Here is a 144,179-nt window from a genome sequence, read left to right as displayed (position 1 = left end):
TATATGCCCAAGCCATGTCCAGTATCTCAGTTCATTTCTTGTTGCCTACAGATCAAACATGTAGATTTCTTAGCTTCTTCTCCAGCACCATGTCTGCCTGCATGCCACTATGTCCCACCATGATGACAATGGACTGAACCTCTGAACTTGGAGCCACCCACTCCAATTCAATGTTTCCTTTATAAGAGTTGTTGTGGTCCTGGTGTCTCTTCACAGCAGTAGAAACCCTAACCAGAACAGATGCCATAAGCCTCCCTCACTTCCATGACTAACTGAACAAGTCTCATGTGGCATAAAGCAGGGAACTAGTTCTGAGTTCATGATTGAAATCATTATGTCCTGTGTAGATGATGATATCTCCAGCCCTTTACCCTCCTTCCTATGGTTCATACACACTCCCCACTTTCTTCTTTCAATGTTCTTTGATCCTTATAGGAGGTGATGTAGGTATCTTATTTAGACAGAACAATTTATTTTTGGAATCTTGTACAGCCATGAGTCCCTGTGTTCCTTGCAACTCACACATAGCAGTGTTGTTTGGCAGTGGCCATGAGGAATGGCTACTGTATTTTTTCTTACTATTCTATTTCCATATGAACTTTACTTCCTCAATGTCTTATAACTTTTTCATCAGTATTTATTATTAAGCAAATCACATCATTTTATATACTTGTCACATAGAGATATATACTGTTATTAATCTACATACACCCATTGTGACATGAGCTGATTGATGGTTGATAACCCTTGTCAAGTTGACAGATGACAAATTCTTCATGTTTGTTAATAATTCAGAAGTTCTTAATTCTAAAACTGAGTCCAGTAAAATATGGGTTTGGTCAACAGGCTAGGGCAGTAATTGTTTTAAATTCTGAATGCGTAGCACACAACTCTGATGTTCAAATAACTTTGCCAAGTGAAGGAATTCTGTTTTGTCTTTCCACAGTTGGTACAGAGCGCAGCAAGGACAGCACATTCCTGAGCAAGAGGGACACAACTCTGGAGACTAGAAGCCAGTATGAGTCGTGGCAGTGTTATAGAACTGGAACTCAAAATCTTAAGCAATCATAAAAATCATCTGAGAGGGATGATGTAAGGGAAAGAGAGAAAGAAGCTCTATTCTCATCACAGATATACTAACTAGAGTCTTGGAAAGCTAAAAAAAGTTAAATAATGTAGGACTTACACAAAACAATTATAGAAACTCATAAACATATGGCTAAATATTCCTTCCCTTTCTTACCAGTAGACATGCTGTTTGCTGAAGACATTCTATCTACAATGAGATATCCAGAGCTAAACATGGATATTCTCCTTGAATAAGTATCTAGGAATTATGTTTCAGACAGCTAGAACTGGGCAAGTCAACAATCAGTGAAAATTATAGGGAAATAGTTTTAAATTATCTAATTCAATGTGGACCTACTTTCTTTAAAAGTTACTTGGTACAGTAATTGAATTTAGGTACATGAAAAAGAATTTTCAATTTTTTTTTATGAGATTGCTGACTGCAGAGAGACTAGGAACTACTAGTATTTCGTATTGTTTGTTCTTGGCTTGTCATGCACAATTGTGTCATATGAGCAGGCTCAAGCCAAGGAGAGATAACCTCACAATGTAAAAGTAGCATGATGGCTTAAGAAAGATCATTTAAGGTCACAAAGGATGGTCAATTGAAGTTTTTGTTTGTCAACCTTGGGGTTAATGACAGTGGAATGATACTTTCCTTAGCCAATCCAAGCATCTTCTATCTTTCAGAGAAAACCAAGAAACCACACCTTTTTCTCAGAAAATATGTAATACCAGAAAACTGATGAGAGAGCAAACGTCAAGTAATGTTTCCCATCTTAAAAATTAAAAGGCATCAGACAAGAGACAGAACCCCTCGCTAAGTCAAACAATTTTACCTTCTGTTCCTTCTATTGAGGAATCACTAGGGAGAAAATAAAAAATGTCTTAGGAAATGTGCCTTCTTTAAAATCTTTAAATAATATCAATAAAGACAAAAAAAGTGAATCCTTGCTCTGAATGTGTTAGTAATAGTAAACTTTGACCTGCCCAGGAGGAAAAGGATTCACTTATTCAATAAAAACTCGAGTGTCAAGACATTGTAAGAGAGCTGGAGAGATGGCTCGATGATTAAGAGCATGAACACTCTCACACAGTACCAACTTGGTTCTTATCAACCAGGTCAGGCAGCTTACAACAGCCTGGAACTCCTTAAGAATTTAATGAGCATTAATCAATAAGAGGAAGTGTATAATGCAGTATGAGAAAATAGTCAAAAGAGAGTGTTCCGAAGTGACAAGGGTTGTTCTTCAGGACAGTAAATTTTGGAGCCATTGAGAGTCCTGAGACCTTGAAAACCAGCTAATCACACATAAGAAGTGGAGGAAAAACAGTCTCCTCTATCTCATATGGAACAATGCCTTCAGAACTACGTTAGAAACTACCAAGAGCCCTGAATATCCTCCGGAAGCTTTTCCTGAGAACAAACTATGTGCGTTAAGGTTCCAAAGCTCATGCCAGTCCAGCATATGGAAAGAGAAGTGCTTCCAGCAAATGTGTCAATTAATTGGAGTGAAGACTTAGTGGGGAGGGGGGTGTCATGTGCGATCAAGGTGGGCTAGTAGTTCTCAACCTATGGGTCATGACACCTCTAGAAGTCACATATAAGATATCCTGTAGATTAGGCATTTGCACTAAAATTCATAACAGTAACAAAACTACAGTCATGATGTGGCGACAAAATAATTTTGTGGTTGGGGTCAGCACAACATGAGGAAATGCATTAAGGGATTGTAGCATTTGGAAGGCTGAGAAGCACCAAGGTAGGCAGTCTAGAGAAGGTAAATGCTTTAGTCTTCAGTGCCAGAAGTATCTTTGCACTGTTTTAGTGGGCAGTGAAAAGATAGCCTAAGCTTTTACCTCTGAGCAGAAGGCAAACAGAAGCACACTGTTTTTGGTGCTAACACTCGGCAGGCAGATAAATCTAAAGTCCAGGCATAGTTCAGATAGTGTACCTGGCCGGTTTTGTGAATGACAAGGCAACAAGCTATGCTGAACATTGCCTATGATTCTGCAAAGGCAGACAGGACTGAAAGATTTAAGAGAACAGGATTAACTTGATTGAATAGCCAACATTGCTGAAGCCAGACATTCCAAGACGACACCTGAAATTTAATATTGCTTTATGCACAAATGGAAATGACAAATGGGCCAATAAAGTTACTTGGCACATTTAAAGAAGTTGTGTTGGTCGATTTTTAATTACTACAATAAAATACCTGAGGCTGGAAATTTTATTTGAAAATGTTTGTTTAGTTTACAGCTTTTGAGAAGGAAGTTTGAGACTGGTGAAGCCCAGTGTCCATCCTCTGCTGAGGGCCCTCCTCACTGTATCCCAACTGTGCAGCTAACATCATGACAGGAACACTTCATGAAGGAAAATCCCATGATGAGGCAGTAAGCCAGAGGTCAAGAAATAGCCCCTCTTGCGTGTTTAAAACAGCCCACTCTTAGGAGAATTAACTCAGTGCACAAGACCAACATTAGTCTCTTCTGAGGGCAGGATTTCCAAAGACCTCATCCCTTCCATCAGACTACGCTTCCAACAGTTTTCAGCTTGCCATATTGAAGACCAAGGTTCCATCACAGAAACCCTAGGAAGACAAAAGTACATCCAAACCATAGCAAGAGTGGAAAGCCAAGGAGAGGGAAAGCACAGCTGGCAGAATAGCAGCATTGGCTTCATTGCCTGTAGATACTTAGAAAAATGAATGTCAGCTTTGGCTAAAACAGAAGTATTGAAGTAATAAGAGAAGGGTTACAATGGGCAAGTCAAGTGACTTGACTTATGCATAAGAGAAAGGAAAGCATTGACTATGCCTGCATATCAGAGGCAATCAAAATACCACTTAAACAATTGAAGGACAGCAGAAAGCAAAACCCCTCTGCCTCCTTAACTATTTTGGCAACTGTAGACCCTTTAAATTCAATACCAACAATTGATAAGAAGAAGAATTCCACTGAGTCTTTAAAGGTGTGGCAATCACAAATGGCAATGTCATTATTCCCTGCGTTTTCAAACACAGTGAGTCAGAAAATGGAGACTTAAAGAACCCCAAAAAGCAAGAACAGGTTCGATGGAGTTTGCTGTTGCTTGCATTGTTTGAGGATATAAAATTTCCCTAGTTCTTTCTCTCTATCTGGGACCCCAAGGTAAAAGATCATGTGAACAAGAACCTCAGACAGGGACTGTCCTTGCAATCCTGTTTAAGGTATACCAGCATCTCCAGTGGCCACAGAGACTCTGCTGAATGTGGAAGGGAGAGGAACTTTGACTGCATAGTAAGATCCCAGTAAAGACTCAGGTCCCACTCCCCCAAATATATCATTATGTGTACAAGAATATTCCTGGATACGGTGATTCACTCCTCTAATCTCAGCACTTGGGAGACAAAACAGGAGGAGCTCTGTGAGTTCAAGGCCATCCTGGTCTACATATGAAGTTCTAGGACAGCCAGGACTACAAAGAGAACCCTGTCTCACAAAATAAAAAAAAAAAAAAAAAAAAAAAAAAAAAAAAACATTCTGAGTTTAGGCCATTGTAATCCTGAGTACTCTGAGAAAGGAATAATCAACCTGGACTCCTTTCACGTTAGAAAGTGCCTCCAAGAAGTTAATGGTAGCAACTTTTTCTAAAGAAAAATAGCTAACATTTAGTAGCATTGGGATTTACATGTAGGCACATCTCAAAATGGCCCATGATCTCTCTCCTTGGTGCACTTTTTTGGAATAATTTTTTCCCTTGTCTTTAAAATGAAGCTACCGAAAGGGGTGTTCACTGAGTGTCCACTCAACCCTATCATTACTTTCATGCCCAGAGTGTGAATAGTTCACTGGCCAACCTACTTTTCTCTTTAAAAAAAAAAAAAAAAAGTGTCTGAATGTTTTCCCTGAATGTAATATTTGCAACACATCCATGCCTGGCATTTATAGAGTTTCAAAGTGTGAATCAGATCCTCTGGAACTGGAATTATGAATGGTTATAAGCCACAGTGTAGATTCTGGGAACTAAACCTGAATGCTCTACAAAAACAGTGCTTAATCACTGAGCCACCTCTCAGGCCCCTTGGGCCTTTAGCAAGTGATGCCAAAGGATTCATAGTGCTATTGCTAATAATACCTCTCTTTCCCACCTTCCTCTGAATCCTGAGGTCATGAGCACTCTGTGTATGTAATGTACTTGTAAGTTCAGGTACACTCAAAGTTTGGAAAAGATGTTAGATTCCCCTGGAGCTGGAGTTGCAATCATTTGTGAGCTGACCAGTATAGGCGCTGGGACCTGAACTTGGATCCTTTGCAACAGCAGTATTTGCTCTTAACAACTGAGCCATCTCTCTAACTCCCAATCACCCATATTTTAAGAGAAGAGTTTTAATTTAGAAAACACATTTTATTTAGTTTTGAAGAAGTATTCTTTGTCAATCATTGTGTATCCCCTAAGAATGGAATTCACAAAGGATAAACATTAAGTAAGAAGTGTTCCAACAAAGCAATTGCTAGATATGTGTTGAGGAATTCTCAACATACTCTCTACTCAAGCAGCATGGAGCTCCAAAGAAATGTCTTAGGAGATCTGTATTCTATAACAGTGCAAGAATGTACTGAATCTACAAGAAAACAGGATTGGAAGAGTTCTTTGTAGGAATTTCTACCAACACTTTGATATTACAGATAAAATAACCAAAGCACAGAAGCAACAGAGAACACAGGAAACTCATTTTCTTGGGAATGAGACAGACAGGATTAAATCCCATTATTGATAGCATTTCTTCTAAAACCTAATTTTGCTATCTACTTGTAAAAATGGGATAACTGGAACACACGTTATATACAAAGCACTCTATGTAGTGTCTGACCCAGAGCAATTATTATTGCCATTACTGTCATTGTTGTTGCTGTCATCATTTTCCAGAGCATCATTATTAACATTCATGTATTGAAGACTCTTCAGAGGCAGCTCGAGAAACTCAGGCTTCCATTCATCATAACAGTACTCTCCAGAATCGCATATTCTATAGACTGTGAACTTAATAGCAGTGAACAAGATTGTGATATGAAAAACATCTTCATGAGGAGTCTTTTTAACACTAAAAATTCAGTCAGTAACACAGCCATGTATGTACTTTCCAAAACCGGCCCTTAACATACTCCATTAGGATGAAAACGTCTCAAAAATGAAACGTTGTCATTCTCCACCACAAAGTGGTACTGAGCTAAGGCAATTGAATCCAGAATTTTTAAGCAAACTGAAATTGATATTTTTTTTCTCCAGTCTGTTGTTTGTGATGCCAGTGGTCTTTAGTTTCCCCTTGTTATTTGAGTAGCAAAACTAAACACTCCCATTTGCCCAGCAGTATGTAATCGGATTCAGAAAGACCCTCACTTAAATATTGACACCCACAGACTGTAACAAAGGTGAGACCACCAAAGGGGAGGTGACACTGAACAAGAACAGGCTAGTGGACTCTGAACCTGCACTCAAACTCCAAACTTCTGGGGAAGGCACACTCCACCAGGCTTGATTTTTTACACATGTATTATTTTCAAGATTCTTCACCAAGGGCTTTTTATTTGCAGATCACACTCAGGTATGAATGAGCTGCAGAGGGAAGTTTTAGAGGAAGTAACGTGTTCCAGCCTTCTGTGAAACAAGTTAGTATTTCTACAGAGAGCCACAGTCCCATTTTCTGGGAGGTCAGCAGCTGCACTCCCGCCAGAGGCAACTGGACACCTGTGAGGATAGAGCTGGAAGCATCCATCAAGTCCTGGCAGTATAGATGCAAGCTTTCTAGTACAGAGAGAAATCTGATGGAGTGAGCAAGCAATGATCATCTTTTGAAGCTGTTAGCAAGACTTCTGTGCAGCATCTGATTCTACAATCTGTCATGATCCATGGCCAGGAAAGGACGAGACAGTGGGTGCCGGGTCCCCGTGGAAAGCAATAGAGTTGTTGGGGGCCTTGTTACCTTCCTTGTGCCAAATGGGATGGGACTCTGGCAGCAAGACTTTCAATCAATCCTGAAAACAGTTCTTAAGGCCAAGAAATTACTTCATACGGGAGAGGGAGGGAGAGAGAGGCGGCACCGGATCCCTGGGGCAATCCATTTGTGTACTGTGGTATGAGATCTGATTATCTTTATCTGATTTGTGTAATTTCTGATTCTGTTGGTCATAAAGTCCTCTGAGGTTTTAAAATCTGTGGCTCACTTTTTAGCCTGGTGATCTGTCTCTACATAATGCTTGGAGGTTCAGTTTTCTCAGACAATTCAGTATGAATTAAATCCACATTCCCTCAGATATTACCTTGTCCTTTCCTAAGGAATGTTGACTTTTCTTTGTAAAAAAAAATCTGTGATTCTAATTTATTTTCACTATCAAGCTAAAGTAATAGCACCAGTTATGGGGAGGGAGGGTGGCGTGTAAATTTGATACCTGGAAGTGTGACCTGGGGTCCTGCTATTATAGTTAACCAATTCTGTGAAACAAATCATATTATTTTCACCCCACCAGAAGCACAGTTTCTTTTTTTTAAAAAAAATGTTTGTTTTAATCTGTAAAGATTTAATACATTCTGACATTGAACAACTGTTGACTCTTAAACAATCCACAAGAATTCCCTTGTTGTTGAACATTTAGGTTATATTCTAGTTCCAACTCATGTTCTCTGTGTTCTGGCCAGAGTCAAAGAATCTAGAATGTACACTAAGGCCATGTTTTGTCATGGCTATTGGGTCCCCTGGAACTGGAATTACAGACAGTTGTGAGCTGCCACGTGGGTGCTGGGAATTGAACCTGGGTCCTCTGGAAGAGCAGTCAGTTCTCTTAACCACTGAGCCATCTCTCCAGCCCAAGGCTATGTTTTATTGTGATGTATTCTAAGCCAGGTGATCCAAGGAACAGAAAAGTGATAATTTCATATTTTTGTATAATTTTGTGCAATTCACACAACTAGCAAGAAAAAATACAATATTGTAGAATTTAAATAATAAATAAAATAATAAAATTAATTTTTAGAAAAAAGGAACTACACACACACACACACATATATATATATAGAGAGAGAGAGAGAGAGATTTTAAACATTGACTTTTCTCTTGTTTGCTGCTGTTGATTTGTTTTTTTGTTTGTTTCTTTTTTTTTTTTTTTTTTTTTTTTTTTTTTTAAGACAGGATCTCTATACATACCCTTGGCTTTCCTGGAATTCACTTTGTAGACCAGGCTGGCCTCTAACTTACACCTACCTTTCTCTGCCCTGCCATAGCTGTCTAACATTGACTTTCATATCAGTCCTTGAACTATATTTTTCCCATTAATATTACAAGCATCATATTGTATTTATTATTTTTAAGGTCAGATATTTTCAAATATTTATGTTTTTTTATTTTTATAAAACATCTATATCATTCAGCAAAATGTCTTTGTCATGCATCTTCATATAAAATCCAAATTTTATTAGCATATGTTGGTATGAAACAAAATCTCCCTATCACATAAAATAAGGCAGTATTCACAGACAACCTACTTCAAACTGAAGGTCTAGACATTTATTAAGATAGTTTTTAAACTATACTACAAATGTGTATTAGGAGTCAACGGCCTTTGGTCAGAGATCTTACAGATGTCTACAATTTGTGCTGAGTTTGATTTCTTTTCATAAAACTAACAAAAAAAAAACCAATGTGAACCTCAAGCTGATGGACCAGTTAGCAGGTAGGGCAGAACCCAGGAGCTTGGAAAGATCAGATGACTTCTTGCAGAGCAGGTGCAAAGTGGGAGCAGGAGTGAGCTCTAATCACAGAAATCACCTGCTGGGAGCAGAGGAGCACTGCCGGATGCAAGAGGCAAAGGTAAAGACAGGAAAGGAGGCAAAGGGTCAGAGAGGGAAAGATAGGGAACAGGCCCCAAGCCAGAGTGTGAATTGTTCAGGGTAGTGTGCTGGGTAGCAAGGCTCTTGGGAGCATTTTGAGTTTTCTGAATGGTGAGGAAAATCAAATAAAAGGAATGTTATCCTCGACCCTTGCTGCCACAGCTTGTTAAGTATGGACATTTAACAAGGTAGTGAGCCAAAAGAAACGTTTCAAGGAGTCTTAAAATGTCCTGAACCCCCGTGAAGCCATCTTATCACCATTGCCCTGTTAAAATGTGCAGTGACCTTCTCAGACCATTTAAATAGCCTAAGCAAAGCTTGGCCTGAGCAAAGTTTGGGGGGGGGGGGATTCTAGGTGACCTTTTTGCCCTAGTGTTATGCTCATGTACTCAGTGGTACACTGAACCATGTCACACTTGTTGACAATAACTCATCAAACACATCTCTTCTCCATGTCATGTTCAACAATATCACATAGGCTTGGTATCACGTATGTCAGAGGCATTTATATCATTTAAATCAGAAAATACTGAAAGTGTATTCTTGAATCAGGCTTTTTCATTTCTTAACACCAATTACTAAGCATCTGGCAGGGATACAGACTTTTTTTGAATTTAGATTTACTGAGAGACAAGCCTCCAAACATTGTCTGTAAGGGATTTTTTAGATTTGGGTAATCGAAGTGTGAAGTCCCACCCTAAGTATAAATGGGAAATGTTCATGGACTGTTTGTTGTACTGGGCTGAACTAAAAGGAGACAGCAAACTGAGCACCAGTGTTTATCTCTTCTACTTCCTGACTTCTGATGCAATGGGGCCAGCTGCTCTGTGCTCCTGCCTCCATGTTTTCTCCACGGTGACGGGCTCTTCAAAGCCTTTAACTGGGACCCCCATGCTTTCTCCACAGCAATGGGCTCTAAACCTTTAACTGTGATTAAGACAAAGCATCCCTCCTATAAGGTGCCAAAGTCACCAGTATTGACAGCTCACCACTACTAAAAGGCAAACACATGGGTCTCCAATCCATCAGTAGAGGAAGAAGCTGTCATATGTTTTCTAAAACCACAAAGCACATGGATGCTAGTAAAATTTCTCATTTGAGAGGAGGTGGCAAATCTAACCTGTGTGGAATTCCCAGATTGGCCTCATTCGCCTGCCAACAGTACTGTTCATGGGAAATTTAACGGACTGTGTAATGGGTCTCAGTGAACAGACTTGGTCCTTGCTTTTAGAGTCATATTAGCCAGACTGCTCAAGCAAGTTGTCTCCTCATGGGAAAACACAGCAGAAGCCAGAGGGATACAAAAGGGAGAGTGATAGCTCTGGAAGATAAATTTTCCATGGCTTTATTCCCACACTTGTGGGTAGAGACACTGTCTTAAATCTTTTTAGACTGTGTGGTATTTGTTGGTGGTGGGTTTAAGGGGATTAATTTGCTTTGTTTTTTATTTGGAGGGGTTTCATTTATTTGTTATTTGGGTTTTTGGGACTGGGTTTTGACATGTATCTTGTGTTGGCCTTGACTTTATTATGTAGTCAAGGCTAGCCTCAGACTTATGATCCTTATATTTTATCCTCCAAAATGTTTGGATTATAGTTTCATGCCACTGTGTCCAGAAGTCAGTCAATGCCCTAAGTATATCTTCAACTTAAAGAATAGTAGGAAGCAGAGGCAGTCTACACACTGATCACTTTAGTAAAAATAATGGCTATCTTCAGAGTACAAAGCAAAATATATTACTGCCATGATAAAAGATTCAAGCCTCCTTGTCTTTAACATGTCACTGGGTATGAAGGCTTCACACTATCTTTTGAGAACTGTGTCATAGAAAGTCAACATGGAAAAGTACAGCTGCTAATGATAAGGCTCTTTGAATCTGCAACAGGAGCCTATGTCTCCAGGTAGAGCAAAATCTCAGCTGGGATTTTAGAATAGCTAAAAATAGTTTGGCTGTGAAAGAGCAATTCTAACAAACCCATTTCTGTTTATTTGCCTTGAGCATGAGTGATAGGTTGGATTTATCATAAACCTGGGAGAACATAAAACAATGAACAATTCAAAATCTGTAACAAGCACACAGAGAGAGAGAGAGAGACAGAGAGAGAGAGAAATGCACATACACACTTTTGAGTAGTCTATTATTTTATGCTCTATGATGTGGGCATGCCCTTCATGAGATGTTTGCAAATTCTAATTTAGACAATATAATTTTGGCCTTCTACAACTTTACTTCCAAAAGTCTATGCATAACCCACTAAAAATAAACCCACCCTCATGTACATATACATTCAGAGCATTCTCTCTCCTAAGTCATATTTCCTTATGTAGTAGAAATTGGCTTTAGAAGCTCTACGCATTGTCCCTTTGATTCAGACTCACATGTATTATCCTTGATCTCCAATATAGTTCTTGTTAACATACTCAGATATTCAGTTCACTTGCAGGTTACAATGGCAATCATCTAGAATTGAATTACACTGTCAATGCTGATAGCACTTAATATATTTGTCAAAGTAAGCCCTACAAACTTAATATTAATTAGTAGAGGGAAATGTGAAACATGTCTATGTAATACTTCTTGTAGGGACTTAAAGTCTTGTGAAAGTGCTGTCAGCTTCTGTGCAACCATGTCAGAATATAGAACCAAGGCAGACTCAGATGGAGATGATGAAGAATCCTGCTATGCAAGCTGTAGAGACACAGTAAATATCAGACAGAGGAAAAGAAGTAGATACACTCCACAGACCTCTGTGATAGAAGAGATAGAAGAGGCAAGGGTAGACATCACAACACAGGTGATTGTCAAGACAGACATGTTAACATAGGTCAAGCTTAGGTGACTCTGTTATAGCTCTTAAATGTTCTAAGCAACTCTAGGAATACAAATAAATCACCTTATTTTCCCAGCAAGTCTTTGCCAATACCCAGTCAACTTCAGTTCAAACAGAGCGCACAGATGTTTACATTCAGTCCAGAAATTTGAGAATTATCATCAGGATACACAAAAATTGAGTCTGGAAGTTTGTGGTCTAACAAGCCTTCCTACTCAAAAGCAAAGAAATTACTGAGAAAATGCCAGTCAAGGGAACAATATGAAGACAAAGTTTCAGAGATGGAGGGACACAGCACACCCACCTAAGACACACCCAGCTATGCATGCTTACTTGATTCAATGCTGCAAAAAATGGGAAAGAAAAGAAAGATGTTTATATCAATGACCACACATTAGAACTCATGATTAGTTAAGGTATGCTTCATACCTTCAAAATGGAGCCCTGAGCAAGCAAGGTTCTTATTTCTGTCAATGGAATTTTTCTCCTATAATTAGTTGCATTTCGAACTGTAATTTTCCTTTTAGGGCATGCTTTCTCATTCTGATGAATGTTTAAGAAAAGTCATTGATCATCATCTATATTTAGAGCAGTGTGTTAAATACTGACTTCAAAGATAGAAAGAATGCAAGATCTCTGCCCTAAAGAAACTTAATGTGGGCAGTCATCTCTGAAACAGACCATCACAGCAGCAAACACACATTGCCTCTCCAACAAAAATATTTATGTGGGTAGTTGGTTTAATGTTTCATATTTATTAATGATTTGACCTATCAGAATAAAAGATATTTTCTAAGTATTACATGTATATAGTATATATGATTGCTATTATTTTTCACAATTGGAAGTCAAGCAAGATTGTAAATGACTAAGATTGTTCATGCTATAGAATTTTATTAAATCATAAGCTATCAGGAATATAAAAACTAATCTAAACAAAAAAATTAATTAAAATAGCCAGACATGGTGACACATACCTTTAATCCCACACTCAGGAGGCAGAGACAGGAGAATCTCTTTGAGTTCAAAGCCAGCCTGGTCTACAGAGTGAGTTCTGAACCAACCAGGGCTGCATAGTAAGACCCTCTCTCAAATAAAAAGAAACAAACAAGAGTTAATGGCAGTCACAGCTTGTGTTTTTTTATAGCCACTGTAGGCACCCATCTTCTCCCTACCTCACTTCTTTGACCCTGGTGGCTCATTTTTGCCCGTGTGGAACTGTTGCTAAATTAAGAGAATGCAAATGTAGGTGACGAGGAAATTTCCTGCTTCTGACTTACTTATTCTGGGAATTCATCTTTACATTATCATATGGGATAAATATTACACAGAGATACTTAGCTGTTGTATAGGCCGTCATATGGGGAAAGGAGAATACCAAATTCTCAAATGTATTATTCTTTATTTCAGACAAGAAAGCCACTTGGTTCTTGTTCGTTCATATCTGCCTTACGTCTAGTATCCAGAACATTTCAAGGCAGGAAGCTAATACAAAATTGAAAAATAAATATAAGCATCTAATTTTCATCATGTTGCCTCTTATCTTCTCCAAACTTATTTTACAAACATAAAGTCACAAGTATTCAACCAAATTAAGACCTCTGAATCCTTTACTGTTAGAATGTTAAATATTCCACATGCATCATGATATTTGGCTTTTGTATAGCCTCGACTTCTACAAACTAGCATTTTAATCTTGTTTACGACAATTCTCAGGCTTTGCTCTTTGTAGTACTTCCTGACAGAAATTTCAATCTTGTTCCAATCAAAACTGAAAAGAAAAAATGTATCTTTTGCTTTTGCTTTTTAAACTGAGAAATGAGAGGGAAATCCTTTATTGTTGTGGTCTACACGAATGTATGGCTTCTCATCTTAGAGAGACTATGGGTTTCCTGTCAATGCCTCTTTGTCCTGTTTGCTTACATTAACCATTCTGGATCTTTAAAACTTGACACGGGCAATTGTCCTTTTCTTTTGTCACTGGCACAGGAGAAGCCTTCTTGTTAACTACTTCCCAGCAGTGATCTTGAATTGCATTAACAGTAACCTTCCTTGAAAGTGCTATTTCCTCTCCGTGCTGCCTTGTACCCTAGGGAAGCCAGCAAACACCTCTTCACTGGCTCATTTGTTTTCTACTTGCTGTTTCTACAATAGTCTCACCTTTTCTTAGCATCTGTTTCTTCATGTGCAGCATAACCCCGTAGTCTGGTAACTCTCGAGTCTAAACCTCTTGTCCTACCTGATCTTCTAAGCTCAGGCCCATAGTTATACTGACCTCTGAAATGTTTTCAAATGTACATCCTCCAGACTCCATACGTCTATTATGTCTAGAAGAAAGAACAGAAAATTGCATTTCCTGTTGGGTAACCACTCCTTCCTTTCAGTGTTATTGAATTAATAGTTCAAGCTAGACTCTACTAGCCACTGTAGGCATTTTCTGTCAGTCAATCTTATTCTGGCATTACAGAATTTCTAACTGTTGTTATCATACTTACCAACAAAATAGCTTTTGATTATCTTGTTTTCTGCCATCTGTAATCATTGTTTAAGGTTTCTCTATTTTTGGTTAGGATATTTAGCGTGTGCTATTATTTTTTACCCTCAATTTCACAATCTACCCTAGCAAAGGCAGAGAACTATTTATAACACATGTACATAAGGATGAAAGTTTCAGATATGTCTTCTCACTCTACGTCATCTAAAACAATGCTCTCAACCCTCCTAATACTGCAACCCTTTAATATAGTAGTTCCTCATGTTATACTGACTCCCAACCATAAAATTATTTTCACTGCTGATTCAAAACTGTAATATTGCTACTGTTATGAACTGTAATGTAAATATCTGTTTTTAATGGGCTTAGGTGACCCCTGTGAGTGTAAGTGAAGTTGACAATAGTAAAACTTTATAGATGATGAAAGAAGGACAGAAACAGACATGCATATTATTCATCTCCAGTCATCTGCCATATGATATCTGTTGGTCTCAGATAAATATTTTCCTGGTCCTGGATCAATATTTAAACAGGGGCACAGACTATAGATGGAGGTTCTGTCCTGCCTGGTCCCGCAGCTGTTTAGTCCCAAGCAACACATAGAGGCTTATACTAATTATAATCCATTTGGCCAATGGCTCAGGCTTCCTATTTGGCTAGCTCTCTCTTGATTATTAACCCATTTCTATTTATCTATGTATCTACAATCCATCTTGGTTTACTGTGATGCCCAGCCCTCTTGCTCCTTCAGCAACTACATGACATCTCTCCTACCATGTCTTATTATAGTATCACTTGTAAGGACAAAAATTAATATATGTATGTGTGAGTTAACAAGGAAATGGGGGAAAAAAGCCATCTTGGGATTCTTCAGTGCAGAACACCATGTTTTTAAGACTGAAAACGTCACTAGCCGCATAGAGCACTCTCCAATCTACATTTTTAATAATAAATCAAATTTTAGGGACATTCATACCAAATAATTCAGACAGATTATAATTGGTTGGTCCTAAGTATAAGAAGGTAATATATTAGAAAACTGTGGGCAAAATGGAGATGAAAGACATTTTTGTTAAATTCCTACATTTTTAAAAGATTCTAAGTAGTAATCATTTTGAAATAAGTCAGTGTCTGTCTAAACCAAAGTCTGGTAGATAACAGGAGTAAAAAACAGAGCTTGAAACCTAATGCTTTATTTGAGTGGAAAGAGGCAGAGTAGGAAGAAAATATAGATTCTCAGTACAGCGAGAGTAAGATAGAAAACTACCAAAGACAAAAAAAAACTACCAAAGGCAAAAAAAAAAAAAAAAAAAAAAAAAAAAAAAAAAAAAAAAAAAAGAAAGAAAGAAAGAAAAAAAAAAAACTTGCATCAAATAAAACCGGCGTAGCTTCAAGTGACAACAGCTAGGAACTTTCGGGGATCATATGGAAGGCCTGTGCCTTGAAGCAGTCAGGAGTGGGGTGAAATGCAAACTGAAGACCCAACTCTCTCATCTCCTACACCTTCTGGTTATGTTAATCATTGCTGTAGTGGCATTTTCTTCACAGAATAATATGGTCACCCATCAACCATCTTAGTGTGGGAATAGCTTTGGTCTCATAGCCATGGCAACAAAATAATCAGTGGTCTGTGCTAATAGTAATAAAGCAATTGGTAAGTCCAACCCTAGTGTCTCCTCGCCCTACCAGACACAATAACCTCAGGCGATACTGTGAATATAGGAAATGAACTTTAGCTATGAGACTCCATGATTCAGCATCCACACAGTCCACATTCATGAGGATGCTGGACCCCAAGGCAATGCAGCTGTTTTAGGATCATTCATGTTCCTGTAAGTATCCATTCCCTATGCTCTGGAAATACAATAAACTCACAAATTTATCAAATTGGAGTTTGGTGGAATTCTTACACAGGTCATTTTATCAAAGCAGCAGAAAAGTGATAAAGTGACTAATAAAGTCTCTCCTTGATTTCTTACCTGGAGCAAACAGAAAGATGTCTGCCCAGGTAAAGTTAATTCAGCAATTGCCTCTGAAAAGACATTGCTAAAGACAGACTTCATGCTCAGTGGTCAGTATTCATCCAAAATGCAGAGGTAGTGGGAAGAAGGAAGGAAGGAAGGAAAGGAGGGAGGGGGGGAGGAAGGGAAGAAGGGAGGAAGAACGGAAGGAAGGAGGGAGAGATGGAGGAAGGACGCAAGAACGAATGAACTATGACTTAGGTCCAATTTAGACACTGAGGAATGTTCCCCTTACGAGGTACAGTGAAGCCTAACTTATTAGCAAGGGAATCTGAAGCACAAAGTGTTATGTGGGATGAGGGGAACAGATAAGGATAGAGCCAAAACTCATCTCTGTGCACATGGCAGATTCCTTGGGATGTAGGTGGGGCCAAGGGAATCAGAAACCATATAAAAACGCATAATTCAGCAGGATGTTTACAAAACTATATAAACAAACTTGCTGAAAAAATTAAAATAAATAATTAAGCTTAAGTTACTAAGAATAAGCTTTAATAATAAATAAAAGAAAAAGGTGTAAATTCTTTCTTTTTGGAGACAGGGTTTCTCTGTGTAGATTTGCAGATCAGGCTGGCCTTGAACTCACAGAGATATCTGTCTCTGCCTTCTAAGTGCCAAAGAAGTATAAATTCTTAACACAAAATTAATCATTATGAAGCTAAAATAAAATAACTGCTAAACAATTACACAAGTAAAAACTGTAGTTTATAGAAACAATGGAGATCAAAAACATAAAAACCAGAAAGTATAAACAAAGTACCAAAAATAAAATTTAGAGCAGATATTGACACCCTATCAGGAGACAAGGCTATATTGTATTAAATTTTTTAAATGATCAAATACATATTATCAAAACATTCCTCCTTAGATATCTCAGGGCACAGTTAACATCTTTATCTGATACAAAGTATTTTCAACTCTCACATTAGTGAACCTAGCATAAGATACAATGGCTAGAGTTAAGGAATTAAGAAATCTGAATTTACATGCTTTAAGAAATTATTTATAAGCAGCATTCAAATTACCCATAGTAATAGAAAATGATCCTAGTTTCTTCTTTTCTAGAATGGCAGAAAAAAGGACATGGAAAAATGGAGGAAGAATGCTAACATGTATGAAGAACATTCTTTGGGAATTTTAATCTCTCTCTCTCTGATTTATCTTAGCACAAAATCGAACAGGAATACAACATAAACAAGAGTAATTTCCCACCAACAGTTTTAAAATTTTTTATTGTAATGAAGAAAAGCTACTATGATTTCTGATTGGCTGCCATTATATAACCAGTGACATCATGTTCCCACCACTGTAGATGGAGTCATTTCTTCCCCGTGCCCTCCCTTCCATGACAGTTTCTGTTGTAATTTATGAAAAGCAGCATGTGAGAGACAAACTCCATGGTACAGGGTTCAAGCAGAGGGTTTGTTGTTGTGTTTTGTTTTAATTAGAGAAGGGCATCATAAAAAGAGGAAAGGGAACAAGGGAGACTGGCCTCCAGAGACAGGAGCAGTAGGATAGAGAAGAAAGGAAAGAGGGGGACAGAAAATGTGAGAGGGGAACAAAACAGAGAGGGAGAGAAAGAAAGAAAAGGGTGGGAGGTGGGCAGGCCCTTTCAAAAGGGAACGTAGTGAATGTGCACAGGTGGTGCTCTTAGTGGCTGCAGCTGAGGGCAGATCCTGTCAGAACCCCAAGGGCAGGGCAGTACAGATGCCTGGATACTAGTGGTTTCTGTAAGGTATTTGGTCACCTTGACTAGAGTAGTAATGAGCTGACAACTGGCACTGAGAGCAGTGGCCTGCGATCGCCTGTACTAGTGGTCCTTGAGTCTTTGTGACTGGTTTATAGGAGGGATGTAAAAGAATTTACAACTGTACCCCAAAGACGCTCTTCCAGTTCTGTAAGAAGACCTTAATGGACCGCTCTGGTGGGAGTTTCCAAAACCTGAATGTTGATAAATACACAGATAGTTAAGGTCTGGCTCATGAGTATTCAGAAGGAAAAAAGGGTTCAATCAGGAACTGGGCTGGATATAATTTGTTTAAACAATCTAATGAACAATCTAGCAAAGCCCTGCCAATGTTCTGAAGGTTTGAAAGACTGGGCTTCCTCTTCCTCCTCTTCTTCTCATTCTGCGTTGCTTGTTTTGTTTTGCAACCACCTGATTTCAGTTAGTGTTGTCTGCAAGTGCATGGGTGTGGGACCATCCACCCACAGAGCACCGGCAACCTACCAGGAGCCATGAACCGAAAGAAAATCACTTACCAAAAGCTCCTCGGTTAAAAATTGACCCTCTGTTGAGAACTTGGCCACTTTGTGATATGAAGGTAAGGGGGGGGCGCTGGTTAAGAACAATGTTGGTTACCCCTTACCTCCAGGGGTTACAGGAGACTGGCTAAATGAGTATGCTATAGGGGATCTCCAAAAGCATTCACTCAAAATCGGCTTTGAGTAGGCGTCAGCTGATGGTCAACACGGAACATTTAAACTTAGTTCTTAAAGAATAAGACTGGAAAAATACCAAATAATTTTTCTTCCTCAATTTTCAAAAAAGAAACTTCCTAAAATTATGTCCTCATAAAGATCCCACTGAGGCTTGAGGAACATCAGTCTGTGAACTCACTAAAATAAACTTCAGTCATAATTAAATGCACTTTGAAAAAACAGTGCTAAATCAGAAGATTTTTTTTGTTTGTTTCTCAACAAATCGTTCTTCAGTGTCTGCTATGACCAACTCATGTTGTATAACATGAGCAGTGTAAAGTTCAGATCACTTCTTGCCTATACTTAAGGAGCTTGAACTTTTTTTTTTTTTTTTTTTTTTTTGGAGTCTAAGAAGACATCTAAGAAAACAACTATTTTACCAGCAAAGTGTGATGATGATAAGAGGAAAATAAGAGCAAACTTCAGGTGAAACTTAAGGAAGCAGAAATTATTCCTGTAGCTCAGAGGAGGGACAGGATTTCTGTTCATGGAATAATATCTCTGATCTGGGCCTTAAGGGCTTCATATGATTTCTACAGCTGTGCAGAGAAACTGATAGCATACCGAGAGAATTAATGATGCAATCAAAAGAACAAATGTTGAAATCTTCTTCTCTAGAAATTATATCACAAAATTGAGGCCAGAAACATAATTCAACCTTCCATTTATCAGAATTGAAGACTTGAATTTCAACAAGGTTAAGCGTTTTTCCAAATTCATTATTCCAGTTTGGGAGGACTTTAGTTTTTCCATCTCCTGTATAAGTTCTTCATTTGCAACCTACCTATCATTCTCACCATTTAGGCCAAAGTATAATATACTGGTCCACAAGATGATCCCAGCAGTCTGGGATGGGGAACAATGTACATTCTCTGTGAGATGATAATTGATTCACACAGGAATTTGCCTCTCCCTTGGCCTCATCAGCTCCAGATTCTGAGCAAGTCTTGGCCTCGGTCTTTATTAACTGAGAGAGTCAAAGCAGATTGTCATCAAGGAAAGGAATTTCTGAAAAGAGCCAACAGTACTCGAAATGAGTCAAACATTACTTTCTTAGATTTGACTCCCTCTAGAGTATGTTAAAGGAAAAGACTTCTCCAGTAAAATCTTTTTTTAATACACATGTTAAAAATGAAAAGTTCATAGGCTAAAACGAACCCTCCTCCAAATAAAACACTTTCAATAGAAGTGAAGGCAAAGTAACTCAGCCTTTCTTGGTGGATAGTACTCAAGTGATTTAAATCTTTGTCTCATTCACATACTGGTGCCAGCCCCAGAGAACTCTGGAGTCAGGTCATTAATGACTGCCTATGTGATTTAAAGTCCTAAAATTCCAAATTCACAATAATAGATTTAACATGAGAGTGCTAGTTTCTGTTATCAGCCAATATTTAATAAATTCCCTCAAATCAGATAAACCTATCATCAAGAAGTATTTATTTCTCCAATTTGAAACACACTAACACAATTCTATGAGATTCAGCTTCTTGTATGTTCTTGTATCTGGGAAGCACACACATTCTCTTATAAGTGTATAAGTGTCAAGTGTTTCTTTATGGCAAACATGCATGTATTAGCTCTATATTGTGAAGGAATACAATAGGGACTTCCTTAATTCTCACTAACTTTTAATTGGAATGCATTTAAAAGAATTTTTTCATTTGCTTCACATGTTAAATGTCGGTGTATTTGTTGAATATGAAAATTTTTTCTGTGACCCTGAAGCAGATGTACCATACATCATTTAAAATAGAAATATGCTTTAAAATCCCTAGCAGTACTCTAAGGCTTTTACTTTCCATCTCATTATGAAACCTATAAACAAATAATATTTATATATGTGTGTACGTATACATGGAGTCATTTTGAAAAAACTTAATAACATACAATAGTAGACCTTATTACAATTACAGGCAAGTGCAGACAACCACAAAATTCATTTACATAAAGAAATTTATAAATAATAAGAGAAGAAATCTAGAATCTATTGTGTGTAATAATAGTCATCTGAATTTATTCAAGCATTCTTTAGCTCTTTAAAAAAAAGTACTAATTTTATTTTTTGGCAAAAATGACACCTTGTTTCATTCTTCCTCAATAATGTTCTTCTAGCAAAGGAAGCCCTAATTAGTCTTTGGGCTCCTTAGCTGTTAGTTGATAAGTAAAGTGCTTTGACTTGTCTACTAATATTAATAATTAACTTGATTGATTAATATACATTAAAAGAATAGAGCAAAGTCATGCTGGTGGGAAACTGTAACAGATTGGTTATTTATTTGAACACCAGGGTGGATTAAGAAGTTCATTTTGACTCCCCTGGATACTGAAGACAGATAACTCCACACCTTTCAAAGAACTGAGGGAGGAAGGAAAGAAATTCCAGTTTCTCACAACTTGCAAAATGTAGTGACTAATCTTTCTAATATTGTATCACAGAGTCTTGTGCTGTTTCCTGATAGCAGTAGACCATCTCCCATTCCACAGAGTGGACTCACTTGACTCTCTGTTTATTTAACTGACACTTGTTTGAAAGCCTGGGTGCTTCTTATCCCTTTGAGTCACACACAGAGTCTGGGAGCCTCTGCTCTGGCACTTTTAGCACCTCATTAATTACTAACTGTAGCAAAGTCCTGCTGTTTTGCAACTTCCCTGCCTTTGTTGGGAAATCACAAGCCCTTGCTAGAATGGGGAGACAGAACAAGAGTTATCAGCCAAATGTTCAGTTTGGCTGCTCCTAACAAAGGCTAATTATCTTAAGGTCCTATAGCTTCTCTAGATAGTCAAGTTAGATAAGCTCACTCATTGGAGCTTGTGAGTTCCTTTAAGTTAAGCACCAGGGGAATTCAGGGAGCACTCTCCCCCCCCCCCCCACTGTAAGGAGTTAAATAACCATCAAAGCATTGGAGACAAAATAGAGGAGCACCCTCTGATTCTCAAAGGCTGTGTTTGAGGGGAGCTCAGAGACCATCCACAGGCAATTGGAGCACTCAAGACCCCTCAGCAGTCCCTGCCCAAATCTTCCATTTGACACTCTGTGTTCTCTGTTGCTGTTTACTATTTGCAAATGCAAGCCCTGACCTTCTCCCCGCAGAAAATAAATCAGTAAATAAACCCGCCAGAAGCTCTACTATCTGTAGTGTTCTCTATCTGTAACACCTTGCCGTGTGGCCCACAGACTTTTGTATGGAGATACTTGAGATATGTGATGTTTCCCAGACTATAAAATAATCCTAAAAAAATAATTCTATTCACCAATATTTGGTCTTGAACAAATTCCTGAATGACAACAAAATTTTAGCAAGAATGATCCATCAATCTAACTAGGTCTTCTGGGGCAAGGGGCAGCTATATTGAAGAAACATAAAAATTAAAACTCCCCAATTCTCTCAGAAACATGTTGATTTTATGTCATGTAAAGAAACTGCATGTTATGTTGTTGGAGTGGCTGGTCCTCATTCTAACAATCACACAAAAATGAAATAAACCTAAAGGTTAGCATCCCAGGTTCTGAATAATAACTTCTCTCTCCTTTTATATTGAAACATAAGCTAATCATTCTATTAAGACCATTCCACGCAATAGCTTGTTATCATGTTGGAAAAGCAACCTTCCAACAGCTTTTTTTTTTTTCCAAACAAGGAGAACCTGGGTGTCTCAGCAGTTCTTGATAATGAGCCAGTGACTTAGCTGATTGGAGCCACGCCTCCTCAGATGCCCCTGCCTATCAGATATTTTGGAATCTTTATCTCATTTCACATTCTCTACTTTGCATGTTTTCCTCTTCACCTTTTGTTACCTGATGAAGGTTGTGAGGACACAGACTGAGATGTCCCCTTCAAGGTCACCAGATTGAAACAATCTGAAATGCAGGCTAAATACACACACAGCAGCTTTCTGTGAAGACTCAAACTAAAAGTTCAGTGGTTCCAGCAACATAGAACCTGATTTTTTTTTTTTTTTTTTTTCATTTAACAAGGAGTTTAAGTGGCTGGTGCATTCAGTCTCTTTTGAGCATGAGTAGGAAGAGCAGTGAGTCCTAACCCTAAGGCACACTAGGATCTCCTAAGGAGTGTTTAAATCATGCAGACACTTATTCACCATTCACCAGCTTTGATTTAATTGTGGTGAAATAGAGTTCGTTCTAGGTGCTCCCTTGAGTGGATATGTGTGAGGACACAGATTCCTTAAGTCTCATACAAACACTGGGGAAAGGGTTAAAGTGGCTAATTAGATTATGATTTAGTAGGGCCAAAGCAGAGCCTGAGAGTCTGTGACTCTTAACAAGTTTCTTTGGACCACCTATAAAACCTATTAAAGAGGGTGCTTGAGAATTGAACCAGAACCGAAGGCACTGTCTCCTTCACTCTCCATCCCTTCTACACACACACACACACACACACACACACACACATGTGAGCGCACGCACGCACGCACATACACACGCACAAACACACGCATATACACAGAGACACACACATACATAGACACACAAACACAGACACACATAAAAACACATACACTAACACACACATATACACACACATAATTTATAAGTGAGTTGTAGAATCTGATGATAAGTAAGATGCATAGCACAAAAAGAGAAGACAAAAAGTAACCACAAGCCTATCAAGTAAGTAAATGAATGAAATTCCAATGCTATGCCATAGGTCCTCACTCTTGGCCTGGGATATGTGCTCTCAGAAACTGAGGAAGTTTCCAAAGAGGAGCAGTTCGGTTGATTTTGGAAGAGACAGGAAAAATTGCTGTGTAAGTCTCTTGAAAAGTAATACATTCAACATCTGAACTGCCCTTTTCTAAAACTGCCATCAGATTTAGACTTCATTTGGTTCAGAATAGAATTTAATATTCAAGACTTCCAAGATGGGCACCATAACTGCATTGCATTGACTTAATTCTGCTCACTTTCTATAGTAAAGAGCACCCCCCTCTTTTTTTGGGGGGGTCCTTAGAAAATTGATATGGAATAATAATAATGTATTATAATGTATTTCTAAAGTCTTCTTCAAAAATAAGTTACAAGCTTCCAGAAACCTGTGTTCTTTCTTTCTTTAGTGTCATCCTCTCTATTAATAATTTTGTGCTGGCTCTTTGCTTAGTAAGCACTGAGTTTGCACATTGGTGGGCAGTATGGAAGTAGACTCCAAGTGAGTTTTATTCATAACAGTAATTTAAAACTGAATAAATTTAGCAATGCAAAAATAAATAATACATAAACACAATGCCTAATTTGGGGTAGGTTATTTTTTTCATTAAGTTCAGCTGAAAAATAAAAACAGAATCCATTTGTGAAACAAATTCATATGGATTTTCTTAGTTATGAAAACAAATACAGCCTTTAGTTACTAAGCTGCATGCAAAAATACTATCCTTCTTCAATTATATCCAGAAGTCACCTGATCAGAGTCTTTACAAGTCAAGAGGGTATGAAGGCCATTAAAAACGTTACTAAGAGAACTAGAATTAAAGTATTGGCCCCCAAAACACTGACCAAGTTCTAAATGTTTTGAAGTGTACGCAGAGGTCTTAGATTGGAAAGACATGGGAACTAAGGGCAATGCTAAAATAACCCTGTAGTATAAAAAGGTCAGAGCAATGGGAATGAACAGACATATTGCTTGAGGAGTGACCAGAAAGATGAAGTACATGAATGGAAACTTCTAAAGCAGAAGAGCAATGACATGATTGTCATGTCTAATGGAACAGCCTTCAGAAGGCTGAGATGATAACAACATTCTAGCTGCAAAGACTTAACCTTGCCAGAAGTGTGTCAAGAGAATCACAGAATCTTTTAGGGATCAGTGCTCATATTCAAAACAATATGATGGATGTCAGGTGCCTAGATGATCTACTCTAATACATTCGGTTCTAAGAGTGTCTCACTTTGCAGCCCTAACCATCTTGCTATGTAGACCAAACTGACCTCAAACTCATAGAACCCCGAGTGCTGCTGCACCAGGCTGGGTTCTTTTTGAAATTTTAACTCACCAGAATGGCATGAGTTGCCATTCAGAAGAAATTACCTTCATTTTAATTCTAAAGGAGAATCAAAATTCTCTTACCACAAACTCATTAACATTACCAGGCACTTTGGTCTCTCAAGTGGTCCCTCTGGTTCAGACTTCAAGCATGTTTCTTGTTGTCTTCCAGTTCTTATGAATTAGCAGTAGTCCCGTACAGAGCACCCATATAAAAAGTCAGGAGGCCCCTGCAGACTTGGTAATATAGAACCCTGAGATTATAGCAATAATAAAGTATCCAAAGCAGTGGTTCTCAACCCTCCTAATTCTTCGATCATTTAATACAGTTCCTCATGTTGTGCTGACCCTCAACCATAACATTATTTTCATTGCTATTTCATAACTGTAATTTTGCTACTGTTATGAGTTGTAATGTAAATATCTGTGTTTTCCGATGGTCTTAGGCGACCCCTGTGAAAGGGTCATTCATCCCTCAGAGGGGTCACGACCTACAGATTGAGAGCCACTAATCCAAAGGAAGGAAGTGTACACCAGACTGCAATACTTGCCAAGTGGGACAGATTCTATTAATTTCTCTCTTCAGGATTCTTGATGTTCTCCAAAGCACATGCATCTCAATATACCTTGGCACTTACTTTGGGCCCTGGGGATCACACAGATGTAGGGCCTATTAGGAGATCTTTAGATCACTGGAAGCTGTCCTTGGGGGCGATTATGTGGACTCTAAGATCTCTAAATAGTAACAGAAAGCTGTTAGAAGACCAAGCCTAGTCCTTGAATTCTCACAAGGCAAGAATCTCTCTCTCCCTTTTACATACTCCCGCCATGTGTCAAACGGATGCTGTGAACTGTATAAACCTCCAGTCTTTATAAAAGTAGTCTGTTTCCAGTATTTCATTACAGTGATGAAAACTGCAGGACTACATAAATTATTTAATGATAGACAGGCTAACTGCTAACTGTGGCAGCATAAGTTTATACTCTCAGAGCTTAGTGAGGATAAAAATGAGGCAGCAGAATCAGAGGTTCATGTCTAGCCTTGGCTATAGGAGATGCTATCTCAAAACAACAAGAAGAGCCACAAACAAAAACAATAGCAAAACGAAAAGCACACTAGACATAAAAGAAAATCTGTCATTGAATTTTTAGTGGCTGGTAACCTAGCAACAGTGAATCTGTTTTATTTCAAAGAACCCAACTGCTCTACATTTCAGTCATTTTTTTCCATTTGTCAATGGGAATTTGTCCTTTAGATTATCACTTCCTTACTTTTAAAGTTTTATTTACTGACATTCTACATGTCTTGATTTACATGAGCTGGAGCCCATGAATGAGGGACTCCAAATCTAACACAGGAAATACCAGCAGCTCAATGACCACACAACTGTGTTTCTCACCCATGCTTTGCCCAGTCTGAGACCTCATCTGATAAAGGCTTCCTATGTGTTACCATGACCACAGCAGCACCGAAAAGATAATCTAAGGAGTTCTATCTTGGCTCCCTACCCATTTCTTTAAGTAACTAATGTCAGTTTTGTTTGCCTGTCTTCTCTGTTTATACCCCATGCCTAAGGAAGTGGTGGGAAACATGAACTTTATCTGTTCAGAAAACTGAATGATTGAGAAGGCAGAGCTCACAGGCTGGTTCTGTAGACTGCTGGAATTCTCTCAGGCCAGTGGTACAGGGAGATGCCCTTTACCACTTCTACTCTCCTCTTCATGCTAAACAAGATGAGAAACCAGAAACCCTGTGGCTCAAAAAGCTATAAATTTCACCAGCACAAGAATAAGAATCAGTTCATTTCTGTGCTCTGGTTCCAAGTTCCTCATGGACATAGCAATTCCGGTTTCCCAAGGGAAAGCAAACACAAAGGATCAAATGGAAAGAGACTTGGATCTACCTTCTTCGTTCTACCATCTGTCCTCTCCCTCCAGACAAGACAAGGTTCTCTCCTCCTTCTACTCTGTGCTGACAATGTTATGGGTGCTTTTCAGTGAAATTGCACATTTAAACAACTTAGTTTGTACCTGCTTATCTACTTATCTACATATATATATATATGTGTGTGTGTGTGTGTGTGTGTGTGTATAGATATGTAAATATAAACATACATGTATATATGAAATGACTATAGAAATCACTACACAAATCTATGATGTGGTTCTTATTACTAGAAATCCACAAAAAGTAACTTTAAAACACAAACCAAAACAATGACACCATAATCTAGGTGACACTTGTCCTCTCCTTCAAGGGATAATGGTTGTGACTCAGCGGGAAGAGCAATTACAGGGCAACATAATTTTCAGGAAATGAAAGTATATCGGTTTCAAGAGGATAAAGTAGTGTCTTTTTCAGTATAACTGTGTCCACACTGAGGGGTCTCTCTAGCAACCATTTAGAAATTGGTCATGGCACATTAAAATAATTTTATGTAATCCTTACTAACAAATATAAATCGCAGTAGCAATTTTTGATAATTTTAAAAAGACATACAAGATGCCATAATGTTCCTAGTCTGGCTCTCCCACCCACTCTTTTCCTGCCCAGTTACAGGCCAGTCAGCTTTTTTATTAACCAAAGAGAGTAATACATATTTACAGTGTACAAAGGTTGTTCATGGCACCTAATTCCCCCCAGATTCACATTCTATATAACCACCCCCTCAACTTCGGTTATATTTTTTTTAATAAACCACAAAGTCTATTTATGCTGCCTACATACTCGTGAGTTTGGGGCTGTCCACTAGTGCTTGGTTAAGTTTCTCAGGATCATTAACTGCTCAATAGGTCCTCAGCTAGGAGTGAGGGCTCCTGATCCCTTCTTCAGTGCTAGAATTTTGGTTGCCTTGATTTTGTGTCTGTCTTCAACAGGCAGCCACAGATGTTATACTTCATGAGTGTAGTGGTCCTGTTGTATCAAGAAGACACTACTCTGCTCTCATCATCCCTATCCTCTATGTTTTACTCTTGATACCTCTTCTTCCACAAGGTCCCTGAGCCATGACAGGGAAGGATGGTGATAGCAGTGTCCCATTTGTGCTGAGTGTACTAGTGACACTTCTCTACATATTTTGATCAGTTGTGATTTTCTGGGTCAACCACCAAGGACTGGTAATGTACAGACAACAAGAAGTTTTGCATGCAGTTAGAGGATGGGATTTCAAAAGTCAGGGAGTCAGCAGAGTTAACCTGTACTGATGGTTTTCCCTTGGCTTCCAAGATGAGGATGGCAAGATGACCGTTACTGGCTCAGTCCTCACAGAGTTATGTGGGTAAAGAAGCTATCTAAACCTTCTTTAATACAGCACTAAGCCAAGTTATAAAGGTAGCATTCTCATGACTGAATCGCCTCCAGAAAGAGAACCTACCTTTATTACTATTATTTGGAATTGAGTTCCAGTACACTAATGAGAAAGAGCACATTCAGGGCATAGAACTATGTGTCTATTTTCTATTTCTATAACAAAATACTTGAGACTGGGAAATTTATAAAGAGAAAATATTTTGGGTACTTTTTAAACTAAAGTATGATTACATTGTCCTCCCCTTTCCTTTCCTCCCTCCATCCTCTCCCAAGCCAAAGCCATTACAGAAAATCACAACTGATCACAATCCAGAGAACAAGGAAGCATGTGGTACCCAGCCAAAACTGACTTGTCTGTAACACAGTTCCTGCTCCTATGGTTCAGGGATAATGCAAAAGAAGGAGTAGAATGACAGGGGATGGTCTCCTATATGTATGTTTCTCTTATTGGTTGATGAATAAAACACTGATTGCTGAGTAGCCAGGCAGGAAGTACAGGCGGAGCTACCAGAAGAGGAGAATTCTGGGGAGAGGCGGTGGAGAGAGGCCTCCTGGCAGAGACACCATCTAAAAACTGTGAAGATAGGATGCGTCAGGCATTCTCTGGTAAGATAAGGCCATATAGAAATACATAGATTGGTAGTTATAGGTAAGAGAGAGAGTGTGCCAGTAAGGAGCCCTAGCCATCACCCATCAGTTTATATGTGTGTGTGTGTGTGTGTGTGTGTGTGTGTGTGTGTGTGTGTGTGTGTGTGTCAGCTGGGGACCAGGCTGTAAAATCCAGATGAACCAAAAGTTTGTGAGATTCCATCTACTAGAAATGTCAGAAAAGCTATACTCATAAAGTCTCATCAACATGGCTGCCCAAACAAGATCTGGACAAGAACAACACCAGTAGGAATACTAACATGGAAGGGAAAAGCCATAAGTCTGCAACCCTAGGCAAAGAACTGCAAAGAATACTGGGAGGTCTTTTCTCAAGAAAGAGAAAAATAGTTATTTTAGCACATTATAATAGTGTTTGTGAGCATAGTCCTGTCATCTTTTTGGCTTATACTAATGGCCTTTGTGTTGCATTATCTTGTGGCAGAAAAGCCAAAAGGGGAAGTAGGCATAAGCAGAAAGAACCCATGTGTGAGACACCCCAAGGGCGGATACCACCTTGTAACCAACTATTTCCCACAACTGACCCAGTCTTATGAGAACTATATTAAATCTTTAATCTGCTTGGATTCCCCCAAAACCTAAATACTTCTTGCAGTTCTACCACCTTTTAACATTGCTACAATGAATACTAAGTGTCATATACATGAATTTCCCATGGTAAACCATATTCAAATCATAAAACAATGTATCCTTTTAAAAGGCAGAAGAAAAACACATACAGTCCAAGAATGAAACTGTAGAAGGGAAGTTTTGAATGCATATGAGAAATCTCCCAGAAAATCAGACAATAGTCTTGTGATTTCAGTTTCTTCAAAAGCATAGAATTGTTCTTGAAATGTGCTTTCATGCCCTCTCAGTTGTAGTGGTTATGAGTGAGTTTATTTCAGGTTATTCATTACAACTGACTATTATTATTCGTTTATATACCTCTATGGAAAAACATTTTTTGCCATTGCGAACACACACACACATATGTATATATATGTATGTATATATGTGTATATACACATATATACATACATATATATACATACATATATATTCAAGTGACTTTTCTTGATCCTCAGACCTCAGAGTATAAACTGTCTGATGCTCTGAATAAAGTTGGCTATTACTTGAGACTTTACTGCACTTCATTTGTAGACTCCATACTCCCAGGTTCCATCACCTTTAGAGCAATAAACAATACAAGCATTGAATATTAATACCACAGCAATGAATCACGATATAGTCATCCAATAGTAACACGTGACTCTCAAATAAGTCAAAGTATCAAGTAGTACTGAGAGAGTAAAGCTTCCCCCCTTGTCCCCTTGTCTCCTTTTCCAAACCCTCAAGGTAAATCTATATTGTAGAGAAAATGTCCCTTCCTTATGTGACTAAATCTCAAGGTTAGGGAATGTAATCTGAATATTTCTCTGCAGTGCAGTGTTAAGTTTTGACATTGACTCTTAGTAAACAAAAGGAAGTCTGTCTGGCAAGATATTTATACTGTCCTTTCCACGAGGAGTTTTGTCTGTCACATTTACCAAACCAGCTCTCAAGAAAACAGGAGAGGAAGGAAATCCCATGCTGAAATTCTACAGGGGAAACCTTTACAACTTTGCCCAAAGATGAGACTGCTCCGAAGTTATTTCTTTCCCTCTGGCTTTGGCTTGGGAACACAAAACCCAAAAGGTCAAAGTTAGATTTTGCATGGCTAAGATGAGAACTAAAATTCAATCGGGTAAGAACCAATCTAGACTGTGAAGGAACTCTATAGGTAGTCAGATAGAGTGTGCAGGAAACCTCAGTTTACTCAAGGTCAGCTTTTCTGATTGCTCAAAATATTTGAAAACTTACCTTATGCAGAGGTTAACACGGTCATTAGCTCTGAATTAAAGATGGCCAACAAGTCTTTGCAGCTCACCCTATGAAAAGTTGCAGTCTACTTGTTAACCCTTGGACTCGAAACAAAAACGCAATAGAAGAAACATTAGAGGAGATACCTTGAAACTTCTCTGTCCCCAGCTGTAGAACCCACAGAGCCTAGTAATATGAAATATGAAGAAATATCTGGTTTAAAAAAAAAATACCTGACTGCCTCCAATCTCCAGTGGCATGTAAGCTGATGCTGCCCATGAGGGACCCATGGAAGGTCAGCCGGTGGCTAGTTCACCCACAAGATTGTGGGAAACCATAAATAGCTGGCATTTTAAGTCATTCAGCTTGAGTATAGTTTGTTGTACAGCATGTATGACTGACACAAGCTCCCTGGGAAGAAATGGTTTTGCTCACTCTCTTTTTTGCCAAATACTATGAATTGAGTTAATTCTGCTGGTCAGCACAGACCACTAGCCACCAAGTAGGGGGAAGTGAGGGATGGGCTAACTTTAAGAGAACCAGCCAAAAGAGCATAATCTTCGCCCTCCATAATGGACACTTGTCATAGACCAATGAGAAATCAGAATATGCTCCGAGAGAGAAAAGAGTATGTGGATGAAAAGAAGGGAGGGCAAGAAGGGTTAGCCAGCCCTTATCACTAACAAGAGCAAGGATGGAACTTCAAAGTCTGGGACTTCTGGCATGAAAAAGGCTACAAAACCAAATGGGTGAGACTCAGCAGGCCAGCATTTGATAACGAATGTGCAAAGCCCTGTCTGGGAAGACCATGTCACAAGTAACTGGAGAAGTTGTGTAGAGGAGTGGAAATTACGAATAAGAGCGATTAGGTCAGAAAGACCAACATCCATTTCTTAGCAATTGCTCTAAATTCCTTCAAACACTCCTAGGAAACGTGAGGGACGAAATGTCATTTTTCCTCACATGATAGGACCCTGCCCATAGCACCGGTCGAATCATTAACCTACCTACGTAGACCCCAGCACCAGGCATCAGCCATTAACCGTCCTCCCACACAGTCAACATAATACAATGAATTACTTGGGGGAGGGCCTAGGACACCAGTGGGGTATGGCTGCCTCCCTAGGGAGCGAGCAAGCAGCCAAGCACAGCCACTGACCTCCATAAAACAAGGAAAAAAAGAAGTGTTCTCTCCACTACTGAATCAGTTAGTCTAAAACAGAGGAAGGAACCCGTCCTTATCTACAATAGGTTTCATCATCCATATGCCAAATACAGCATCATCCACAGACGTTGTCCAGCCACTTTTGTCCCTCCCCACAGCACAGTTCTTATCACCTAGCGCTTATCACACAGGTTTAAACATTTATCTCCTGCCTCCCTCACTGGGGGCAATCTCAACCAGGACAGGATCCTTTTTTTTTTTTTCTTTTGTGTGTCTCTGGGACCTAGAAGGAATTTGGGATGTTTGGTCAATGTAGCAAGAAAACCAGTTGACCAAAAGTAGCTATGCACATGCATGGCAGTAACAAATAAGTGAAGGACACATGTAGGTGGAGAAGCTGTTGTTCTGCCATTAATGGTAGCAGCTACTTTGAAGATTTACTTCCCAAACCTGCCGAGCCCATCTTCCCGTCTTCTATGTGCTGCTGGATTTTCATCGTAAACTCCGACATGTCTTTCAGCCAGAGACACAGAATCCCCATAATGTCAGCCCTTCAATACTCTTGCCTAAAAGGTGACACACAGAGGCTCTACACTGGTGAGTAAACTGAAGTCCCGGACAGAAGACGAGTAGCCAGTAGGCGACTGATTGACAACTGTCAGCCCTTTTACATAAAGTACCCTTACTCACTCCTGGACCTGGATGTGTTGTTAGCCCAGAAGGAAAAATAAATAAATAAAGAGTGCTTTAGTGAAAACATGCCTGGAAACCAACAGCAGCTTTCACTTTTGCTGTGGCTGTTTCCTGGCTGCTTTGCTCTTTCTTTTCCTGTTTGTCCCCTTGTTTCCCATCGCCCAGCTAGAATCGCAAGCGTGAACTTTGCTTTGCCGTTGCCATTGTCATTCTGGTAAATTCACACCAATTGAACCCATGACGTTGCTCTGGTGTCTGCTGTCTGACCATTTTGTTACTTTAAAAGATTTCTGTCCCACTTTCCCTAATTCTGGAACTCCCCATGTAGACCAGGCTAGCCCTAAATTCATACAGCGCTACCAGCTTCTGCATCTGCTGTGTTGAAGTTAATGTGTGTGCCACCGGGCCCAAACTAGCTCAATGTTAAAAGTCATGTGTTTCTCTGGAGAGGTGAGATGAGAGGGTAGGGGCTGCCAGTGCTTTCAATCAGACGAACTAGCTTCTTGCCCCAGCTTTGACAACTTCGGGGTCACCTAGGGATCTCCAGACAATATTACTGTAAATAAAAATTTAAATAGCATAAGCAAGGCAAAAGAAATCTGCGGGGAAAAGTGAGTTAGCCAGAGATCAGGAAAAGTGAGACGCTGTTTCTACAGCTAGGATCAAAGAGTAGGGAGGGATATAACATTATGGTATGAAAGTCTGGTTGAGAACTATGGAAAAGGCACCCAGTGGGGTACACCTTTCCAGAATGATACCAAAGCAGGAGGACAACAGTAACCATCTTTGATCCTGTGCATGGGTTTACCTGGAAACCAGTGGGAAGGAGCTCTTCAGACTCACCCCAAAACTGCCAACTTCCTGGGGAACAAGGGTGGCAGCAAAATCAGATCTCGCAGTAACGTCAAATGTTAATGGTACTGGAAGCTTGGCCACATGTGACTTTGTTTTTCTGGTCCCAGATGTCTCATCCTGGAAATTATGTTCTTGGATATCTGTTCTTAAATGGTACATGCCAGTGTAATGGTCAATTTTCTCATTACCATCCCTTCTCCTATAGACTTCCATATGGCACAATACTTCTGTGTCTTTAGTAGCAATTTGTCGGCCTAAAGGTGTGAGCACAGTCACTCAAGCTTTACTGTGAACCTTCTGAAGCGTCTCCAGGAACAAAGGAAATACAGCTATACATCCTTATGAAATCATAGGCATAAGTGGGGGGGGGGGTAAAAGAATACATTTCCTCTTCTCTGAAAAGTTAAAGTGGCATGAAATGAAAAGAGAATCTCCTACTCAGTAGAGCCTATTTTCTCCCTTCTGTAGAAGTCACAAAATCAAGCTGAGATGGGTCAGTGACTCCTCAAATTGTAGGAGTTCCTTTCTCTGCTTTCCCTAGGAGAATTCCCCTAGAATTTAGGGTTTGAGATGTACATTTGCTTGAGATCCCAAGTCTATGGAGACAGATTAAACCAGTCCTGGATTCATCTTTGCTGGACCGAAGTCATTCAGGATTCTTGTAAAGGGCTAGGCATTTCCAGCAAAGGGATGCATTCAAAAGCAGATTTCTAAATCTGGACCTACTCAATTAAACACAACTCTGTAAGTGCTAACTGTGATGTCATACGGCTAGAAATAGCTTCCACATTTAGAATTACGAGCCTGTCTCTCTGTTTTGTAGGTATTGTCATTACTTTTCGTGCATCCCAGAGTCATTAGAACTCACTTGCTTGATTTTCTTGATTCTTCAAATGGAGAAACACATAGATAATAAAAATGCAGAGCCAGGATTCACAGTGGTACCCAGATTACCAAACCTGCGCTTTTTTATAACAACAGTTTCTTGACACTAAAACTTTTTTATCAAGCAAAGTTTTCTGAGGTGTTACATTCTTTATAGTGTATACTGTTGATTCAGTTAAATTTGAACCATTCAGTAAAATGATGTCATGAGAAAAAGTAGTTTTAAAATAAAAAACACACTGGACAGTGTTCAACACAATTTTGAAAACGTCACCTAGCTTCATCTAGGAGGAGCAACATTCCTAAGTGTTGATAGACACTCCTCTATCTACTGTATATCTTCATTTTCTCGTTTTCTTAATGCTATAGACCACTGAGTCACTTTTTAAAGTGGCCTAATAATTCTATCTCTGTCTAAAATAGTGGTTTGACATCACCTACTTATTTCAATGGCTTTTATATAATCTATCAGCTCCATGTTTCTGAGATGGCTTCTGGGTACATTAGTAACCACCAGACCCTGCCAGAAGTACCCTGCTTGATTTACTCACTCACATGCATCCAGATCAGGATGACTGGAGAGCAGAGTGTTTTCCAAGTCTGCATATTAGCTCTGTGCTATAATGACTGATGTCAGTTCCAACTTTGCCAAACATCTCTCATCGCTACAAGCTGTACCCCATTCCAGACTCTTAGGTTTTCTCTCTCTTTCTGGAGCAAGCTCCCTTCCACATATTTGCTGTATGGATTCAACAATAAGGCAATCACTTGTGTTCCTTAAAGTGCCACTGCTGCAGTGGATAAAAATAACTTCTTACTGTTGTCATTGCCTGGTTGGAGGAGGCAGTAAGGAAAGATGAGAAATTACAGGCAGATCCTGGGTGCATTTATCTCCCCGTGTTTACCCAAACCCACACTATTCTTTTGCCCTGAGTCGCCAATTCTTAATCCCAGTTTCATATGACAAATGGTAAAATCAGAAGAAAGTTTCAAACTCGGTACTGCACCCATGGATTTTAACTTGCCTTAGTCCGGAGCTCTGAGAGGCACTGCCAGCTTCTGTGAGCATTGTTTTCTTTACTGAATTGGAAAAAATAGGTACTGTTTTGCACAAAATAGTCCATGGCATGCCTTTTGTAAGCTTCTGGGACAGTTGAGGGAATGTAAGACTCAGCCAGGCAAGTAAATAAGCATTTAATACTAAGGTAACATGGACCAAAGAGGGAAAAAGTAAGTTATTCTAAAGCAGAGCGTCAAGAAAAAAAGAATGCTCTCCCCATTTATTTAATGTTTTCCTTATGTTTCCTCTGAATGGTGCTTGTTCCTTGACAAGCTTTTCCTGCCCACTGCGTCTAACACTTCTTTTCTGGGATGGCTCAAGAACCGTAGCTGCTCACTGGATTTGTTTATTTACTTATACTGTCATTCCTGTTCTCATCCGAAGGCACATATGACCGCATAGCACACGATGAGAAGTGGGTGTCTCTCTGGATGCTTATTTCCCTTAACTTTTTCACCAAATTACTTTTTTATATGCCATTTGCAGTCTCATCCCATCCTGCTCAAGTATCCTGGATTAGAAGGGCTGTCTCTGGAGTCCTTTTCAAAGGAGCCTCCCATAGCTTTTAAATCCCCCACATTTTATGATGCAGATATTCTGGATTTGGGGTATTAAGCAAGAAAGAACAAAAAGTTGATGGGGACAGACACAGAGGAATACAGTGGCTTCTTTGCCAGAGAATCACTATTGGAACCGAGTGGGCATCTGTAACTATACTAGTCCAGAGTGATAAACTCTGTCATTTATCAGTAGATGTTATACAATAAAGAACGGAGAATGCCTCCCACCTACCCATCCCCCCCCCCTCTCTCTCTCTGTGTGTGTGTGTGTGTGTGTGTGTGTGTGTGTGATGTAGCTCCTACTACTTGTGGGACACACAGAAAAAGGAACTGTGTGGTAAATGGGAATTCTTAAGGAACAAGTAAAAAAAAAAGCACACACACACACATATTCTCTACAGGTCTACTGCTTATATCAAACTCATAAGATAGTATGCTTTCAAATTTCCAATACAAGTAGACATTTAATAAATAGACATTTAATAAAGACTTAACAGAAAAGGGCCAGCCTCCTTGATTCTGTGTTTTGAAGCTTTGCAAAGAATGCCTATTGGAAGTTCCCTGACTTTTGTATCCAGGCCACTGGATCTCCTCAATCCCAATTTTGTGGCATATAACAAACACACAGGTAAAAGATTCCAGAGATCTGTAACCTGGGTTGCTTTGAAAGATTACAAAATGGGACAGGTAGGGGCTATGACCTTGTCTTCTCCTGTAATTTGTGGACAGATAAATTAAAGACAACCCTGCAGATCTTACTTGTTTTCAAAGTGATCTGCTTGCAAACCAGTGTTACATAAAACTTCGACACTGCAGAAAAATCCTTCCGAATACTATTAGTAAGTACTCTAGGGGCAGGTTTACATTAAAAATGCCTTGAGGTTTGTGATCTTCAACAAAATGCTTCAGTAACTACAAAAGAGTTCAGAGTTCAGGGTTTGTGCTGCTGGGGAAGATGTTGGTCACCCAGCAGTGGATAGCACCTCAGGGCCTAGTCTTTTCCCTGGTGGCATTTTGGCCTGGGAACCTGGATTTTTTCTGCTACTGCTGTGAGCCCTTCACCCCCACCCCACTTGCTCTGGAAACAGAAACAAGAAATGGACCTTGTTTAACTCCCCCCAAATGGGGACAGTCTTCCCACATAGTATTCCCATTCTCCCAGATGAGAAGCTAAAATGTACAACAGATCCTCTCAAGAAGAGAGCTTCTAACAGGCTACTGAGTACGGGGGGGGGGGGACCGGGGGGGGCGGGGGGGAGTGCCTGAGGGGAGGTGGAATCTTCCAGAGCCTCAGCAGAGGCTGGCTTGGAAGAAAGCCTCTGTACAATAGCTTTTCTATCCAGAAGGTCCCCAAAGCACACACCTCTGAGTCCTCCCCTTGAGATCAGGCAAAGCACCTTCAAGATGAGGGGTAAAGCCTACCTAATCCCCAGGGACCACCAGCCAAGCATCCAATCCAACCTCAGCTACTTTCATTTAAGGGAGGGGGTGATTGAAGGAGACAGCAACAGAGAAAACCCAAGATGTTAAGGACAGCTTGAAAAGAAATCTGTAGCCAGAAATCCCAGGAAACCAGGGACAGGAGGAAGAGGGGCGGGTTGTCCAGGACCAGTTACTGGAGTGAGGCGGGGTCTCTAGAAAGCCAAGGGACGCGGTCACCAGGATGTGGTTCGCCCAGCCAGAGGCCGAGGACAACAGAAGCATTGGGGCCTGGGGGACGTGGAACAGCTGGATCAGAAGCCTCAGCACACCCAGTCCCAGTGCGCCCACATCACCCGGCTCGAATTATCCCGTCGAGGGCCTCCCCAACCCTGCTCCCATTCTCCGGCAGTCTTTGCAGTGTCCAGAGATGCTCAGCCACAGACCCGGGACCCCTTAGGCGCCTCTTCCCGTCCCTCTGCCAAATCGCAACGCCTGTACTTTTCCAGCTCCCTCTTTCCCTCTTGAAATTGAAAGTTATTGAGGTCGCTCGGGGTTGTTGCTCCGGCAGTTTCCTTCCCCGCCCCCCCAGCTCCCCCGCCCCCCTGCAGCCATCCCCCTCTCCCCCTCCCTCCCCCTCCTCCCGAATGGGGTGCTCCCAGCCCTGCCCAACACTGGAGCGGCTCCTGCTCGGGAACGCCAGAAGCAGCTCTGATCTCTCCAGCGCCCCTTGGCCATGGCCACGGTACCCACGGCGTCTGCTCCCCTGCGCTCCCGGGGTCCTCGCCACTACCACAGCCGCCACAGCCTCTGAGCCCCAGGGGCTACTGCTCGCCGGAATCCTGCCCGCGGCCACCGCCGCAGAGTTACCGAGGTTAACCTGCCGCCAGCCGGGAGGCTCCTGCAACCTTCGCTCGCGGCGATGACAGCCACCTCAGAGCAGCCGGCTGTGTTCGGACAATTTGAGAATGCAATTGCTGGTTTCCCTGCCCACCCGCCCCGTTTCGCTTGCCATCACAGCACGCCTGTTGGATCTCAGTGGAGAAGTCCCGCTGCCCTGGTTCTCCACCGCTCCGTATAGACAAGCCTAAAACCTACATATTATATATATATATATATACATATTTAAAAAACATTAAATATAACTATCAGTCAAAAGGAGAGAAAGAAGGGAAACATTACTGGGTTACTATGCACTTGCGACTGATTTCTTGGTTTTTTATCATTTTGAACTTTATGGAATACATTGGCAGCCAAAACGCCTCCCGGGGAAGGCGCCAGCGAAGAAGTAAGTGCAGGGTTTGGTTTTGGGGTTGGGGTTTTTGTTGTTGTTGTTGGTTTGGTTTGTGTTAAGCATTTGTTCCCTTCCACCTCTTTCACCTGTCGGGGTCGCCCACCCCACCCCCCCGAGTCAGCTGCCAGAGGAAATAGCCCTTCCAGCCTACATCCTATGCCTCCCATAGGAGATAACAGTTCGGGCACTGGCTGTCCTCAAACCAGGGCTGGAGTCTGTGCACCCGGCACTGGGCTGGCTCCCGCCCCCCTTGTAATTCGGGATCTGGAAATGTTCGTTTCTTGCTTAGATTCGCTCTAGGGATTTATGTTTTCCTTTTGAGGCTCCGACGGAGGCCTAGAGCCCCAGGCAGCTGGGACGCCCGCCCTGCCTTCGGGTTGCTTGATACTGGCGCAACGCGACACCGGCACACCGCAAGTTGCTGCCTGGCTCAGGGGAACTTTGGCTGGACCCCAAGGCTGCTTTATGGTAGTCAAGACAAGCATCCTGGGGAGTGTCCAGTGGGGTGGGGGGATCAGTGAGCAAGCGCCTGCGCTGCCGCTTCCCACGACGCGCGCACGAGTGAGTAGAGTGGCGCGGGGGCGCTGGGGCGCCGGGGCGCTGGGGCTTCCAGGACTGTCTGCGGAGTTACCCAGGTCCCAGGCTCCGGGGGCTGAAAGCAGAGGAACCCCGGAGGTTTGGAATCCCCGGTGACCTTCTTGCCTTGTCTGGCCCACGTGAACGCTGTGGCTATCTCAGATTCTCTCCAGTGGGTGCCCTGAGACAGGCACGTACTGAGAACGGAGCTCCCCACTGAGCTCATCTCCTCGTTGCTCTTTACCCAATTACCTAGGAGTGTGTTCACTGGTGGCTGTGTGAAACCGTGCCCTCTGCAATGAAATGGGACGGTCCGGGCAGCCTACACCAAAGTTAGTCTGAGGCAAGCGGGCATCTTTCAGAGCTTCTGAAAGAAATGAAGAAATGAATGCGAGGTGGCTTCTCTATTTGTTCCCGGGTGGCCTGGCGCGCAGCTCTGCTGTGGGTGCCCGGGAGGGGAGTCCCTTCGCAGAGTTAAGGAAGACCCTAGCTTGGTGGAGGGCTCAGGAGCCAAGAGCTAGCTAGTAAGGGGAACTAACTGACATCACCCAGGAAAGCTGTTCTGGCCGGTCAGCCTACGACCTTGTCTGGTCTCCGGATGAGATCTCTTCTCAAGAGTCCAGCCCGCAAAACGCCTGCAGCTCTCGGGACACAACAACACTTGTGTGGGGTGGAAACTTAGTAATCGCCTCCCGCCACTGTTTGTCCCTCCATGGCCCTGGATGTGAGGGTCCCCTGAAAGCTCCCTTTGTACCGCTAAGCCCAGGCCAAACAAAGTTTGATTCACCTGAAAATTCCCTTTAAAAATCGTGGCTGGGCGAGAGCTCCAGAGGCTCGGGGTCGAGTTGGCCCCACTGCCTCTAGGATCCCGTCTCAGCGCAGGAGGGCCTAAACTAAACATGTCAGGGCATTCGATTTATTATTCTTGGCCTCTGAGTGGTTTGTATTCTATGCAACCCTCCCACCCAGTCTATCCAGTCTATCGCTCAGGCCCTGAAGCTGCTGCATGGAAGCAGAGGCCTGGGGAGCAGAGGTCCTCATGCCACCCCAGGCAAACTAGCTAGGTCCACTGGGAAATTCGTTTCAGGGCCAGTGGGGAATCCGAAGCCAGGAGAAACTCAGCTTCTTGCCTCGCATAGTTTATGCCAATCCGCCTATCACAGTACGTTCCAACCTCGCAGTGTCCCCCATCCCCACCCAGGAGCCAGGGTTGGAAGGATTCTATGCATCAGTGTGGCACTGGTACCTGGATTTCTAGCTGGATGGCTTCTGTTTCTAAAGGAAACAAAAGAACGCAAAGAAAACTTGCTGTGCGTTCCTTCTCATCTCCCCCAGGGAGGACCAGACCCGGGGGTGGGGGTGGGGGGACTCTGGGTGCGCACATCTGGGCTGGGACTAGAGGAGTGATGTGTGAAGTCTGAAGGAGATGGCTTTTCTCTGTGCCCGGATCACCCCAAAGCCAAGTCAAAGGCGCCCTCTGGTTGTGTTGAGAGGATGAAAGAGGACATCAGGGGACCGGAGCTGAAATTCCAGTGATTCTATGGGAGTGGGTCTGGAAAGAGGTAACACTGCTGCTGTCGCCTCTGATGCTTCACTTGACTATGCAGCTTGGTTGCTCCTGCAATCCTGGGAGAGGGGCGACCCCTTGCGTCCTCTGAGCAGACAGAAGAAAGATTTGGCAGGAGCAATATGGCTTTTTTGGAGTAAAGATCAAAAGGTTAAATGTCCTTGTTAAATGTCCAGAAACTCGAAATTGACGCTGCACGTTCACAAACACACCCGGATCATGTTTTTTGAACTATCTGAATAAAAAATGTCCTTTATGGCAACTGGGAATAGTTTTATAATGAACATTTAGGTGGTGGTCAAATTATTTTAAAACTGGTCAGACATCCCCATTTTTTCCACGATAAGGGAACAGCAGTGAGCAGTTAAGAGTACTGCTTTTGCCTTGTAGCAAATAGCCTTATTTTCATGAACTTTTACAGTCATCTAATGACAGGTACAAAATTAACGTTAAAAATATTTCCTAAAGTTCTAAAACAAATGGTCTCTTGGATGTTTCAGTACCAAAGACCCTTGCTAGCAAAGAGTGTCATTTACAGAGTTAAATATATTCAGCTCTGACAACCATGGTTGTCATCAGAAATAGCCAAAAAAGTTATGCAAAGATTATTACAAATCTCTACAACAATCAGTATTCTATTGATCTCTACTTGGGAGCAAACCAGTGATCCTAATTATTACACACTACTATTTTCTCTTAAAAGTACAGTGTTTTAAAACAGGAGTCTCGTACTTTTAAAATATTTATGTAATTATGGTGGATAAATGTCATAAAATTTACTGATTTTGATTGATACAGTTACCCAGAGATGACAGAATAAATTTATTCAGGATAAAACGGAAAATCTTCACTCAAAAGAAGTCACCATCCAACCAGATGCGTTAACAGCAAGCCATAGATTTGGACCCTGGATGCCAATTTACAAATTCTAAACTCCATCTTTAATCTCATTTCCAACTTTGTAAGCTTTTCCTTTCAGGCTTGGTAAAGCCAGCCTTCCAGTTGTGGGTTGCATGTTAATAAAACTTAAACATAATCTTATCATAACAATCACAATTCCTTCCTAGTGAATCACATTTCACCTGCATTATTTTTGTGGGGCCAGAAACTGTCATTTGGCTGGCATTTGTCTCCCTTCTGTAGAGAAGGGGTTTGAGAAACAGGACCCAAGTAGCCTGGTAGAGAGCAAGTCAATGTCACTTTTCTCCTCCCATGAACCTCCCTGCTCTTTACAATTTATCGTGTGCGCTGATCCTGCCATAGAGAGGATATCAGGCTAATAAAATAATTTACTTGATGATCTCCAGATTGTTATTTTCCCAATATGTTTAGAGAACAGGCTATCCTTCTTTAAAAGTAGAATCTTTAAAAGTATTGCTACAATGTGGACAAATGTTAAATACTTACATACTGAACAAGACTAGAACAGTTTGCTCAATATTAGTTGATTATCCAAAAGGTTCTATAAAATGACACTGCCCCAGGGGGTCTCTGTCAGAAGAAGGCTATCAGGCACTGTGGTCTTTGATGGTGGGCATTTATTATTTTGTCTTAGTGTTTCTGACTATAGACCATGCATGTTTTAGAAATTCATTATATGCCTAACAAGTAAAACACAAATATGTAAAAGAAGCAAGGGTACAGCAAAAATAATTACACTGATAACATACCTACTAGAATGTATTGATCACTGCTTGTGAAGGTGTAGCACATGTTGACTTATGGTGTAAGATTCTGATGCTCTGGTTTTATTGCTGGTCCTGAAAAAAAAAAGTTAACAGATTAAAAAGAAAAACACTGGTATTTTGATATATTAATTTGAATGTTTCATTTGGAGATTGGAAACAATACATTTTTTCCTCACTTGCTTAGTAACCTGTATACCTTAGTTTTGAGAAAAATAGTTTGACAGAGATATGAACAAAATCAGTTGGAGAAAGTACAGTCTATGATATGTCAGGTGGTATGAAAGCAAATCAAAGATAAATTCTGTTTCCTATGAAGTCGTGGCCACATATATAATGAAACAAATAAAGCCAAACTGCATTTACCTTCTAAATTTCAACGAAAACATCTTTGAATTAGAAGGTTGTTTCCTAAAATACCTTGTAAATACTCTGCTTTAAGTCTGTGTTTACAACTTCAGTAGAAAGATTTTTACCACGTACCTGAAAATGGTGATTTGAGATACTGTCATTTTAACCCATGTCACTGTAAGCACTGAGAATAAAAGAACAAGTGAAAAGGGCTTACCACTGTCACTTCAATATTTTTTTTTGAACATACGGTATGAGCAGTGTTTTAACTTGTAAGTAGATAGTATTTACTAAGCCATCTCTCCATTAAAGAGTTCCCTGGTTTTTTAACATTCTACAAATTAGGTCTCCAGAAAGCAATGAATTGAAATTACAACATGCAGTAAAATTTGATTTTCGAGTTGTTATAGGAAAACCCTTGGTACATTACCACAAAACGACTTTATTAGACATTTGATCCTTTTAGATTATTTGAATCTGGATAAGTACGTATATGTTGCTGCTAAGTGTCTAGAATATTTTCTAGCTGAATATCTAATGACTTTAAATATGTGTTGTGGTTTTAATCCTTCATAACAAAGCATTTCAGAACTTTACATAAAGTACTATTGAATTAGTACTCTAAAATTACAAAACTACAGTATTACTCTGAACTTAAAATTATTACAAACTTTTTTCTTTTTAACTCTTTTTAACACACTCAACTTAGGTATTCCCTGATCTGTCTTCCCACTTCCTCACTATTCATTCATACACTTATTCCCACTCACCAAAAACACCATTCCCAATTTTCAGTAAATTGCTGAAATGAACTACAGTGGATACTGTGTCTCATGAAATGCAACGATGAACTTTGTTTCCCATTAGAAAAACATCTATACGTTTTAATACTATAGCATGATAATGTGATGGAACAAGGATGGCCCCTTGTTTTTATGGTACGTTGTATACTGGTGTTATTTCCAAAACAATGGTTTGGAATATCTTGACTCATAGGTTATGTGGATGTTTGTCTTCCTTTTGATCTTGTTGGAAGATACGGATAGCTTACTTTGTTGTAAATTTTAGGAGATTGCAATGAGTACATCATCTTAGAAATTACTATCTGTTGAACCACCTAGTACATTTGAAATGCTTTGCAAATAAGTCTTAATAATACACATGAAGTATAAATAGGATTTGTGGAAGGTACTGGCGATTTTTTCCTTTGTTTAATGTAACCCAATCATATCTTTTAATTTAGAAGTATTACTAACTGTTCATCAAGAAGTGCTAAAAACAATGGAATGTTCCATTATCAAGTGTTACAGTTTGTCAAGAATGCTAAATGTCTGGGTGTTACTGCATCCCAAGACTCCCAATTTTTGCCTAAAAAATTTCAACAGCGTGACACTTAAATAAAATATCTGAAATCATTTCATATGTGAACAGTGCTAAATTACAAAACATCCAATTGCAGTACCTCTTACCTTATAAGATAATCTTAGTTAGAAGGTTGACAAGAGATGTAGTTAACCACTTATTACCACTACAATTCTTTGGGAATTAAAAAAAAAAAAAACAGTGGAAACAAAGAACATGTTCACTAAATTATATATTTGGATAACTGCAACTCTGTATTTACCCTAACTCTTCAAGGCATTGTCTTCTATAGTGTTGCATCTGATCTTTAATGATTTGGTAGAGAACAAGTTTCATAAGTTTGTGATGGAGACTGAGACCTGAAAATAGAGAATCCGCAATGGGAGTTAGGAGGAGAGAATGAGAGCTAAAGACTCAATTCACAATCCAGCATTGTCACTAGTATTTAGGTGACCCAGACAAGCCCCATTACCATACTTTACAATTTCTCTGTGATAAGATGAGAGGTTTGATTCATCAAAAAAATCCTTAGATCCATATCATCCAATACTCTTAACAACTATTAATTTTTTTTTTTTTTTTTTTTTTTGTGCAAAACAAAATCCAGGAGCAGGGAGCTAAGCAGTTCTTCCAAATATACTCATCTTACTCAACTGGGTTTACTAGGTAAGGGTTAAGAAGGCAAATAAATAAAGTCATCCATTTGTAATAAGTAAGTTTATCCCAGGAGACATATCATAGAGATTAACTGAGTGACCTCTCAAACTGGAGTGTGGGTTACATATGACATTCTGCGCCCTTCAGGTGTTGTCTAAAAACCACAGCCAAGGCTTAAGTAGGAACAGCCAGGCAGGTTCATCTTGTCCTTCAGCTTCAAATTTCTGGAGCTGATTCAGAGTTCCAAGTAGAGGAATGCTTCATAGTTCCCCTGGATACCAGCGTTTAGAGGTGACTTGTGAAGGTAAGAAAAAATCATATCCGATAATCCACAGTTAAGGACAAAAGGCCTACACTATGACACTCAATGACGAAGCAGAAGAATAATGCAGATGACTCATTTTGATGAAATTCATAGTCCTTGGCACTTAATTGAGTAGGAAGAAGAAAAGGAAGCAAGACCGTATTTGGCATCAATTTAGGAGCATAAGGATTCAGATGTTGATAAATAGAAAAATAATAGACACAAACAAAGACAAGAATGAGACAAGTAGGTCTGGTAAGAAATTTATTTTATTTTCGAACTATCTTTAGTTTGAGGAGCTAGGAGGATACTTAAGATGAGCTCCAATTTCAGAGAGCATCAAGGGTTGAAGTCAAGGACCTTAATGTTACATGTCACTCATTATAGAAAGACAGGGAGGGAGGGAGGGAGAATGGACACATGAGATAAAAGTCCAGGGATGCCTTCCTTTTTTATCAAAAGTGTTTGTGTTCCTGGCATTGAGATTGCTTCATGCAGCAGTGGAGAGATTACATCGAATCACTTCATTTATGTTAAACACTTTAATGTATTGTTTCCAACCATGGTTTCTCTTTCATAGTACTTTATGATTGCCGATATCATGAATGACAGTTCTAAATTGCTAAATCATGTAGTTGACGATTAGGCTTAGAAGTTTTACTACCTATGGAATGTGTGGCTTCACCAATGATGATAAGGCTTAAAAAACATGCTAGCAATGGAAGCTACATTCCTATATGTTGTTTGAAGCAGTGTATTTATTTGGACCTAGCATCAAATAATGGCATTGCCACTTTCAAGTAGATTTCTCAATGAGAGTGATCATCTCAGGACAGGATGGAAATGGAAAGAATTTAGTTAATTCATCCACATTATGCAATGGCCCTGATTTACCAGCTATCATCTTAGTCAGGTCCAAGGTTTCTCGCTGGTTCAGTGTATTCATCTTGAGTCTTCGTAGCAAAGGGAGTTTATTTCCCCAAGTATTTTAAGGACATGGCAGAAGTATGAGTTAGATTTAGCTTACCTTTGAACTTTTTAGGAACCTTTACCTTCCTAAAACTTAATGTGCAGTAATATAGGCAGTATATTCACTCCCCAAAGTTGTTTCTAGAAATATGATCAGGCATATTTGTAATTATATCCCAGTAGAAAGCGCATTCCTGGAAATGAGTGGCAAAACAGCCCCCATTTTATTACTACATAATAAAAACCACTACCACACACTGTAAAACAGCAGAATCTATGAGCTACTGATGTTAGAACACCTCCTTCCAGACATATATTCAATCAAGAGGAGGACTGCTACTCTTTACAGACAGAAGCATAGTCACCCTGTGAAAGACTGTCACGCACACAGAGCAAGTGTCATTTCAAAAGATAAGCAGAAAAATAGTATGTCCAAGTATATTAAATGCCTCACAGCCAAGGACAGCTTTGCCGCTCTCGGGACCACTGTAGCGTTCTATGTCCTTTACTTTAGTACACAATTGCATTTGTTTTATAAGGTAAACATTATGGTAACAATGCATTCCTTAAATATCTTCTCACCTCTCAGTAGAAGCCCTTGGTGGGTTCACAAAAAATGACCTCATTTAGCCCACCAATCTTAGAAGGAATGTGGAGTTTCACTTTATCTATTTACTATCATTTATGATTTATTCTGTTGTCACAGAGATGGTATTCGGTTCCAATTTAACTTCAAAGCCCAGGCATTTCAAGATTGGCCTCCTTCTCCCTCTCGAGCTTGGTCACGACGTTCTCAACCCACCTCAGCCCTTCACCTCCATTCCTCCTTTGCTCGTTCCCACGTCTTATTCTCTCCAACTCATCATTTCCCTTTGTGCTCTCTCTCCTGACCCTTCCCATACACAGTTTGAAAACTAAGTTACCGATCACTTTTACACCACAAGCAACAACATCACACAACTTACTCGGCATATTATAAACTCCTTCTTCCCAAGTACGCCTTTCATATCCAAGACAAGATTTACTTAGGCATGAAGTAAAGCTGTAGTTGTGTAGTTAGATGTCAGAATGCTTGTGTATAATTTACAATCACAATTGGCATTTCCCTGGCTAGCATTTTGTTATCCAGAAAGCGATCTTTATGATGTTTCATAAAATCGGTTATTTATATTACTTTCACCAGGAACATTAATAATAAGCTCCACTCTGAATTTTTGCTTTATGGGCCTTCATGCAGGGGTTGCTGATGCTGAATTCATATAGAATCACCTGGAGATCTTTAAAAAGAAAAAGAACTCAACCAAATGACAAAACCTGTGAACATAGGGCCTAGATATGGACTAGTCTTAAAACTAGTCCTAAAGATTCTGATACATACCTGAGAGGGACATATTGTTAGACCCTTAACTCAAGAATACCCATCACAGCTGAGCAGCTGTTGAAGACCAGGCCAGTTTTATGAGGCAGACAAAATAAACCTGTGTGAAGTGTGATAACGAGTGAGATCATCTGAATAGGAGAAAGCCCCATCCCTCCACAGTGTTATCTCTCAATAGGAAATCGATTAGCTCAAGGCACCCACTTGTGCAAGCAGGGCTATCTGAAAGAGAATCAATCACTTCATTCTGAAAAGAGAGCAAAGTGCACACAGGAAGGCCTGATAGTGACCTCACCAGATGCTGAATTCCTGCAAAGTAGCCCTCAGGAGAAGGAGAAGGGGATTTGCTGTGGTGGGTGAGTGAGTAAGCAGTACAACTGTGGATAAGCCACACTCACTCAAACTTTTTCCCAAAGCTACTTAATAATAAACAACTGGGTTTTTCTTTTTGTTTTTGATTTTTTTTTTCATGTCTTACCAGATGATTGGTAATGTGCCCATGTCCTCCTTGTCAGGAAAACCTTAATGGGGAGGCAACTGCCTAGCAAGAAGTAAACATTCCTTTCTTTTATAGTCTCTCCAATTCCTGACGGGCTCAGATTGACTACTGGTCATCAGAAAGACTACTATAAATAGCTCAGGGAGCTGGGAGGGGTTTGGGGTGGGCGGGCTATACTCTACTGAATGGATTAAGTTGTGGGGTAGATCACTAATTCACAGACACTTTCTTTCCTTTTCCTCCTAACCTGCTCTTCTCTGAGCAGTTGTCTTCATTACTTCTTGTTTATTTTTCTTTTTCAGTCCAGGCAGGATTTTCAAACCTTGCCATAAATTGGGGAAAGCTCCATGTAAAAGCGAGGTGGAAGTCTGGGCTTCCTGGCAGAGTTCATTGTGCTTGTTAAGGGGGCTCTTTGGGAAAATTTGGGTTGCAATGAGTCACTAGGCCAAATCCCAACAACCACAATTGCCAGAAGTAATTAGACTGAAGAAAGCCAGGCTCCTTGGGAGGAGGGTCATCATAGCATGCATGAGACATTGCTCCTTGTTCAGACCCAGTTACTCGTCCCTAAGGATTGGGAGCAATCATGAGCTACAGAAAGCAGGAAGCCCACCAAAAACAATGCTTTTCCAGCAACTTGCTTCTCAATAGCTTATTCACCCTGAGCATGCACCAGATGGAAATATGCCACCAGCACCGTTGCTGGCGGCGCAGTACACGTCACAACCCTCATAAACCACCTGTCTGTCTTCAAGAGTGCAAAACCCACACAGAGAAGGCTTGCTGTCTGCCTCCTCCCTTCCTGCGTAGATAAAAGAGCCCTAGGAATTCAGTCTTTGTAAAAGAATTATCTGAGGGGGGAAAGAAAGGGAAGAGGGGGATCCTCATAAACATCCTCAGGTCAATTTAGACATAATATCAGTAAAAGGGCATTTAACAATGAGAAAATGGTAATGTATTGGGATAGGACAGAAGTGCTAAAATCTGCAGTTAGAAAACAGCCAAGGGCCAATTTAGGATTCCTTGTACTTAAAATAACCCCTTTCAGAAACCTACAAGTCAGATAAGTAGACATTATCAACAGATACATGGAGCTATCATTTGAAAGTTTCAGTATAAGAAACAGAAAGACTGTTCAGTGTTTCCATTTAAGAAACACAGAGGGTTCTATGCTCAATTATACAGGGCAAAGTTTGCTTCAAAACTATTGTCATCTCCTGAAATACTCAGGGCATTCTATCACCTCAAGGGATGGTTCTTTAACTGAACAAAACCATAAAGCTCCCAGGGCTCACTGCCCATAAGTTGCAAATTCCTTCCTAATCTTGTACGACTTTAGTATATTCCTTTACTGCTTTGATCTTAGGCTACTAAATCTTTGTTTAAACATGCAGAAGCAAACACCTCTATTGTTTTAGCAACTGGAAGTCTCCAGGTATCCTGGCAGATACATTCTGTCCTCATGTATGTCATGATATGCAATGAGCTACTTGTTATTGTGATCAATATAGCAGAGTCATAGATTTCCCTGCATTTGTTTTGAATTTGACAGTAGTCTGGGAATAGAAAAATCCAGTTATTTCTTTCCCAGTTGAGCCTTGATTGATTCCTACTAGCACAGCCATCTTCAGCATCCAGAGACCCGCTGAAAACTATTTGTCGATAACTTTTAATATACTGTTTGTGATCTAAAGGAAATGTTTATAATTCTGAAAATCCATATGAAATAGGTTTTAGACAAACTACTTAACTTATAGGCTACTGGGGAGAAGGGATGCAATTCAACACAAACAAGCTGCATTTGTGTTGGTATTTATCTCAGTGGATGGTAGTTCTCTCCCAATGTATAAAGCTTGCATGCCGATTCCACTTAGAAACAGCTTTTAGAACCATAGCTCAGAATAAGTTTGATGTGTCAACATACTTTTATAAGTTTCTCTTTGTGAACGATTCATTCAGTGTCTGAAAAGTGTGTTTTCGCTACCCCTGAAATCTGTGGTGGAGTCATTTTTACAAGAGCAATAAACTAAAGTGGTTTTCAGATATCTTACTTGACTTTCTTTTCATGCTGAAGTACCTTTTGTTAATACAAACTCTTCATATTCTAGCAGGAAGCTACCTAAAATTCTATGGCTGCTTAAAATTATATGACCAGAAATCCCCTTTCTCCCCAGCTACCAACCCTTTCCTTCTGGGTGTATGCCAGCCATTTTTCTCGATTCATTCTGACAACTGTTCTGGTATAAATATTTAGAGAAAGCCTTTCCATTAGAGATTAAACAAAGTATAAGTAACTGTTCTGAAATGATAGGTCTTTATTAATATTCACAAGAGCAGAGCCTATTTTATCTGCTACATAGATGCTGATACCCTTAGTAAGGACCAAAGGAAAAAGAGCCAAGACAGGAATTAAAATATGGTGTATGTGACTTGAAGTACAAAATATTACTTATCATTCATCCCTACAAGGGTTATGTTCTAATAAATGCATAATGTAAAGAAAAATGAATTCATCTAAGTTGAAATTATTAAAAGAAATTAGTCACCAGTGTTTCAGTGGATGGAAAAGGTGCGGGGGGGGGGCGGGCAATTTCAAATCTCCTCATCATTAAACAAACCTTGCTATTTCACCATATACTCATCGAAGTGAAGCAACATGTATGACATCTGCTCTGACATAAGCTCTGCTTTCTCTGTTATTACTCAAGAATTAGTATGAAGGGGATGAGGGCTGAACTCCAATGCTTATATTCAATGGCACTTAAGAGAATCCAGTGGCAACCTCAGCCTCAAGGAGAAAACTCACCACTGTCCTCTTTCTGTGTTTCCTGTCTGCACAAAATTCCCCCAAAGTCAGCATATGGAGGCTTCCCTCAGCATCCAGAGTGAATGGGTTATGGAGTCCAGTCCTTGGGTTCTCAGCTCTCATAATCCACACAACAGAGTAGTAGATATGACTCATGAACATCCTCCAGCATATTTAAATCACCTCTTGAGGACTTACAATACTCGGTGCTTATAAATAGTTGCTATGCAATATTTTTAAGGGAAACTTAAAAAAAAGATAGGCAACTTTAATACAGATAACAATTTTTTGAAAGTTTATTTTAAGTCCTTAGTTGACATTGTAGACTCGTTAATGCAGAGAAGGAACTAGGTTAAGGGTGGCACAGCTGGGCAAATTAATATATAAAGAACATCACTGGCTAAAATTTACATTAGTGTCACAATGTCAGTGATCTTATGATGTGGGCTGGAAAATAAGCACAGACTTTAGAATACTTCTTTGTCCTTCTCTTGATGATGACACTAAAATAGAAAAATCTGTACATTTGAATTCAGTTTCATCCTTGACAATTCATTCTAAGAGTTCTTATTAGTCTATGACATTTTTATAAAGTTTAAAAAATACATTAACATTTTTTTCAATGAAAAAGTATTATAGATGTCAGATGGGAAGGTGCATACAATGTAATCCCAGAGCTCAGGAAACTCCAGGAGGTGATTCTTCTGTTGCCTCAAGGTCAACCTAAGAGCTATGTCTCAAATCTACAATGAGATCCTATTCTTGTGCTTTGATGTCAAACATACAGTATTCACTGAATTTCAAACTGATTTACATTTGCATCTTGGTAATAGTGGCTCGGCAGAGAAAATAGGAAACAGATCTGTGGGGCACCATTGGAAACCTTATAAACTTCATTGTAAGAGAATTGTAAGTTTTAACTGACCTCAAAACCTGCACATTTTTTATTTTTGACTACACTGAGAAAATACTCAGAGGTAGAAGGCAAAGAAGTTTGTTTAATAATTGATAGATTATAGTATAGTTGCACAAATCATATAGTCTGTGATTAGATAGTACTCTTTCATTTTCCAGAGAGTAGGTTACTGACCTTAAGTCCCTTCAATAGTGACATCAATGAGCTAGTTCTTGCCTCCCTGCCATATACTCTAATCATGCAAAGTTACCCATCAAATCTTCGTGGATGTGCTTAAATTTAAAAATATAAGTTTTTCTTTGTTTCTATGTTTTTTAGAGTATATTTTTAAAGGTAAGCAGAAGGCAATCTATTAGAGGAAAATACAGGGCAAAAATGAAATTCAACTTTGCCCTAGTAAAAACATCATACATTTCACTGAATAGTTGCTTGTTGAATATTTATTCTGTGCTAGTTACCAAAGTGACTAAAACACACCTGGGAACTATTCTTGTTCCATTTTTCAGTTGTTAAAATATTGGATAAAGAAGCCAAAATTAAGACAGATTGGTAGATAGATAGATGATAAATAGATAACATAGCTAAAAGTAGAATGTTTAGATATGATTTCTAAGCTGTGACATATTGGTTTTTCACATATGCTTGCATAGAAATGGAAATCATATTATTTGCAATGAATGAGTCCAAGCCATATCCAAATATTTATCTGGAGAACAGTATTGTGGAAATGAAGTACAAAGATGGAAGGAAGCACAGCCTAAAACCCTGGAATTTATTAGGCCTCCCAGCATTTTCTTGTCTTAAAATTTATGGCCAATGAATAGGCGTCATCACTTAGTGTGACCTTTGTGACAATCACAGGAAGTACGCTATGTGCACTATAAACACAGTTCGCATTGTTAGGTAAGGCTTGTAATGGAGTGGCATAGTTTGGCTGAGCAAATTTCCATCTTGGGTGCATTCGTTGATTTCTGTAATTGAACTTTCACACTGCTTTATTAACTGGAATTGCTTTTACCAAACAAACACAAATATTTTATGTTTAAAAATAGTGTATTTTTGTTCATCTATCCAAGGTATTTCTCAAGCCTTTTATGGTACCCAACCTCTTGATCGCTACATGGAACTTACAACTAGATCTACTTAAAGCCCTAGCCTGTCAAATGTATGTCACACTTCATTTGGGAATCTGCTGTAAGTCTGTTGATGATTTTTCTAACATCAGTTGCTAACCTTGAAAAGGTTCATTCCTAAATTCAAAGACATGAAAATAACTTGATTCAGATATTTTTTCTAAGTTATAATTAACTCATGAAGGATTTCCAGTAAAGAAAGGTAACTATTATCCACTTTTTACATTTGTTATTTTCTGTTACCCAATGCAACAAGTGCATGATGCATTGATAACCTTCTTATAAACAAGAAATGGACTATTAAAGAGATACCCAGGGGTCAGGGGAGGTTAACCGAAGACATCCCACTACAGTGGAGATGGCAATATTATTATTTCATTAGACTAAATGTCAGCATGAGGCAAGGGAAAAAACAGAATAATTGACAGAGTAGTCACTGGGAAGTAGGAAAGGACATTAAACTGTTTTATAGCAGATCATAAGATCAGAGCTTTATTTATGAGTAGCATAGTATACTTTATTTATGAGTAGCATAATAAATGAAATTCCAAGTATTTATGCATGTTTACTTCATAGAGTTTTTTAATCCCAAAATATCTTTTTATTATTATTTTTCTTATTTTACATATCTATCCTAATTCCCTCTCTCTTTAATTCTCCCATGCCCCCTGAAGCCCACTCCCATCCCATTCCCCACCCACTCCACAGGGAGGGTGATGCCTTCCAGGAGGGGGTGATCAAAATATGTCAAATCATTTGGAGTAGCACCTAGGCCCTCCCTCCTGTCTCTAGGTTAAGGGAGTATCTCTCCATGGGGAATGTGCTCCCAAAGTCCTTTCATGCACCAGGGATACATACTGGTTCCATTGTCGAAGGTCCCATAGACTGCCCAGGAGGTATTCACTCGTATATGGATTTTAGACATACAGCAAACAATCACCAGCCTACAATTCACACTGCCAGAGAAGCTAGGATACAAGGAGGACCCTAAAAGAGTCATACAAGATCCCCCACAGAAGGGGAAAGGGATAAGATCTCCTGAGCATATCGAGAACGAGGGTGGGAGGCAGTGAGTGGACAGGGAGTTAGGAGAAAGAGAAGGGGAGAAGAGGAGAGGAGAACAAGAGAGACCAGGAAGATTGAGTTGGAGGATGAATAGACAAGAGCAAGAAAAGAGATACCATAATAGAAAGAGCCATTATAGGTTTGAAGAGAAAACTGACACTAGAGAAATGTTCAGAGATCTACAAGGATGACCCCCAACTAACAATCTGAGAAATAGTGGAGAGGCTACCTTAAATGCCCTTCCCTGATAATGAAATTGATAACTAACTTATATGCCATCCTAGAGTCTTCATCTAGTAGCCGATGGAAGCAGAAGCAGACACCCACAACTAAACACTGAGCCGAACTCCTGGAATTCAGTTGCAGAGAGGAAGGAGTGATGAGCAAAGGGGTCAAGACCAGGCTACAGAAACCCACAGAGACAGCTAACCTTAACAAAGGGGAGTTCATGTACCCCAGACTGATGACTGGGAAACCAGCACTGGACCAACCCAGACCCCCTGAACACGGGTCTCAGTTAGAAGGCCTGGGTTAGTGTTTCTAAACAGTTATTCCAAGTGCCAAACAACAGCAGCAGAACTGGTGGGAAATGAAAGAAAGACTTAAACTCTATTCATTGCAGAAGTACAAGGTGTAGGAAAGGTTGACTGCAGATGAGGATGAAGAGGGTTTCTGCATTTCTGACTTCAGGAACTAAATGGTGCCTTTTTTTCCCCTATGAATTTGTTATTTATCTTTTCAAAGAAACCTTAGACCAAAGATTTATTGCATGTGCGCTTCATTTCTTATGGAAGGACATGCCACTCACAAAGTTCCAAATGTCTACTTCCCTGTGCTATCACTTATGATGGAGCGCCACTTAGAAAGCACATCATTCTTGCCAAATTATCAAACTTGTCATCAAGTTATCAGTTTCCTATCAAGGATGTTCTCATTCTTTTGGGGGGATGTGGAGAGGCCTCTAACAGTTCCTAAGCTGGTAAAGTATCACTCTGTTATTATTAACAGCAACTTATTTCACTGGTTTGAATGGTATGTAGGCACTGTCTCATCATTAACAGATTTGTTCAGTATCCTTTTAAAATGGCAGAATTTGTTTACCCACAGTCATCTAACAAAGTTCAGAGATATCCTTTGTATAGTATTTTACTACAATCCCAGTAAGCAGAAAAACAAAACAAACCATGAACAAGGAAAAAGAACAGATTGTTCTCTGTGGCAGGAGTACCTGAGGTTCTATATAGAAAGATTTTTAAAATAAGTATTTATATAAAATAATTCACATGCATATTTAATAAGTATCAGACACTCATTGATTTAGACATTTATGATTCTGTAAGCAGAAAGTTAATCAGCTATGTTAGATCTTGATGTTGTCATCTGAAAATTTTTAGATGAGCAAGATTTCCAAGGTCCCATTAAGTTCCACAATAATTGCATCTTTCTAAAACTTCTTTTTCATATTTATCTAGTAATTCTTCTCATTTTCCCTTTCTCCATCTTTCCATTTGTCTGAGTTCTTTTTCTCCTAACTGCTGAATATGGTGTGTAAACAACTCAACATCAGTAATTCTATATGCTCTTTCTGTATGTGTGGTCTTTCCTCTATAAAAATGTACATTTCTTTAACCATGTTTTATCACAGTGTCCTTTATCATTTATTTATTGCTGGAGGTTGCTCCCAGCAACAGATGAAACTCTTCAGATGCAAAGATGCTGTACTCAAACAATGCAGTTATTATGCCACCTGTGTCAAAATCACATAAAACTCTTCTTGCAAATGTAGATATTGAAGTCTACCTTCGCCATTCCTAAATCAAAATCTTTAGAAGCAGAACCCATCCATTTTAATTTTAAACAACCCCCCCCCAGGCCATGGAGACACAGTACAGACTATGTATGTGTGTTAGTATGGGCATGAGACTATGTATGTGTGTTAGTATGGGCATGAGACTATGTATGTGTGTTAGTATGGGCATGAGATTGCAGAAGACCAGAAGAGGGTTTCGGATCCTCTTGGAAATGGAGTTACAGGCACTTTGATATGGCCTGACATGAATGTTGGGAACTTGGGTTCTCTGAAAGAGCAGGGCCTGCTTTTAACCACTGAGTCATCTCTGCTCACTGCTAATGTTTTTATGTTTTATTTTTCTCTGTCTTAGTCTGTTTAAGGTCCTTTCTTTGGTGAGTTGTCAGCCCCATGGGCATTCCTGCCTGGAATGTGGCTAGTGGGTCATTAGTAAGTTGGTGTCTTTGGTCCTTACCAAAGCAGCTTCTGTCTTTGACTCTTGGTGAGTTTCTGCCTCCCATGTTACCAACTTTCTTACATTAAAAGGAACCATCACTGTATGTTTTCTTTGCATCCTTTATTATCAGGTAAATCTACCAGTTATCTCAAATGCATGCAGAAAGAGGCAATTGTGCAATGCGACAAATTGTCTTCTATTTATGGATTGCTCTTTTGAGACAGGGTCTCACTGTATGGCCAAGCTGGCATGGATTTTGTGTGTAGACCATGCTGGGCTCAAACTCACAGAGGCTTGCCTGCCTCTGCCTTCCAAGTACTAAGATTAAACATGCTCACCACCACACCCAGCTGTATTTAGGATTTTTTCCCTTTATTAGTTCCTTGGGAATTTCACAAAACATGTTTTATTTATAGTTACCCTTTCCCACACCTCCCAGATCCTTCACTCTGTCTGTCCCTACTCACCAAACGCTGTGTCCTCTTTTTACCCACACATCAAGTCCAATTTGTGCTGTCTTGGTCTTCTGTTGGAACATGGTCAACTTAACCAGGGGCTCCAGTCTTGGAGAAAGCTCCCTCTCCCAGTAGCTATTATGGCTCCTCAGCTAGGAGAGGAACTTTATGGCCACCTCCCATATCCATGCTGGGATTGGTCTGGCTTGAGCTTGCTTGAGGCTTGAGTATGCTGCTGCAACTATTGTTAGTTAGTATGAACAGCTGTTTGTGTATGCCTAGAGGACACCCTTTCCTTGTATTCATACACCACCTCTGGCTCTTGAACTCCTTCTGCCTCTCTTCCACAGTGATCCCTAAGCCTCACTGCAAGGGAATGTGATGTAGATGCTCCATTTTGGAAACCTTGGACAATTGGTTTCTATGCTAATCACTGTGAATAGAAGCTTCTTTAATGAGAGATGCATTCATTCATCTATAGGTATAACAGTAAGTCATTAATACTATGTTCATTTAGCAGAATAATAGTAAGTTCTCCCCTCAGGCCTATGATATAACGAGTCACATGTTCTTGGCCTGACAATATTGCCAGATAGGGGTTTTATTTTGTATAGCAGAACTTAAATTCACCCAGAAAGTGATTGATTTCTCCCATGATGTTCATGTACATGTCACCGTTGCAGCAGTAGACAGATCTTTTCAAACCAGCCATTATTGTAGCTCAAAAGAATCACACCTTCTAGCACTGTGAAAATTATCCTGTACAGATCAAGCTTCCAAGTGAGTACCAACTTGATTTTTCATGTTCTGTGACTCATGAACATGTGTTTTCAGCAATAGGGTCTTATTCCTGTTATTACACCCTAATCGCAATTTCACCTTTCCTGTTCTGCTAATTTCCTGTAGAAGGTTATATTCTTTCTCCTATCCCTTGAATGACCACAAGGGTTGACTTGGATGTGGAGAAAGGAAAACACTTATTCACCACTGGTGGGATTGCAAACTGATATGGCTGCTTTGGAAATCAGTGCGGTGGGTCCTTAAAAAGCTGAAAACAGATCTCCCAAATGATCTAGCTATATAACTCTTGGGCCTATATCTAAAGGACTCTGTCCTACACTATAGATAACTTTTCATCCATGCTTCAACACTGCTCTATTTACAATAGCCAGTAAATGGAAACAGCATAAATGACCTTCAATTGATAAACAAATAATGAAAAAAATCACATATTCACACAATACAATACTATTCAGCTGATTAGAAAATTAAAATCACCAAATTAAAAGGTAAATGGATGAAGCTGGAAACAATAATTCTGATCCCAGATCCTGAATGTCAAACATCACACTTTTCTATGATTTGTGGATCTTACCTTTGAATTTTCAGATACTTGTGCTTCATTGGGAATATCCATGGAGGTCAGAATACTAATAAGGAACAAGGGAGATGGGATGGCTCTTCCAGGAATAGGAGATAGAGGGTAATGGCAGTTAGTGGATTTTTAATGAGTGTCTATAATAGCGTTAGGTACCTTGCACAATGTCTTTGCAAATACTTTGCATTTTTTATCAAGAGGATGATTCCATACTGCAGATAGACAACCCTAGATTTAAAAAGGCTAAGCAAATCATGCCAAAATAAATACTCAGATTTCAACTCCCTTGACACAGGTAATTTGTGTTATTCATCATTGTGTGTTTGTTAACTAACAGGGTGAAAGTGTTTAATAACTGAATTTTCAAATGAATACTTGAATTGAGAGATAAATGTTAGTAATTTAGCTAGAAAAATAGGACTGGGATTCCAAACCAGACTGAGAACCGAGAGCCCGTACTCACCACTCTGTTTGGCCTCCTCTGGGAAGTGTGCAGGGCTCATTTCCAAATGAGGGACCAATGCAAGGAGTGCACAAAATTCCCACAAGCCTCTCGCTCAGGAAGGTGCTTCTTTATTCTTCTGTTTCATCCGTGATTTCATGAGTCTAGGAGAAAGATCTACTTATTTTTCTCTGCTCCAAACGTTAAATGTGACACATAAAGCCGTTTTTTTTTTTTTTTTTTTTTTTTAATGGTACGCCTGCTATTTGCACATCTTCTTGTGCCTATTAAAACACCACAAATCTTTGCCTGCTGTTTGCTTATGCTAAGGCTCCGGCCATCAGATATGCTACTTTAGCATGCTATGTGGCATGAAGATCCAAGTTTATTCATAATATAACAAAGTAGAGTTTGTTTTTTCGCACAGACCGAAGTTTGTTTCGCTCAAGGATGTGAGTTAGTAGTTATGGCTTCACACCCATGCAAAGTCAGTACCATTAAACTATCACATTTTCTGTTTATGTTGACTAATTATTTCTCCCATTAAAAAGGGGGGGGAGGGTTCTGTTAGCCAGGCCAGAGCACATAATGATTCCCACTGTTGGACGAACACTGTTGGACCTGTCTCCTGAAAAACGCTGTTATTTACCACCCACAAACTCATCAACAGTCCTGGCTCTCTGCAGGATCTGGATTCTCAGCCCTCCCCAACCCCTCTTGTCCTCTGTTCACCTCCACTTGGGAACATGGCCACTTGGAGAAAGGGAAGTTTTCCCTCCCTTAGAACTGGCTGGGAATGCTGACTCAGTACCTTACATTTTAACCCAGAGCAGAATGTACTCACTTTATGATGGAGTTTCTATTTGTGGTTAAGGATATTCTTTGCTTTTGATCCTTCCGGTGCTTTTGATAACATCTCAGGATCAGACTGAACCAGTAAGTCAGACCAGCTTGTCACAAGGAAATTAATATGATTTTTTTCCTATGGTTTGCGTCAAATTTATCCATGGATTATTATTATTTTAATGACTAAAGTAATGTGGGGATTCTTATATAAGTCTTATTAGAATTGAAAATGTTAGTGTTCTGAATTACTAGTCATTTCAATTTTGCATTACTAATTGATTTAGAAAAACATAAGTAAATACTATATGCAAGACTATAATTTTTAAAAAGACTTTTATTCTTTTATGACCTTTCATATATTTCATAATGTTCCCTTTTCTCATTGCTTATACCAGCACCCAAATATACCCCCATTAAAGGGGGAATGGAAATTTAAAACCCCCGAGCAAACTAAAATTACTGCCGGTGAGAGATAGGAGGGAACAGGGTGAATGGAATGTTCTCACATAAAAGAACATGGAGACAGACGGATGCGCTCTTCAAGGGTTGGAATCTGAGTGAAAATTCCCAAGTTTGTGCCAAGTTAGAACTATTCTTCTAATATAAAAATTAATAAAAGAACATATTTTTTTGCGAAATACAGGATGCCTGCTCTTTTTCCAAACCTGTAAGTTCAAGAAAAATCAAAGTAAATTGCACTATCAGACCAAAGATGTTCTCCCCTTTCCTTGCGGGGTTTACAAAGCACGGAGTCCACATACACGGACCTGTGGACTTCATTTAAGGGTTCCCACAGTGCTGGCGCTGCACGGGGTCCTAGCTCTTCCTCACCGCTGTAGTCTTTGACTCGCCGGTCCCCCCACTAGGTAAACTCTTTCTTGGATGCTCGCGGGTGGCATCTGAAGCGTCTCCTCACCATCCAAGCCTCAAACAAAGAATAATGTCTAAATGCCTCACCTCACCAATTTGCTTATAGTAGCGTCTCTGAGAGATTCTGTGTTGACGTAATTGCCTGAGATCCGAGAGACAATCTATATTTATCTAATTTATGCATTTGTCAACTGGTTAACACCATGACACAAAGAACTGTATGCTTCCTTCTCCTGCCTATTCTCTGTAGCATAGAGCACAATGAGTTCTTATTTTTTCATAGCCTCTATACACAATGAAGCCCATTTTTTTTTTCCATCTTTGATTCATTCTCATGACCCTATAGCATTGGGTTAGGATAAATGTATCCCTTGATAACCAAGCTTACATCTAACTACCAAGTGTTCCACAAATGGTAGACTTCAGGAATTATACACCTATGATTTTCTTAGCATTTTGAACGGACTTTATTTTATTGAAAAATAGCTAATTAGTATTTAATGTTAATCACAGCTTCTGTAGCTGTAGATTTGTTTTAAAGTATTTACCAAAAATTAGACTTATTTTAGGAAATTATTATTTAGGATTCAAAAAGAAAGACTTGCCAAGTTCCCAGAGAAATTACTACCATGAAAAACGGTGTGTTTCCTGCATTATAACAAGGGTGGATCACCAGCCTGTCAGGACTCAGCAGACTTGAATGTACTCTTTACTGAGCCTGGTGAGAATCCTGTGAAATCATAACAACAGACACAACTTTTCAATTAGAGATGATAAATTTGGGTTAAAAGATATCGCAGGGCCAGGCAGTGGTTGCTGTCCACCTGACACTCGGGAGGCAGAGACAGGCGATCTCTGTGAATCTGAAGCAAGCCTGATCTACAGAGCAAGTTCCAAGACAGGCTCCAAAGCTACAGAGAAACTTTGTCAACAACACCCCCCCACACCACCAAAAAAAAAAAAAAACAAAAAACAAAGATAAAGCAGACTTTACCATTCTCCATCAGTTCTTTCAGTTTTGATATGACCCAGCAATTTCATTCTTATAAAACATTTCCCTTTTATTCAAAATTGACATTTTTCTAATACAATATATCCGGATTATAGTTTTCTCTTCCTCTACTCCTCTTACTCCATCCCTACTTCCCTCCCAATCACAGCCAACCACTTTCCATCTCTAACTAGAAACAAATGAACAGGCTTCTAAGGGATACTAATAAAACAAGATGAAACAAAGACTAATACATGAGAATTGGACAAAACAAATGAATAGAAAGAAAAGATCCCAAGGAAAGTCACAAAAAATGAATAGAGATGCAGAGACCCACTCATTTACACACTCAAAAATCTCATAAGAACACAGAAGTAGAAGCCATAATATATACACAAAAGACAAAGAATGAACATAGATAAAGATGTAAATATAGATATAGATTTAAATTGAAATTTAAAAAAATGTTCTGACTTGACATTATGACAAAGGAAGCTCAGAAGGTGCCATTAAGTCATTTTCTGTTCACCGTCTACTGCTGGGCATGCAGTCTACCTTCAAGAGTAGTTTGTTTCCTCAGTGAGACTTCCCTGGAAGAAACTAAATCTACAGGTAAAACATCAAGTAAAGTGTGTGGGTGTATATGTGGATAAAGGCATATGTATATATGTATGTTGACATATATATATGTGTACACCTGTATACACCTATATACATATGTATATTTAAATAATAGTTGAATTTTAAATCATTTAATATGCTAATATTTAACATTAAATCCAATAGGTAAGTAGCACTTAAAAATGATATTATTTCTATATGATCACACCCATCAATAAAGCTGTTTCAACAAATTATTATTAAACAATAACATCAGCACAGGGCTGTGAATAAACATTTTATATATCACAGTGTAGGGATCTAAAACAGTGTTGGGATTGGAAAGGTGATCTTGTGGTTGAGAGCTTTCCAGGAAAGCAAGAGGGAACAGAGTTCAGATTTCAGGGTCCATAAAAATGTTGAGTCGATGTCACATCTACCTGTAATTAGAGCACTGGTTCTCAACCCATGGGTCACCATCCTTGCGTATGGAGCAGTCGAATGACCCTTTCACAGGGGTTGCCTAAGACCATTGAAAAACACAGATATTCATATTGCAAGTCATAAAAGTAGCAAAATTACAGTTGTGAAGTAGCAATAAAAATAATTTATGTTTGGGGAGTCACGACAACATGAGGAAGTATATTAAAGGGTTATAGCACTGGGAAGGTTGAAACTATTGACTTAGGCCTTCTGACTACATAGACAAGGGGTCCCTCAAGCAAGCTGGCCAGTGAGACTAAACATATTTGGGAACTCCAAATATGAATGAGAGATCCTATCTCCTTGAATAAGGTGAGTGATTGACCAACAATTCCCAGTGTCAACCTCAGTATTCCATATGCAACCTGCACACATGAACACATTAAAGTAGAAAAAGAAGAAAAACAAGGTTATATCCCATTAAATAATTATGCATATTCAAATATGTTTTGTGCCTACTTTGCCATCTATCTATACCTAACTCTTCCAAATTGTTTAAAAGGCTATGGAGACCCAAACATGGTCAGAATTAAGATTCAAGTTATGAATGAACAACAACAACAACAAATAATCAGTATATTTCTTATTGCAGTCACCAAAACTTTGTAAAAGACTATCAAGCAATTTTAACTTTTAACATTGGGTCTTTCTTAGAACTGACCTTGCTATGCATTCAAGGATCCATGAATCATGCTGGAATTTTCAGTTACCACAATATCACTCTATAACAATACACTAAAACAATGCGGTTGCAATCAAGTCTCCAAAGACTACACTCGACTGTGTAGAAGTACATTTCTTGACTTAGTCAAGGTAACAAAATAAAAACAACAACAACAAAAACCACTCACATTTTCTCTAGGTAAGTGGATTGCTAAAGTACAGGGCATCTAGAAAAATCTTTTGTGTTTGAACTTTCTGTTCAACATTTGTCAATTTAACAACTTGTCTTTAAGAACTCCATTACATAGCTTTTCATATTACTGGCTGCATCCTTTCAATCATTCTTGCTATTAAAAATCAATGCAATAAATAGCTACTCTGTTTAGAAGCTGGGAACTAGCAAGAAATTATCAAACCAATTAACTCCTTAACTCAAGAAACACTCAGTGTGAACACATCCATAACAGGAGAGGCCTAAACAAGGGTGAAAGTGAGTCCTGTTCCCCCTCCTCTTTGTCTTACAACCCTGGGGAGGGTCTGGGTGAGTATTCTATTTTGCTTGCCTCCTTATTTATTGGTTAATATAACATCTATAAAATGTATAAAATGTATAATTATATAAATTGCAAAATTGCTCTCATGCAACCAGTACTTACATTGAATCCAATCAAATTAGTCTTGTGAATCCAAAGTTTATTAAATTTGCATTGCTGAAAATTGTCCAGCCACAAAAAAATGAGGAGCAGGGATGATCATCGGCAACACAGTGGGTTTATTTCACATGGCAACCAGAAGAGATGACAATTACCTTTCCATTTGAACCTTAGAAATGGAGGAAAGGAAGGCAGATCCATGAAGCTTGCACTGAATTGTTATATGGCATTCTTGATACTGTAATTTGTTGGACACATCATTAACACCAGTCACAGCTTGAAGCTTAGCAGCTAGATCATTGGAAGACTTGAATTCCTGTTAATTTTTATACATTTTCTCATTCATATCTATCCCATTTTTATTAACATTTACCTATACTCAAAGGAATTTCTAAGACACCAAAGATGTGGATTTTAGTCTCTGATCTCAGCCATCATTTCTTAATGATTGTCAATGTTCTTGAGACCTAGCTTGGGGTTTCAAAAGTGAATCAGCCTGATAATTTATACTTCCCCGGGTCACAGAAAAGTTTCCATGTTAATTTTTGCTATTTTGTGAGACTCGTGCTCTTAAATGTGAAGTGGTAGAAAGATACAAGGTACCATTGAAATTTGTTTAAATCCATCCTGTTTCTTTTACAAAACATCCCTTATTCTGTGCTGTTTCTTTTTTCTTTAGTCCATCAGGGCTTATCCCTTTCAACACCGTGGGTAGCTACCACCAGAGAATCCTATGTATATCTCTAGCAAACACTCCAACATGAGTTCTGTCCCTATTTGATCATGTCATATTATGCCACATTTTTATAATTAGACTCCCCTTTCCCTCAGCCTTAATCCAATTCACCATCTGTAGGCTTTCTTGTCCTGGGAAGCACCTTCTCTCTCAAGAACTCAAAAACCCAACTTCTCAAACTCCTTTCTTGTCCAGGACACTTCTGTTGGTTATCATATTTGCTTCATTACACCACCTTGGTACTATTGGAATATGCATCCAATCCTTCCCATGTCATCCTGCCTTAACGTATTTGAAGTTACCATCAGCCTTTTACTTAGAATGCCACATTAAGTACTGTATGATATCCAGGTCTGGCGAGGTGTGCGAGGAAAAAAAAAAAAAAAAAAAAAAACTGTTTTAGTTGAATTCACATCTTATCACTCACCAGAAGTGATTGTCACTTCCACAAAAGGGTGACATAAAGGAAACACACCCTAATGTCTCCAGCCTTCTTGAGAGTCCTGATTCTTCCTTTACCTGAAACTTCCATACCCTTACATCAAACTCATACCAGTCTACTTTTCAGTTGGATCATGGTGTTTCCTGCTCTAGCATGCCATAGCCATGTACATGCTGATAAACTCCAACTATTTTCTAACACGAAGTGGGAACTTCTGCAAAGCATCTCCTCTTGCCACTACCTACAATGTTCATATATAAAGACATAGAAAGATATTGCCTGACATATGTAATAATGTGAGAGTGAAAAAAAATAGTCAACAGAAGGGGCCAATAAGAAAGAAGCATGACAGACTAAAATTCTATTTTTTGTCTTAGAGTCACAAGATTTTATGGCTGAGAGAGTTCTTACAGGCAATCCAAAGTTTTCTGTGGTTTCCATATAAAAAAGTAAAAAGCTCTTGTCTTAAGATGAAGTTTGGGAAATTCGTATCCAATTGTGTAATACTGACTATAATTTCAGTGATCCTTATACAGCATTCATGAAAGCAATCACTTCAGTGTTCACCCATAAAAACGGGATCCCAGAATCCGCACTTCAGAGTCTCAACTCCTGTCATGTCCCTTAGCCACCATCTAAACATTCCCCAAGAAACATATTTGTTTTTGTCATTTTGTGCCCAAACATCACTGCCTATATCATACATTCTCTGATTACAAATAAGCAAATATCGACCACAGACTGGGACAACTGAACCTCCCTAGCATTTTCAAAAACTCTGTTCCTAGTGAAAACTACAGAAAGATCTGTTATATCCCAATGTTGACTTGCATCATTTCACTGGGAAAAGTTTTAGGGTAGCAGGGAATTGAGCAAGGTCTTGGCATATCGTACATTGTCACAGGAAATGGTTACCAATCATTAGACTCACTCAGAACTGTCTCTGAGTTTATGAACATCCAAACCCAGTTCTTTAAATGAAACATCTTAGGGAATGTTAGTGTTTGAGTGCCTGAAAATGTAAGTCACATTAATATTAATAACTGATATATTTCAAGTTGTTTCATCATTCATAAAGGCTTTAGGGTACATAAAGTTTCAAAATCATGTTTTCCTTAAGAATTCACATTTCAGAGGTATCAACATTGCTAGGAATCAGTTCACCCATCTTCATTGAACCCAGGACCACGGCCTGACTGAATTGCAAGCAATTTTGTTTTTCAAATGTGATCTACTTTCCCCAGACGGGTTTTGTGAAAATCTGTCCAGGTTGTACTTAAACCTCTAGCTTCTGCCTTCGACTCTGATTCTGAAAAGTTGAGGCTATCCCGTGCCTTTGTTTGGAGGGTGTACCTCTGCTTAAAAACAGGTTCTCGCTTTCCCCCAGTCCCCAGTGCTGAGTGTCTGGCATGAAAAATGACCCTGATACTTGGAAAGGAGTTTCCCGTACAAGTCCCTCAGGTCCCATAATGGCAAAACCTCCTCGTCCACTTTATAGAGCCACCCCACCCCACAGAAGAACATGTACAGGAAAAGCAGCCCTCCCTTCCCCCACACGTTTCCTCAGTTTATTTATGAAACATCTTGGAATGAGAATGAGCTGCTTGTGGTTCCTGTGGCTGATTCGAGGATGGTTTCCTGCAGGCCGGGGGAAGCTGGTCAACCGAATGACCTCTGTTTAGCTAATCCATCTACCCCAATGGGAAGGCTGTTTGGTTTTATGGGTACCATTTCTAACTATGTCTAGAGGACTTTTATTTTTGCAATGAAGAACTTAATAACCAATTATCACTGTGAAGAAAGACTAGTAATGTAAATGTCTATCAGAGCTCATACCTTCCCTTACTATTCTACTTGAAATCCGAAGTATTCCTCACAGGCTCATGTTTTGAATACTTGTTGCTCAGCTGGTGATAATATCTGGGGAGGGGTGGAGGCCTTAGGTGGGGCCTAGCTGGTGGAGAAAGATTATTAATGGGGACCTTTGAAGTTTATTGCCCAGACCCTGATTTGCCTCCCAATCCACTTCCTGGTGTGGCACTGTAAGATCGGAGGGCTTTGTTTCTGCAATACAGAATTTGATAATCTGACATCACTGCAAAGACAGATTAATAATGGTCATGTCTATTGATGTTTGTATCTTCCTCAGTCAACAAAAGAAGTCAGAAATATGCTAAGATAACTTTAGACACCTGTGTGCACCTTCTCAAAGGAACAACGTCTTCCTCCAGGCATCTAGAAAGGCCTATAAAGGATTAGCATTGTATTGGGACAGAGAAAGAAGTTAGGCTTGAACACGAGCTTCATGAAGCATACTCCGTATTTAGTCCTATCAGATGACACGTAATTAATGCCTATAATCAAGTTAAATGAGAGGGGTCCAGGTCAGTGGTTACTCAAAGATTTCTTTATGTCTGTTTAGATTTGCCAGTGATCACCGATGACTTAGAAATCTGGGAAAGTGTCCTGACAGTGATCACTCTATTAGACTAGTCCATCCTCAGCAAATATGCCTTTTGCTTGAATGAGCAGATTTAAATAGAATCACAAAAAGTCTAAGACCTCTCCCAAAGGACAAAATAGTAAATAGAAATTAAAATAAGCACTGATATTTGACCCATAATATGAGTTACTAATAAATAAGATTTGAATGCCAAGTTTTTACATGATATCAATTTGAATGGTAAGAACAAATATTTCAGAAAAAAAATGGGCAGTGACAAGATGCTAATATAGTTTCTGAATCCGTTTGAGTTGTACTCTTAGGCCATCATTTAAAATAGATGTTCTAGACCTAATCTAGGACCCAGTCTCCTCACTCAAGTGCATGCTATTACCCTTGCTGAGGAAATCAGAGGTATGTGCTTATCATCTGTGACACATACAAAATCAAGTCAATTCTACCCATTTCCTTATATAAAAAATAATGGCTAATCCTCCATTTTCCTAGATGCTAATTCAGTAAGTTTATTTTACTGAAGTTTTTTTTTGATGAATCATTTGAATCAAGTATATTATGGATTTACAAATTCACAAGTGTATGAAACTAAAAATTAGAAATAATATATATGGTTAAGGAAAGTTTCAGGTTAAAACAAAAGGTAGGGGGCATTTTATCTCATTCACCCACTATCACCAAATTAAAAGCTAATTAAAGTAACATAATCACAGACCAACATGTCATTAAATTTTATATCTGCAGCCTAACTTCTCTCTGTTTTTCTGTCTTGTCTCCCCAGTGCATCCTAATGTCAGCCAAGGCTGCCAAGGAGGCTGTGCGACATGTTCAGATTACAATGGCTGTTTGTCCTGTAAGCCCAGACTATTTTTTGTTCTGGAAAGAATTGGCATGAAGCAGATAGGAGTGTGTCTCTCTTCGTGTCCAAGTGGATATTATGGAACTCGATATCCAGATATAAATAAGTGTACAAGTAAGTACCCATACCACTTTATATTTTTATCTTATCCTCGGGGATTTCTCCTGATTAAGTGAGCTCCTAATCAACCTAAAATATTAAAAAATAAGTAATATTTACATAATATTTAGGCTACTGCATACATAGATTAGCCCTTGGGGCAGAAAACTTCCACTACTAACTTAAAAAAAAATCCACTCAAGTTTTGTTTTTTTGTTTCTTGTTTGTTGGTGTTCAAAACCTAGAGCCAAGAACATGATTATCAATTACTACACCTATAAAAACTACAATAGGTATCATAACCAACTGAGTTTTCATTACCATTATAAAAGCCAAGTACTCAATAACTGAAAGAATTATTTCAGCCATTTTGACTTCTATAAGCTTCAAGTACAGAAAACATTATTTTATCAGTTGGAAAGAATGTCTATGATCACAGTCATCTTGACCCCAAAACTTCAGTTTCAGCAATGGAAACCAAGTGACCCTGAAAGATGCAAACTATGGAACATCACAAGTCACCACACTCATGCTCCCAAGCCATTGCTGTGACTCCCTTACTCCCTTAACCTTACTGTCACCCTCCTAAGAGCTTACCAGGGCAAGACCTGCCTTTGCAATTTTTGTTCCTCACTGACTCTTTGGACACTTTGGGAGCTTCTTGTTTCCTCATTGAGATTATAAAGGTGTCACCTCTGTAAGTGTTCCGTGGTCTTCTTATCCAGAATAGGTCTCTTCCATTTGTCAGTCACATGCCTGGTTTCCCCACATGTATCTGTTGCTATTGTGATTGTTGTTTTCCAGAACACTTACTCTGGAAACAGATTTTTTTTTTTTTTAGCCTGCCTCCATGCTTCTTGACTAGACTTGAGCTTCAGTTATCTTGACTATAAATGAGTTATTATCATGACGACTGTATTGGTTTATGCTTAAGTTTAGCTAACAATCTGGCAAAAATACTCATAATAACCATGCCTTATGGGAATCATTGCAAAAGAGTCAACTGATGATAATGCTTACTGTGGCAGGCAAGAACACTGGACATAACCCCCAAGATCTACCAGTATCTACTGAGCTTTTGACATATAGTGGACAGTTACATTTTGGTGAATGGACAAATAACTCTTAAGAACAATATGAATGCAATATCTCTGTGTATTCAGTTCAAATTATAGTGAAGTATTATTATCATTTAATTGAAAGAGCAATTTGGCCAAATGGACAGGTTGAGTACCTCTTATATGAACTGTCTGGAACCAACTTTGATTTAGATTATTGGATTTGAGAATGTTTATATAGAATTTACTGGCTGAATACCCCTAACCCAAACCTTTAACATTTGGAACATGATACCAAAGATCCACCTGTATCAGATTTTAGAGGAATCTATATTTTAGATGCTGGAAATAAGGGTGTTCAGTGTATGTCATTAAGATATTCTCATGAGACACTCTGTACCACAATTTTTAAAGCAGCAACTGATATTTACCAGCTAAATGATTTTGGGAGAATCCATAGTTCAGTCTGGTAAAATAACATTGAACCCCAGCTTTGATGTAAGTTTTGCATGTGCCATAGTTTGAAGAAGATATCAGAGCCACAATTCTTTATCTGTGTTTCTCTTTCAGAATGCAAAGCTGACTGTGACACCTGTTTCAACAAAAATTTCTGCACAAAGTGTAAAAGTGGATTTTACTTACACCTTGGAAAGTGCCTTGACAGTTGCCCAGAAGGGTTAGAAGCCAACAACCATACTATGGAATGCATCAGTATTGGTGAGGAAGCCCTCTAAGATTTAGAATGGATGAGAAACACCTCAGATGACAATGGCAGTCTCTATGAAGATTCTTCTCAAAGCCCCATTATACAAGAACATAAGAGGCTAACTTTAATGCCTTACCCATCTTTACTTACAAAAATACTGTCCATCATGTGTCATGAGCAACTTCAGAGTGCTCTGCTCTTACTTAAGGGCTACTTTTAATTGTTTCAAACTATTCTGATCAAAGATTTGCTACATTTCCGAGAGGGGGGGGAAAGAGGGAGGAGGTACTCAAGTAATTTTCACTTTGTACCAAGAGTTTTACAAAATGCCCTAAATTTAATAACAAGACAAAATCAAAGTTGATTTTTCTTGCTGTAGTGGTCTTCTTTTACAGGTATTAAGAACACACACACACACAGAGGGAGAGAGAGAGAGAGAGAGAGAGAGAGAGAGAGAGAGAGAGAGAGAGAGAATTTGGGACCCACTCAAATTGACAGAATGAGACAGTGGGACCCACTCAAATGAGACAGTCCCAAATTTGATTAATTGCAGGCCTGGTTTTCTGGAGGGGAGGTCCCTCACACAAGTTGTCTGTCTAAATAACAGATCACTGTCAGGCTATGTTTTCTCTCTTTTAAGTGTTACACAGCTACTAGAGCTATGAGTTGGATGCACACTTGGGGAACAGATGCTAAACTGAATGAGAAAACAGCAAAGGAAAACTCCAAGTCCCCTGAGCAGTGGCTGCAGGAACCTTTGATGCTGCCCCAAAGCTGGCATGTGTACACAGAGCCTCCTGATTCAGTATGAGATAGTCTCCAGGGGTGCCCCCAGGCCCCCCCCCCACTGTATGCTTCTGTTAGAATCTACGGTGTTGGAGAAATAATTATATGTTGGTGGCTTAACCACTTCAGGACAGCCACAGCTTTTATTTCTGTACACTTTAAAAAAAAAAAAAACCAATATATGATATTTGAAAGTTAATGCCAGAAGCACTGGAAGACAACAGTCCTAAGTCAGTCTGGGTCTGTTTAAGCCTTTCCTCTAGTCAATAGGAACAAAGGGAAACAAGGTAGGAAAAGGTAAATGGTCCATGAGAGCTCTCCTAGTCTACTCATCCTGAGGGTTGACAATTAGAAGCAGTAAGTTCCAAGAAGTGGGGGGGAAAACAGGAAACACCCCATGAAATATTCAGGAATAGACATTGGGGATGAGTTACTGGAAGCTTGTGGGATTTGTTCTTCACTCAGCATGAAGGACATATATTTAAGTTTTGTTAGTTGTTGGAAGGTGCAGCATTCAGCCTTCAAAGCTAAATATTCCTATCAGGGAGTGTGGCATTTTGGGATTAGCTCTCAAAGAAAACTGTTTTTATATCTCCTAAATTACCAAGTTTCATTCTTATCATGCATTTTAGATGATAATTATATATTTTAAAATGGGCACTAGCGCCAAATGGCCACATACTGAATAAGTGACCTAGGACACATCTGTATTTTAAATCAGCAACTTCGGCCCCAGACTGGCTCTTGGAGCTCATTCCCTAAGGGAAGACTCCTGTCATTTGGGACTTCTCCTCAGGCATAGCACGCTCAGGCTTGCTGTAGATTATCAGAGAAAATGATACCATGCGTCATTACACAAAGGATTATCAAAATGGTCCCTGTAACAAGGGTGGAAGATTAGGACCTGGAGAGCTGAAATATGGGCTGCTTTTTCTATTTAGAGGTAAAATTGAGAGGAAAGGTTTGAAAGAGAAAAAGAATCACCCCATATAGCCAGGGCAGGAAAGATCAATATCACAATGTATTCAGTTCCCATGGTTCAGGAATCGAATTAAGCATATGCCTCCACCTTTGTACACAGGGCATCTTCTTTCCAGGTTGGACTCCAGATAGTTGCTTTCTCTCTGTCTTCCTCCTTGTTCCTCTTGGGGAAGCAAATAGTCACAGAAGGGGAATGTGACACTGTAAGCGCTGAGACTCAGGGCTTGCTCATGCCCTCCCTGTGTATTCAGTTAGTGACCAAACCTTCCTCCCTGTTTTGCCATCACTTCCCCTATATCTCAGAGTGTTAACCAACTACAGTGTGACCCTTTCTGGTATCTGGGGGCTCATTAGACTTTGTGAAATACTTTGTTGGTGCATAGCTTCCTAGGTTAAAGTCATTCTTATCTTTTAGCAAAGTTACGTTCCAGTTCTACGTTCTTCATTTCAGCTAAATCGAATGTAAATCATCCTTTCACGTTGCGTCTATTGATTGTCTGAAGCTTCCTTTTTTTAATGAAAATATATTATTTGCTGTGTGAGGCTTTTGTAAAGTATTTCTGAAGGAGAAAGAACTCCTCCCTTCATACCTTTCTTACCATGTGATCTAAACAGTTTTACTATCTAATCTCATTAGTTATATTTCCTCTTCCTATGGAATTAATTATCTAAGGTTTACATTAGAATTTCACCTTTATAACCATTCATCTTCTGATTACTTAGATCAGTAGAATTGGGAAGGAACTGACCCAACAACATGTGTACTAGAAACATCCTACCTCTGCCCCTTACTTGTGTTATCTTGCCCAACTTTGCTGTGTAGAATTTCTCCTAGAAACTTAGATGTATGCGGCTAAATGGTGTGGGTTGGTTGTTTGTCTGCTTGTTTGTTTCATTAGTAATCCTGCCTGTGCCTGAGAGCCAGCTGAGACTGTTTCTGTTTGCTTTCAGTTCACTGTGAGGCCAGTGACTGGAGTCCTTGGAGTCCATGCATGAAGAAAGGAAAAACATGTGGCTTCAAAAGAGGAACCGAAACACGGGTCCGAGAAATACTACAGCATCCTTCAGCCAAGGGTAACCTGTGTCCCCCAACCAGCGAGACAAGAACGTGTATAGTACAAAGGAAGAAGTGCTCGAAGGGAGAGCGAGGTACAGACACACTAACAAATGTGCTTCTCTGAGCCCTCACAACTTGATGCCTATTTCACTTTATAACTTTATATGGGATAGTTGGCAGTATTCCTCACACCCAAAGCTCTAAAATGTGTAGAAAAAAGAACATTATGGCTCCAAGTTACAGATTATAGATAGGATATATTTTTAGTATGGAGCCTGATCTCAGAACTTTAGAGTATAATAAGTGAATCTCATTTCAGAAGACTACTGTAAAAGCATCTGGGCTTGATCTCCCGCCCCCCCCCCCATCTTATCTATCTGTTGTGTTAATGCCTAGGAACTTTTGGTAAGTTTTGTAAACACAACATGAGTATCACCTGGAGTAAGAGGACCACCTTCACCAATACATTTCCTTTGACAATTGCTTATAAATTAAGTTGGTGCTGATGATTCCTAGTAAACAACCAAGAGCACTGAGGATGTACTGTCCCAAGTTGCTTTTATATATTTCATATGAGGTTGCACAACCTGTAATACCAATATGATCTGTGTCAGAACTTTTTAAAATTTGAAAGTAGTGAGGAGAAATTTACCTTGAATGTAGGGCATGAGTGGGAATAAACTTTTTTTTAGAAGAACTGAAGTTGCAGATTTTTAAATGATTGTTTTTCCAGATTTCTCAATCACATCCCCAGTACCACTGCCTACAAATATGCTGTGTACCTTTAAATAATTATAGGTAATCTTCTGGCAAGCCTGTAAATGACCCTCTCAATTAACTAACTGACAGAAGCTGGATGCCCCTGCAGCTAAACTTCCTTAGCTTATTTTAGTGGTTTCTTCGCTTATTCATTCAACAAGCTTGTATTAAATGCTTACTTTGTGACCTCATATCTGCTAATCTTTAGCGATTCGAGCTAAGTAGAATGTTCTCTATGTGTACTATGAAGTCAAACTCAGACTCCAGTGGGAAGCTGGGATGGTCACAATGTTCTGTAAATAGTAAAGGACTTTCTTGGAGATACAAAGGAGGACGCTGCAACCATAAACATTGTTTATAGAAAGAAGAATTTGGATCACCTGACTTTTTATAGTATCTGGAGAATGAGTTGGCTATGAGGAGAATGTTTGGAGACTTCCATTACCATTGCAACTCAATATTTGAGAGTACTAAAATTTCTGCAGATATGGGTTATGTTAAAGAGAACATCAGATTTTTGCAAATTTGTAAGAGGTTTTGATTAAAATTTAGTTTCGGGAATAAAAGTTGGCTAGCAGAAAAGGTCTTTTAGCATTTGTTACCAATTAATTTAAAAAATCTTAGATTTTAAAAGTTGGCTTTGAAAGTCGACTGAGCACTCTGTGGGTATGCCGCATGGTTCCTTCTGTTTACTAAATGGTCTTGAATTTTAATGAGTTACATGTAGACTTTAATCATATTCTTTCCATAAAGTCTACAGTATTAATCAGTATTTTGTACATTTTTCTCTAAAAATATATATTAAGCAACACTTACCCATAAAAATTAAGTTATGTTATCTTTTCCTCTTTTATTTGAGAATATGTTCTTCCAACATACTTTTTCTTGCCCATGTCATAAATATTGACATCATAAGAGTCATTTCTTAAAGGTAGCAACTAAAAGAGAAGTTATATAATGAAGATGTTTGAGTAAAACCCTCTAACTTAAGATTTGACTTAAAAATTTACTTCTGATAGTTGTTCCTCTCTTCTGAGGATTCAGACACACGTTACACTTAAAAACAGAGCTCTATACAATTAGAACAATATAAGTGTTTTTATTATTTTTTAAATTTGATAAGGCACAAACTAAAAGGAATTGTGGATCTCCTGTCATGACATTTCTAGTCTCTTACTCTTCATTTGCATGTCAGTGTGCTGGTTTTGTTTCTTAAAGAGGGCTGCAAAATGTAAGGAAGGGATAAAACTGTATTCTTAATTCGTTACCTCCTTAATGCTTTCCTTAACTTCTTTTAATGTCTACTTACGTAATATCTTATGTCTGTCAACAGCAAGAAAGTAAATAGCTGTGATCTGTGCATAGATACTCTCCATCAACTGTATAGGACATGGGAATCTTACCCAAGTCCTTATTTAAGCTTCAATACACTCTTATGAAATATGAGTGGTCCACCATGAAACATTTTTAAATGTACATGGTAAGAAGCAAAAACACTTAGAAAGGAAGGATTCCAGCAGGCTAAGTTGACTAGAAGACAGTGACCTATGTTTCTGGATGAGCTGATTACTTTTTATCTTAGGAGGGCAAACAGTAAGAAACCTTCAGGCAGTTTAAGAGATGAGCACTGTAAAATGATAAGAGCAAGTTCTACCCTCTGGCGTGGCTATCTGCTGCTTAATTGCTCTGCTTTCAGAGTTTAGAGATGCATAAAAATAGGAAGAGGGTTTTTTTTTTTTTAATTGTCTAGCTTCAGCACTGACAGACAAGTGAAGCAAAGGCCAGGTCTTTGTTACAGGGTGCATCCTCAAATCTTGATTTGAAACCTGCATCTGTCATCTGCCTGAGAGTGAAGCAATGGGCAGTGGTAGGAACAGGTGCAGAACTTGTTTTCAGCATTTCTTTCTGCTGTGTTCTAATTGCCAAAGGCAGAAGCTCCAGGGGAGAATGATAAGATCCAGAAATGGTTTTCCAAGAAGCTTTCAAAATAGTTAAACAGAAGGAAGTAGTTTCTAAATACAGATGGACTGTGTTTTGAAAAGACACAAAATCTTTTACACACATATTTTTCTTCCATTTTTTTGTGCTTCCAGTAACTATGGAAAATGAGGCTAAGGAAGTCAATGTATTTTTTGAAGTCACAATTCCTAATTATAACCAACTGTACTATTTGTCTACAGTTTGGGATTATCTTCCTTTATCTATTATGCTCTCCTTTTTAAATCAGCTTTGAGTTACTCATAAGTTATTCTTAAATAGCTATTGCTATTAGCATGTTTGTCTTGAACATTTATCAACTTAATTATGTATTTGAAGTGTTAAGACATATAAGATACATTCTAAAAGGTTATACAGGCTGTAATATAGAATTGTAGAATATATATATTAAAACTACATATTGAAATAGTAAACGAAGAGAGTGTGTATTTTCAGTGGTTGTCAGTCCACAATTACTGACTTTGACGTGTTCAGTGTAACTGCAGGAGAAGTGAAATGGCATGTGTATGTACCTGCATTTGATGCAAAATAGTGTGTGTGTGTGTGTGTGTGTGTGTGTGTGTGTGTGTGTGTTGGGAGTAAGATCATTGTGTTTCTTATTCATTTGTACATTACATCAATTTATTGTACAGATAGCTTTTAGGGCAGTTAACAAATGATGAAGAAAATTCTTTAATTTGTGAAAAGGATTTTTACTAATCAGAGGTGTCCCGTGATCATGGGATAGAAAGAAGAGAGAAGACAAGACAAACTAAATAAGGGTCTATCCTCTTCTAAAAATGAATGAGCACCAACTCCATCTGAGAAACAAAAGGTGATTTATTAAATAGAACAAAATTTCCAGAAATTCCAGGGAAGAAACCAGCATAGTATTATCAGACCATCATCTTAGCTGAATAAACTGTAGATGGCCTCTGTGTCTTCACAGACTTTTAAAAAACCATAGACCACTATATGTAAACTACATAAGAGAAGATAGGTTACATGTTAACATCTAAATGGGTGTTGCTTGACTACCAATGTTATAAACATACATTGTGTTTATTATGAATACTACTTTTACAATCACAGCAAGATCACCTTTTATAATATGTAACTAAAATGGTGATATGTTCTAAAGTTTTGGGAGGTCAGCTTCTTTGTCTTGCTTGTTTGGGGTTTTGCTTTGCTTGATTGATTTTTGTTTGTTTGTTTGTTTTAATGCAGTGTCTCACTATATAGGCCTGTCTGGACAAGAACTTAATATGTAGACCATGCTAGACTGAGTCCACCAGAGATCTTACTTACTATCTTTGCCTCTTGAGTGCTAGAATTAAATGTGTGGTTTGAATATTCACACTTAGTTTCCTCAACTTCTTAAACATTTGTATAATATTTGCAACTACTCTTTTGACTCAGATTAGCTATTAACAGGAAGAATTTATATTAAATTGTATTTCAAAACAACTGAGATTTCCAGAATGATTGTTCAAAAAGCAAATAGATAAATCTCTTGTTATTAGTGGCAAATAGATGTATCTCCCCATCTTCATCTCCCAGAAGGCTGGCTAATTGGAGACACTCATCCTTTCAATCATTTAAGGTTGAGATCCATTTGCTCTTTGGTTATTGTTGTGAGCAGACTAACATTCTTTTGTTTCTGATGGGACACTATTACCTGATAATAATGATGGATAAAGTGCTGCAACGCCAGTTTATAACGTTTTTTTTACATTTCTTGCATGTAGCCAGTTCTACACAAAGGGACAGTCAGCTCAGATTCTGAGGAAGACCTCTTGCCAACACTGGATATCTATACATGGTAGAAAGAAGGAATACTCAAACCTTGAGATAAATGCACTAGTCAATATATATATATACATATATATGTATGTATACATATATATAATTTGAATTTTAATAAAAATATCTGGGTATCTGGAGAGATAGATCAGTGATTAAGAACTCTTGTTGCTCTAATAGAGTATCAGAGTCCGTTGCCAGCACCCACATAGGACTGCTCATATCATCCTTTAACTTCCTGTAACTGCAGAGGACATACACTATCTCTTGACCTCTGTGAACACCTTGTACATATGGCAAGAGACACATACACTCACACACACACACACGTGTACATGTGCAAATCTAACTCTTAAAAAATTATTCCAGTGTTGTATAGGTATCATGTGGCTGGATGTCTAAACACTGAGGAAAGTGGGCCATGTTCAATGTCATGAAAGGTTCATTGGGTCCAAGGGAGAAAAAATAAGTAGTTTTTCTTGAATATGTACTTAGAACTGGCAAGCTTATATTTCCACACCCTTCTATTAGCTTGTGCTAGTCAGAAAGCCATTCCTGACTCACAAGGCGAGGAAATAAGTGGCACCTGTTTCCTGGGGCAACCATGATGTTACTTTGCAAGCTGCCTTGCAAGCATGGGCAAGAGGGGAAGAAGGTGAGCATTTCTGTCACGCAGTAACCTTTTACTTGTTCTCAGTTCCATGAATAAGGTCACTTAGTCTTTACCAATCTCTTATTGTGATGCAACCTCATCTTTTCTAATACATGGTATAGATGTGCAGGATGTCACCTCTATTGTACATTCCTATGTGTAGAGTGAAGTGTATTACTTTGTCTTCCCCTTGATACCACAAAATAACTGACACACACATACACACACACACACACACACACACACACACACACACGAAACAACATACTTTAAAAAGGAGGGTTTCTTTTGGCCCACAGTTTGAGGGCATAGTCCATTACCCCAAAATGCCTGGCAATGAGAGCTTGCAGCAACTGGTTGCATTTCTACTTTAGTCAGGAAGCAGAGAGTGAGATGAACACGGGTGCTTAGCTCTCTTTCTCCTTTTTATTGAGTCCAGGACCCCTGCCCATGCAATGGAGTCACCCACACTTAGTGTGGCTCTTCTTCCATCAGCTAACCTAATAGAGAAACTCCCTCATAGATATGCTTAGAAATCTATTTCCAGTGTTTCTAAATCATATGAAGTTAACAATCAGAGTTAACCATCACAAGAAGACAAAGGAGAAAAAAATTAAATGCGGGCCAAGGGTCTCGAGAGATGGCTCAGCAATTAAGAACACTTGTTGCTCTTTAAGAGGACCCAGGTCTCATTCCCAGCACCCACATGGCAGATCACAGCTATCCATAACATAACTCTCATCTGATGCTCTCTTCTGACCTATAAAGGCACCAGGCATATGGGTGGTACACACACATACACACACACACACACACACACACACACACACACACACATGCAGGCAAAACATCCACACATAAAATCATAAAATTAATAATTTTTTAAAGTCGGGGCAAGATATATTCATATACTAGATAAATATTTACATAAGTACCACTTTGTGCTAGGTATTTTAAAGAGTGTTGAATGCAACAGTGAGAAATTTAAAAAAGAAAATACTCTCCCCTTTCATCATGATTTTCATAGTCTAGGTATTAATTAATGTGATGCTTAATGTTCCATACAACTGTGGTCATTCTGTTCAGCTCTCTTGGAGCAAAAACCTGTGCTGAGAGTTTTCATTTTCATGGTAAGAACACTAGTAGCTACAGTTTTCATTAGAGTTATCTAGCACATTTACAAAAGCATTTGTTTATGCTGGCAAAAATAAAATAGACCTGCCTATATTTTGTTTTAGTCTCTAGGCAAATATGCGTATTTTCCTGTGACCCCTCCTCCCCCGGTGATGCACTAATGGGTGTTTTTCAAATGGCTGAGTAGGGTTAAAGGTGCAGCTTGGGTCTGTGTGACAGAGCTTGAGCTAATAGGGCCTTTGGAGAAATGACCCAAAGACCTTTGGCTTCTTTTGTAGCCTGCTCTAGCCAACTGAGACTCCTGCCAATTAGTAGGGTTCCCTAGAGAGACTCCAAGAGCATCAGCATAAATTTAAATTCTGCACCCCCAAATGTAGTTTGCAAAAGGGCTTTCTTGTCCTTTGCTAATTACAAAGTAAACATTTCTCAGCAAAATAGACACTTCCTCCTTTCACTGCCTGGTCTCGCTCCCTGCAAGCGTACTGCTCCTTAAAACTGCTGCTGTTGCTAAAGCCCCTTTGGCATAGGAGACACAACCCCATATTTGTACACACAAAAAGGATTATTCTTGCTGCAGGTCTCTATGTTATTCTCTGTTTTCTGCAACAACCTCATAGAAGCCTCACAGACAAACTTTGACAAGTGGACTGAGCACCTTCTTAGGCCTCCCAAGAGGTATGAGGGAGCAGATTCAACTAGGCAGCAGCTGATCTCCAGGGCATCACTGGAGAGAATTGCTCTCTTGGTTACATTAAGAATTGTATGTTTACTGTGTCATTAAGACGCTTTGTCTGATGCCAAACCAGAGCTATGGAAACTAGGTTATATGAATACCAGAGTTTCTGAATTTTAAAACTGTCTACTTGGGACATTATAAATAAGAATACCTCACTCAAGCTTCAGGGATTTAGTCCTGTATGATTGTTAAACCAAACCCTCCAAGCATGGAGTTCCCAGAACAGTGTCCTGCACCAGGAAGTTACTATGTTACCATGGAAATGGGTGTGAAAAAAAAAAAAAACTCTCTGAAACTCTAATCTACTATACTTTTATTTGCTTCCTCAAGGACTTTCAATTTTCAGTTCAGTCCCTTTCAACACTTTACCAGATCATCCTCATTCCTTCTAAATTTAAAATAGATTCCAATAATTTTCCTTCTGATTGTACTATCTCTAAGAATTATGCATTATCTATATGAACTGGTTGCCAGTATTGAAAATCATGTGCCAGTCAGTATTCATCAGGACCTTTGAGTTGAAAATGACAGATTTGCAATTACCTTAAGCAAAAGAAAACAACAGATTTTCAGCATAGAATTTTGGAAATGCCTGAGGCCATTAAACCATCTGTTTTCTCTCTTTTCACCATTTCAAGTCACCTCTCCCTTTCTTTCCTGTTTGTTAGTTTGTTGCCCACTACTGTGAGTCTTTCTGGAATTTAGAAGAAATCTGGCTCCAAGGAGCCCGGGGTCTATATGCTAAAGTCTCCATGTAAAAGAGAAGTTATCTTTATATCCCTCTTCACTCATCCTATTTCTTGCAGGATTCTAGTTGATCAGCTCCAATCACCTGTCCACCCCTTGAACCAATCACTGCAATGGGCATTTCCGATAGTTAGATTGGTCTTATTTTCAGTTATTCACATGTGTACAGTAAAAGCTGGGTACAAGTGAACCATTGTAAATGGTGGTTTGACTTACAAATCAGGACGTATATGTAAAATTGACGCAGTTCAATACATGGGCATGCAAATACGAACATGTTCAAAATTGCTCAATATAGAAGCATAGTCTTTCACAAGATACTTTCTGGCCAATATCTATGGAAAAGCAATTTAAGTGATGAAGTTTAAGCAAGTTTTTTTTTTCAATTTTGACCAGATGTGCAAATCCAGTTAATATTTTCATTAAACCAATTTTTACAGATTTGGGGTTTTAGAAACATTTTTATGGGATTAAACTAACTTTAACTGAACCCATTACTCCTTGAATGGTTTCTGGGACTGATTTGCCGACTCCAGTGAAGGCATACTCATTTCTTTTTCTCACTGTTCAGTGTTCATGTGAGACACACCAGTGTGGGTAATGACCTTTTGCTTAATTATTCACCATGCCACTGGAACTTTAAGATTAACTCAGACCTAATTACTGAACTCTTGTGTTTATGTTATGCATACACCACTGGGTCATAACTCTAGCCTCTGTGAGGCCAGGCCACTATAGCAGGAAAATATGTCTTATGAGGAGTTGTTTTGTTTATTTGTTGTTTCTGAGAGAGGAGCCTGGTCTTTTTCTGGTTTTGTTTTTGTTTTTGTTTTTTTCCAGAGAATCAGATAAACAGAAGAGTTGCTCAACAAAGAGCAATTATGTTTTGTGAGTCGGGACATATGTGTAGGTGGTTTCGTGAATCAGGTGTCTTCACTTTTACACCACAAGCAAGAAAGCATTGGGAAGCACATTTATTTTTCGCTTTAGCGTACTGTCTAAATTCCCGCAACAAAATCACATACTGAACTCACACTTGAGACATATTGTCAATGTCAGAAGTAAAGCAGCATATAGGAAGTGTTCATAGAGTCCAGTGAGATAACTCAGGAGGAAATGGCTCTTGCCACCAATCCCGACAGTCTCCACTGGATCCTGGGACCCACGCAGTAGATGGAAAGAACCAACCCCTATAGACTGTCCTTTGAGCTCTACACACACACACACACACACACACACACACACACACACACAAACACATGCACACACACACATTCTCACACATGCATACACATTCACACACATTCTCACTCATTCATACTCACGTGCACACAGGCACACACATTCACACACATGCACACACATTCACTATAAGTAAATAAAATGCAACGAGAAACAATTAGAAATAAAATGCACAGTTGAAATTAGGAAACTTTCTCTAACTGCAACTCATGAACAAAAGCATTACCTGAATAAACATAAATAATAGTCTAGTTTTCTATAATGCAAGTAGTATGGTTAGTAGATAACTATTTTTTTTGAAGTACACAATATAATAGTGAATATCTCTCAGAATAATGAATACCTATTGTAGTGTATGTGTATGTGAGTATGTAAGTGACTAGTGGATATATGTATGTGTGTGGTATGTGTGTGCGAGCACACATGATTAGCGGGTATGTGTGTGTGTGTGTAGTATGTGTGTGAGTACATAAGTGATTAGTGGCTGTATGTGTGTGTGGTATGTGTATGTGAGTACACATGTGATGGGTATATGCGTGTGTGAGTGCACATGTAATTAGTGGCTGTATGTGTGTGTGGTATGTGTATGAGCACACATGATTAGCGGGTATGTATGTGTGTAGTATGTGTGTGAGTACATATGTGATGCTCAGAGGACAACTTTCAGCAGCTGGTCTACTTGCAGTAAGATCAGCTGAGCTATCAGACCTGCCATGGAAGGACTATAGCCTGGGACCTTTCAACAGGCCAGGGACTCTTTTATTTACATTTCCTTCCCCTTTTCTGTCATTTCCAACCCTGTGGCAGCCTTTAAAAAAAAAAAAAATCTTCTCTTGTTTTATTTTCCCATTCATGCATATTAATTATTTAATGAGTTACTATCTCCATATATACGGGGACAGGACCTTACATGTGTGTGTAAATGACGCAGTTCAATGCCAGCATGACCTCGAACTCACACTCTACTCCTCTCATTCTCCACGAGCTGGTTACAAGGTGCACCACTATGTGCAATTACATAGATTTTATTTTTTCTCTTTTATTAAAACATATTTTTCTCACATAGTAAACCCTGATTACAGTGTCCCCTCCGTCTACTCCCGGTTCGTCACACCGCCCCCCCCCCATCCACTAAGAGTACTGAAGGCTCCTGTCTGCCCCACTCCTCCCTGTTCACTGATTTATGCAGGCATGCAGGTGTTGCCTTCAGCAATGGGGCTTGCTGCTGGTTTGCTGAGAGCAACAGCCTGAGTTGTTTGGGGTTTCCCATGGGCCCCTTTGGCCAACAACTCAATTAGATGTTACTTAGTCCCAGTACTGGGTACTAGAAGTTGCATTTAATGACAAGAAATTCTGTTTAGGGTTCTTTTGGCTTGGGAGGAGTTTTGGTTTTGGGTTTAGAAACAGGATTTTTCTGTGTGGTCCTGACTGTCCTAAAACTCATTTAGTAAACCAGGCTGGCCTTGAACTCACAGAGATCCACCTGCCTCTGCCTCCTGAGTGCCGTGATTAAAGGCACGTGACACCATTCCTGACTTGGCTCTTTTGTTTAGACTCACTAATATATGTAAACATTTTAGGAAGCTTCTACTGTGCTAGGTTTTCTCACTACATTTCAAAAGGCCCTTAATTTTAGCCGTCTCTCCCCATATTCCCTCTCTATCCCTCCTTCTCTCCCCCCTCCGCATTTGATCCTTCCATTCCAGCCACCTCCCATCCGTCCCTAACTATCTCTTCTATTTCCCTTTCCTGAAATCCATCTCTTACCTCCAGTCCCTTACTCTACACCCAACCTCTGTGGTTCTACTGACTGAAGCTTAGCTCTCATTGACTTAACAGATAATATCCACAGAAAAGTCATCCTCGATTTTAAATTTACTGTTTATTCCCATATTCAGAATCTTGTAAAAATGACATCTAGTGTTTCCATTGTCATGTTAGTAAAAGTACAGAAGAAATATTTGCAATCAGAACTGTCTCACTTAAACCACAAGTTTGTTTTGAGTGTTACTTGCTACATTGTTTAATTTTTTCTAAAGCATTTTATTGCCAAAAAGTATATGTGTGCTGTTGTAAAAGCACAAAATTGAACATACATAAATTTAAAATCAATAATATCCCTCCTTTTCAGTATAATTCCACCCCTCGAGAAAAGTTATATGAAATTTTTTAATCATTCTTCCAAATCATTCTTTTGATTATATTCAATTTTTGTCAGAGGTAGAAAAGATGATACACCTGTTTTTAATTTCAAATGTACTTTTCATTAGTTCTATGGCATTTCAGCAAATTATACCAACTCTGTAGACCTTATTTTCTTCACCTGTTAGATGATACTAACAGTAATACTCAGAACATAAAAGTCACCAGAATATATAAAATTTATATTTGTTCCTGGTATGGAATAATCAGGCAATAAGAATCAAACATTGGCTGAGTAAAGCAAAAGATATTGTTATTTTAAATCTTAAATGTGTATGTAACAAAAATCAAAGGAAAAAAGTCATGGATTTGAAATTGATCAAGGATAGATACATGGGAGGGTTTGAGGCAGGAAAGGGGAAGAGAAAATGATCTGTTCATATTATAACATCAAAAGTAAAAGAAATAATTAGAAAATAAAAATAGGGATATGTTTCTGAAGAACCATTTTTGAAAAATCTTTTCAAGGTTAGCAAGCAGAACTTAATGTAGGTGATCTTTAATCTCTTGCCAACCTTACAGATTAATAAATGGTGTTCTTTTGCTCTACTATTAACATTTCTTGACTGTTAATATAGCTAATATGTATGGTATACTTTACAGCTACTATTCTATATAATGACAACTAATATTCTTAGCTACTTTAGATTCTATAAAAGCCTATTTATAATTTATCAATTTTTTTATATAAGACTGTTAGCCTGTTACTAGCATATCTCTGTCTTAAATATTAACCCGTTTCTATTAATCTAAGTGCTTCCACGTGGTCTTATCTTACTAGAGAGGGCCTGGCATTCTTCTCTCTAGGTTCTACAGTTTAAATCTCAATTTATCAATTTTCTTATTGTTGCTATAGCATAAAACACAGCCAGTATGAGAAGTCTTTGTAAAGTAAGAATAGTGACTAAGTCATGTATATAGTAAGTATTCTTATTATTTATTTAAAGGTATATTATAGTGTTTTACATATATTTTAAATTACTACATTTATTTCTACAATGCTAATTCTTTAACTGGCAGGCACCATAAAAACGTCCAACAAACATTTATTGAGTAACAATTGTGAACTGGACAGTATTAGACACATTAGTGTAATTATGTTTACAGACATAAATGAGGATATATGTATGTGTATACATATGTTTATATATATGATATATACCTGGTTATATGTTCCTTATATATCACTTCTGTCCTGTTTTAATGCAGAAGGATTGTCTTAGATCATTCTTACTCTAGGCATCATCCTCTTAAATAGTAATAGCAATTTATGAAAAGTCAAAATTAAGGTAAAAAATAACTCTTGGCAGCAAGAGACTTTACCACTGAGCTTTCTTGCTGGCTCTTGTCAGCCCTTTAAAAAGTAGCTATTTTAATAGGCATGAAGTCATTGTTCCTGTTTACTGAGCATAGTTTGACCTTCTAAATCATGTACCTTAATTTTTTTTTAATTTGTTTGTTTTTTGAGATAGGGTTTCTCTGTGGCTTTGGAGGCCTTCCTAGAGCTCACTCTTGTAAACCAGGCTGGTCTCGAGCTCACAGAGATCTACCTACCTCTGCCTCCCTAGTGCTGGGACTAAAGGCGTGCACCACCAACGCCTGGCTAACTTTTTATTTCTTTACAACTACTTTTCACTGCAAAACCAGCCTCCCCTGATGGAAATATGTTCTTCTAGTAACTGTGCTCATGGGCTACAGGGAGATGGAACTAAGTATTATGTAAAGATTAAGCTAAGAGAGTTGCAAAGGTAGTTAAAAAGGAGAAACAAAGAGGGGGAAAGGAAGACAGAGGTATCAAATCAATGGGACAGTCTGTGCCTTGATGACCCAGGGTATATCAGCCACACCAGGGATACTGATTATTGTCTCCTCAGCTTTTTGCAGATAGTTCTATAGTGAGATAATTTCATTATAAAAGTAAGATTTGGGTTTTGTTTGTTTATTTGATTTTGGAAATACTAGGGACTGATGTAGGATCTTGTGTTCAGAACTGTAGCTTTTCAAACTGATTTTTACTAGCAAAACACTTTGTTCTATTATATACTATGCAGAGCCCAGTATATAGAATAGATTGACAATAGAAACATTTTAGCAAGAAGAAGGAGAAATTGGAACTTTTATGCAGTGTCTGTAGGAAAAGCAAGATGATAGAGCCTATGTGACATTTCCACAGAAACCCAAACTGGAATTACCATATGACCCAGCAATTCCAATTCTCAGTGTATACTAAAAGGATTGAAAGTGGACTCTCTAGGAGACATTCATATACCCATGTTTATAAAAATAGTACTTACATTAGCCAAAAGTTATAAGCAATTTGTGACCATTGATGGAAGACTGCAAACAAAATGTAGCGTAAACATATGATGGTATATAATTGTTTGAAAAAAAAAGGGAATTCTGATGCAAGCTTCATCATGGATAAACCTCAGAGATGCTACCATAAATGAAATCAGCCAGTCACAATAACACAAATATCCACTGACTTTGCTTATATGAGCTACCAAGAGTAGCAAAATCACAGAGGTAGATGCTAGGGACAGGGGAAAAGGAAAACGACACTATTGTGAAATACAGTTTCAATTCTGCACAATGAAAAGTCTTAGAACTGATGTTTGTGATAGCTTCATGATATGGATGTTCTTAGTGCCACTGAACTGAGTGCTTGGATCATTAGGATTATTACGTATAACTTATCTCAATTTTTAAAAATGTGTTGGAAAGATGGCTTTCCAAGCAATATTGGTAACTTGAGCTCTATGCCCAAAATGCACTAAAGGAGAAAGGTCGAACTGATGCCACATATCTCTAATCTCCACAAGTGTGCCATGGTTTGTACACCCCCCCATACACACACACACACACACACACACACACACACACACACACACACACACACCATGATAATGACAAAGTAATTTTAAAGTAGTTCTTCAATGAAGAATGAGTTCTAACCAGCTAATATTCATGGGGTAGATGGCTATATTGGAAAGCCAATGAATAACCCATTTTCTGATCCTGTTTGATATTTCTCAATTACCTTCATGGTGAAATCTGATTTGATGTTTCTCTTGATTCTTTGCTTTAGAAAAAAGTAATGACCTTTATTCCTTGGGGAAATATCTTGAATTTCAGAAAAGGAAAAAAATGTCAGTGTATTTCCCATGGGGCCATGCAGCTTATTCCAGATGATGTCTTAGCATCATCTCTGCTATATCTATAGTGAGTTAAAGGTAAAGCAATGAGAAAAAGGCAGCTAGGATAAGTAGCTTCCTTAAGATGCGCCATCCTGGGCTTTGCGTTGATTTGTTTCTTGCCCCCCCCCCCACTCATACTCTATTCCCTTACACAAACTTAAGAGCATGGCCCTTCCATTTATCCTGTAATGCAGTAAAAATAGGGAACATAGAGACAAAATTTGTAACAGGGCCTCACAGATCTATTGAAAACATGACATTACCTTGAGGTAACATTTAACATACAGCTCCATATCATTCTGGACATCTCGAGCTATTAATCTCTTGGTCTAATGTTTTCTTGGGGGTTTTTGTCATTTGTTCCTTCTTTGTTGATTGCTAAATACATAATGTAAAACATTAGGTTGCAAAGTGGCCTAAATTGGCTTGGACCTCAGGAGAACTATTCCGAACACTTTTTATATAAACTCTAAGGAGGTCAAATTTAGAAAGCTCTCAGCTGCTGAACTTGGATTCCACAAGCCGCTGACCAGTTATAATTAATATTAATAAATGGCAGATGACAGATGTTTATTGCCTAACTGAACAGTGTGTATGCAATACTAACTTTTCAAAAGGAGTTTAATGTCAAAGGATTTAAACATATGCGCTAAAGTAACCAAAAGAGTAAAACTGCCCACATGTAATCCAAATTCTTCTAACAAGCGCCTTAATATACATAGGAAACATAAAAGATTTTTCTTTCATTATATTAAACAATGGATTGACACAAACTCCTATGTCATTGATCTTAAAGGCCAGTTTTACAAGCCTACATTCCCAAGGGAAAGAGACTTATAAGCCACAGACACTCATTTACACAAATACATAAACACAGTATACTTACTTAGCTGTTGATCTTAAAGTCTGAAACAAAATTGTTTAACATGCACAGGTTCTGAGACTATAAACAAATTAAAACAACAGTGTCCAAATATTAATTCAGTTTAAATCTGGAGAATTGTGGAGAGGTCTACTAAATAATGAGAGCACTAACCAAGTTTCTTTCCTTGCTCATCTCTGGTTGCCAAAGAGTTAAGACATGATAATTCAGTTACCTGGTTGAGTAATTCTGGGAGCATAGTGAGATACTTAAAATAGAAATGAACCCCCCAGTTACTACAGGCGAACAAAAGAATTTTCCAGGGGAATTACATGAAGACTCAAAGACATCTTACAAAAAACAGAGGAAAATAACTTGCTTAATTTATGTCCTTATTCAATTTAATCCATTCTCTATATTTAATACATTAATACACAATCTTCCCAACTGGGCTGTGATTGAATAATAATTTCTTGGGTGTTTGACAGTTTTATGCAATCATCTTATGTACTATCCTAGTCATGCATGCACTATTATTAACAACTTTATCTTAGAGAAGAGGAAATTGAGATGCTGGGCAAGTAGTTGACTGAGAATTGTTAAGTAATTGACTGGTACAGTGCTAAAGGCAAGTCCTGACCCTAGTCCCAGTGTTATTACAAATGTTTTAGACAGAAAGTTGTTTGTATGGAACTATGACAGTCTCCAGCTAATAGTTGGGACAGCATCTTTTAGACAATAAGCCTCATCCTTGCTGCTTCCACAAGCTCAAGATGAAGGTGTTCCTTTTGTCTCGCCATCTCCTTTTGCCCCGCTATGCATAAGAGTTAGCAACATTCTTCATTTTCTTCATTTCCTTGTTGTTGTTACAGATCCAACTGAAAACACTCCTTTTCTACCACCAAACTTGCTTATTCCAGTGTTCAAAGAGCAAACCTGAACTTTGCAAATTGCCCAATGATTTCCCTTTTGCTTAATTGCATGATGTTTAAAACATGGTTTTTGAAAACTGTTAACATTGTTGTATTGAAATGGTATTAATGGCTACGTTCACAGTAACAGGCTTTCTAAACAAAACCACTGTTGGTGGAGTCAGCAAACTGCAGGCACTCTGTGCCTCGTGCACCCTTCGTGGGGCTATGTTTAACTGTGTATCCTAATAAGAAACTTCATTTAGCTTTTTCAAAGTTTATAAATGCTCATGCCCCATCCAGTTACTATTAAGTAACACTAAAGACAAAGGAGAATTGGCTGAAGGAGGTATTTCAAGAGGTTGGGTTTTCTGCTCAATTTATAAAATATATATGGAATCCTCAGTATTGTATGATTGAGAGGATGTGCTGGATGCACAGAGAAGAGTACCCACCCCAGGAGGCCTGTTAGGGTGAAGCAACCTGAAGTGGGTAGAGCTCCGAGAAAGAACAGCATGTACATGTGTGCCTGAGCAGAGCAGATGCAGCATGGCTCTTGGGGTTGTTCTCTGAAGCTCACGCTGATGTGGAAAGAACTCACATGCTGCTCTTGTTGCTGTAGACATCTGCTGAAGGCATGTGAGGATGGTGCAAATTTTCTCCTAGGATATTGTGTCTCAATACTGGAAACAAGAAAAACTGGCAAGGAACAGAGCAAGGATATTGCCCTACCATGATCACTTTACAGAATGCTTGCTTGCAGGTGCAAACTGTGGGCATTAAGGAAACTATTTGTTTAAAATAATGACATTGTTTCCTCTAATAGTATTATATGATACCTATTTCCAGTCTTTACCTCAAGTTATCAAAGACTATCTCATTTCAAATGGCATGCCTAATTATCGTTCCTTTCATCAGTGAAGGCATAAAATACTAAAGAAGCTTTTAAATATGCTCTAGACATGAAATTGAGCTCATAAAATAGGTCTAATTTCAAATTAGTCAAAACACATGGATGCAACTCTGCTTTTATCAGTTGTGGTTTTCTGTAATGTTTTCCATCTGTTGCAGAGAAAAATTTCTTTGATCTTCCCCAGAGAAGAGCACACCAACTAGTTATTCAATATCAAATGGCCATTCCTGGAAACATATACACACAAGGAGCTAAGCAGGTTGTGTTTATGAATGTACACACACATGCACATGCACGCACACACACACACACACACATATGTAACAACAACAAATGACAACATGAATTTGAAAGGAAGCAAGGAGTTACATTTGAAAGTTGAAGGGAGGAAAGGTAATGGGGAAATGGCATTGTCCCAGACACAGATACTATTGCTATGATGAAACACATGATCAAAGCAACTCATGGAGGAAAGGGTTTATTCAGCTTAGACTTCCATTTTATAATTTATCATTGAAGGAAGTCAGGACAAAAATAAAATAAAACAGGGCAAGAACTAGGAGACAGGAGCTGATGCAGAGACCATGGAGGGGTGCTGGCTGTTCATGGCTTACTTAGCCTACTTTCTAATGGAACCCAGGACCACTAGCCTAGGGGTATCCCTGCCCACAAGGCACCAGGCCTTCCTCCATCAATCACTAATTAAGAACTCACACTGTGTTTGCCTACAGCCTGATCCTATGCATTTTCACAAATGAGGCTTCCTCCTCTTAGATGTCTCTTGCTTGTGTCAAGTTGACATAAAACTAGCCAGCACAGACATAATTATATCACAGTCTCAAAAATTTTAAATTAAAACATGGTGTATTGCCTGTAAACTATGTACAAATCTTTCAGAATTAAGATGCTATCAAAAGCCTTACCAATTGTCTATAAAGCTTTATAAACTACTTACACACAATTAAACATTTGCAAATTCAAGGTTGGCCTCAGGGAATTCTGTCTGTGTGTTTTTATGAGCACATCAGTTAGTCTATGAATAGCAACTATGCTTTCATGAGAAGGCTGAAGGTGCGAAGAGAGCAAAAGAAACATAGGTTATTTTTAGAATATCAGTCATGGACACATGCAGAAACTGTCTCAACACTAGATTTTATTTCGTTGGCTTTGTTCATTTGGGAAAAGGAAAACAAAACAAACAAACAAAAAACCCAGCATTTCCCATTGACCTTCTAGAACCATTAAGAAAATTTTTATAGATGACAGACATTTTTAGAAACGTATCATGATACAAAATTCACACAAAAATCAGCAAACTTCCTATATACAAATGACAAATGAACTGAGAAGGAAATTAAGGAAACAACATCTTTCACAATAACTTCAAAAATATATCTTGGGATATTGTAATGAAGCAAGATAAAGACTTATATAATAAAAACTTTAAGGCATTTGAGAAAAAAATTAAGATATGAGAAGATGGAAAGATCTCCCATGCCCATGGATCAGCGGGATTAATACAGTGAAAATGGCCATCTTACTAAGAGCAATCTACAAATTCAACATAATCTGCAGCACAAAGTTCTTTGCAGAAATTGAAAGGACAATTATCAGCTTTGTATGGAAGCACAAAAACACAAACAAAAAATAATAGCTAAAACAATCCTGAATAATAAAAGAACTGGTAGAGATATCCCAGACCTCAATTTCAAGATGTAGTATAGAACTGTAGCCATAAAATGGCAACATGTTTATTGGCATAAAAGCAAACACATTGATCAGTGGAACCAAACTGAAGTCTCATTAGTAAGTCCACACACTTTGGATGCTTCATTTTTACAAAGAAATCAGAAAAACACACTTGGGAAAGACAGCGTCTTCAACACATGGTGCCAGTCAAACTGAATGGCGCATGTAAAACAACGCAAAGAGAGCCACATTGATTACTCCACACAAATCTCAACTCCAAGTGGACCATGGACTTCAATATAAGTCCAGATTCTTTAAGTTTGCTTGAAAAGACAGCTGGGACTAAGGGACTAGCCTGGAACTCAGTGGCAAAGGAAAAGACTTTCTGAGCATGATACTGATTTCACTAAGACCAACAATCTATAAATCTGACCTCAGGAAACTAAACAGCTTCTGTATGGCATAGGGCACTTTGGGACAAAGCATCAGGCTACAGAATCGGAAATGAGTTCTACTCTATTCCTCAGTTTAGGTCTGTGGTGCTTTACAGACACTAGAAACAAGATAATTATAAATAATGTTTATGGAGGCCGGGTGGTGGTGGTGCACGCTTTTAATCCCAGCAGAGGCAGGCAGATCTCTTTGAGTTTGAGACCAGCCTGGTCTACAAGAGCTAGTTCCAGGACAGCCTCCAAAACCACAGAGAAACCCTGTCTCAAAAAACAACAACAATAATAATAATAGTGTTTATGGAGTCACAGACCTGGAAACACATTCATCAACACACCAATGTGCTCATGGCTCTCATACATTAAAGTCTGTTTATCCATCTCACGTTTCTGATGTCTGCCATTTTGTCTGTATTATCTTTGGTTTGCCAGTGTGCTTTATCTTGTTCATTTCCTTAACTTGAAAATAGGTGATTCTTTATAGAAGATCAAGGCCCAAGGTCGTTATTTATTTGGGGGGTGGGGTTTGATTAGTATGGGGTTTGGGTGTGTTTGTTACTTTTCTCTTGGCTATAACAAAGTACCCAGAAGGAAGGAAAGCTTAGATTCATAGTTGGAAGGCTCCAGTGTGGTAGTGGGGAAGGCAGAAGGCTAGTAATAGTAAATCTGGTAAAAATCTTAAGATACTTTTAACAAATTTCTACTATGTTTAAACAGAAACATGTCATATGAAAAATAAAATTGTTAGTCAAATACCCTATAAGATTAATCTTATTTTCTTATAAGCATTCTATATTTTTCCTTTAGAAGTCACTGATTTTGTTTTCTTTTAAGTGCTCACGAAGTCCTTGTCTGAAAGGATGCGCCATGGATACTCTCACGTTAAGCATATCCATGCTTACAGACAAAAACAAATACCAGAGTGTTTTTGCATTCCTGAGACTACCAAAAAGGAGTGACCCCACTTTTACCTTAACATTGTCCTCAGCATTTCATATTTAATTACAGTATAGTATTCATCAGTATAATAAATGTAGATTTATGAGATACTTTAATGTTCTTAAAACAAACGAAAACCACCCAAGAGGAGCCTCACCAAACCAACCTGAGGCTGTCCAGACTGCACTGGCTAAAATGAAGTGGAGGCTCCTTCATCTGCAGGGGTCATGCAGTTAATCTTAGAGTGGGAGGTTCAGGCAATGACTAAGCAGAAAAGGAAGCCAGAGTGCAAGCCTGCAACAAGAGGGGCGGGCCTCCAGTGTCAAGGAGCCATTTCCTTTTTCTTTTTTTTCCCTCCTGAATAAACCTAAAATATTCCTTATTGTTAGTTTTTGGGATCTTAACATCCCATGTGTTTAACTCAGCTATTTGTAGTACTATTTTAATGTGATCAAAAAATACAAACCAATTGCCATTAAAAGGAGCTCAGTGGTTTTGTAGCATCTAGAAAGAAAACATGGTTCGTCATCTAGGTGCCACCAGGAAAGAGCCTAGGAAGCATTTAAGATACTTGGGAACAGATTAGCATTCAAAGTATCATTTAAGAGGAAGTAGTAGGCTCTAGAGTTTCTGTATTTATTTAATTTTGTTGGGGATCCAAATTCATTTACATTTATCCTGGGTGATACCTGCTCTAAATATTGAGGAAAATGTCCTGATGCCATTACCGATGGCTGCAAGTTGCCTCTCAGTTGCCCTGGAGGGTCTCTGTGGCAATCAGGGTTTAGGTGAAGTACTACCTGTTTTTCTACACACCATACTAAGATTCATATGTCTTAACATTTTAAGCCAGGAACTCTCTCCAAGTTGGGTCTTCTTTAGTGGTAGCATGTCTTCTAGCTAAGAACTCTGACCCAAGAATGGCCTGTCTCTGGGGGTTTCATGGGATGTGCCAAGGCTGATGTCCCATGAAAATGACTGCCAAGTCTGTTGCTGACATCAGTGTTCCCACTGGGTATTTTACTCATTCCTTGGGAATTTCAAAGAAAAACAAGTAACCAACAAATCATCAAAAACTATAACATGTTACCCAATTCTTGAGAACAAGCCAATAGCACTGAAATCTGCTTCAGTGACACCAATGCGAATTTCTAGTCCTTTTCAAGTGACTGGTTTGTACCATATGCTCACTAATGGCAATTCTGTACAGATGAGACCTACTGATCATGTGAGTCCTGTTGGTTACTGCAAGACAGCAGGGTAAGTACAGCTCCATCAGAGATGCAACACAATGCAGATGTAATCTGAAATAGATTTGAAATTGGCCCTAGATATTCCACGCCAGTAATAAGGGCAGATCATAAGAGTTTATTCTGCGTTGTATCAATGAGTGGCACAATATGTCACAAACCATAAGGATGAAAAGTCAGAGGACAGAAAAAAAAAATCAATCTCCCAGGTTTGCGTTTACTTTATCTCTTTTAATAACCTGAGTAAAAGAGCTAAACGACAAAAGAATAGAGAAACTATAAGAAGCCAAACTTTTTTTTAAACACATGTCCTTGTTTTTCCTCATAAAGTCAATTATAAGTGCTATTCAGAGAAGGACCTCAGTCAGAGACAAATAATAGACTTAAGGTTTTGTTAGTTGTTGGGATTGTGCTGTTTTTCAAGATAGGAACCGTTAAACAGTTTTTTTATCAATTAGCATTCATATATAATTGTGGGATATAGCCTGGCTTTGATTCATATGTATTTCAGAAATTCAGAAATGAATCCAGAATCTTCTAGATGTTAATAGCTATACACTTAGTTGCAGATCTTGAACTAGCAACCCTTTGAGAGAATGATATCATAAACTAAAATACCGGAGTGTTAACTATTACATGACCCAGTATAGATTCTTAATGGTTTATTAGATTTTGCACTTTATGGGGAAACACTGAGCTACACATGTCATACATCAAATATACCTTTGATTTCTAATTTTTACAATCACTGAATAAAGTACAAATATTAATAAAACAATTACCTTTGAGACAAAATAGTTTCAGGTTCCTCCTCAACGATTTTCATTAAATAATTGCATTTCTGGACTGGGGAGAGGCCTCAGCTGTTAAGAGCTATGCTCACAACCAAAAACATAAGTAATTGGAATTCTGACAAACAGATACCACCTATGTGCTACATATAAATATCTCTGGTTGCATGTGACTTTTCTTGATCGTTTCTAGGGAGGTAGATTAAATATGTAGTTGGGATGCAATCAGCCTCTTGGTTGGTTTCTGGCTAGCTCACAGCCCTTCACTATCTGAGAGGAAAAAAGGCTCTGACAAAGGAGAGAGCAGTGAAAACATTGGGGCAACTCCTTGAAGCTCTGTGAACTGGTGTAGGTGGTGGCGGAAAGCATAGAATTCCATTCTTAAGGACCCTCACTGTCTCGCGCTCTTTCATGTGTCTCGATCCTGCATATACACTGAGTTTTGGAAACTATGGCACTAAACGATCAAGTGTGTTAAGCCTTGTTCATGATTTAATAAATACCTACTAGAATCATTTTTAGGAAAAGCAAATTTTTGCTACTCCTGAGAATTGAAATCAGAGTGAAAGTAGGAGGTTGAAATAGAACTGAGAAAAGGTTTCATTCTGATAATCAGCCTCTTTCATCATGTTGAATTTGATAATTGACAAATCCACTCTTGCTACACTAGTTGGAACAAAGTTTACAGCAAATTACAGCTCTCCTGTTCCAACATTCTATACCAAAAAGGTATGGGGTGCTCATAAAAAAGAAGTCTTCCCTCCAGCACTGAATATTGGGGTAGTTGTCTTTAAAACGATTGCTAACATATACAAATTGAAATACTAGCAGACCATTACAAGCTTAGTCTTGTAGGCATTTTACATTACAACCAAAAATTATCAGGTATTAGTGACTCAAGCAACAAAACTTTGACATAGGTCGGAAGATTTTTTTTAACTAGGCTGAAATCAAGATGCCAGGACGAACCCATTCATTTGCCTCTTTGACATTTCTTGGCTTCTGTCCCTTGTCTCCATCTCCATCTTCATAAGCACAAAAGTTTGAGTTGCATCTTTCTCATATTGCATCTCTAGTCCCCTCTTTTGCATATTCTTCTCTTTCAAAGACTTGTGTAACTAAGTGGATCAGTCAAACATCCCAGGATATTCTTCTCATTTCAAGTTCCAGACAGTGAGCAACTTAAATTTCATCTGCAATCTTCATTGCCTTTTGGCATTTGCCATGTTCACAGCCCCTGATGGGACATGTCCATGCCCTCCTCTTTGGGGGTTATTTATCTGCCCACTATAGGATTGTTTCATAAAATCAGTTCATGCCACTTGGAAATGTGAAGGGATCTAATTTGCAAAATACTTTCTTTCTTAGTGCTGCTGGGGTAAATGGTCTACTAACCAAGGACAGATAGACATTAACTTGACAGCACTCATTTTTATAAAACGGCCAGCCATCGTGGTGATTTCCTACATAACCACTGTTGAAAAATTTAGCTAAGTTCGTCTAGGTATATTTTATTCATTGCTATCTCTTTTCCTACCTTTACCTGCTGATTCCAAAGAACTAATACTTCCCACAAACATTGTTTGGGAAAATGTAACTAAATCTGCTATCCCTAAGTAACTCATACATGATTGTATTGTTCATACTAATCAGAAATCCAGCTGAAACTGAAGCAACTCTAGGTAACCCTTCCATACTAACTCCAGTGGCAGTGATCAAGAATTCAATGCCTTGACTTTATCTACTGGGTAATGTTATCATCCATATCAAAGTCTCCTACATCATAAGTGGGGCAAAGAGAGTGACAGAGGAAAATAATGAAACTAAAGGAATGACCATGAAATGATCTGAGCTATGAGGAAAGTTATCCACGAATAAAATTGTTATCAAATTGTGCTATTTAAGAACAACGGTTATTTCATCTCGTGACATCACCACCCATTTCACTGTCCATAATTCTGGAGGTGTTGAACATTACTTGGTAGGGCTGATTCCCAGAGTCACGCCCTATCCTGTTAAGATATAGTAAAGCCCCTGCCCAGAAAACATTACAATCTTAGCTTAAGTCCCTCATAGCTTAAACTCTTCCAAGTGTGTGAAGTTACACTCTATTCTTGACGAAAGGCTATCAAGATCTAATGGAGACAAAATGTTTCTCCTTACTTTTCCCCCAAACCCAAGAACAGCAAGCTTACTTATGCTTTCGCTAATGTTTCATCCATAATATTCTTTTTTTCCTTTGATACTTTTTTATTTAAATTTGAAACAAGTTCGTTTTATATGTCAATCTCAGTTTCCCCACTCTCCCTTCCTCTTCTGTCCATCTCCCACCAACCCCCATCTCATCCCCTTTCTGCTCCCCAGGGAGGGTGATGCATTCCATGGGGAGTCTTCAAAGTCTGTCATATCATTTGGAGCAGGGCCTAGGTCATTTCCATGTGTCTAGGTGAAGAGGGTATGCCTATTTGTAGGATGGGATCCCAAAGTTCATTCATATACTATAAATGGTTAGTCTTCCCAACTAACATGCACATTTAAGGGGTCTTTGTCGATCCTATGCTGGTTTCCCAGCTGTCAGACTGGAGTCCATGAGCTCCCCCTTGTTCAGGTCAGCAGTTTCTGTGAGTTTCTCCAGCCTAGTCTTGACCCCTTAGCTCAACGCTCCTCCCTCTCTGCAAATGGATTCTAGGAGTTTAGCTGTAGGTGTCTGCTTCTACTTCTATCAGCTACTAGATGAAGGCTCTAGAATGGTATATAAGGTAGTATTCAATCTCATTATCCAGGAAGGGTATTTAAGGTAGCTGCTCCACTACAGCTCAGATTGTTAGTTTGGGTCATCGTTGTAGATCTCTGGGCATTTCCCTAATGCCAGATTTCTCTTAAAACCTATGCTCCCTCTATTATGGTATCTCTTGTCTTAATATCCTCTATTCTTTACCCCTCTCCCATCCTCTTCTCCCCTTCTGTTTCTCCTAACCCCCTCTCCCCTCCCCCCATGCTCCCAGAATGCTTGGAAGATCTTGTCCCTTTCCCCTTCTGCATAGGACTATGTATGTCTCTCCTAGGGTCCTCCTTGTTTCCTAGCTTTTCTGGCTGTGTTCACTGTAGGCTGGTAATCCTTTGCTCTGGGTCTAAAATCCATAGATGAGTGAGTAGATACTGTGTTCATCTTTTTGTGACTGGGTTACCTCACTCAGGATGGTTTTTTCTAGTTCCACCCATTTGCCTGCAAAATTTTAAGATTCCATTGTTTTGTTTTGTTTTGTTTTTCTGCTGAGTAGTACTCTATTGTGTAAATGAACCATTTTTTCTCCATCTATTCTTCAGTTGAGTGACATTTAGGTTGATTCCAGGTTCTGGCTATTACAAATAATGCTGCTATAAACATAGTTGAACAGATATCCTTGCTGTCTGAGTGGAATTACTGGATTTTGAGCTATTTCCGTTTTCCTGAGGAATCACCATACTGATTTCCAAAGCGGCTATATGAGTTTTCACTCCCACCAGCAGTGGAGGAGTACACTCCTTTCTCCACATCTTATCCAGCAAAAACTTTCTTTGGTGTTTTTTATTTTAGTCATTCTGATAGGACTAAGATGGTATCTCAGAGTTGTTTTGATTTGCATTTCCTTGATGGCTGAGGATGTTGAGCACTTTCTTACGTGTCTTTTAGCCATTTTAGATTCCTCTATTGAGAATTCCCTATTTAGTTCTGTACCCCACTTTTTAATTTGGATTATTTGGTGTTTTAGTGACTAGTTTCTTGAGTTCTTTGTATATTTTGGAGATCAGCCTTCTGTCAGATGTGGGGTTGGTGAAGATCTTTTCCCACTCTGTGGGCTGACGTTTTGGTTTTGTCTTGTTGACTGTGTCCTTTGCCTTACAGAAGCTTTTCAATTTCAGGAGGTCCCATTTATTAATTGTTCATATCAGTGTCTGTGCTACTGATGTTTTGTTCAGGAAGCAGTCTCCTGTACCAATTTGTTCAAGGGTACCTCCCACTTTCTCTTCTAAGAGGTTCAGTGTGGCTGGATTTATGTTGAAGTCCACCAGACAGAAACTTAATGAGAAACAAAGGAATGGACAGAAGTTATGACCCAATTGGGTATAACAGACATTTATAGAACATTCCATCCCGACACAAAAGAATATAACTTCTTGTCAGTACCATATGGAACCTTCTCTAAAATCAACCACATACTAGGCAATACAGCAAACTTCAAAAGATATATAAAAATTGGAATAACCCTTCATGATAAAGGTCTTGGAAAAATCAGGGATAACAGGAACATACCTAAACATAATAAAAGCAATATACAGCAAACCAACAGCCTACATCAGACTAAATGGAGATAAACTCAATGTGAGTCCTCTAAATTCAGTAACAACACAAGGCTGTCCACTCTCTCCATGTCTTTTCAATAATGTATTTGAAGTTCTAGCTATAGCAATAAGAAAACAAAAAAGAGATGAAGGAGATACAAATTGGAAAGGAAGAAGTCAAACTGCAGATGATATGGTAGTTTATGTAAGCGACCCAGAAAACTCTACCAGGGAACTCCTATAGCTGATAAACACGTTCAGCAAAGTGGCAGGATACAAGATTAATTTAAAAAAAAAAAAAACAGTAGCCCTATTATTTAAAGACAATAAAGGGGACGAGAAAGAAATCAGAGAAACATCACCCTTTACAATAGCCACAAACAATATAAAATATCTTGGGATAATGCTAATCATCCTAATATTCTTAACCATCTCTAGATCATTACATTTTCCTGCTAAAAATTCTCTGAATTTGTATTCTAGCACACATCTAAAAAGCTGCACATGGCTACATGCATGCCTGTAACCTCAGAACTTTGGGCGATAGAAGCCATTTCTCTGGAGCTTGCTACCTGTCACTCTCTTGATTCTGTGAGAGGTCCTGTCACAAAGGCATAAGACAGAGAAAGGAGGAGATTGGAGATCTTCTTCTGACCTCTGAAAGCACACTCCACCCAGATCTCTCTCTCTCTCTCTCTCTCTTAACCCCCCTCTCTCAACCTCTCTCTCTCTCTCTCTCTCTCTCTCTCTCTCTCACACACACACACACACACACACACACACTTATCATTTCCATTTCATCAGGTCTTCTTTTATCTCTTGGGTCATTTTGTTTGATTTTTAAATATCTCACTTGATAACAAATTTTTTCCCAAAGGTTGAACAAGACAGCAGGCTTCATTCCTTCAGAGATTGCCACACATTCTCTCATTTTCAGATCATGTACTTAAGTCTTTCCCAGGCCTTTCTCTCCCTGATTAACTGCTCTCTATTCATGCTCCCTGCTGCCCTTGCTATACCCTCTTAAGTGGAAGTTTCATCACACTATTCAATGGTCCTTCATTTGGGTGGCATCCCACAAAAAGCAAAATTCAATGGATTACAAGAAAAGCCACAGTCGTCCAAAACTCAAGGGCAACTCAGACTTCTGAAACTATGTAGTACCACTTCAAAAGAGGATAAAAGCCCCAAGACTGAGGCAAGATGAGCTAGGATCATATTTCATGACGTTAAAATAAGACTGCATTCCCAAATCCGTATGCCTGCTGTAGAAGATAATTTAAGAAAGAGAAAGCTGTTTTAGAATCTTTTCACAGTCAAAACTCTTGTCCTATCCTGTCCTCTGTTTCTCTTTTCCATTGCTCTACAAGACCACCTCTTTTTCTCCAATCTCAGAAATGTTTTTGTTAGACCTTTGTCAAGCTTGGAGCTGGGACATGAACTGTAGCTTACATGCCCAACTTCTTGGAAACGTGGGAGCTATCCAGTCTCTAAGAACCCTCTAGAATTTAAACCTTTTGGAATAAGAGAGAATATAATGCCCTTTCCTCTCTGTGGAAGTTTGGCTTCCTAGAGTCTCTTCTTGCCAGGGATTCCACAGTTATTCCTAGTTTTTCAGTCATTGTCTTGGTCCCACAAAGAATGTACTAGAGCATGACAAGCTGGAATGATTTTCCTGGGACCAAGATGACTCTGAGTGGGCTGTAGCCTCTAGAATCCAGTATTTAAAGAAAGCAGACTAACTGGCAGTCATAAATAGGGCTTCTTGAGACAATTTGTCTAGGACACAGGGTTTCAAACACAAGAGAATTATAGTAAAGGCGTCTCTCTCAATGTCTGTTCTTTTCACATCTTCTTTATTGCATGGTGGCCACGAAATTAAGAAAAAGGTTGTTTGTCCGCTGAATTTATTCAATATATATGTATTGAGTAGCTACTGCATGACTCTTCACAATAAGAAAAGGGTGATTGCCACCTGGTTTCAGAGCAATGAAATAATGCTAGTCAAGAAGACAGGAATACATATTTCACATGCTCCTCTTTATGTGCCATCATGCAAATGGGTCAGAGATCCACTCCTAGAAACAACACTATCCCCACCTCAACCTGCCACTATGTAATCTGCCCAACCATTTCATTTCATGTTAGCATACAGGTGAATCAAAATTAAGAGAATTTCTAGAGGGTAAGTTCACCATAATTACTTTTCCCGCACCATTCTAATTACCATTGTAAGAAATAGAAACAAAAGTTAATATCACTTAGATAAGTTGCAAAAGAAGAACAGTTGTAATTAGTTATATATTCCATTATACATAGTAAATCTAATTAATTAAATAAAACACATGATCCAGGAGCAAAGTAATAGCAAAAAAATTATATCATTATTGAAAGACAAAGCATATAGAGAAGTTTGAGTCCCACCCCCATGAAAGCAATCCTTTGACAATAATTGGCAATATTTTGCTTTAATCAGGTATTTATTACAAAACCATATTTTGTTCTTCCAACAGTGTTTTATGAAGAAAAAACAAGGCAAGATACATGTTAATTCAATATATAGAACATATGCTTGTTAATAAAAAGAAAGTCTGGGATACAATCTAGTTAATAGTGTATTTGCGTACTATCTACTACATGACCTGAGTATGACAGCATATACCTGTAGTTTCAGCTCTGCCAGTAGAGGCAGGAAGATCAGAAATTCACTGCCATAACTATGTAGGATGTTAGAAGTCCAGCTGGGCTAGAAACTCTATTTTGGGAAAAGAAAGAAAAAATGAAAAGATATAATAAAACAGAAATCTCTTGAAGACTCAAATTCTTGAAACAGCCTTTCAAAGAAGACATTTCCATTTAGAATTATCAAAGATTAAAATGAAAATCCAGCTGTCTTGGAATTTATATTTTTAAATCCACCAAAAAAAATTAGAACTTTTCCATCTGTGGTTGGAAAGGACCTATAAATAAATATATGCATACATACAGACAAAAACAATCTAGCACATTTGATACACATGTGTCTGCTCTGCCAGCCCTCACCACCTCCCACAACACACATCAGTACAGTGATAGACAGAGAATGGTGAGAAGCTATAAATAATATGCAGTCAAATCTGACTAATATTTCTAAATCATTGAGCATCCACCAGCTAAAATATATTAAGGAAATTAAATCACTGTGTAACCATTATTGAAACAATTGCAAAGAGCTATCTTGCTGGCTAGGACAGTGCATATGGAAAGCATTTTTCTGTTTTCCCTGTTACACATAGTGGGAAAAACAATTCGCACTTTTTGCTATAGGTGAACTCTGTCCTTTGGTTCTGATTTATATTATGAGTAAATCCAATTAATCACAAATTTAACATAGTAAGTACTGAGTGTGATGATTAGCTTTCATTGTCAATTTGACACAGCCTAGCATGGGAAGGGGACTCAATGAGGGATTGTCTGCATTTGGGCTGACCTGTGGCATGTCTGTGGGGAATTGTCTTAACACTTAAGTGATGGGGTAAGATATAGCCCATTGTTTTCAGTTCTAATCCTTTGGCTAGATGGGATACGGGGCAGGAAGGATGGGGGACTAGAGTACCTGAACTATATACGAAACCAGACACTAAGCCAAATACAAGAGAATGAGCAAGCGAGCATACATGCTGTTATTTCTCTCTGTTCTTGGCTGTGGATATTATCTGACCAACGATCTCAGTCATCGTATCCTGACTCCCTGCAGTGATGGCTGCACTCAGGAGTTATGAGTCAAATAAACCTTTCTAACCTAAGTTACTTCTTTGATAAGGGGTTTCATCACAGCGATAAGAATGAAACTAGAAGACTGGGTGTTGGTGGTGCACACCTTTTTCCCCAGCACTCAGGAGGCAGAGTCAGGTAGATCCCTGTGAGTTCAAAGCCAGCCTGGACTACAGAGCGTGTTCCAGGACAGGCTCCAAAACAATACAGAGACTGTCTTGAAAAACAAACGAACACAAAAAGTGTGAAACTAGAACACTGTAAAGTTTCTATGAGCATTTTTGCTTATGTTTTCATGGTGTTAGGAACTGAACTCAAGACCTTAGGTATGTCAACCATGCCCCTACTATTGCAATACAACCTCACCTCCTCTGTGTTCCTCAAACCAGTTATGAAAAGAGTTTGAAATCGAAATAGTATGTAGCAAAGACAAAGGACAAAGACAATAGTGAATCAAAGCAAAAAGGAACTTAATATTCAAGGCTCCATTTTAAAATTGACTTTATGTAGTCAATAAGTAGCTGGAAGTATTAACTGGCAGCCAAAGAAGGCTATAATGTTTAGCAAAAATGTCACAAAGTGCAGGCTTACAAGTTGCTTTATTTCCCCTGTGAAGGGACTCTAGATAAGTGTAAACCCCCACCCCTCACCCCTCAGGACAGTAAAAACTTCAAAGAAAAGACAGAGTAGGCTGTAGTAGAGGATTCCAGAGGGGAGAACAATATCGAGTTTTTGGGTAAACCAATCATGTAAGACTGTCAGCAAGGGCGAGGCGTCCAGTCCTGTCAATCCACAGGGGCAGACAGTACGGGGGGGGGGGGGAGTGGAGTGGGGTGAAACATAGCTATCAACACTTCGTTCTCTGTCTCTGAGGAACAAAATTCGAAGACAAATTCTTGGAGCAAGTAGAAATTTATCCAAATGAAAATCAAATTATAAATGCCAAGAGAATATTCTTTCTTTGGAATTCTTTCAGTTCTTCAATTTACTCAGCTGGAGTAAATTTCCCAAGTAGCATTCTGTTCAGCCTTTGGGAACGAAGGCCTCTCCTGCTAATTAGAAAGCTATATTACATCAAAGATGAAGACAGTGCCCTTGGCTTAAGAGATTTCCTTTCCAAACAATAACTACAAAAGGTTCAGCTGCGCAGTTATCATGAAGAGGTGTGCGGACATCTCTCCCACACATGGGTCAACGTATGTGTGTAGCTGAAGAAAAATGGAGAAAACCAAATGTATTTTTGTTAGAAAGTATAAATACTTTGAGTCAAATTCTGGCACAGGGCTGGGGAGATATCTCCTCGGATAAAGCACTTGCCATGTGAGTGTGAGGACCAGAGTTAAGTGTCCAAGAACCCACATAAAGATCAGACAGGATGGTTACCCACCTGTAATCCCTTGGCTAGAGACCCTGCTGCAACAAACAGAATGGAGATTAACAGAGGAAGACTTTAGGCAATCCACATGTATACACACACACACATTAACATACCCACACATTGAAACATATACACATATTACCTATACAAGTGCAAAATATGTTAATAAAACGATGGGTTTCTGTTTTCTTTAAAAATGAATTAGATAAGGCAATACATACTGTGTTACCATCTAAGGAGCCTGGATCAGGTTCATTTACTACACCAATTAAAGATTTGAAAGGCAAGGAATATCTCAGACACAGCAGGCAATAACTAGTAACAAATTTTATCAAGAGTGAAGAAGTGTGCACTCGGAGAAACGCACACAGAAAGAAGGCTCTCTCCAAAATGGAAAGAGACTTCAGTTTCTGAAATCCACTCCTCCCCCCCAACCAGGGATTGAGGAGTTTGGCGGGCTGCCTGAATATCCTCGTTTTAGATTGGTCGGCTTAGAAAGTGAAGGTGAGCTGAGTAGCTCACAGCCAATGCCCAGGGCCTGTCTCGGCAGACCAGACGGAAAAAGGCCCACCAGAATGGAAGGAAGGAAGCCTACGTTTTGTCTTTTGTCCTTGGTATAGAAGACAGAAGGATGCCATCTTTATGACTTGTCTGTGGCCCCTACCCCCTTACCTGTCTGTACATCTAGCATCTAGTCCCTCAGCTGGAACTGGGAAAGCATGACTCGATTCACAAAAGATATGGACCAAGAAAATAAAGATTGACAAAGAAAGCTTCTTTTGGAAATGTAAGCTTTTGGAGCAGATTGCACTATAGACATGACAGTGAGCCTTCCTATTGCTTAGTGAGAGGGTCATTTTAAATTGGCACGTAATTAAACCAACTAATTCATGAGGAAGAGTATGAAATAAATTTACAAGTATTAATTATAGTCAGAAACTAAAGATTAAGGAATGTTTCCAAACTTAATGGAGTTGCTGGATAGATGCTCTGACAGATAAATATATATGATGATCATCACACTTTTATAGGAAAATGTACACTTGATATGACTTATGGTCTTTAAATTCAGGATCTGCATGATGGAGGTTTCTATGAGTCTTTTCATTGTTTCAATTACTGACAAAACTTGCTGAAGTTATTTGAAAAAAATTACATCATCTCTCCAAACCACAGTTGTGCCTTTGAGAATTCAACTAACTTCAGATCAAAATGCCTCACACATGCACACTTTGAGTCTTGTCATTATTCTTTAAACAAATAAGCATAATAACTTAGTTACATGCCAGGATATTGTATTAGATATAATCAATAGTGTCACGATGATTTGAAGTATATGAGAAGATTTTATAGGTTATATAAATGGAGTTCTTAATTGGTCTAGATAATAAAAAGTCAGAGTAAGATACAGAGGGAAATTCTGAGAGATCAGAGAGAAGGAGCAACCCTTACCTCCTTGGCATCTCAGCAGACAAGAGGGAACTTTCCTTTTTCTCACTGCATATGTCCTGTTTCTGCCCAGCTACCTCACTTTTTGTATCTCTGTGCAGACCTCCAGACCTCTGTGATTAACTAGTGGCAAGCTTCATTCTCTGACCCTCAGACAGGCTTTACTTGTACAAGCAAGATACCACCAGAAGGCTATATATAAATTCTATATCATTTTATGTAAGAGACTGGAGTCTCCATGAGGGTTTCTATCCATTTGGGGCCCTATCTCCCATCCTTTTCTTATACTGAGGGCAACTATATTTCACATAAACATTGCATAAGTTTACAGACATTCTCCAGCTATATTCTAAATGAGCAAAGAGGCAAACTGGGGTGGGTAGTGAGAAGGTAGACTACATAGAGTGTATACATTACAAAAGCAAAAAGATGGTGGTTTGCGAAGACATCTCAGTTGCTTAGAATACTTACTGCACACGCATGGAAATCTGATTTCAAGTTCCCAGCACTCACTTCAAAAGCTGGGTGTGGCATATACCCACCTTTTAGCCAACAGCTCCCGTGGCCATAGATGGGGATTTCTAGAACTTGCTGGCTGTCGGTCTAACTCTAGGTTCAGTGAGAGACCCTGCCAAGGGAAATAAGGTGGAGAGTGATATTACAGAACACCTGATGTCCCCTCTCGTCTTCTCACATACATTGTTCGTTCTCTCTCTCTCTCTCTCTCTCTCTCTCTCTCTCTCTCTCTCTCTCTCTCTCTCTCTCATACACATGTAAAAGATATGAGCCCATAAATTCATTTGGGAGACATTCATTAAGGTTTTGAGAAGATTAGGTACAACTTGAAAATCTTTAGTTAAGACATAACAACATTGCCAAATACAATTTTATGTTCTGAAATATTAGAACTCAGCCGCTGCCCACTGGTGTGATGGTGGCAATACCACAAATGTTATGAGGGTAATCAGCAACTTTCTGGCTGAATTTAAGGCCTGTTTAACAAGACGGAGCTAACTCCTGACACCACAAATAAAGGTGCAGCTCATGGTTAGGTGGGTCATGGGTCCTTCAAGAGAACTTATTACTATTGTTCTGCTAAATGAAGACAGCATCAGTTCAACTCCGGACGGCTCGTTGCTACACCCAGAGATCTGTGCATCTCTCAGCCTTCATCAGAGACGCTTCTTTTTGAGGTAGATGGCGATTAACACAGAGACAGTGAACACAACTGGTCGAGGCGCAAAGAGCGAGTGGCCCCACAGAGTATTCAGTCCTAAAAGGGACATCTGTGTCACACATCCTCCTTCCCAGGCTCCGGAATTGTCCCATAAGGGAGTGGGAAATAATGGAAGGGTCAGAGACAGGAATGGGGGCAGTCACACACATGACTCACGGTGACTGTGACAGCATGTGTAAGACATTTGTGCACAAGATCAAGCCAGACAAATCTCATCATGGATGAGGGAAGAAGTCACAAAATTCCACCCCTAGCTGGGGCATTATTAGTAATTTGTGGCTTCTGGGGCAGGGAATATCAGTTTTTTCTTGGGGGGGGGGTCAGGAATTTTGCTCCTGAGAGGCTACCAATGCTGCAATAGATGACTCTATACCCATGCACATACTGGAAGCACTAAATGGACTAAATACGTTTCTAAATAAGAATCAGTAAGATTGGGAGGGAATAGTCCAGGGGGAGGTGATAGGAGTAGGATTGAAAGGGAGGGAATTGAAAGCATACTTGATCAGAATACATTCTCAAGCAATAAAAACTTCTCTAAATTTCTGGATTCCTTTTATTTTAATTTATAAACAGTGTATAAAAATTTATAGCTGGTATATAAAACAACCAAAATATTCTATACAGAATAACATTCGGTAAACTATAATGTACCTTTCATAAGGTAGCTGTGAGTTTTATGACTAATGAATTTGTAGTCTTTAATGAACTAAATTAGAATGAATTTAAACATAACTTTGATATCAAGTGATTGTCATAATTAATTTATATGTTTATCCTGTAGATAAAACTGTTTAAGACTCTACATCCAATTCAAAGTGTGCTACTCATACATGTACCAATTACCATTTCAACATGTAAATTGATGTGTTTGATTCACTGTCCAAGAGTTTTGTAATCTGACCTAATGTGTTGGAAAATAGATCAAAAGTAAGAATTCTTACACTGAGTACACTGAAATTGCTAGCTATAACTGAATATTTAGCCAAATGATAGTAGTTGGCTTAAGAAAAATAAGCCCATAATGATAACATTACATTGAAAATATCTAATAAAACGTTTCATGCTCTACTCTGTTTTAAAATCTTATAAGTAAGGTTCACTTTTTTATGAGTACACTTTTTTAATGAGTACATTTTAATTGTTACAGGCAATTCTGTTTTTAAAAATCTTTGGGTGCCTTCTCCAGCTTTTACTATTAACTTATTCGATGACTTATAACAAGAAGACACCCTACTAGATAATATCCAGTGCCATGAAGAGTTTCTTTAGGGCATATGCAAACAGAGTACAGGCTAGAGTTCATGGCAAATGAGATCATGAGGTGCTGTTGATATAATCCCATGTTTATGGTCATAGAAAACTTTGTCAGGACATGAACCAAATTCAAATTTCAGATTCTATGGGCAGTGGTGGCACCCACCTTTATTCCTAACACTCCGGGGGCAGAGGCAGGCAGATCTCCATGAGTTCCAGGCCAGCCTGGTTTACAGGATAGCTTCTAATGTCTCAAAAAACAAAACAAAACAAAAAATAATTCAAATTTCAGATTCTGACTCCTTGGTGGATAATGAGCCTAAACAAGAGAAAGGTGGGGAATTTCTTAATAGACTTTCTCGAAGGTGTTGGAAAGATGCTCGCTGGTTAAGAGACTTACTCTTGCAGAGAACCTGAACTCCTAAATTGCCCAGGCTGACCTTAAACTTGAGATCCTCCTTCCTCAGCCTCCTGAGTAAATGGCATTACAGGCTTGCACCCCAGACCTGCTCCTAGCCTCTGCATCTTGATTGCTGCTGGGGTCCTCACTGGGAGCTGAGGGCACCTACAGAAGTAATATAAGCAAAGTAGCCGAGCCTAAGGAAAGTTTAGAAAACCCTGAACATATCCTGAGGCCAGAGACTTAAACATTGATCTGAGCTAAGGCTCGAGTATATGAGATCAGAAGAAATTATTGGGATGTGGGGGAGGGGGGTACAGGATGAGCAGGAAGACAAGTGTGAGGCCAGCCAAGTGGGTGAGGGAGTGAGAAGGGACAAGTCATAGAGGACAAAGACCCTGGGAGCTGTGTTAGGAAGCTTGAGATTAGCGGCTTCCACCTCTAAAGTCTATGTGCAATCCTTACCTTTAGCATTTTCTTCTTCCTGAATTCCTAAAAGAACACAATATCCTTTTCTATGTGAATAGATAGCACCTCTTGACATTTGCTTTTCCAGTTGTGTGGAAAACATAGTGTTAAGTTGTAACTGATCAGAGCCGTCACTGCAAAGGAGACTCCAGAAGACTATCCCTAAATCACAGAATGCAGTACAGGACATAGCAGTATGTCTAGTTAACTTTCTCTGGCGAATTAATCAAAAGTGTCCTGGAAGTCAACTAGAAAAGCAACAGGACTGACTTGTCTATGAACTGACAGAATACATAACTTGGATAGGTTTAACTTCCGAGTTTGAGGGAATCAAATGTTCGCCTGTTTGTCTATAAAAGATGTCAAGTCTCTGATTGTTTTTACTGTATTTCTTAAAATTGCAGCAGAGGCAATAAGTGTATCTATTTTAGTAAAAAAACAAACAAGCTAAAAGGGGCAAGAGGTTTGAGTATGTTTCTCAAGTCAGCTCTACTGGGTAATCATATAGCTGAGAGGGACATTTGGCCTTGATGGCTTTCAGCTGTGTTGTTCACCACCAGGTCAAGCTGTCCTGTGTTTATACAGCCCACAGGTCAAAGGCCTTTTAAGTATGTATCTACACAACAGATCATTATTGCTGCATAAAAATACTTGTACTGTTGCAGACCCCTCCCGTGCAACTATTCTCCACTGACTCATTAGCTGAAACTAAGTAAAGTTTTTTGGGGTTTTTTATCCTTTGCACATAAAAACACAGCCAAATTTAGATTCACAAATCAGATGAACTCTTTTTAAGACATAAAGCCACGGGCTTCAGATACAATTTCATTTTATAACTACAGGCCTAGTGGTAAATCTTATCTTTTTTGGAGGGACAGTTCACTAGTTGATTGGGTCATACAATTGGTAATGTTTACCCCTCAGTCTAGAATGGGGAGTACACTTTTAGATTTTTGTTAAATTTTTAGTCTAAGTTTTTCTTAAAACAAGGAACTACTTAAAGTTTCTTAGCTCCCCCTACTGGCAATTGTAAGAACTTCACAAAATAAGGAAAGGAAAGAAAGAAAGAAAGAAAGAAAGAAAGAAAGAAAGGAAGGAAGGAAGGAAGGAAGGAAGGAAGGAAGGAAGGAAGGAAGGAAGGAAGGAAGAAAGAAAGAAAGGAAAGAGAAAGGAAGGAAGGAAGAAAAGATAATCCAAGTAACTGTCATGATTTCAGGACAAATATCTCTAAATCATATTCCCATTGTGTTTCAAAAGAGTATGGAATGCATTTTCACATGGAATTTTAATTTATGATATAAAATGTACAAAAAGAAAATAATTCAAGATATTTTCTGCTCTCAGTTTTAAGTGCATTCCTTTTTGTTTTAGCTGGATTTTTACATGTTTTTAAAAATTATTTGTGAATAATTTTCATTTCCCACCTCTGTTCCTATTCTAAATGTATCTATTTTTAAAACTTTCCTTACAAATTACTAGGATGAGCAAGTCAATGACGATTTTACATCCATTATGAAAAATAAAGTCAATGACGATTTTACATCCATTATGAAAAATAAGCCATTAGTAACCATGTGACTTGAACTAAATTTTGATTGTATATGTTTAAGGAAATCGGGTACTCTATGTCTCTACAAATGCAGTTCTTAGTTTTGTCAGATATCAGGATAAACTCAGGAGGTTGCATTTATAAGTATTTGTGCATGCACACATAATAGTTTATATGCAATGTATGTAAACAACAATAAAGAAAAATGCTGTGAGTGTCAATTGGAGACTGGCAGAAAGAATTGGGAGGGATTTGAGGTGTGGAAGCTGGGAGGGGCTGGGGAACAAAGGGAGTGGAGAAGAAATGTCACTCTATTTCAGGCAAACAACTGGGAATAAAAGAAAATGCTCACAAAGAGAAAAAAAGGAAAGGAAAGGAGAAGAAAAAAAACAGTAAAGCTGATGCTGCTAACTAAGGGAACCTGGAAACTTTATAAAAACTACTAAGTAATAGTCTCTAGACATGGGGTATAGGAACTTGCATTTTTTAAAGTCATCTAAGTTTCCAACCTTCTCTGTAGAAGGTTCTAGACAATACTTATGCAAAGAGCTGTGCTTTTTCATCAGTAGAAAATAATTTTACTATCTCAATCCTATCTATTATATGTTCACATATGTGATGCTAATTTGTATTGAGTCCTTAAATCATGTGTGGCTTCTACCGGCACTCCCTTTATGAGTTTGTTACATATTACAAGTTTCTGGAAAATGAAATGTCACATAAAGTTTTTTTTTTTTTTTTTTACTTTTCACCCAAACATCAAAGCTCTGCTATGTGCTAGGATTCTGATCTTAGCCCTTCCAGAGTTTTTAGTACCACTGATGCTTCAGAACAAGTTCTGAACATGGGAATGGAATGCAGTGCTTCTCAGTAATTTCCTATATATATACTCTGGCCAAACCGAGGAAGTGTACTTTCCATGTCCCAGGTCACCATGTCCTTGAACGCCATCACCAGTTGACTTATCATTCACTGCTATCCTGCCCTCTTCCTTCACCAGCCTCACAAACTTTGTCATTCTTTTAGGTTTATCTTACGCATTATCTGATGAATTGCATTATGTCTCTATTAGCCGAGTCTAGTACTTCCTGTGTGTTCCCTGTAAGATCTTGAGGTTGCCTCCATCACAGTATAGGCTTGTGGCCACAGTTACCATACTATTTTCCATATTGCATGCTCATACTCAGGCAAAAAATACATACCTTTGTCATGGAGTGAAGAATTACAACATATCCATGCTATATAATCACTACATTAGCTTTTTTCATATGACTAACATATCAGGTACCATGGTAAATTTTCTACAAGCATCTTATTTAACCTTGAAAAGTTTAGTAAAGAGAGAGGATTATTTGTACTTGAAGTATCAGTTAACCCTGAGGCTTATCAGAAACTTACAAAAGTTTATGCAACTACTTGAATTATACTTAGAATCTGAACAGAGGTTTCTGACCCTAAGGATGGTATTCTGAAACTTCAGAGAAAATGACTCTCTGGAAGGACCATCCTGGTCTATTTTTGTTTTTCTAAAAGGCTCTCAAAGGTTATGTTATAAACAATAGAAGCTTTCTTATCTCATGGATCTGGAGGTCAGAAGTCTAAGAATGCCACTCTGATGTCTCACAAGGTCTCTCTGGCAGAAATGTTGGTCAGTTTGTGTGAGGAAGCAAGAAGAAATGGAGCCCAGCTCCCTGTTATCAGTAATCCATTCCTGCAATCACCCATTGCCGTGATCGCAACACTAATCTATTTATGAGGGCAGCATTCTCGCAATGCAGTCACCCTTACAAGGTCCCTTTGAAACTATGGTTACTGTGGCAATTAAATTTTACCATGAGTTTTAAAGGGAGGACATTCAAACCTTAGCAGGCTCAGATTGTACTTAACTACTCATAGCAATTTCTCTTTGATGATTTCTACTCAAACCTCCTCCTTATAGCTACAACACTGTGGGAAAATGCATGTCCTTTTAACCATTAGACCACTTCACAATAGAGTTCAGGCACACCTACACATGGTCACAAGTGCCACACACATGCATAGTCAGTGAAGGGCAAACACACACACACACACACACACACACACACACACACACACACACACCAGATTGTTTTAATTGGAATGCTTAGTTTGCAAAATTGCAAAAGAGTCACAAAATAACTATTAACCACATCAATGAAAGCTCAGCAAGTCACTACAATGGAAAGAGAAGTCCCTTTAATGAAAACCTTACAAAATTATCCCAGATTGCACGTGATTTTTAATGGACTGCAGTCACTCTGGGCATTTCTATTTCATTTCTTGGATAAGAGTAAAATACATTATTTATGCAGAAAAGTAGTGAATATTTCCAACTGCTAACACATGGCCTGTGCAAAAAAGAGTAATGCCATTTTTTTTCTCTTGTGCAATAACCCTGCACTGGGCAGCAAACATGCACAACGTGCTGGTTTCCTGAAGCTGTAGCAGAGCCTCCCTTTTCACCCACCGCCCAGAGTCATTAGTTGTGTCCTGGATAATAAAGCCATAATACTGAACTTCAGGATGATTCCAAAAGTGTTTCTGCCTGTCTTAGGAAATAATATTATCAGTTTGCTAATAAGCAGAAATACTTTGGAAGTTGAATTTGTTGTCACAAGTGCCCCCCCAAAAAAAATCCAACATATAAATCAAGCCATGACTGAGGAAGAAACAAGACATGCCTTACGTTTCTGAAACATTATGCCAGGATCACAGCTGTAACGTGTCGGATAATCATTAAGAGTACAATGTCAAACACTGAACTTCTGGGTAATTTCCATAAAAATAGCATTTCATTTGAGGTCAGTGATTCCTGTAGAACTTTGGAATGATTTTTGTTGACTTTTTTTTTTTTTAACTGAACTCTAATGCCCTCCAGGTGCCCCTCCATCTAGAACTACTATGTCGTTCAATGCTTGCAAACACCTCCTAAGAAGAAACTTAAGTGTGTGAAAACTCACATTCTCTCAGCCTGTGAATTTTATGGAGCTAAAGTTATGCTACATAGTCAGGAAGGGCAATTTGCTATTCAATTTTTGTTGTTGTTTAGTTACCTTATTTAAGTCAGCTCTGAAAATTTGTAGTGTGAACCCTGAAACCAACAGAAAGGCCTGGGATCTGTCCATAGAGGTCTTGCCAATACCACAATATTCCTTAAAGTAAAAAAGAAAGCTGAAATTGGCAAATCAGTGGGTTATTAGTTCAACTTAGAAGTAATAGTTGACTGTTTTTGTTGAACTCTATATGCCTCAAATAACTTGCTATTTACTTTGTCCTTCCCTGGGCCCTCAATTTATTAACGGTTCTACTAGCATTCAAACATTGAACGTGTATTTTGTTAAACTCAACAAGGCAAGTTTGCATGAAGTGATTAGGAGCGTTTGTAAATACAGTCTCATGACAAATCTGTCGGTGGCATAAAATCATTAATCCAAAGAGACTGCAGTGGCCTAGTATACATATAAAGTATTAATAACACCACTCCCTGCGATTCTGTAACCAGAGCATGGGGAAAAAAGGAGCCAAACCACTGAATTCAATATTTTCAGCCTCTTTCAGTACAAAAAAATATTTTGGTTCTCTCACACAAATAGTTTTTCCAAAATACTTTCACCCATTAGTGCCTCATTGTAGGCAGACTGATTGGAAGTTTGTATGGGTATGGGGTAAATGGTCAAGATCTGTCCCACATTCAAAACTAATTGGTTCCAAGTTTTCAATTACTATGAATTTGTGTACAAATAATGTCTTACTGGTACATATGTGTTAATGTATCTTACCACAGTCTTGTCCTTAAAAGTTACAAATGTTATACAAAAAAAAAAAAAATTCACCAGACAAAAGTTAATTCCCTGTCCTTAAGGAAATAGGAGGCAATGTATCCAATATGGTGTCTTGGAAAAATACTCACCAAAATTTTTCATGGTTATCTACTACAATAGGATAAAATTTACTGTTCGTGCTGTCTCCGTGTGGGATGCCTATTCACAACAATACCTTTATAATCATGTAGATTTCACTTTAAAATCTATCTCACAGTACAGTACAAGTCTAAGCTATATCTACGCTTCGTTCAAGGACAGGAGCCTCCGTGAAATACAGCATACATATGACAAATATCTGTTCGATTGATTAAAACCAAAAACTACTGTCCTTGTAGCTTATACCATGGCAGTATTGATAAATTGTATTTAGCATACCCTGCACACAGAGAAATTGAGGTAGAAATTAGTTCAGTTGGTATAAAAATAAAGCATAATTATCTTGCTATGCATTGTGAACTGTTATTTCCATATTTGTTATGTAAACCAATTCTCTCCTCTTAGGTAACATGCAAATGTCACCAGAGAAAATAGGTAATTGCTATTTGTAAATTTTAATATAAAATACTGCCTTAATTGTAAACCAGATGAATGTACATTTTGATAGTTTTCAGGTGGTTAAAATGTTTTCCATTCAGTATGCATAAGTGACTGTCATGTAAAATAGATCTCTTAATGCTATTTGTCACAAAAAAATTCTATTGGTTTGACAAAAGCTTCTGAAATGCTTAAAGACTATGTATTTGTTATCTCTGAGTACAATAGGCAGCTTTGAGATAAAAACTGCTATTTTTAACAAGTTAAAATAACCAAAGAGAGTATAATTGAATAAAATGTATTAAATGAATGTCCTTTGTCCTTTTATTTCAGGAAAAAAGGGAAGAGAGAGAAAACGAAAAAAACTCAATAAAGAGGAAAGAAAGGAAACAAGCTCTGACAGCAAAGGTTTGGAGTCCAGCAGAGAGACTCCAGAGCAGCGGGAAAACAAAGACAGACAGCAGCAGCAGAAGAAAAAAGCCCAAGAGAAACCACAGAAATCGGTATCAGTCAGCACTGTACATTAGAGGGCCCTGTGAGGTTATTGTAGACTCGTGATGCTGCTATCTCAACCAGATGCCCAGGACAGGTGTTCTAGCCATTAGGACCACAAACGGACAACACATCAGTTACCACTCTGTCTAAACAACATTCCGAATAGTTGCTATATTCTTCATACAAGCATAGTTAACAGCAAAGAGCCAAATGTTCAAAGAAGGGATACTTTCAGATGGTTATCTTATGTGCTTCTGTGTATTTTTAAAAGATGAGAAAAATCTGTACATAATAATCAATAAGCTATAAGCTATTCTCAATATAATGATGACACCCAGAGAAGAAACATCTTTTCCCTGTATGAAATTGTTCTTCAAGTAATTGTCTTTAAGAAGCAAAAGATAAGTCTGCAACTTCAAAGAGGCAGTGTCCCTCAAAACAAAGGTCAGGGGAGAGAAACATTGCTCCAAGTACAGGGTGGATTTGTCCAAAAGATCTAGTGAATGCTCAAAATTAAGGCCTGGCATGTGGAATCCTAGAGTTTAACATCAAAGAAGCAAGTGTTTTTAAGGTTACTTCTATTGCCCTCATCCTGTGCTTCTGCAAGAAACTGAGTGTGCATAACAGTGTTAAATATGCTGTGTGGGACTGGAGTAAGGCAAACTGTAGAAGAAATCATAGAACTGGAGATCGATCATCTGTGCTTTCCAGACTGTGAAGGGTTGTGATCACCTGGAACAGGTCTCCAATCTATGTTAGCACTGTGTGGTGTGGGTGATCGTCTGCTACACCTCGGTTTATATAAGTCTGTAAACATGTACCTGTAACTTTCTTCCAAAAGCAAAACCATACATATTAGGAGAAAAATTCTGACCTTAGAACAGAACTAGAGTGAGGAGAATGTGACATGTTTGCAAAAGTGTGTGTTTTCTTTCTTAATGAAGGGAAAATGATTTTATTACCTGGTTAAGGGTTCACCAGGAACAAGAGGCATACTATTTTCTAACAAGGTGTATCTAGTAGGGGAGAAAGCCACCACAATAAATATATTTGTTAATAGTTTTTAAAGCTTGTTTCACTTTGTTTTATTGGGTAAGAGATAGAGACTTGAGAACTAGGAAGAAGAAATCCGCTCTACGGGTGACCTGTGTCTTAGAAATGTAGAAGATGAGAGTTTCAGGGTCTCCTCCTTCAGTGGCCCATTACCCAAGTCAATGGAAACTTACTTATGTGATGCTAGGGGATATTTATTAATTTTTCTTACTTTAATAAAAATATATTATGGGACATGAGCCTACTAAGTGACGTCACTGCCCCTCTCCTTCGTTTCTTAGGGTTGATTCCACCTGCATCTTCACCATTTAGCTTTTCTTCTCCATTTTTCTCAGTCTGTGGATCTCTTTTGGGAAGTGGAGTCCCCCCATCAGAAGGCCCCTGCCATGTTTCCCAGAGGACCCAGCCAGTCTTGAACAGGAGGAGAATCTCTGAGTGTGCAACACAGACTCTGTCTCATGACCCACTTTAGCCTTCTGCAGCAGCGGGAGGATGTGCAGCTGCTCTGTGCACCACACTTGCGGCCCTCTCAAGGTCCCTGTCTTCTGAAGACCCTGCAGTGAATCTGCCTCCTGCCTGTCTGTCTCTGTCCATCCCTTCTTCGCTGGCTCTGTTGTTCTTGTGGGCTGCTTGACTTTCCCTCTTCTAAGATATAAAAGTTGTAAACAGTTTACTACTGTTTCTTACTCTGGTGTTTCTTTTCTCATTTGCATGGGATACCCTTTCCAATCAACTGGGCCTGTACTTTCTATTTAGGAGCGTTGTCATTCAGTCTTCATATAACACTCATGTTACTGAAGGGAATCGAACCCCATGCTACAGAATTATGTTAGGTGGAACTATGTCCCCAGGTAAGAACTTTTGAATGTATTGAACATCATAACTACCTCAGAGTTGTTTTATTCAGTGTGAGTAACACTCAATACTTTTACATATATTTCTTTTTATCAATATCTTCCTTCTTCCAATAACACTGCCTAAGGTCTAGGAAAGGGATAATATCCACCAAAGAGATAGCAAACATAGGCAGATTATTATCATTTCCTCCCATATGGCCCCATATACCACAAAATATTATATCTTTGATGCAACACTTAAATAAAAGTAGAAGATAAAAAATTACAATTGACATTATTCATACATTGGATAGAATATATATATATGTGTATATATATATATATGATAACTTCTATTAAAAATTTCAATCTATCCTGCTAGATTCTTAAGCATAAGAAATCATATAACATTCAAATAATCATCCCTCCTCAAGCATTTTAAGTGTCGCCACTGACTTGTGGAAAACCTCTTGCACTCACCTTAAAAGGCATTGTTGATAGTAACAAACATCCAAGAAATTCTTGATATAGAAATAGAATTCAAAGAGTAGAACATCACAAATCTCTCAGTACCTAGTGCATACCCTTGCCCTGGTTTCCAAAGTCTAGCTTTATAACTGTCCTATCCCCAGATTCACATTATACCCGTAAGTTTGTAACCATTGATATGACACTTAGGGTCTCCATTTTTTTTAATTGAAACAAGAGAAAGGGGGATGTATGTCATGGAATATTTAACATTTCTTCTATATCGTGGTGATGCTCCTAGTGAATCTTCACTAGTGAGAACGTCCTTTGGAAATGATCCTAACTGTTATGCTCAAAAGTGGAAATGTATACTATGATATAGACTTTACTGGTCTGGTGTTATTGAAATATTGCTGGCTAATGTTAGTGTTATTCAAATACTAAAATGAGTAACAGAGGGAATAAAAGTGTGTAAAACAGCTCCTGCCAAGATAGAGGCTAGCCCTCACAAACTGAAGGGAAAAGAAAGTGAAGAGTGTGTGCCGTGTGTGTGTGTGTGTGTGTGTGTGTGTGTGTGTGTGTGTGTGTGTACACAGCCATTGACTGAATTCTGCTGTTCATTGGGTTATAACTCTGTAGCCATGGACCAGCTGTTCAGTCTTTCACAGTCTCCATTCTTTCTGGTAAGAATACAACGAGAATAAAAAGACTTGTGACTCAATAGAACAATCATTATTCTGCAGACAAGTAAATTTCTCATACACACATGAAAAGCAAACTTATGTCTACAAGTCAAACAGGTAAATCAATTTTATTGCTTGATTAATATATGGGATTCCTTCCAGCAAGTACACATATGTGATGATTTCAAGAAATGTAAATATAAGAGTTGTGGAAACAGAGAAGTTGTTGCTCAAAAATGAATACAAATTTACAAGTTGTCTTCAATCTTTAAAGCAAGAAATGATTACTCCTAAGAATGTGCACATTTTATAAGTTGGCATAAGTAGAGACACTCCATCTCCTCCTGTAGTTGTATTTCAATAGCAATGTGACTGGCTAAATTCTTTCTCAGTAGTATTGCAACTGTCTTTGGGTTCATTAAGGGGAAAGAATTCATTCTCAGGCAAATTGATTATGGGGTAGAACTTCTCACATGCTATGGGAGTATAATTGGAATTCATCTTCCACAAAAAAAAATCTAGCTAAGTTGTTGCTCAGATCAATTGAGAACTCCCATTTTAATTTTTCTAGCATATATTAGCTATGCATCACAATGGGTTTCATTATATGCCCATACATTTTCACATATGGGCATAATGTATTTTGATCATATTCACCCTGCATTACCTGTTCTTGTCCACGTCCAAATTTTTTTTGAATCTTTCCTTTTCATAAGAAGATCCTCTCATACTTTTATGTCCTTCTGGTTTGTTTTGTTTTGTGGCCCACTGAATTTTGTTAAGGTTACTTAAAGCAGCATGGATGAAGTTTTGTTAGCAAGAACACAGGCACATTGCCAGTAGCTACACTATTAAAGAAAAACTTCCCTTTCTGCCCCCCTTAACAGGTTATAAATCCAAAGACAAGGGTGGCACCCCATGATCTCTCTTTCCCCAGTGACATGCTGTTCATCATCAACCCCGTCTCATAGGAATCTCATGCAGACAACCACAACTGCTGGGAGTTCCAGCATGCCTGGAAGTTGAAGCTCTACAACCCACCCCTCCCTCAGCTTTCATATTCTGTCCACCCTTCTTCCATGATATGCCATGAATATCAAAGGGGGTGGCATAAATGTCCCATTTATCAATGACCCTTCAATAGTCACTCACAAAATTTTCCAATTTCAATCAATGATAACTCAGCTCACTGAATTAACAGTTTAGTGTTATATTCCAATGTATTTGCTGTTTTGTTTTGATGTTTAGAAAAAGAGAGAGGAATAGCTGGGTCTCCTTTACAGCAGTCAATAATGTTCTCAGTAAGAAGTATTATGCAAAAATGCCAAAGTCCTTCTAAAGAAGTCATTGATGTCTGTGTTTCACAAACAAGAGACTTGAGGCACAGAGAACTATCCAAGAGTCACATGACCAATAGGCAGTCAGCTGTGAAGTCATTCCCATCTCTGGCTAAGTCCAACCACCCTTCATCATACCTTTACAGTCATTTAATTTTAGTTCCAAGATTAACTATGACATGCCATGATCTAACAATCTACCTCATGAAGAAGACTGAGTTCTATTAGAGGAATGACCCAGGATAAGACTTATCCCTGAACTTACCCCAACATGTGGTTCCCCACGTGGTGGGGGTAATAAGTGAATGTAACAAGAGGCAAGAGACTAGAGAGGAGAAATGAACACCGTGTGGCATCAGAGAAAAGCAAAGATGAGGCCAGGAGACTAGCAGGTCTGAATCTTTGGAAAGCCTTCAGCTTTTGCAGCCCTTTATGCCTCTGAAGCAGATCTCAATGCAGTTTTCCTCAGTGGTCACACTGCTGTCTTCCCCTTAGTTCTCATGCAGATAGGTAGAAATGCAGAACTGGACCTTCACTGTCAGAACAGCAAAGCAAACTCAAATGATGCCTCACTGTCTTTCACCCCCTTTTAGACATTGAGTATACATGTTCTAATGTTCAATCATTCTTTCCTATCATCATGTATCAAATGTATCAAAGAAAAAATGAGGGAAGGAAAGACAGAAAGGGGTGAAAGAGGAACTCCACAATAGCAATGGCTTTTATTCCTAGCTATTAAGATGCAGGGATAAGAGACCCTCAAGTAGTACAAACATCCCCTTTTCTAGGAAATCAATGGCATAAGCATTTCAGCAGACAAAATTGCAAGACCATAAAATAATCTGACATATAAACAACTTCAGTATATGTAGTTTTAGTCAATGAAAATTACTCAATATCAGAGACTGCAAGATGGCTCACCAGATAAACGTGCTCAGCCCCAAGACTGTCAACCTAAGTTTGACCCTCTGAACCCACACAGTGGAAGGGCAGGACAGACCCCTGAAAGTTGTTCTCTGATTTCCATGTGTGCTTGATGGCATCTCTAACCCCCCCACACACACACATACACAAAATCAACCAATTAAAAGAGGTTAAACATTTTTATTTTTATTTTTTGTTTTGTTTTCTTTAAACATCATTTTTTTTACTGATTATTTGAGAATGCTCCCAGCTTCGTGCACTCCAGCCCCCCAAAATACACCAAAGGCTCATAATAAACTTTAGTTTGTAAAGATGAAGAATTAGCAAATATCAGGAAAGTTTTTAACTTTCAGTGTTGAACAGACTCCTTATCCATTCCTCACATGGCTGCCTCACACTGGGGATTTTATACTTGGAGGAAATTATTCAGACCCTTCCCCAAGAGGAGTAAATGGAAATTCTAATGCCTGGCGTGAGCACTACTTTGAGACTCAGCCAAACCCTGTGGTTTGTTTTCTGAAGCTACTGGCATTGGAGTTGCATTAAGGGAGTCACGAGAAGAGCTGCACATATTGTGACACCCAAAAATAATAAAATACACTCTACTAAATCTTCCATCGTCAACCGGAGTCATTTCTGAGTCAGTGAGTACTACCAGATGTCGTCTTCCCAGACCTGCTTGGTCCCAAGCTGCCCACCATCTGACCTGGGTACCTTCAAGCCTTTAAAGAAAAAAGATTCCAAATGCTCCTGCAAAACATAGTTCAGGCGTATCCAAAGCAGCCATGAGTGCAATGTATGATCTATGATCCTAAAGGAGATACAGACACGTAGGGTCACTTTGGGGAAGTGAGTCAGTTTCAAACTGGGAACTCTTTGTGTTCTTGGTTGCTCAATGCTGGGGTTTTACACTGAGGAGAGAAGAGCGGATTACAGCAGCTGCACTCGCTGACTACGGAATGTGGAGAGAATTCCACAGGACAGCCTGTCATGTACACATAAAGGGGTTAAGAAAACGCTTTTGAGTTGTGTATACAGAACATCTAATAGAATCCAAAATGGTGTTATTTACAGAAAGGAAGACATCTTTTTAGAGCATGCTTTCTTAGGATCTCTAGATATTCCAAAATTTTATGCCATCCGATCCATGATCATTAAAACAGATCATTTGCTCACAGGCATTCTTAAAGGTCTTGCCAATTTGCTTCCATGCTAATACCTTCCCCAACACCAACCCCTCAAGAAATCAGCCAATTATATAACAGATGAAGACTAAATTAACAAAGTATAATTAGGAATCAATAAGTTATAAAGTAAAATTGTTTTAACCAGGGTCATTTATTCCACGTTTAGAGTAGTGGCTTTGGGGCATGAATATAAAACAAGCCATCCATCAGAAAAGCATCATGTGAATAAGTAAGCCAAGCTGATGGCAAGCTAGTCTGTCATCCTTAACATATAGTAAGTTATCACTGACAGTGTGGGGGCATTCAAGTAAAGCTATAAGACTAGATTTGAATATTCTAAAAGGATTATCAAGCCTCTCAGTGGGGCTTAAAGGCTTGTGTTGTTTTTCATCACTCATATATTACACCTGGCATTCATAATAAATATTAACACTTTTCTATTTAGTCCAAATAAAATGAAAACACACTATTGTTTTTCAGGGTGATTATTTCTGTTCCTTTTTTAAATAAGGTATTAGTACCTAACCCTCCTCCCCCCCAAAAAAAATACCAGAAAAGGAAAATATACACATCTAATTAAGTACAAAATCACATCAATTAAGAATAATTCAATGACTTTTTTAAAAAATGTGTATTTGTAACAATCAGAAATCAGTTCCTGGACTGGGTAGAAAAATCAAGGTCACTAAGCAGCAGTATTTCAAATGACCAAAAGTAAAACAAACTCCATCTTGAGGTACATTCAACCATAAAGTCCCTAGTTATAGTGGCTAGCCACAGGCTATGTGTGTCAAGGGGACTCTATGTGTGAGATAATTTCAGTTCCTCAGAGAAAAGGTGCCAGGTAGATTTGCTCTTCCTTCTGTCAGCTGGAAATACAATAATTGAAAATTATATTAACTATAAGTTGAGAATACTTGAGGAGACATCCCTTTGCAAGCTGCCAGTCAAAGGGAGGAGCTAGAGTCCTAAAGAGGTGTGAGAAGTGAAGTCCCCCAGAGATTAGTCTGCTGTGAATGAAACGCTGGTTCTACAGACATCAGTGAAGCCCTAGGGGAAAGTTCTCCACACCTCCCTGCCTCTCAGGACCTCAGAATTCTGGTGCCCTGGGCCTCTTGGACACCAGCTGGGTTTCTCTTGAGGAAAACTGAGCACACTATGGAACACAACAAAGTGAGTCGGGGAAATGGCAGAGTGCTTTATATATTACAAAAGAATTGTTGAGATAAATGAATCACCAAAGTGGGCCTGAGGCAGTCAAAGGAAAGAAAACTTGCCTGGCCTTCCACTCCTGGCTTCTCGGCTGAACACCGTTCTGGTTTGCAGTGAACAACAAGGGTAGGAAAAATTTCATCCGTGGGCAACTCCAACCAATTTGATCCACAAGTAGAGACATCTATTGCTTCTATGGTCTCATGGCCTAAGTTTCCTTTGAGAAACATCAGAGTTCGGTCAACATGGAGTCAATTGCTTTCTCTCGAGGTGCCTTGAGAAATTCCAGTCACACCTCTGATGGCAGCCTGACTCATAAGCAACTGTGTCTAGTCTAGCATCCATCCCACCATGCATTTCTCCCATTTCCCCTGCCGGGTAGGAACTCTTTGAACTCATTTCTCCCAAGGTGAATTTAGCAAAACCTCCAGTATTAACAACACAAACTGAAAAGGAAAGGACAAAGCAGAGTTCTAATAATGAAAGGAAACGAGGAGCAAGAGAAACACAGTGGAGGAAGCCAGACGTGCTGTCTCTCTGGTGCTGTGTAGCTAAACCCACACCCAAAGTAAACTGTCTCCACTTCACGAAGCTGTCTCTCTATAAATAAACTCCCCAATGTATCTCTAAGACATGAACATCTTGGACTGTTATAATAAACATTGCAAAATAAATACGAAATAACATCTGGGAGGCAAGTTTTGCACGCAGTGGGGGGAGGTAGAGGCTGACTCTTAGCACTGCTAATAGGGAATAGATTTCTTTCTTTCTTTTTTTAATTTAAGTTTTCCACTATTAACCAAAGCCAACCAAAGAATGAATTGGTTTTACATTAAAATCTCAAATGTAACACTGCCTGCAAACGATCTTCTTACAAGGCAGGTTAATTCTGGCAATACATATTAATTCTCCTGCTTTCTATGATTTGAAACCAGTGTGACAAGCATCCCCTTCCTAAGTCAATTCATTACATGAAAATGGTTCATATTTAGTTTCCATTATCACTGTACTTGGCATAAGGGAAAACTATGTCTTCTTTTTCTTTTTCTTTTCACTAATAAAAATCACAAAGTCTCAAGTATACTGTGTTATCAAGTCACAGCATGTCTTATGTAAGAGGATCCCATTGTGATTAGGGCATTTACCCCTTCTCAACACAGTAAGCAAAAAGGAGCAAGCTTCATGGACTTCCTGTGTGCATTCACCTGTGTGTAGTTCCCCATTAGTTCATGTTTATAAAGAGATTACATTTTAACCTGCAAAATAATTACATAGACGACTCCAATTGCTCCAGTAAGTTTAACAAGTATGTAGAACCTGCCCCTCAGATCATTTCACTTACCTTATGTAATGCTTTAAATGTACATAGCCCATCAAGCATTATATCTCTGCTGTAGAAGAAACAAAAGCACTAGAAATTTATATAACGTGTGAGTAAATTATAATACCTCCTCAAAATCATTAGGTCTTATTTGTAACAAACAATGAGAATTAAAATGAGGATCTGGAATGGTAGCTCAGAGGTTAAGAGAACTTCTGGCTTTTGTAGAAGACATGTGTTCAAGTCTAAGCATCAATTCACAATGGTCCATTAAGTGCAGTTTATGGGGTTTCTGACACCCTGTTCTGATCTCCATGGGCACCAGGCATGTACAGCCATGCATGCAGGCAAAATACTCATATACATAAAATTAAAAAATAATAAAGTTAAAGCTGTAGGAAAATAAAAGGGGGACCACCCCCAATTTATATATTCCCTCATTTATTTCTTATTCCCAGTCACAAATCTCAATGTTTAAAAAAAAAAATTAGGTAAACCTGTTACCAGGGGAAAGGTAAATATTTCTGAAGTGGTCAATAAATACATAGCAATATTTGATTTTGTACAAGTATTTTTAAAGCACATGTGTCTCTCTTTCCACAGAGAAGCATTTGGCAGCAAAAGATCATTTAGCTGAGCCTGAGATCTAGTTTCTTTCATCTGTTCATTTCCTCACAGTCTGTTCCTAGTGACATATAGTTATGCATTTCTAAACCGAACCAGCACAATGAGTTTTACTTTAACATTTTTTTCTTTTCAAAGATAACAACCATTTTACCCAGCATTCCCTACCTTTGATTAAACTGACCTAATTGTTATTTGCAGGTGAACTGCATAAAGGCTGTCCTAAATCCCAGACTCCCCATCTGCAGATGGACCCAAGCAAGGAGCTATGACACATTTTAAAGATTGTCCTGATTTTTCATGATTAATCATTTAAACAAAAGCAACGATGGATTCATACTGTGAGTTTTGAGAGAAGTGTTTTCATTTTTTACATGCTTCTCGTTGTAACACAGCAAGACATAAATGGCCAAAAATAAATATTCAACAGAAAGGAGAGGAGAGGACAGAGGGGTAGATAGGAAGGAGAGAAGACAAGAAGCTGGTGGGGACAGGAGGCCTTTGTGTGTGCCTCCTCTCAGGGCCCTCTATCCACCCCCTACAGAGAACTCACTCATCTGTTCCTCTTTCCCAGTTGGCCCGCCCCATCTGACTGCCTCCAGGGACAACCAGATGAACTTCTGGAGAAGCTGCCAAGATGAACTGTCAGATGGAAGCGTTGGAGAACACAGGACATGGGTTGGGGGTGGTGGGTGGTGAGGGAGTTAGTGGGTAAAGTTCAGGCTTTGAGAACAGGGAGACATGATATTTAAATCTCTCTACTGTTGATCCTGGAACACTGGAGAAATGATCTAAGCTTTGGTTCTCAGTATCTTCCTACATAAAATGAACAAGTCACTACTGACTGTATAGAATCACTGCAAGGGATAATGAAGCAAAGTACATGGCATGTGCAGCACAAGATAGGTCCTTGGTGATCTGATGCTTGTTACATTTGCTACGAACAGTGTCTAAAACAGATTTTTCCAAGTCAATCTAAAATAGAAACACTTACACAAATATATATGAACGCATGCACACATTACATGCGCACATCTACTGATTGCAAGGCAGCACGCTTAACACTCCTGATGTAAGCCCATAGGACAACTTGTCATCTTTGAATGAATCTTTCTTGAGGAAGAAGCACACATTTGTAGCCACAAGCTCTTAATGTGTTTTTACTGATGTGCATAGTACTGTGGTGGTCAAGAGGGATGAGGCCTTCAATCAGCTTGGATAGAGAAGATGTCAAGGATAACTGTCCAGACCCTGATTCTACTCCTCAGATTTGACTGTTTTTCTTCACTAGTGAAGAAAATTACAGAATCTATGGTCTGGGAGGCATGGGCCATGAGAATACATAAAGCAGGGAGAATTTCCTCTTGGAAGAATTATAGACTCCGGTGAGAAATTTAGGAGGTGTGTAGGTAGGAAACTGATGACAAACTCATATATATGTACACATATATATATGAGAAATTTCTCAATATTATCTTGAAAACAATGATGAGGGTTTTTTTCAAATGTTTATGAAAAGGCAATGGCACAATTATTTAATTTCTTTTGCAAATTATTGTTTGCAAAAGTATTGAATAGGTAGATTTTGCTAAGAATGAGTCAAGACTGATAAGCAACAGTTTTGGACAGTGAAGTATAAAATGATAGGCAAATCCACAATAAATGGAGCCTGAGTCAATGCAGAAAAGAAAGAGGGAAGTAACAGACATTAGGAACCATTGAAAGGTAGTGCCCATCACACATGGTATCCAGTAAAAGGAAGCAGACATGCAAAATGAATTCTGTGTCTGGAAAAGTGGGGAAAAAGAAGGGAGCAAGCAAAATTAACAACATTTAAAGATTAGTAGGAAAAAAAGGCAATTATGTTAGAATCTGAGACCAAGGGACAAAAAAGTATCAAGCAAGGGACAAAAAAGGTCAAGAATCAAGCAAATGATACTGAAAAACTGAGAATATCAGTAAATCAAATGTCACAAAACAATCAATCTATTTAAGGTGGACATATCCATCTGGAAATGCCAAGATGATCATCTTTCATGAATTATCTCAATGCAATCAGAAGGATAGAATCAAGCCCGTGGTATGTTGAGGAGGGAATCAAATGCAAGAAATTGCAGATGTGGAATGAAGGCAACTCCAGAGAGAAGCTATGCAGTTAGTGGGTAAAATAGGAGCCCCGAGGATAGGCTGAATTATAGTACCATTTACTTTACTTGGTGGTAGTGGTGTTGATGGTTATTTGGGGGTGGGTTAAAATACATTTATTCAGCAACAATGATACATTTTATAGTTATGACACACAGTGGGTGTGATCAGATTTTTCTTTGGGTCACCAGTTCACAAATAATGATATGGAGACACCTTATTCATTATGAAATCTCAGCCTATAGCTTAGGCTTATTCCCAAGTGGCTCTTATAAGTTAAATTTGCCCATATCTTTTAATCTACATTCCTTTATGTGACTCTGTTACCTTTGGTCTGCAGTGTGCATCCTGCTTCCTCAAAATCTGGCTGGTGACCCACCAGTATTCTCTCTCTGCCTGGAAGTCCCACCTAACTCTCCTGTCTAGCTAGGGTCTGTTCAGCTGTTTATTACACCAATCACAGCAATACATCTTCACAGTGTTTAAATACCCCACAACATTTCTTCCTTTCTGTCTCAATAAAGAGGGAAGTTCTTAACTCCAATACAGAAAAACTATATACAATGAGAATAATGATCAAGTTGGGAATACATTCACAGTGTCCAGTCTATTAGTATTTGGCAAATTCAGAGAAAATACTTCATTATCTCTCTTACCATAGTGAGTCCAAAGTTTTGTACCTGGTTTACTTTCTATCAAAAGTACAGAAAACTGTTAACTATAACTTTCTAATCTTCAACCCCATCAGAGACTGAGAAGGACATAATAATACCTGATTAAATCAGAAGTGCAGAGCAAGCAACTTCCAAAATGAAGAAATGACCGAGACATCTAGCTTACTGGTCACCCCAAGGCTCCTCTGTAATGCTGGGGCATCCATCTTTGAGTTATGGGCCTATGATATCTGACAGACTTTTATGTAAAGCAGGAATTTTGAAGGACTGTCCTATCTTGTCTTGCAAAGCTTGGCAGCTGCCTTCTTTTGTATCCTTCTTGTTTAATTTGGACAGCATTCTGTCAGCAGTCAAGGCAAGGGCAGTTTCTTTACCCAGTGACTAACTTTACCAAAAATGACCACAAATTCCATATGGAGGTTCTTTGGTGCCCATCATCCTCTTTTAAAGTAAATTGGTGCTTCCTATAGCAGACATGTCTCACTGTCACACAAAGCCTTGTTATTAAAACATTTTAAATGTTATATTCTGTAGGTCTCTGGAGTGTTTGAAGACCATCTGTCTATTTAAAATGTATCTCTGTTTGACTTTGAAAGCATACCTAATATAAATGTATGTTTGATTGTTATAGATGACTCTAATTACTAATCTGTGTTTCTTTATTATTTTAAATAGCATTTTAGGACTAGAAATTTACATTACATTGTTAAATGAGCTGCATAGGTACAATATCTTGAACAAGAGTAGAAACATATATACAGTATAACAAAAATAACCTTAAATTTGTGTCAATATATAAGAATCCAAACCAAAATCAAATATTTGAGACTAGTAGTTGTTTTTAGTTCAAAAGTGGACTCAATCCACCTTTTTATCACATCATTTCTATACTATATCCTTATTCCTTCAGAAAGAGATCCCTGAATCTAATCTTTACTCAGTGTTTTCCCTGACCATGACCAATAACAACTTGCAACCAATCCCCCTAAATGATGCTAAAAACACTCATAATCTACTGAGTAACCAAAAAACACCCACTCCACCTCCTGGGAAAGTGGGTGTCATATTCTCTAGACTGCTTCCTGTTGTCTCAGATTGACAACATCTTTGGGGGATCCTAGAAATTTGGGGTAATAGTCAAGTCCTGGGAGAAATATCTATATTATTTTTTGTTTAGTCTCTGTGTGATGGAAAAATGTACAGCCTATCTGAAGTTCTGACTGGAGTAGTGCATTAGTGTGGAGCATCTCAACTAGCAGCTTTGAAAATGTTTTGGATGCAGAATTTTGAGGAAACTGTAACACAGGTATTCTGAAAGGCTGGATCACCTGGTTCATTGGTGTCTGGTTCTTCTGTTCTGAAAACACATAAACTTTTAAAGGTAACACACACATACACACACACACACACACACACACACACACACACACACATATGTTTGAGCAGGTAAAAGGCACCTATTAACTTTATAAGGGTTTTTGGACATAGCCAAACCTCTGTCCATACCATATGAAAATATGACAAGCTTTTTAAGTCATGAGGATTCTATAGCCAGTAAGATTTATCATGAAAATCCAGTCTCAGAGCTGTTCCCAAAGGAAAGGATCAGCATATACACCACCTGTCCCATAGTGTTTCTTCCTTTCTTTCTTTCTTTGTGTCTGTAGCAAGATTTTCAGGATGTCTCCTCCAATCAAATCTAATCTTCATTAATTTTGAAGAGAACCATAGTTTTTTGTTTCCTGTGAAAACAAAGGCATAACCTCTCTCCATACTCAACATATTTTTTATTTTCATTCAGAAGTTAAGACATTCTTAAAATATATAGATTAGGCTTAATTTAGCAGTTTCCATAATCCATTGTCTCCTGTCTAGTTATTGTCCATTCAGCTTTTTATTACACTAATTTATCACATCTTCACAATAAACAAATATCCCACAACAAGTTTGAAAGGGAAAAACAAAAAACAAACAAAAAAAACTTTTTCAATGTTTTCAAATGGGCCTGCTTTAATAAAGACGCTTGACCAGAACATATTAGCCTACTAGACAAAGGGAGGAACAGAGTAATTTTCTTTCTTTTTAACAACATTTTAATTAAAGTAAAATTACATCACTTCTGCCTTCTATTTTCTCCCTCCAGCCCCTTCTAGTTACTCTGCTTGAACCTCTCCTGGGACCCCTCCTTCTCAAGTTGATAGTTTCCTTCTCTTTTAGTATATTCAAATAAATGGACAATTGTTAGAATTAGCCTAGCCTGTGACAAAACTATAAATACAACTAAAACTATTAATTATGATGGACAAATAGCAGTTTCAACAGTACCCCCCCTCTTTTTTTTTTTTTTTTCTTTTTCTGTTTTTTTCAAGATAGGGTTTCTCTGTGTAGCTTTGGAGCCTGTCTTGAAACTAGCTCTGTAGACCATGCTGGCCTCAAACTCACAGAGATCTGGTTGACTCTGCCACCTGAGTGCTGAGATTAAAGGCATGAGCCACCAATGCCCAGGTGTACTCTATTTTAATGGGATTATTTGATGGCTAGTTTCTTGAGTTCTTTATATATTTTGGAGATCATCCCTCTGTCAGATGTGGGGTTGGTAAATATCTTTTTCTATCCCATAGGCTGCCATTTTGTCTTATTGACTGTGTCCTTTGCCTTACTGAAGATTTTCAGTTTCAGGAAATCCCAGTTATTAATTGTTGATCTCAGTGTCTATGCTACTGATGTTATGTTCAGGAAGTGGTCTCCTGGGAAAATTAATTCAAGGTTATTTCCCATTTTCTCTTCTATCAGTTTAGTGTACCTGTATTTATGTTGAGGTCTTTGATCCACGGGACTTGAGTTTTGTGCAGGGTGGTAGACATGGATCTTTTTGCATTCTTCTACATGCTACCATCCAGTTATGACAGCATCATTTGTTAAAGATGCTTTCTTTTATCCATTGTATACTTTGGCTCTTTGTCAAAAATTAGGTGTTCTTAGGTGTGTGAATTTATGTCACGGTCTTTGATTTGATTCCATTGATTCATGTGTCTGTTTTAATGCCAATACCAAAACTGTTTTTATACTAAAGCTCTATAGAGGAGCTTGAAGTCAGGATGGTAATGCTTCCAGAAGTCCCTTTAGTGTACAGAATTGTACCCATAAATGCTGTCAGCATTAATAGTCATTGTCATCATAAACTCACAGCTCCTATGGTTACCTGCATTGTGTCTGCCTAAGACTTTAACTGTCAAATAGCTAACCATGGATGGTGGGAAAGGTCATGGAACTGTACTCTTGTCTTTTGAACTATTGGCTGATTAATTCTGAGATGTGGGGAGTCATTATCTCTAGTATGTCCACTGTAGAACAGAAGATTCCATGCTACAGTTCCATTCCCATAGTCACTCTGATGACTCTGATTAAACTCAGTGGATCACAAAATAAATAAAAAAGACGTGTGGACACGAGAAAGGGACCTGTAGAGAGGAGTGGATGATTGATGGGTGGGTGGGAGTTAAGATCAATCAGGAGTGAGAGTAACCAGTGTGAATTATACACATGTATGAAATTGTCCCACAACAAAATTTAACTAAAACAACTTATATAACCATATCAATTTCCATTCATTGCATGTTACTATAGAAATTAATTATATAGTTAAAGGGTAATCTTAAATATGATATGTGATAAGATATAAAATGATAATGGCATTGATAGGAATTTAAGGGTGCCTTTACTCAGTTCCATCAAGTTACACACTAGGATTTGAATCAAGTTCAAATCATCAACAAGAAAGAACATCATTACCCAGTTTTTAAAACAATGGGTTTTAGACAGAGTTTCTCTGTGTAGCTTTGGAGCCTGTCCTGGAATTTGCTTTGTAGACCAGGCTGACCTCAAACTCACAGAGATCTGCCTGCCTCTGCCTCCCAAGTGCTGGGATTAAAGGTGTGTACCACCACTGCTCAGCAAAACATTTTACTAAAACTTTAAAGAAATTAATTGCAAATCTCTACTCTATATTCTGCTTTTTCAAATCCATTCAGTAGCAGCCCACTGTATGCAATTTTGTTTAATTCTCTATCTTACATTTTGTAGCAGCTTACAACTCTTTTATACACTGGCATGATTTCAGCTATTCAATTAAAAATGGGATGTTTTATTAATGTAGTCAGCTGCTGACACAAAGCATCTTGTACTTTTCATATTCAGCAAAACTGCAGCTAAACTCTCTCCATTAACTTTTTATTTAACAACTAAAAATAGAAACCTAATGTAATGTTTATAGTACAGATCCAGTGATAAATATAGAATGCTAGTTTTTTGCCCAATGGAAATGCAAGCTGGAGTGAAATGAACATCTCCAAGTTTCTTCTGAGTTAATGGTAGAGAAACGCTGACTTTCTTGTTAGATGCTAACATGTAAACTCAGGCATAAGGTCAGAAAAGTCAGTTTCTTGTGTCTACGTACCCTTTGGAAAAAGACAAAACAAAACCAAAACCCTCGAATATATTTCAGCACACACACATACATACTCAAAAGCACCTAACTTTAAAATTGCTTTATTTTCCAAACATATTCTCCTTAACCTAAAGTAAGGGGCCATCCCCTGAAGAACAAGGGAGATTTTTTTTTTAGTTCAAAAGTTGCATGTGGATCTATGACAACATTCTAAAAATAATGTGAAGCTTGACTATGAAAGCAGGAAAGCCAGACATAGCCATTCGAGGGGGTGGCACAGGAAACCTGACTCACAGCAGCGTCCACACCTCAGGATCTGCTTTCTCACAGTGCATTCCTCTGTGTGGCGGGTGTTGTTGCTTAAGACTTTTACAATAATACATTAAGAAATCTTCATGGGATTACATTTATCTAAAGACCTGGCAGAGTTCTTCAGGATATCTTTATTAGTAATATTTAGAGAATCAGCTCTGCAAAGCTGGCTTTGTGTCTTACTGATACAAAGGATGCAGATACAATATCCATTACTTTCATCTCAGTAACCTAGATAAAGCTAAAGTAATGGATGTTTCCTCAAATTTAAAACAATAAGGCAATGCAAAAAGAATTAGCATATGGGATGAGAAAAATCAAAATAGTAAAAGAATCACACGGGCTAGAATGATAAATTTGGGACAAATAAGAAATCATGGGTCTCCATTATAAGAAACCACACAAGCAAGGGATTAAGAGCATGGACAGAGGTCATCTATGGAGGGTTTAACTGAGACCAAGTTTAAAAGAAGAAAAGCAAAGCTGACATGGTACCTAGAGGAGCTAAGGGAGCCTTGCTATCTCAAGTGTGGGCGCTGATATTCCTGGGACATTCTCTAATCTAAGTTGCACTCATGAGCTGGAATTTCTCCAGAGCCATGATAGTGTCTTTATGAGTTCACTGGGAATCTTTAAAAGCAATCATTCAGTTGTGTCCTCAAACCATTACCTGACACTCAAGTGCTCATCTGAGCTTTGCCGAGAAACATGATTCTAGTGAATTTGGTGCATCTATGGGGTAGCCGCAGGCTTCTCAATTCAGAAGACACATGCTTTTTCTGGGTGTGAAACTGGGAGGGAAATAGGATTGAAAAGTGAATAGATCAGACAGGAAGCTGCACAGATTCGGAGAAGGATAGAACCTGACGGGTGAGGTGGCGACTGCTCTTTCAATCCTTCACATTTGATAAAATCATGGGTTTCTCTTCCACACCATTCTACTTCTGTTCCCCTAACTGCGCACATGCTCCTTGCAAACTCAGTGCCAATCCCATTATCTACCTTGATGATTGCCACTTTTGGATGGATAGCGACCTAACACCCTCACCTCTGCATGTACGTGAACACCCTTGACAATACCAACTCGGACTATGGCCAGCTCTGGATTATCATTTCTAGATTATCATATTTTCTCACAGTTACCTCAATTTTCTGCTGTCCCCACCTTTTAGTTTTCTAGTAGTATCCTCTGTGCCAAATTTATCTTAATTTCTTATCTGCATCCACGGTTCATTCAATTATTCATCTGAGGTCATTTTCCTCATTTATAAAGAGGCATGGCAATACCCACCTCATATATCTGACCTTACAAACACAGACTGAGTATGCAAACCAGCATTGCTTCTTGCTAAGAGGGACCATTGAATGACCTGCATTATCCATGCCATACATATAGAACTTTTCAAAGTTTCTGAGACTGTAAGTTGTCCTCCTCTGTCCTTCCTAAAACCCCAAACCCTGCATTGGCCAGGCCCTCCCTTTCCCATCACATATCTGGCTTCCAAACCCCAGTGGGAGGAAAAATGCCATGGTGGCATGGATTGATGCCACCACAAACTCACAGTCTCCCACATCAGTGGAGCTATTAGCACTACACAGTAAAATTCTAACTGCTCATTGCCCACTTCCTCTTTCATATCCCACAATAATATTTTTGAATCTTCAGTGCTTTGATGTTCTCCATCACTCTTAGCACATGAACTCTACATCAGAGAGAAAATGCAGACCCTTTTGCAAGAACGTCTTCCCACTTCCGAATCCTCCCCACAACACACACTACAAAATAGCTGCCCTGTAGATTTAGTGTTTGTGTTGTTTGGATCACATATTTCTATTTCTTTAGGCACCTTAGTCAAATCAAGTATATTTCAAGTTTTTTTTTTTTATTTCTCATTTACCATATCCTTTTTTGTTGCCTGTCTGTCTGTTTGTTTGAGTACTGTGTACTCACATCTACGTCCCCATTCCCTGAACCTCTCTGATCCCCAATCTGTGTTTCGTTATGGCCGTCACAAGTCCCACCTTGCAGATGTTTGTGGTTACTGAAATCGGCAGGCATATTTCAGTCCTTACCTTATGTTCCCTCTGATTGTTTGATTCGCTTGCCTTCCCCCTCTTAATGCCCTTTCCTTGCATGGTTTCCATGGTATCACTTGGTCTTGATTATCTTCCTTTATCTGCCACAGAAAAAACTCATGTCCATGTGTAAGATATTAACTACATTTAACAGAGGTCCTCTCACATGTAAATTCCTAACCTCTTCCCCATGTCCTTATCGCTAATGGATATTTCAAAGGAATTCAAATGAAACTCATCTTGGGTGCCCTATATAGCATTTCAAACATATGCTGGAGCAAACTGAATTGTCATCATCCTGGTGTTAAATTCACATACCTTCTGTCTTTTCTGGCTTAGCAAACAGTACCATAGCATACCCCTCTCTTAGCCAGAAGCTTATTAAATCTGTTTGTGGAGTCTTATTCAGTTTTTCTATATTATTTTTAAGTCCTTTCTCTAATTATCTTCCTGTGATCACTGTTTTATGCCTGTCTTTGTTATATTTTCTTCAAAATGTTCCTCCTTTTTCTCTGCCAGGAGGCACTGGATGATATTAATCTTCATGCTGCTGTCAGATAGCCATCCAACTGAAATTCTCTCCATGTGTCCTATAACTTCCAACTTTAAAAACAAGTTAGTCACAATTAAAGTGTATTCTTCTAAGTAGTTAATATATGACAGTAACTTTTTTTTTAAAATTCAACCTAAAGATAATATTCTAGAATAAAAATAAAATAGGAACAAATAAAGATGCCCCAGATTAAACTATTAGGAAATGTAGTAAAGTCAGAATTCAAATAAAATACTTCATGACTTTAAAAAAATGTTTTTCATAATGTTTGATACACAAATAAGACAATGATGGCCTGATATCTTGGTCCCGAGTTTATTTATTTCCTCACAGGAGGCTGAGCTTCTCTAGTTTACAAGCATGTGGCAAACTCAAATTTATATATTCAGTTACCTTAAAATAGCTCAGTCAAACAGAATTTTAGACATTTAAAGACGGCCAGCTGCACACTCTTGTAAAACTTCATGCTGCATCTGCTAGCCACTAATAAAAGTTTTGCAATGACAAGATCCCAAGATACTACAACATTTTTAAACATAATGGAGTGGGGGCAGGGGGTAATGTGAGTGAGATTTGAATTTTACTCTTGGCTACGTGGTTTCAGAAATCCTCAACAATTTCCTCAGAGGAGTTTCCACAATGCGATACATGTGATATTTCAACAAACTTGCCCATGGATTTGGGGAGACAAAAGCAGAGGTAATAGCTCAAGCCAGTTGATGGGTCAGAACGCAGCTGCAGTGGATCTGGTAGCAAAGGCTGGGAACTAAAGCTACTTTAGAAATTGAGCTACTGGAGTTTTCACAGGCTGTAACTGGAATGTGCAAGAAGAGAGGGCAGAGAATAGCTCTGCTCCTTTCCTGTGGGGACAGGGAGAAAGGTGGAGAGGCTGCTGGTCACCACTATGGAGGGAGACTCTGGGAGAGGGCTCAAGATTTCCTTTTTCTCTTCAAGCTTTCCCCTCAATGTGTAAAAGTGGTTAGTGGACATAAAAGCTTTTTAAAATATATTGATCCGTGAAGAATGATACAGTGCAAAGCCAGCAAATCTTATTTCCAATTGTAAGATGAAATAATGGCAAGGCAGGCAGATCAGAATGTTCTAGATTCTCTGATACTCCACACGTTTCAAGGAGTTTCACAGCTCTGAATACATCCATAATGCATGACACAAGCAGGAACTGCTTAAGGCTTACAAAAGCTTAAGGTTTGCAAAAGTACAACACAAACACAGGAGTGGATTTATTTTTGAAAAATCTGGTTGTTTTAGTTTGGCTTTATAATCCTCCTTTTTCTCATCCTTCTTTCTTCCAGACCCTTCTGCTTTGTCATTTTTCCCCTCTTTTCTTGCATTAGAATGTTTCCTTGGATGTATCTGTGGCCTGTGTCATTTTAAAGGCATTGCTTGATTGGGAGTAGGGTGGAGAATTTCCCCCTTCTCCCTCTTTTCTCTCCCCCAACCAACTTAATCCTCCCATTTCAGTCTCCTCCATCCACCTGCAAGTGTTTATTCGGTTTCTCTTTTCTAATGAGATCTATCTGCCCCACACTACTCACAAGGCCCTTCAAAATCCTGAATTTGAAAGGTAAGTGTGGGTGAGAACACTCATCCACATCTACCATATCTCCATGTTTTCTGTCCATAAGCCTTTCCCAGGACAATGCAAAAAGCCCCAAATTGAAAATGAGCTTAGCTGACTAGTGCAAAGCATTGGTGATCAGCTCATGGGGGAGGGGGGGAGTAGATGCATGACTCAAATGTACACACTGATGTAAAACTGGGAAGCCCTCTGATAAGGAGAGTCCAGCATTTGTCAGTATGAAAAGCTGTCTAAGTCTCAACAGCAGATTGGGGGACCATGCTTCTTACTCTGTATAGTAGGTGACTTCAAACAAGTCACTTTGACTCCTAACTTCATCAATTGTAAAATAAATAAATAAACAAACAAACAAACAAACAAATAAGTCATTGTGTAGTTTTTGCCATTTTTCTTTTTCTTTCACTTTTATTTCTTTTCCCTCCATCTCTCTACCCCTGTTCTTTCTTCTTCCTTCTTGTAGTTAGTGCCACTTAGTTCTTGAGAGTTTTTTGAAGCATGAATATATCAAACAAAATCATTGAATCAAATATTGAAAAAGTAGAAGAAAAAAAAAAAGAAAGAAAAAGCAGGGATCCTCAAAAAGCAACTGTAAAAGTCAGGTGTTGTGGTCCACAACTGTAATCCCAGTGTTCATGAAACTGAGTCACGATTCTCCACTATGAGTCTGAAGCCAGGAGAGGCTGCATGAGTTCTATACCAATCAGAGTCACAAAATAAATCACAGTCTTGAAAAACAATAGTGCATCAATGCAATTGAAAGTCAAAGATTTGACCTCAGGCCATCATATTTTAAGGAGAAGTGAAGTATCCACCCTACACTTTGCTGGGTAGAAGAGTTTCACCAGCTCAGGGCTTCAGTGCTGGGTGGGGGGTGTTGGGGGATGGGGGAGCTCTGTTCTCTTTTCTCCCCATCACAGAACACACTGGCTAAATAACCTTTCTAAACTAAATGCTCCCCGTTTTGTACACAGCCTAGATAAACCAACTTTGGCACACTGTTTAATCTTTCAAAAGTCAACTCTGTTGTCTACAAACACTGAGACAAAAACAAAGTCTGAGTATTGGATAAGACAATACAGTGACCATCAACTGTGGAGACAGTAAGCACAAACTAAGATTCCCCAAACAATTCAAATTCTCTGAGTGTTAGGAACCTTGCACTGGGTTAATTGGTTCCTCTGCTTCCACTCTTATTCAGAAACAAACACAGAATAAAACAAAAAATTCACCAAAATGTAGACCTTCCTCATTTTGAGGTTAGAGTCTTCTCCAACCTTGTTTGGGTTTGTAGTTATATTCAGTTCCTTGCCGTTGTGTGGGTGAGGTCCTTATTTCATTTCTGACGTTTTGCTGTTGTCCATTCCGGGTTACAAGAGAACACCTGTAGCATGTCACAGTGCAACTTCCGTAGTCATTTCATGTCACACGAGTTTGCATTCTTCCAGCCCAGACAGTCTGCTGATGCTGCTTATATATTTGTGACAGCTAATCTGTTTCCAACAAGGTCAGAGAGTCAGAGAGAAGAGTTTCCATTTGTAGATAAATCAGCTAACTGATTTGTAACCTAATTGTGAGAGGAATAACCCATTATACTAACCATTTTATACACTGTCCAGGGATGGGAATGATTCAAGGTCATAGTCAGTGACCACAGAATCAGTGTACTACAGCATGTTGTCTCCAAATAGAGCAACTGGCACAAGGTTGTTCAGGGTGCATTTTTCATTCACCAGAATTTTTACTACAGTAAGGAATTCCATCTAATTGAGGTACTACTACAAAACGGCACTCACCACAGGGTTTCTCTCATGAGATCCTCATTCGTGGGTCACGTTAGCATTGATTTAATAAATATGTATTGATAATCTATGTGCCAGGAATAGTGCTAGACACTGAGGATGTAGTAAGATAGTCAAGGTGTCAAGCTTGGCAGAATTCTAGTTAATAGGAAGAACATTCCAAGTCCATAGGAAAGCAATAGTTACTAATTGTGTTAAGTCTTATTGGCTGCTGAAGGAGGTTTATCAGCACAATTACATTCACTATACAGATGGCATTTCTGTAAGGTGACACTGACTTTGTGTGGATATTTGATTTAATATTATTAAGATATTGATATATATTGAAACTCCATTCATGAAATGAACATTCTGTATTTTCTACCTTCAGGGAGAATGTAAGCTTCTTAAAATGGTGCCTTAAATTCTAACGAGCTAGCTACCAAGATGCTAGCTCTCCTAGTCTAACTTTGTTTAGGTCACAATTCTAGTAGGAAGAATGTGGTCACTGGAAGCCCTTCTTGATACTCTAATTATTACTCCTATTGAATGTGATGTTAAATGTAATGCCCAGAAATGCTACTTCAATTAATATTAGTTTGGCTATATATAACACATAATTGTCATTTAAAGAAGATAGATTCAATTCTAGCTCATGATGCAGAATAAATAAATAAAACTCTAGGACAGCAAGATGTTCAGCTGTATCAGTTAATACACATAGGGCTTGGACTACCAAGTCTGACCACCAGAGTTTGATGTGAGAAACCCACAAGGTAGAAGGAAATGATTAATACCATAGGATTTCTTCAGGCCTGTACAAAAACATGCACGTGTGCACATGTGTGCGCGCACACACACACATACAATAAGCAATGCAAAATAAATAAATAGATGTAGAAAGAAAATTCTGAACAAATGTGTTTCTGGGCTGGCTCAGAGATCCATGGTGTTATAAACCGTTCTAGCGATCTGATTGCATGATGTACATCTCATGGTACAAGAGACATGATTAAATTCCTGCTAGACTGCATTACAGTCAAAAAAGTGGGATGCTTTAAGAAAAGGAAAGGAAACAGCATTGAGATCATAAAACAGAACAAACCTATCCTAAGATGTCACTGAACTTAGACACATAGCATCTTTGGCTGTAGAAGGAAATTAAGCCTTGCCTTCAGGTCAACATATGTTGAAATAAGTTCAGGATTTCTTTTATTTATTTATTTATTTATTTATTTAAATTTGAAACAAGGTTGTTTTGCATGTCAATCCCAGTTCCCTCACCCCCCCCATCCTCCCCTATCATCCCCCCACCAAACCCCAGCCCATCCCCTTTCTGCTCCCCAGGGAGCATGAGACATTCCATGGGGAGTCTTCAAAGTCTCTCATATCATTTGGGGCAGGGCCTAGGATTCCCCACCCCCATGTGTCTGTCTAGCCTGAGAAAGTATACCTCTATGTGGACTGGATTCCCAAAGATCATGTGTATATTAGGGATGAATACTGATCCATTACTAGAGGCCCCATAGACTGCCCAGTCCTCCTAACTAACACCCACATTCAGGGGATGTGGTTCTATTATGTGTGGAAAAGTGAGACTCTAGAATGAGTACATAACTGAATCTTCTATGTGTTGAAAGCCAAGAATGGATTTAAGCAGAAAAGACAAGCTCTACAAGTTCTGGAATTTGTTCTAAGTAATGTAGGGCTGGTCAATTCCACATGCAAATGGGTCTTCTCCATGACTAAACCTCATCAACTAAGGTTCCCACAAGAGTCTGATGCTCAAGCTCCAGTTTCAAACCATGTAATAATGTTTTTATGGAAGGAAATGGAGTAATGGAAATCTTGGAATATTAGGATTCTATCAGATATATGTGACTAAAGGCTACCTTAACCTAGATGAAGCAACAGATTAAGATTTATTGGAATGACATTTGTCTGATGTTCAGAAATTTTAAAATTAGTTAAATCCCCAAGACTTTTGGAGAAGAGGTACTGAAATGGCTTCCGGGGTAAACCTGAAGAACTCTTTTGCATACAGTAAGATTTTAGAAAATTTCTCCTCACTTCTCATCTCTTTGTCTTTGGAAGATACAGTTATGCAAATCTATTCTGGAAGATTTCCTAACACTTTGTCTGTTTTAGTTTCTTTCTATGTTATTTTCACTAGAAGCAAATTAAGGGAGAAACAGTTTGTTTTTAGAAAAGATATGGTCCATCATTGCCAGGAAGACATGGCCACATCGCATCCACAGTCAGATAGCAATAAGCTGACAGGAAGGAGAGATGGGCTATAAAACCTCAGTGCCTTTCATTAATAATCCCATACCCTCCTGGAAGTCTCCATCTTTTAAAGAGTCTACAACCTTCCAAATCAAAGGATCCAGTATTCATATGTACGAGCCTATGTGAGACACTCTACATTCATACTATAAAACTGAATATGTGGGGCCCTTTGATTAATAAATCATCTCTGTCTTTGGAATGTGAAGTGATGTAAATCTATGGTCCACAATTCCTGACAAGAGAGGAAATACAGATTCAATTCATGGTGAGCTACTTTGAGGAATCGATCATCATTAAATTTCCACTGTCAGCTTGATGATGCAAATAAAATAGAAAAACATCACAAGAGAGATGACTCAGACATTAACGGTTAGTTAGTTTCACAACCACAAATAGGTAACAAACAAGCTAACAGTAGCTGTATATGAAAAAACAGGAAGAACATAAACTCAACAGAGGTCTGTTAAGTATAGAATTGGTTAAAGCTTTGAAAATTATGAATATCTACTCTACTAGCAGGATAGGAAGCAAAGGAAAACGGTAAATGTTGCTGCAGAACTTCTGAATTTTAACATTTCTTCAGGAATTAATTCAAAGGAGGATCAATTGTAGAGACTAATTATTTCTCTGTGGGGAGAAAAACAAATGTTCCTAATGGTTAATTTTATTTGGTTTTATATAAAGACAATTTTCATGCACTTTAAATTTCTGGCTTCTTGTAAGTGATAGAGGCATTTATCTGGTGTGTGTTGCATAACCCTGGCTAGCGCTTCCTCCCAGCTGCACAAGAAGAGCCAAGGGAGCTCCCTTGAGTTCCCTCTTCTGCCAAACTCCAAAATGCAGGGGATTCTAAGAAATCCAGCAGGCTCTGCCTTGTGTCTGGGACCAAACACTTTCTTGGTTTTCTGTGCTATTTTCCAGTGATGGTCCTTCAACAGTGTGTTCTCTTTGACTCAGGAACTATTAACAAAATTTATATCAAAACCGACGCCAAAAAAGAAAAAGCAAGTGGGCCTTCTATCTAACCTAGGTTCTAGACTATTTCAAACTAAAAGAATCTTTGAATGGTTAAGGCTTGCCTAACCCATTAAAGATCTCCAAGGGAGTGTGGACCCCAGAGTAACACCAGAGTAACAAAGTATTATCATGTTTATTTTTATTTCCGTTGTATATTTATTTTCCTTGATATGTGGAAATGAGTACCTGTTAAGATGAATGGTAAGATGCTCTATCCTGGTTAGCCATATCTTTGCATAAAAAATCATTTATGACACTCATAGGTTTACACACGCACACGCACACACACATACACACACGCACACACACACACACACACACACACACACCTTCATGTATTGTATCATAACTAAATCTATTCGTATATGGGGTGTATATATTCAATAAAATAATCAAAAGTAGACCTTCCTCCTAAGGATCCCCCTTAGCCAGTTTGGATATCTGTTTTGTTCTGGCATTCTTCAGTGTTCTTTACTGTGGCCCTGATAGTTTTAGCAGGCCAGCTACACTGGGATTTGTGCCATTCTTATTTAAAAGCCCTCATTACTATTTTCAGAATCATCTTTTCTGTGTCTTTACATGTTCATATTTTCAGTATTGGTTCATTTCTTTAGAGAATTGACTACTCTAATTGGTTGCACAAAGTACCTTCAGCCTGCTACATTTCTTAACCTGGAAATTATTTCCTTCCTCTCTCCATGTCCATCTGCCTTTTCTCAGATAGGTGGATGGAGGGAGGGAGGAAGACAAGAAGGAAAGGAAGGAGGCCAATACATGTGAAGGAAAACAAGCAAAAGAGAGATATAGCAAATTAGCAATTTGTTCCACAAATTTGGCAAAAATAGTTTTTCTAGATGTGGCGATAACTTTTACATGGACTAAAACATGGCACCTACATGAACCGCAGAGACTGTGGACACATTGACTGAACTGCTTTGTATATGGTTTCAGAGAAGTAGTAGTTAGCACAGCTTGAATTCAATGTTAGGCTTCCTTAGGTTCCCTCTCCTTTCACAGAGGAGATGGTTGAGCACTCCCAAATCTCTCACTCCCAGCACATTGTCCAGTTGTGGACATCTGTGTTAATTACTGTGTACTGAAAATAGTAGTCTCCTGATGAGGGCCAAGCGAGGTGCTGATCTATGGGTACAACAGAATGCTGTTGGGAGTCATCTTATTGTTACATTCACTTATCAGACTAATAATAGTAGGCTTCCCCTTAGGTTTTTAACCTTTTAGCATTTAACAGTGTCACGCATGGCTTCCATCTCATCAAGTGACCCTTAAATTCATTAAAAAAGAGGGTCCTTACTCTCATCAGATGCAGCTTGTTAGATATCTACCTAGCCAGACACTAGCCTTTGTGTAGTGATGCTTTATAAGGTAAGAACACGAAGGAAGAGAATAGATTTAGCAGGATAAACATAAAATCAGTTGAGAAAACAAGCTAATATAATTTTGCCAGGATGTAAAAATCTCTGCAACAACAACCACAAAAATTTACCACAGCATCTGTCCCCGTTGGAAGGGGAAAGAGGCCGTTCTTCCTATTTCCTGTCATATTAGCTGTGGGCCATGGGCTGTTGGAGGGAGGTAAACAAACTGCCAGGAACTCTTGGATCCCTTGTGCTAATATCCAAACTGAAAACTTTTCAAGGATTTTCACAAGTCTTAGGGATTTGCCAGAAATGACAGAGAGCTGTTTAGGGAGTAGGAAAGGAAGTCTATGTGGAACAGAGTGTCCTGGCTACATTACATATCAACCTGGGTAGAAGGATCGTAATATATTTTGGAGAGAAAATGGAATCTCTACAAATTTACCTTTAAAGCAAATCTCTTGGTGGTGTTAGCATTTTGATACAGCAGGTGATATCCTTCACATTCAGGGGCTATACCTTTTGTGTCACAATCAACTGTATTGCCTTAGGCACTTGTTTGTGTTTTAGAGAAAATGACAATAGCAAACTGATTTTCCTTATGCTGTTTGGAAGCTGGCATAAGTGATAATAGCATAAGAAAAAGGTTCATTGTAAGGTCCAAAGCTATCGTAGTTTTATTAACTCCAAGCTGATAACACTTTTAAAGGGTTCTGCAGCCATACCTGACCTCTGTTGACTC

At 38.8% G+C, this 144,179-nt stretch overlaps 1 protein-coding gene across 2 annotated transcripts; it reads left to right on the top strand.

Annotated features, from left to right (window-relative positions):
- Positions 1 to 38,373: 38,373 nt before the first annotated feature.
- On the top strand, positions 38,374 to 117,056 carry Rspo3 (R-spondin 3). 2 transcript variants are annotated; one of them, XM_051175479.1, is made up of 6 exons: positions 38,374 to 38,501; positions 67,820 to 68,011; positions 69,625 to 69,771; positions 72,479 to 72,676; positions 115,364 to 115,533; positions 116,914 to 117,056. In XM_051175479.1, exons 1-6 carry the CDS (start codon positions 38,405 to 38,407, stop codon positions 116,992 to 116,994), a joined length of 885 nt encoding a protein of 294 aa, XP_051031436.1. In that variant the 5' UTR covers positions 38,374 to 38,404; the 3' UTR covers positions 116,995 to 117,056. The 2 variants fall into 2 exon arrangements, with proteins under 2 accessions (XP_051031436.1, XP_051031437.1); XM_051175480.1 differs by lacking the exon at positions 116,914 to 117,056 and having other exon boundaries at positions 115,364 to 116,593.
- Positions 117,057 to 144,179: the final 27,123 nt, after the last annotated feature.

The sequence above is a fragment of the Phodopus roborovskii genome, unplaced genomic scaffold (genome assembly GCF_943737965.1).
Source record: "Phodopus roborovskii unplaced genomic scaffold, PHOROB, whole genome shotgun sequence".
NCBI lineage: Eukaryota > Metazoa > Chordata > Mammalia > Rodentia > Cricetidae > Phodopus > Phodopus roborovskii.
This window is presented reverse-complemented; position numbering and strand designations above follow the sequence as displayed.

What these genes read in the sequence shown, in the direction of transcription:
- Rspo3 (XM_051175479.1), top strand. Translation starts at nt 38,405, where the DNA reads ATGCACTTGCGACTGATTTCTTGGTTTTTTATCATTTTGAACTTTATG. An exon ending in GGGAAGGCGCCAGCGAAGAA is followed by an intron (nt 38,502 to 67,819) that starts GTAAGTGCAGGG and finishes TTGTCTCCCCAG; the next exon opens with TGCATCCTAATGTCAGCCAA. An exon ending in GTGCTCGAAGGGAGAGCGAG is followed by an intron (nt 72,677 to 115,363) that starts GTACAGACACAC and finishes CTTTTATTTCAG; the next exon opens with GAAAAAAGGGAAGAGAGAGA.